At 40.0% G+C, this 144,179-nt stretch overlaps 3 protein-coding genes and 1 long non-coding RNA gene across 12 annotated transcripts; 2 read left to right on the forward strand and 2 right to left on the reverse strand.

The window, feature by feature from the left end:
* The first annotated feature begins 8,601 nt into the window (after nt 1-8,601).
* LOC6603401 (E3 ubiquitin-protein ligase RNF185) lies at nt 8,602-9,819 on the forward strand. The gene is made up of 4 exons (XM_026990080.1): nt 8,602-8,882; nt 8,924-9,198; nt 9,231-9,397; nt 9,478-9,819. Exons 1-4 carry the CDS (start codon nt 8,625-8,627, stop codon nt 9,576-9,578), a joined length of 801 nt encoding a protein of 266 aa, XP_026845881.1. The 5' UTR covers nt 8,602-8,624; the 3' UTR covers nt 9,579-9,819.
* Nucleotides 9,820-30,101: 20,282 nt separating this feature from the next.
* LOC6603405 (protein scalloped) lies at nt 30,102-103,528 on the reverse strand. Of its 8 annotated transcripts, XM_026990029.1 has the most exons (12): nt 69,458-69,600; nt 66,929-67,187; nt 49,725-49,852; nt 48,817-48,955; nt 34,392-34,522; nt 33,266-33,859; nt 32,284-32,324; nt 32,030-32,207; nt 31,904-31,966; nt 31,673-31,845; nt 31,368-31,602; nt 30,102-31,285 (listed from the first exon to the last, which is right to left on the reverse strand). In XM_026990029.1, the coding sequence occupies exons 2-12, from the start codon at nt 67,029-67,031 to the stop codon at nt 31,172-31,174; spliced, it is 1,899 nt and encodes a 632-aa protein (XP_026845830.1). In that variant the 5' UTR covers nt 67,032-67,187; nt 69,458-69,600; the 3' UTR covers nt 30,102-31,171. The 8 variants fall into 8 exon arrangements, with proteins under 8 accessions (XP_026845830.1, XP_026845831.1, XP_026845832.1 ...); XM_026990030.1 differs by lacking the exons at nt 66,929-67,187; nt 69,458-69,600 and adding an exon at nt 102,697-103,528 and having other exon boundaries at nt 31,904-31,978; nt 32,030-32,222; XM_026990031.1 differs by lacking the exon at nt 66,929-67,187 and having other exon boundaries at nt 31,904-31,978; nt 32,030-32,222; nt 69,476-69,599.
* On the reverse strand, nt 67,816-69,236 carry LOC113566083. Of its 2 annotated transcripts, XR_003408932.1 has the most exons (3): nt 69,222-69,236; nt 68,076-68,296; nt 67,816-68,002 (listed from the first exon to the last, which is right to left on the reverse strand). It is a non-coding gene; the product is annotated as an uncharacterized LOC113566083 (long non-coding RNA). The 2 variants fall into 2 exon arrangements; XR_003408931.1 differs by lacking the exon at nt 69,222-69,236 and having other exon boundaries at nt 68,076-68,429.
* Nucleotides 103,529-108,313: 4,785 nt separating the features above from the next.
* LOC113566089 lies at nt 108,314-109,044 on the forward strand. The gene is made up of 2 exons (XM_026990089.1): nt 108,314-108,441; nt 108,508-109,044. The coding sequence occupies exons 1-2, from the start codon at nt 108,408-108,410 to the stop codon at nt 108,936-108,938; spliced, it is 465 nt and encodes a 154-aa protein (XP_026845890.1). The 5' UTR covers nt 108,314-108,407; the 3' UTR covers nt 108,939-109,044.
* Nucleotides 109,045-144,179: the final 35,135 nt, after the last annotated feature.

Below are 144,179 nucleotides of genomic sequence, written 5' to 3' on the forward strand. Positions count from 1 at the left end.
CTTCGTCAAATGTTCCTCAGCGATCCTCATACGTCGGCTGTGTCACATCTCTGCGTTTCTAGTGGAATCGATTGGAAATTCATCCCCCCTCGCTCACCACATTTTGGGGGTTTGTGGGAGGCGGCTGTTAAAGCAGCTAAATATCATTTTCATCGCATCGTCGGGACCTACATTTTTACTCTTGATGAAATTCAGACCTTGGCTTGTGAAATCTCTGCTTTGTTAAATTCCCGTCCGCTTTATGCAATTACAGAAAGTCCCGATGACCTAGATGTGCTCACGCCAAACCACTTTCTCAATGGAGCCCCGAAAGCTGCATTCGACGAGCCAGATGTGACGCATCTCCGGGTCAACCTACTTAGTCGATGGCAGCGGCTGTGTCAAATGAAGCAGGCGCTTTGGAGAAAATGGAGCACGGCGTATCTTTCGATTCTTCAGGAGCGGAGCAAGTGGCGTCATCGCAAGTCATCGTCTCCAAACATCAAGCTAGGAGCGCTAGTCATGATGAAAGAGGAAACGCTGCCACCATTAAGGTGGCCGCTTGGCCGCATTGAAAGCGTCATCCCAGGAAAAGATGGAACCATCAGGGTAGTCGTCATCCGCACTCAAAGAGGCCTTTTCAAGAGGGCCGTTGGAAAAATTGCGGTTCTGCCCCTTCAGGATGGATCTGTTGAAAGTCTTTGCCTTCCAACGGGGGGTGAATGTTCGGAGCAGAACGCAGCCGATTAGCTGCTTACCAAATAGCACCTAATTCTTGGCCCTCAGCCGCTTATTTTGTTTGTTACTTATGTCTATGTCACTCATTTGTTTGTTAAAGCTTTGCGCTTGCTTGCCCTGCTAAACGCTCTCTGCCAGCTCGCTCTTCGCTATCTCCGCTTTGCGTCTGCCTACCGACGTCGGCCGAGCGAAGCTGCGCTTAGCGATCGGAGCGGCAATGTAAAGGGCAGGCAAGCCACACTTGCAATTTGGATGTCACGCATTAAAGAACATATCGCAATTTTATTTCTGCGCCGAGTTTTATTTAATTGAAATAATTAGTCGGCCGATTGGGGATAAAAAACATTATCTCCACATATATATATTCTTGATTAGCATGAATAACCGAGTCAATATAGCGACGTCTGTCTATCCATCTGTTTGACGCCTAGTTCTTAAAGACTATAAGAGCAAGAGCAACCACATTTTTTATCCGGACTCCTGTAATGTCACACTGTCACAAGTGTATTTCAAAATTTCTCTCCGCCTCCACAAAGGACGAAAATCTGTGGCATCCACAATATTGACGATACGAAGATACGCACAATCATACAGAATGACCGTATCTATGAGATTGCTGAATATGGATCAGATCGGATTATTATTATAGCCAAAAGTAACAAATCAATTTTCAGTGGCTACGCAGCGTCCGTCGACACGTTCTGACTGATTTTCTGTCTCTCTCGTTTAATGTAGCCATACTGACTATGTATCGGGTATAAATGTAGTGTTGCGGTCGCAGCTGCAACTCACAGCGTTCCCGCTCATATTTTTCTGTTGTATGGTTTTTTTTAAATTGAAAAAAAAAATGGTATTTTATTAATGTTTTTTTTCGGAGCTAGTGCTTCTTTTTTTCCTCTAACTTTAGCATCTTACATCTGGTTGTGTTAAACTTTACACTGAACTATTGAACTAGCCACTGCAAATTGATTTGTTCATTCTGGCTATAATAACACAAGTTCACAAATTAGGGTCAATTTTTTGACCCGAGCAGATAACGATTTTTACCGTTATTTGGTGCCCTAAACTCAGATCTTCAAACCGTTTGTCAAGAATGGTTTTAGTTATCGAGTTCGCGGATGGTGGCGGTACTGCGCTCTTATAACAGCTGTCAACTGACTACGTTGCATCGAACATCGTTCGGAATTTGTTTTTGTACTGTAATTGTGCTAAACTTGTAAACGTTGTACAGAGGCTGTTATATGCTCCGAAAACGTGGGAAAATCGGTAACTACAAATCACCGGATTACAAACAAGTAATCGACAATTTTTTGAAGAGTTACCACAAGATTGGAGCTCAAATGTCTCTCAAGATACATTTTCTGCATTCACATCTTTCCCACAAAACTTTGGCAGTACGAGCGACGAGTAAGGAGAGCGGCTACATCAAGATATAGCGAAAATCGAAAGGCGATACCAAGGATTTGGGACGAAGGCATGATGAGCGACTACTGTTGGACCCTATTTCGAAAACTAGAACCAATTTAAAAAAACGGGCTGCTGATTTGGATTCAGCCTCCGAATCTACTTCATAGTTTTCTCGTATCTTTAAAGTTTTGGATGCCACACATTTTCGTCCTTTGTGGAGGCGGAGAGAAATTTTGAAATACTCTTGTGACAGTGTGACATTACAGGAGTCCGGATAAAAAATATGGTTGCTCTTGCTCTTATAGTCTTTAAGAACTAGGCGTCAAACAGATGGATAGACAGACGTCGCTATATTGACTCGGTTATTCATGCTAATCAAGAATATATATACTTTATGGGGCCGGAAACGCTTCCTTCTTGTGCTTGTAACAGCACAAATGTGCATGTAACAGCACACACTGCATGTAACATCACAGACTATGCTTGTAACACGAAAGTACCAGAAACCTGGGTAAGCTAAGAGCGGTTTCCCGCCACATTCAATTCAAAATGTAGGTACAACAAATTCATTTTTTGATTTAACTTTCAATATGCATGCTGTTACTTACAGTTTGTAAGACATGCATCTAAGATATCTTGATCTTCTTAACTTGCGCACTTTTTGCCGTCTTTTTACTTCAAAACAAAAAATTGAAAAAATAATTTTTTTCTTACCAATTCCGCTTTGAGCGTTGTCTGGCACATTGGTCTGATACCAATTTGTTTTGGAAATTTTAATTTTTCTTCGTAAATTTTCTTAAGAAAATATTTAAATAATAAAAATGGAATTCGCTGTGGTCTGCGCCAAAAAAACCTGCAAGAAGCAGATCACTCACGATCAGCCGAATGACCCCTGCTGGCTCTGCGACAGCGTAGTCCACGCAAAATGCGCGGGATTTTCTGGCCTCGTGATTGATGCTATAGCCAAACGTAATGGCTTGCATTATAGTTGCGGGGCATGCCGTGCGGTGGAGAAGGAAATGGTATCTTTTATGAGGCAGACGCGGAGTGGCTTTAAGGAGCTGACCGTTGGTTTCAAAAACCAATACGATCGGCTCCTAGCCATGGAGGCTCAGTTTAGCGGTTTAAAACTGCTGAATGAGTCTCCGAGGCGCAAAAAGGTCACTCCGCGGGACCTGCAAGTGCCAACCGTCACTCATCCGTGCGCCGCCGAAAAACTGACTCCGACCACTCCAAGTGTGCAGCAGTTGATCTCGTTTGCCGCTCCAAATGCAACGACAGCTGCTGGCGATGCAGATTCGGTAGCCGAATTCATCGCCTCGGAGAATGTGCAGCCAAGTACGTCTGCAGCGTCCGTGTCCGTGGTGTCCGCAAGTTCACTAGTTGTCCCGTCTATCCCGATCCCACCAGTAAATAGACGTTCCGGACCTCCGGATATTGCCACCACAGGTACTAGACCTGTGGTGACTAAACCACTGGTGGGAGTCCCACCAAAACGACAAGTTTTTGTTTCACGGCTGGCCCCTGACCTCACATCTAATGATGTAACTGCTTTTATTCAAAGCAAAATAAAAGCCGTGGGTTTAAAGGTGGAGAAATTTAACTTCTCTTATGACAGGGAGATAGCGTCGTTTAAGATAAGCATCTCCCCAACTCAATTTGACACCATTTGCTCCACCAAATTTTGGCCGGAGCATTTGGTGGTGAAGGAGTTTAAGGCAAAGAAGAAGAATAGGCCCCCATATCGCTTCCAAATCTTTCCAGCGTGCCACCCTCAACCTCAATTTCCTTTTCCTCAACTTCCCGTCTTGCTCCAACCTTTCCAAAAAACGAACTTCTCTTTTAGTAACCTATCAGAATGTAAGAGGCTTGCGTAGTAAGCTCAGCATTCTTTTCCGGGATAGTGTTGCATTTGCTTCCCACGTTATTGTGTTTACTGAAACCTGGTTAAAGCCGGACATTCTTAGTTCCGAGGTTTTGGCAGGTCGGTACACAACTTTTAGAAAGGACCGTTCGTCTCGACGTGCAGGAGGGGTTCTAATTGCAGTGGACTCTTACTTCACGTCAGAACACTTCACAGTCCAAGTTCAACAGGAACTGGAATTCCTGTGTGTAAAACTGATTCTTCCCGCTTTCGCTATATTCATTACTTGCTCGTATATCCCACCTTCTTCGGATATTTCAATTTATGATCAGCACTTGTCCGCTTTAACCGCTGTTGCTTCCTCGCTATCTGATAAAGATCGTATGATAGTTCTTGGTGACTTCAACCAGGAACTGTTTGGTCTTCGGTAAACGAGTCTAGTATCCTAGTGCCCATGTCACGACATGACTTTGTTGACGGCTTGCTTGACCTGTCCCTGTCTCAAGTCAATCATGTGAAAAATTCCTTGGGTCGATTGCTTGATCTGTGCTTTGTTTCGGATCCGACCATAGTGTTGTTAACCCGAGCCCTTCCGCTCACTATACCTGAAGACGCCTACCACCCTACTTTCGAGGTGTCGCTAGATATAGGACCAACTGTATTGTATCGGTCGAGTAGACTACCTGAACGTGTCCGCTTCTTTCGTAAAGCCGAGTTTGCGAAGCTTAATAACCCAATTAGGGATTTTGATTGGTCCGCTTTGTACTTGTGCACTGATGTGACAAAAGGCACAAACATTTTTTACAATGCTCTTGGCACATTTTTTGATTCTTGTGTCCCGCTTTCTTGTCCGATTAGATCTGGAAAGCCCCCTTGGTTTACCAAAGAGTTATCCAGTCTAAAAAACTTAAAATCAAGACTTTATAAAAAATTTCAAGAAGTGGGCTCTCATACTTCTCACTCTCGTTATGTAATAGCTTGGTCAAACTTTTCAGTTCTTAATGCTCAATGCTATAAGAACTACCTATCTCGTTGCAGGATACGTTTTTCTCAGGACCCTAAACAGTTTTACTGCTTCGTAAACAGTAAGCGTAGAACGTCCGCACACCCATCCTCGCTATCATTTTGTAATACGTCGGCAAATAATGATCAGGCAATTGCCGATCTTTTTGCCCAGTTTTTCCAAACCACCTATTCTGAGGAACGCTACTCTGGTCAACCGTACCCATACGGATTACCGAGGTCGAACGGCATTTTCAGTCCCTTGTTAAATGAATATTCCCTACTTCATGATCTTCGACTAGTTAAGCCGGTGTTTTCACCGGGTCCAGACGGTGTACCAGGTTGTGTACTCAGGTACTGCGCCGAGGCTCTGTGTGGACCATTGCTTAAACTATTCACCCTGTCCATTGATTCCTCTTGCTTCCCCCCAATCTGGAAGGAATCGTTTATAATTCCTCTCCATAAAAAAGGTAGCAAGTCTGATGCAAAAAATTATAGAGGTATAGCAAAGTTATCCGCTATTCCCAAATTGTTTGAGAAGGTTTTAACTCCGCACTTGCAACATCTCTGCAAGTCACTTATATCTCCAACTCAGCATGGATTTATAAGGCGGCGATCAACCACCACGAACTTGTTAGAGTTTACCTCTTTCATTATTAAAGGCTTTCAAGGTAACTTACAGACGGATGTTATTTACACCGACTTTAGTAAAGCATTCGACTCTGTAAACCATTCCCTTTTAGCACATAAACTTGACCTTTTAGGGTTTCCGCCCAACATCCTGAGATGGATTTCTAGCTATCTTTGTTCTTGGTCTCAAAGAGTCCTCTTCAAAAACTCCCTCTCTTTACCAGTAAAGGTTTCTTCGGGAGTACCACAGGGCAGCCATCTAGGCCCCTTACTCTTCACACTCTTTATTAATGACTTGCCTTCAGTATTAACATACTCTCGAGTACTTATGTATGCGGATGATGTTAAACTCTGTGTCCAGTACAAGGACATTTCATTTCATTCTCGCTTGCAATCCGATCTCAATAGCTTTCAGTCATGGTGTTGTGCAAACTTGTTACACCTTAATGCCTCGAAATGCAAAGTTATGACATTTCATCGTTCTAGCCCTTTGTTGGCTCCATACACCCTATTTGGGGGTTCTCTTGAGAGAATTACCCTGGTGGATGATCTGGGTGTTATGTTAGACCCCAAGTTAAAGTTTTCCGAACACATTTCTACCATGGTAAATAAGGCCATGGGCGTGCTTGGGTTTATAAAGAGGTGGTCAAAGGAATTTGACGACCCCTATATAACAAAGACTCTCTATACCTCGCTTGTTCGTCCGCTCTTAGAATACGGCTCCTGTGTATGGTGCCCTCAGTACAAAGTACACCAGTACAGAAAAACTTTTTACTCTTTGCTCTGCGGGGCCTTAACTGGGATGCGGGTGTAAGACTCCCATCTTACTCTAGTAGACTATTATTAGTAAACCTCCCATCCTTAGTTAACCGTAGAATAATGCTTGGTGTGATATTTATGCACAACTTGATCAGGGGTGACATAGACAGCCCTGATCTGTAGAGCCGCATAAACTTCACGATTCCTGTTAGACTGACTAGAAATTTTATACCGTTGTTCCTTCCACTTTGTAGATCGAATTATTCCTTGCATGAACCGTTTAGGGTCTTATGCTCGGATTATAATTCCCTCTACCATATTATATCCAATACTAATTCTCTTCCTCTTATTAAATTATGAATCCTTACACACCTTTCGATTAATTAGTAACTGTAGTGGTATTTGTATTTTGATTGCATGCTTAGTTTCTTAGTGAGTTTAGTGCTAATTTTCCTCGAATGTTAGTCTAATATCTATCTTTCTTGAATGTTCGCGTTTGGTTCGGCTACGCACCGCGCGTCATGCGGCAGCGCCCCTCGGTCGGTTGGGCGGGAGGAGGGCTGCGTTTTGCCTGGGATCCGCGCGTAACAGCCTTCTGCTGGTGTCACACGGGCCACTTGACGGTGCAGTAACTGCATCGCCCCTTGAAAGATGCAGTCATTGCATGTCAACGTCCAAGAAGAAAAGCATTTTTATCACGCTGTATACGTTCAAAGCAACCAGGTCAGCTGTTTTTGTTTGCCAGATCCGATGAGAAATTGAAACATATCGATACCAAAAATTTGTAAAACCGGGAGCCCCTAAACCGAAATCTAAACGTATTGGCTGAAAACATAAAGTACATCTAATTCTATTTTTACACGGTAGATTGGTTCCTGATAAAACCATGTAAAAAAGATATTGATAGTATAAAAAAATTGGTTATTGGTTCCTTATCTCTAAAACCAATTAAAATTAGGAAACATTGGAAAATTAAGTTTGCGTATAAAAAATGTCTTTACCAAACTCGTCTGATTGCATTGATAGTTCACAAACACATTTCAACACATTTCTATTGCAAAAATTGAATCCCCTTAAATTTCCACAAAATAGGAATTCCCCTAAATGTTTGATATCTACAATTGCTCTGACCAGTAAATTTGCTTGCCGATACTAAGTCAGTATGGCTCTCCTCCGGCAGACGCCGCTAATATTAAACGACACGACAAAGAGTGCGTGCGAGAGAGACAGAAAATCAGTCTGAGCGTGACGTCGGGCGCTGCGTAGACACTGCAAATTGATTTGTTCCTTTTGGCTACAAAAATGATCCGATCTGATCCAGATTCAGCAATCGGATAGATATGGTCGTTATCTATGATTCTGCGTTTTCTCGAATCTGCAATATTGTGGGTGCAACAGATTTTCGTCCTTTGTGGAGGCGGATGGGGGTGGGGCGAAATTCTGAGATATACGTTTCATAGTGAGATCTAACAGAAGTGTGGATACCAAATTTGGTTACTCTAGCCTTGATAGTCTCTGAAATTTGTGGATGCCCCAGATTTTCGTCCTTTGCGTGAGCGGAAGGGGGTGTGGCGGAATTTTTAAAACTAGCTCGTCATGGTCCGATATCACAGGAGTGTGGATCAAAAATTTGGTTGCTCTAGCTTTTATAGTCTCTGAGATCGAGGCGCTAATGTTTTACGCTACGCCAAGCCTATGATACGTGTGTGTTAGAGAGAGACAGGGCGAGAAAAAATGAAATTGTTTTCTTCATTCTGGCTATAATAATGATACGATCCAATTCAGGTTCTGCAGTCTAGAAGATATGGTCATTCTGTACGATTGCGTTTTTGGCTTTTTCGTATTTTTAAAATTGTGGATGCCACAGATTTTCGTCGTTTGTGGACAGATAGCCATGGCTCAATCGACTCGGCTATTGATGCTGATCAAGAATATATATACTTTATGGGGTCGGAAACGATTCCTTCTGGACGTTACACACATCCACTTTTACCACAAATCTAATATACCCCAATACTCATTTTGAGTATCGGGTATAAAATGTTAGCGCCAAATCTATCAGAAAACGTTGGTTTGCTTAGAAGTGTAAATAAAATGTTAAATTTTGTTGCCTAGTATAATTTATAAAAATAATGTCACCGAAGAATGTTCTTTAAACTTAATTTACATTTTAATTTTGTGATTTTTTAAATATAATTTATAATGATTATGGTCCCTGCTTATAAAGTGAAAGCCTGGATCAACCATGGAAATGCCGCAACTGGCTGCAATACTGGAGCAGCCCAACTCAACATATAGTGGAAGCAGCAACGTCAACAGTACTGACACAGTCACAGAGCATCTGAACAATGAAAAACATAATGAACATATTACAACTCAATTGCGACAGTTTGGAAGGCCCACGTTGGTAGTTTCGGAGGAAGAAGGGGCTGCTTCCAGTACATCGTACTCATTTTCGGGGAGTTCTCTTGCTGGTGGAAACATTGCTGATTTGAATAAATCTGTCGATTCTGGGACGCACAGTCAGTACCGACTGACTCTGAGCCAGGCTTAAGTGCTGATAAAAAGGACACAACTGGCAACAGTTCTAACGATAAGGAACATAGTGATGAATCACTTTATGAGTGTAACATATGCTTGGACACAGCAAAAGATGCCGTGGTTAGCATGTGCGGACATTTGTTCTGCTGGCCCTGCTTACACCAGTGGCTATTGACGCGTCCCAGTCGTAAACTCTGCCCCGTATGCAAGGCTGCAGTTGACAGAGACAAAGTCATACCACTTTATGGTCGAAATAGCACGCGGCAAGAGGATCCTCGGTGAATAGAATAAAGTTCAATATAAAGTTCAGCAATAAAGTTCCCCCACGACCCGCTGGCCACCGCACCGAGCCAGAACCGGTGCCTGGTTTCCCTGGCTTTGGATTTGGTGATGGGTTTCATATGTCGTTCGGCATTGGCGCTTTTCCTTTTGGTTTTATTACATCTTCACTTAATTTTGGTGAACCGCGTCCGCCTGGTGAGTTCGTTTGCTTTATTGTTCTTTTCCTATGTCGTATGGCCAGTCTCTTTATTTGCCTACTTCTCTCTAACTTTTAGCTGCCAATCGCGGCACCACGCAATACGAAGACGAACAGACACTTTCCAAGCTGTTTCTTTATTTGGCTTTTCTGTGCATCGGATGGTTACTCTTTGCATAAAAATCACACAGCCGTATATGAAAATGACAACAACACCATTGACATTAAACCGTTAAGGAAAATCGCAAAACATCAAAAAGCAGTTCCAGCAGCGGAATTTCAGCAATTACGAAACTATCACACACCAGTGCATTGAAATCCGAGTTTACTGGTTATAATGCGATCAATTCACAAAAAATATTCAGCGTCCTGAATGAAAAAACCACAAAAAGGGTTTAGTTGTGGGTGTGGCCCCACAATATTATTAGTTAGGTTAGGTTCAGGCGGTAGCCTGGGGGAGTGATGAAACCCTCCCAAGCTCACTTGGACCTGTAGAAGGTCCGTTGTGGTGCCGCATGGGCGTGTGCCCCTTCCCAGTGCCTAAAAACCGTGGAGAAACAGGCTGTTGCAAATTAAGGGCAGTCCCATCCGGAGGCTTGGATGAATCTGGACAAGGTCCCCGGTTTGATTTCGGCCAGGTCCGAAATGTCTGTGAGGAAAGCAGCCCCGAGAAAACGAAGACGACGATTTCCAAGGGCCGGGCAGTGGCAGAAGAAGTGGGGGACCGATTCCTCCTCTTCCTCGTCGCGAAAACTCCTGCAGAAGTCGTTATGAGGGATTGACAGTCTAGAGGCATGAGTGCCAATCTGCCAGTGTCCCGTAATGGCTCGGGTAACTGCAGAGCACTGTGCTCTGCTGAGCCTATACAGCTCGGCTGAGCGCTTCTTCGATCGATATGGCCATATCAATCTTGAGATGTTACAGGAACATGTTTGCTGCCATCTCCTATTGGCATTTTGCTCGAACAATTCGTGCGTTAGAAGCCTGCACGTAGCCAGAGGCATCGCTACCTGCTCCCTCTCCATAAGGAGAGGAATTGTAGTACCCTGCCTTGCTAGCTCGTCGGCGGCGTCGTTCCCCTCGATGTCCCTGTGGCCTGGGACCCATATAAGGAAGAGGTCTAACTGATCTTCGATCTCGTGCAGAGACCTGCGGCAGTCATTTACAGTCGCTGAGTTCGACGATATTGAGCCTAGAGCTTTAATAGCTGCTTGGCTGTCCGAGAAAACGCACACTAAGTGCGTGTCTAGAAGTAATTTGGAGACGATGGAAATGGCCTCCTTGATGGCTACAACCTCCGCTTGGAACACACTGCAGTGGTCCGGGAGCCTGAAGCAATGACTGATGTTCAGCTCGCTGCAGTAGACTCCGCCTCCCACGCGGCCGTCTAACTTTGAGCCATCAGTGTAGAAGTGAACCGCATTTGCGGGTCCTGGTTCGCCCATCTCCCAGTCCTCCCTAAGTGGGATTGATACCTGGAAAGGCGTCGAGAGTTGATCACTAGGGACACAATAATCTGTCCTCTCTGGTAATTGCGGGTGTCTCGTCAGGATTCCCGAGTGCCCAACCGCGGACGCTTTCCACTTTCTTTCCCATGAGATCTATGGGGAGGAGGTCCAGCACAGTATCCAGGGCTTCCCCTGGAGTAGTGCGTAGCCCGCCAGTTATGCATAGCTCTGCCATGCGTTGAACTCTGCTGAGTTTATTGAGGCATGTCCTTTTGTCTAAGGCTGGCCACCATACTACCGCTCCATAGAGCATGATCGGTCGTATGATGGTGGTGTACAGCCCCCGAACTATATAGGGGGTCATTCCCCATCTTAGTCCGATGGCTTTCCTGCAAGTATAGAGGGCTACTGTGGCCTTCTTTACTCTATCCTCTATGCTCAATTTCCAATCGAGCTTTCTATCGAGGACTAGACCAAGATACTTGGCGTTGTTGCTGAAGATTAGCGCTTCCCCACATAGTCTTGGGGGAATCAGTGCCGGGACTTTGTACTTCCTAGTGAAGAGCACCAGTTCCGTTTTAGACGGGTTGACGCCTAACCCGCATTTGTCTGCCCATTTTGACATCTTCATGAGAGTGCTTGTCAGGCACTCACACAGCGTCTGCGGGAATTTACCCGAGAATGCTATAGCAACATCTTCCGCATACGCCACCACGCGGCAGCCACCCCCCTCTATCTCCCGCAGCAGTTCGTTCACTGCCACGTTCCATAGGAGGGGCGAGAGGACTCCGCCCTGCGGGGTGCCTCTACTGACAAATCTGGTGGACGTTGACGTCCCCAGTGATGCCTCGGGAGGATGTTATTAAAGGCGCCTTCTATGTCGAGGAAGGCTACCAGGGTGTACTCCTTACAGTTGAGGGACGCTTCTATGATCGATGTGATCGTGTATAGGGCCGTTTCGGTGGATCTTCCTTTCCGATAGGCATGCTGGGAGTCTGAGAATAGACTAGGCGGAATATTTACCGTGAGATGCATCCCCAAAAGCCGTTCCATCGTCTTCAGAAGGAAGGACGATAGACTTATGGGTCTGAAATCTTTGGGGGCAGTGTGCGAGGGGTTTCCTGCCTTGGGGATGAAGACGACTTTGGTATGAAGCCAGGTTTCCGGGATATATCCATGGGAGAAGATTCCCTCGTATATCCTTTTGAGCCAATTAGTGGCTTTTTGTCCAGCGTGAATCAGTTGGGCAGGGATGATGCCATCTGGTCCCGCGGATTTGTATGGTTTGAAGCTTTTTATTGCCCAGGAAATGTTCTCCTGGCTTAGCAGGTTCATGATAACACTTGAGGCAACGGAGGGAGCCGCGATGTAGTGTGGTCTGTTTTCAACGCAGCCGGGAAAGTGGGTGTTAAGGAGAAGATTTAGCGACTCATTGCTGGACGTTGTCCATGATTGGTCGGCGTTCTTCAGGTAGCCCAGAGTGGGTGTAGTCTTGGAGAGAACTTTGCGCAAGCGCGAGGCTTCCGAGTTATTCTCAATGTCGCTACAGAACTTACGCCATGAGGCGCGTTTGGCTTTCCTCAGTTCTTTATTGTAAACTGACAGACTGGCCTTGTAATCGGCCCAGTTCTGCTCAGCGTTTTCAGCCTTAGCTTTATTGAAGAGTCTTCGGGAGGCTTTCCGGAGTTCCCTCAGTTTCGGACTCCACCATTCAGGTTTCTTCCGGCCTCTGCTCTTGCTAGAGGGGCAGGATTTATCGAGCGCCTCATTGCAGGCGTCGGTAAATAGTTTAACAAGATGAGTCGTGGCTTCCCTGGAGATCTCCTCCTCAGGTGGAGTCTCAGGGAGAACACGACAGAGGTGGTCTGAGTACCGAGCCCAGTTTGTCCGCCTAAGGTTCCGAAATTGAGCTGGTCTTGGTAGTGAAAAAGAGAATACGGCTTCCACGTACCTGTGGTCCGAGAAGGAGTGCTCTTCCAGGACCCTCCAGGATACGATGTTCCCGTGTAACTCATGAGAGTCAAGTGTGAGGTCCAGGACCTCCTTGCGGTTTTTAATAATGAAGGTGGGATCACTCCACATATTTAAAAGGACCATCTGAGTGGTCAGTAAATAGTTGAAAAGGTACTCACCCCTTTCGTTGGTGTCAGTGCTTCCCCACTGGCAGTGGTGTGCATTGGCGTCGCCGGTGTCCTTGGCCTCGCAGTCTGTGATTAGCGCCCTGAGCGCCTGTAGAGGGGGGTCTGGTTGGTCGTGACCCATGTACGTGGAGCAGATTCTCAGTGAGCACCCCTGGCCTTCGAGGCTCACTGCTGTTTGGTCTTCATTGCTGAAATTTGGGAGCAAAAATAAGTGCAAATCTCTTTTTGCAAGGATGCAGGTGCGAGTTTTACCTGCGGAGTCAGCTACGTATAGCTTATAGTCAGGAGTCCTCAGACCAGAGACCCTGTTTCCGAGGATCCAGGGCTCCTGAATGAGGACTATGTCGGCTCCACCCTTGGCTAGGTGGAGCAGGAGAGCAGCGCATGCTGCCTTACAATGGTGGAGGTTTATCTGCAGGAGTATCAGTGACATTCCTGAGGTCCACCTCCACCATTGTCCTGTCGTGGTCGCTCTCCGAAGAGTCCAACTCCTCCGCGACCCCGATGTGTTTGAGATCCCTAGTGAGATCGCTCACGTCTGAGACGTAACCATCTAAGATGTCATCCGACACCACTGATGCCACGTCTGACACCGCAGGCTTGATCTCCATACTAGAGATCTCCGGGGGCTCCAGGTCTGGCTCGACCGTCGGCTGCATGCCTTTGGAGTCGGACTTGTACGGTACTACGACTACTTTCTTGTAGCCGTAGTCCACAGCGCCCTCCGTGTCGTGGAGAAGTCTGACTGACTCCTCGTTCAGGACGAGGATAATTTGGCGCCTCTGCCCGTTGCTCTCCTCTACTTTGGCCACCTTCCAATCGGCTGTGGGAAGGTGGGGGTTGCAGACCTGCAGAATCCGGAGAATCTTATCCGGCTCTGCAGGCTTCGCCGAGACCCACGCTCTGGCCCTCGGCTTGCTGGGGATGTCCTCCCACTTCACGACCTCCAGCTGGGCTCCTGGGTAGACCTCCTTGAGCGACGCTACCGCCTTCGCGTAGAGGGCCACCGAGCGAGCATCTTGGTAGGCGATGGCTTTCACCCTGCCTTGGTGCCACCCGGCGTCCTCACACTTGGGCGGTGGTCCTCCATTCTCCTCCAACTCCTGGAGGAAACGGTCTTGGAGCTCGTTTTCCACGAGGTGCCACTTGTCCCTAGGGATCTGCCCGTCTTTAGAGCCCCTGTCTAGGACTCCAATCAGGGTTTTTCCCCTCGCCACCTCGGCAAACGAGCGGTTGCTCAATGTCTTTGTCCTCTTGGCCTGTTGGACTTGTGTGGCGGTGTCCTCCGCCGAGCGTTGCCGCTTGCTTGGGGCCTTGGCTGTGGCCTTGCCAGCTTTGGCTGGCTGGTACTCGGGTAGGACTGTCTTGGCCCATCGCCGCGATTCGATTCCCTGGGCAGACGCCAGGAACACCGGGTCGTCGTTGCCCAGGATGAAGGCCGCACGTCTTTTGTCCTGGAACTTGGGCCTATCTTTCGAGGCAGAGGCGCCGCCTGCCAGGGTTGTCAAGGGGTTCCCGGTCCCAAGGGGTCCGCCAGCCGCGATATCGCTCTGCATGGTCGTCCCCCCGGTAACCGGTAACCCCGGTAACCCCCCGACGTGGATTGGCCCGATTGGCTTTTCGGTCCTCTCCTCACAGCGCCTGCTGCCTCGAGACGGTGGACCGACTTAGTCTCCTTCCCCGTCTTTTTGGGCACTGGTTTCCCAGATGCATTTGTAGAGGGATGGTCTTTTCCCTCCGGCACTTTAGGAGGAGTGCCGTGCTCCTTTGCGGTGTTTTTTGTTGTAATATTTAAATTTGGCATATTTGATCCCACGAGTAGGCGGAAAGGGGTTAGTCGCCCGGGGCATAGGCCGCGTGCTCCGGGAAGCCTTATTAAAACTGGAGGTCGGCAGGTATCCAGAGTCCGCATATAAGCGACCGAGCACCCCCTCGGCCATGCATCCCTCGGCATATGACAGTGTCACCTTGGATTGGGGTTATTTCACTGAGAGTTTTCTTCTCTCCGCCCGACTACAATTAGCCAGCATCCTGGCAGAGACATGACCGTACCAGGACCTGTTTCCAGCCGCCCTCACGGGGAGAGTATAGTCGCACTTCCGCCGGTGTGTACAGTTACGGCGGGTGCCGGTTCGCTCGTGCCCACCTGTATCCTATGACGCGGAGCACAGTCGCCTTGGATCCAGGGCAAGCCATGAACCCGAGGCGCCTGTGCCCCGTTCCGAGTATACAGTTGTGACGAGCCGACCCGACATCCGTTTATCCCCCTGTAGCACCCGACGGCTGACGGCCACAATATTATTAATATAAAAAAAATAAAAAAAAGGAAAAAAAAAATAAAAAAAAACCAATTATTTCTGTATGCTCTGGATCGCCTTTATATATTGATAATTATAAATTAGTTGTAAATTATAAACGGAAATACATACATAACCAAATAACGAAATTTCTCAACTGACGTTAGTTCAATAGTTTCATTTCAATATGTTCTTTTATCTCCAGAACTAAGTAACAAATTATACTTTTGATCATCATTCTTAATTTACAAATAGAATTTTCTTTAATACTACTAACAAGGAAATTGAATTGAAGTTATTCCAATTCCATCACGTGCACTAAGCTCTACCAAGACAAAGTTTGTTACGCTCGGATCCCAGGAAGAACCGACCGCAGGGCTCTGCTGCATAACGAGCGACATTTATACGAGGGCTGCTTTTTATATTTCGGGAATAGCAAATATGAACCAAAGCTTTTAAATGAAAATGATTTTATTTTTATACCCGATACTCAAAATGAGTATTGGGGTATATTAGATTTGTGGTAAAAGTGGATGTGTGTAACGTCCAGAAGGAATCGTTTCCGACCGCATAAAGTATATATATTCTTGATCAGCACCAATAGCCGAGTCGATTGAGCCCTGTCTGTCTGTCCGTCTGTCCGTCCGTCCGTCCGTCTGTCCGTCCCCTTCAGCGCCTAGTGCTCAAAGACTATAAGAGCTAGAGCAACGATGTTTTGGATCCAGACTTCTGTGATATGTCACTGCTACAAAAATATTTCAGAATATACGCAGAATCGTAGAGAATTACCATATCTTTTAAACTGCAGAATCTGAATTGAATCGTATCATTAGTTTAGCCAGAATCAAGAAAACAATTTCATTCTTTCTCGCTCTGTCTCTCTCTAACACACAGGTTTCATGGTATGTTTTGCCAATTGCAAAATATGAGTTCAAGGATCTCAGAACCTGTAACAGCCAGAGTAACCAAATTTGGTATCCACACATCTGTAATATCGGACCTTGACCATATTGTGTCAAAATTTCGCCACACCCCCTTCCGCCCCCGCAAAGGACGAAAATCTGGGACATCCACAAATCTCAGAGACTATTAACGCTAGAGTAACCAAATTTGTTATCCGCACTTCTGTTAGATCTCACTATAAAACGTATATCTCAAAATTTCGCCCCACCCCCTTCCGCCCCCACAAAGGACGAAAATCTGTTGCATCCACAATATTGCAGATTCGAGAAAACTAAAAACGCAGAATCATAGATAACGACCATATCTATCCGATTGCTGAATCTGGATCAGATCGGATCATTTTTGTAGCCAAAAGGAACAAATCAATTTGCACTGGCTACGCAGCGCCTGACGTCACGCTCAGACTGATTTTCTGTCTCTCTCGCACGCACTCTTTGTCGTGTCGCTTAATATTAGCGGCGTCTGCCGGAGGAGAGCCATACTGACTTAGTATCGGCTATAAATGTAGAGTTGCGGTGTCCGCAGCAACTCACAACGTTCCCCCTCGTTTTTTAATACATTCCCTCTCATCAATCCACTCCATCAATACACTTTTGCATTCGTTAGAACCATGCTCATAGCAATTTTTCAATCCCTTTTGAGACACCTCCAAAACTTGGTTTTTGAACTCTAGAACTGCTTCTTCGGCGCTCGTAAATCGTTGACCACGCAGTTTTTGTAAGAAATAAAAAGAAGTCATTGGGTTCCAAGTCAGGACTGAAGGGCGGATGAGTCGTCAATTCGATGTTTTGACTGTAGGAAAATTGATCTGTTTGTCGAGATTTGTCGAGAGATCGCCTTGATATTGATGGAGAACGATTCGTGTTTGGCAGTTGGCTTGGCGAATTTCTCCAAAGACCTCCGGCAAAAAAATGGTTGTTTACCACTCAGAATTGACAGTCCTACGTTGCTCTAGCAGAACAATGGCCACATGACCCATTCTCCCGAAGAAACAGGCAACCATTTGCTTCAAAGTGCTTCGTGCTCAAACAACTTCTGTTGGATTTGGCTCATCTAGAAACACCCACACGGTCGATTGCTGTTTAGTTTCCGGCTCATACGCATATATCCATCATTCATCACCTATCACTCCAATCGACGCGAGCCTTTTTTGATTGATAAGTTATAAGGTATCCAACGAGAACAAAAATTTTTTGCAACTTAGTGTTCATGGAAAATGGAATTTATTGAAGTGGAGTTAGTGTGCAAGGATGCCTCTATCTTACAATATGTCACATGTCGATCTTGCACTATAAGTTCACGCACACCATCGATGTTTTGTGGCACAAAAACTGATTTTGGACGACCTTCACGGGACTCATCATCGACTGAGCTACGACCACGATTAAAATCTGCAAACCAGCGATAACACAGCCCCAAAAAAAATAGTGTCATGCGCGGCTGACCAGAGTATGTATTTTGGGACCCTGAACACAAATCCAAGGTCAGATTTCCTCCATCACGTCTGGTTTTTTTTCTAACCTCAAAAAACCTATATTGTTGAAACATGGTGGAAACTCATTTGAAAATTTGATTGGATTTGCTTGAAACTCGTCACTCCGGCGCTTTCGTGGTCAATAATTACGACTGACAGGTTTGTCTAAAAATTTCGCCACACCCCCTGCCGCTCCCGCAAAGGACTTAAATGTGTGGCATCCACAAATCTCAGAGACTATTAAGGCTAGAGTAAACAAATTTGGTATCCACACTCCTGATGGATCTCACTATAAAACGTATATCTCCAAATTTCGCCCCACCCCCTTCCGCCCCCACAAAAGACGAAAATCTGTTGCATCCACAATATTGCAGATTCGAGAAAACTAGAAACGCACAATCATAGAGAATGACCGTATCTCTCCGGTTGCTGAATCTGGATCAGATCAGATCATTTTTATAGACAAGAGGAACAAATCAATTTGCAGTGGCTACGCAGCGCCCGACGTCACGCTCAGACTGATTTTCTGTCTCTCTCGCACGCACTCTTTGTCGTGTCGTTTAATAATAGCGGCGTCCGCCGGAGGAGAGCCATACTGACTGATTATTGGGTATAAATGTAGAGTTGCGGTCCGGCGAGCAACTCACAACGTTACCACTCGTTTGCTTACTTTTTAGGTTTTTATTTTTCGGTCCTTCTTTTCATCGATATGTTTCATTTTCAAATTTCTGACAAAAAAAAAACAGTCAAAAAAAACAAAATCTTATTTCTTGCTAAGTTATTAAGCTCCGCAAACTCGGCTTTACGAAAGCGTTTAGGTAGCCTCGTCGGCTGATCCAATACAGTTGGTCCTATATCTAGCGGCACTTCGAAAGTATGATGGTGGGCGTCTTCAGTTGTAGTGAGCGGAAAGGCTTGGGCTAACAACACTATGGTCGGATCCGAAACAAAGCACAGATCAAGCAATCGACCCAAGGAATTTTTCACATGATTGACTTGAGACAGGGACAGGTCAAGCAAGCCGTCAACAAAGTCATGTCGTGACATGGGCACTAGGATACTAGACTCGTTTACCGAAGACCAAACAGTTCCTGGTTGAAGTCACCAAGAACTATCATACGATCTTTATCAGATAGCGAGGAAGCAACAGCGGTTAAAGCGGACAAGTGCTGATCATAAATTGAAATATCCGAAGAAGGTGGGATATACGAGCAAGTAATGAATATAGCGAAAGCGGGACGAATCAGTTTTACACACAGGAATTCCAGTTCCTGTTGAACTTGGACTGTGAAGTGTTCTGACGTGACGTAAGAGTCCACTGCAATTAGAACCCCTCCTGCACGTCGAGACGAACGGTCCTTTCTAAAAGTTGTGTACCGACCTGCCAAAACCTCGGAACTAAGAATGTCCGGCTTTAACCAGGTTTCAGTAAACACAATAACGTGGGAAGCAAATGCAACACTATCCCGGAAAAGAATGCTGAGCTTACTACGTAAGCCGCTAACATTCTGATACGTTACTAAAAGAGAAGTTAATTTTTTGGAAGGGTGGAAGCAGGATGGAAGGAGATCCCGCGGAGTGACCCTTTTGCGCCTCGGAGACTTATCAAGCAGTTGCAGACTGATAAACTGCGACTCCATGGCTAGGAGCCGATCGTACTGCTATTTAAAGAAAACGGTCAGCTCCTTAAAGCCCTTCCGCGTCTGCCTCATAAATATTACCATGTCATTCTCAGACGCACGGCATGCCTAACAACTGTAGTGCAAGCCATAACGTTTTGAGATGGCATCTCTCAAGAGAGCCGTAAAACCAGCGCATTTTGTGTGCACTACGAAACAGAAAAAAATTCAAAAATAATAATAAATAATAATAATAAACATTAATAAAATCAAATAAGATTTTAAACCAAATAGGTAACAGACCAGTGTGCCAGACAAACGCTAATAGGAGGAGAGGAGAGCAGTTGCAGTAGCAGCTAATGAGACAGAGGGCTACTGAACAGAAAGTTTCGAGAGCGAGAGAGAAAGAGCAGGTATTTAAGTTTAGGGAGGTTATAGGGAGAGAGTGGTAGCACAACAAAAGCTACAAGAGCAGGCTGTAATGCAATACATTGCATTACAATGCGTACTCACTGCAACAACACAAACACGACTAACCGACGCCGAAAAATAAAAAGTTAAATAATGTTTTAACACAGATGCAGATTTACAGATTGCAGGATGGTTCGGAAGTTAATTAAAGTTTATTCACGAAAACACCGGTTGTTTATGCCAAACAAAAGGAAAAAAACGGAGCGCAAAAAAAAGCGTCTGGTCACTACGAAAGAGAACGACGAAATAAAGCAGCGGACAGCGATACCAAACTACATATAAAATAAATTGTATAAGTTACATAAATCATAATTACATACATAAATGGCGAAAATCCTGTAGCTGAACCCTACACGAGGGTGCCGGCTGGGCAATGGACACTGCATTACCCCGGACAAGGGTAATGCACTGTCGCTTGCTCTGTCCGGGGTAATGCAGTGTCTAGCTAAGGCTATGGTCCGGCGTCTTCCCGATTCAAAGTCGGGGGAACCGAACCAGGGCCATGGCTAGAGGTGCCTGGCGGTCAGGCCCCCCCGAAAAATATTAACCAGTATGGACCCTCGGGCCAAATATGGAGGCGAAGAAGGATAAAGCACGGGTTGGGATGTCAACCCAAACGTCGGTGGGAAGCGTGACTGCTACCACCGGCGGGCACGGGGAGGAGCAATCCTCTCTGCGTGTCGCCAGCGGTCACACCTCAGACTTGGAGGGAGCAGGCCAAGTCAGTTGTAAAGCTACTGCCACAACAACAACAACAAAAACAACTCACTCCGCAGCCTGCAAGTTGAGCGCACAGATGCCGTAGTCGACACAGACACGGATCTGGAGAGCGGGCTCTCTCTGAGCAGGACGGAGGAAGAGAGCCTTCTCCGCTCGCCGGAACCAGGCACCAGCTCCCTGCGTAGGGAAGGGCCGAAGCGTTCCAAGGAGGGGATGAAGGCCAAAGCACAATACAAAGCGGCCCTCAATATCAAAAGCCGGCTGCAAGGTAAAGTAGACATCTCCCAGGAGGAGAAGGTCAAGCTAGCCTGGGCCTAGCAGCGAGTAGAGGAGGGCCGACTATATTACGCCCAGATGCCACAGAGGGTCTTTCGAGGACCCTCCTTCTTAGATCACAAGTACATTCAGTTTAAAAAGTTTAAAAAGACAGTTACTTCGAAGCTCGAGAGTCCGGGCACAGTGAAATCCGCGAAGGACATAGAGAAGTCTCTAGAGACCATATCCAACGCGTTACTGGACGCCTACCACACAACGTGCAAACCCTCGAGGACGAAGAAGAGGTCCAAGCCACTCTGGTGGAGCCGGGATCTCTCTCTTCAAAGGGACAACCTCAAGGAATTCTTTAAGATCGCCAAACAAGCGAACGAAGGGATCGTCTATGAGGAATACAGACTCCTACTCAGGAGCTACAAGAAGGAAATACGTAAAGCACAACGGAACTCGTGGAGGACCTTCTGCTCCAACATCGAGAAAGTACCAGAAACCGCACGACTACGGAAGCTGCTCTCTAAGCAGCCTACCATACAAAGCCAATTAAAGCTAGATGACGGACAGTGGACAGAGGGCAGTGACGAAGCCCTAACAGCACTAATGGAGGAACATTTCCCTGGTTGCACCGAGGTCGCTGATGCCAAAGAGCACCAGGACCTAGCAACCGAGGAACAACGCCCCCAACAGATCTGTTAACCACCAAGTGAATCCACTGGGCAATAGACTCCTTTGCGGGCACAAAAGCACCAGGACTTGACGGGATATTCCCAGCCATGATGCAGGTGACCAAAGAGGCGATTACCCCATGGCTCTCCGCAATATTCACAGCTTGTATAAGTACTGGCTATATCCCTATCCAATGGAGAACCTCGAGAGTTGTCCTCCTCCCAAAGGCAGGAAAGTGCAGCCATGTGAGTCCCAAGGACTATAGACCGATAAGCCTTACCTCCTTTATATTAAAAACACTAGAAAAGCTGCTGGACTTACACATCAGGAATGAGGTAGGGGGACTGATGTCAACCAACCAGCATGCCTATACTAAAGGGAAATCGGTGGAGACCGCACTACACTCGGTAGTAGCTACCATTGAGAAAGCCCTTCACAATAAAAAGTATGCACTGGGAGTATTCGTGGACATCTGCGGAGCATTCAACAACGTGGCTACGGAAGCAATAACAAATTGCCTGGTAGCGACTAATACACACCCAGCAATCAACCTGTGGATAAGGAACCTCCTAGGTTGCAGACGGGTGCAATCAGAGTGGGGCACCGCTTCCATGGTGAAAGAGGCACACAGAGGCACACCCCAGGGTGGAGTCCTGTCGCCCCTCCTGTGGAATCTGGTGGTCGACGACCTCATCAAGAGATACGAAAGGAAGGCCCCAATAATAACAGCTTATGCGGACGACATAAGCATACTTATTACGGGTGTTTGCCCATCGACCCTCAGCTCCATAATGGAACGTACACTCAGGGAGATACGCGAGTGGGCGGAAGAAGTAGGACTCAGTATCAATGCGGACAAGACGGACCTCATCCTCTTTACCAAGAGATACAAGGTACCGATATGGACCCCCCCGAAGATCAATCAAACTAGGCTAACCCCAAAAACACAAGTCAAATACCTGGGCACAGTACTGGATAGTAAACTGGCATGGAAACCCAATGTATTGGAAAGGGTGAAGAAGGCCACCATTGCGCTTTATGCATCCAAGAAGATGCTCAGCAGCACATGGGGCCTGTCTCCGGCTCTGATGCATTGGATTTACATCTCGGTGGTGTTGCCAACTCTGCTGTATGGAGTCTTAGTGTGGTGGCAAGCTACTGGAAAGAAAACGTATCATAAGCTTATGGAAAGGACTCAGCGACAGGCTTTGCTCTATATTACAGGGGCGCTGAGGTCAACCCCCACAAAAGCACTCGAAACCCAACTTGGAATCGAACCCCTAGACATCCACGCCCGTCTGACTGCAGGAAAGGCAGCACAACGCCTCATCGTTTCAGGAAATATGTCGCCACAAGAATACGGGCATAGTTCAATTGCAAGGGAAATGACCAGATCAACTGATTACATGATCCCCCAAACATGCCTCGACGTAAAAACAACTGCATCTTTGGGACCTGAAGACTGGAAAATCGGAAGAGACCAAACGGACACCTCAATATATATACGGACGGCTCCAAGATGGACGGAGGAGTAGGAGCGGGCCTATACTGTACAGACCCTGAGATAAGGCTGTCATATAAGCTACCGGACCATTGTAGCATATTCCAGGCAGAGGTTTTTGCCATCAGGAAAGCAGCAGAGGTCGCTCTTCTCACTGAAAGAGCACACGATGTGGTTAACCTATTCGTCGACAGCCAAGCGGCGATAAGATCCATGCAGTCGTCCGCAGTCAGTTCCAGAAATGTCTTGGCGAGCAGGGAGGCACTAGATACCCTAAGCACGACAAAGTCAGTGCGGATCTACTGGATTCCCAGCCACCAGGGCATCGAAGGAAACGAGACGGCGGACGTACTAGCTAAGGAAGGCGTCGGGCTGGCGAATACGAGAACCGAGAACGTGCCTGTCTCCCTCAGAACGCTGCAAAGCGATCTAGAAAAGCAGGCCGGATCACAAACCGAAAGTAGGTGGAGGAGTACCACCGCCTGCAGAACCTCGAAAATCATGTGCAAGGACCGCAATGACAAACTCAGCCACTACCTGATGCACCTACCACGGAAGGACTGCAGATTATTAGTGGGAATATTAACGGGCCACTGCCTGGCTGCGGCGCATGCAACAAAGCTAGGAATCACAAACAGAGACAGTTGTAGGAAATGTGACGAACCTGGGGCAACCGAAACCCTAGAACATCTCATCTGCAACTGTCCTGCTCTCTTAAGGGCAAGGAGGAAGAACTTGGGTGCGCCAGTGCTGGCATCACTGGAAGATGCCTCCAAGAGGACGCCACAGCAACTACTGGCCTATGCGATCCTCGATCCTCGAGGACTTCAAAACCCCCTAAACACTGCCGCGACGGTTCATACAAATTTAAAATCTTTCATTTGCTTCATTCGGTACATCTTTCTCTCACTCTATCTTCTCACACCAACACTAGCTATGTTGCTATCTTGGTTCCCTCTGCCAGGGGGCGCACAGTGCACAAGAGTGTGTGAGAGAGAGAATGAGTGCGTAGTTGCGTAGTCAGTTTCAGGAGTTTCATTTCTTCCCTCTGGCTATAATAATGATCCGATATCATCCAGATACCGGCAATCGCCAGTTTTTTGTCAGTGTGATATCACAGAAGTATGCACAAATATGGTTGATCTAGTGCTTATAATCTCTGAGCACAAGGCGTCAAACACGACGGATAGGAAAACATTGCTATATCGACTCTTTTATTGTCAAGAAGAATATGAATAAAAGTAGTATCATAAATTCTAAAAAGTAATGTCCTTGTTCCCTTAACCCGCATAAACCGCAACACCCTTTAGTTTGTTCATATTACGTAGGTTGCTATTTATAATTCGGGAATTGTCAATACATATAAACTTTGAAAATTGTTTAGAATACAAACGTTTTTATGTACAATTGTTTTTTGCTTTGTTTACAATCAGTTAAAAAAATTTATTTCTCAAAAAAATAGATATTTTTCAAGATGGTTTTCGTTGGATTATTTCTCACAACAAGAATGTGTTGATGAACTTAGTTCTTTGTATGGCGAGAAAGCACCATCAAAAAAGACAGATTATCGCTGGTTTGCAGAATTGAATCGTGGTCGTAGCTCAGTCGATGACGAGTCCCGTGAAGGTCGTCCAAAATCAGTACTTGTACCACAAAACATCGATGGCGTGCGTGAACTGATAGTGCAAGATCGACATGTGACATATTGTAAGATAGAGGCATCCTTGCACACTAACTCCACTTCAATAAATTCCATTTTCCATGAACACTAAGTTGCAAAAAATTTTTGTTCTCGTTGGATACCTTATAACTTATCAATCAAAAAAGGCTCGCGTCGATTGGAGTGATAGGTGATGAATGATGGATATATGCGTATGAGCCGGAAACTAAACAGCAATCGACCGTGTGGGTGTTTCAAGATGAGCCAAATCCAACAGAAGTTGTTTGAGCACGAAGCACTTTGAAGCAAATGGTTGCCTGTTTCTTCGGGAGAATGGGTCATGTGGCCATTGTTCTGCTAGAGCAACGTAGGACTGTCAATTCTGAGTGGTAAACAACCATTTTTTTGCCGGAGGTCTTTGGAGAAATTCGCCAAGCCAACTGCCAAACACGAATCGTTCTCCATCAATATCAAGGCGAGCTCTCGACAAATCTCGACAAACAGGTCAATTTTCCTACAGTCAAAACATCGAATTGATGAGTCATCCGCCCTTCAGTCCTGACTTGGAACCCAATGACTTCTTTTTATTTCTTAAAAAAACTGCGTGGTCAACGATTTACGAGCGCCGAAGAAGCAATTCTAGAGTTCAAAAACCATGTTTTGGAGGTGTCTCAAAAGGGATTGAAAAATTGATATGAGCATGGTTCTAACGAATGCAAAAGTGTATTGATGGAGTGGATTGATGAGAGGGAATGTATTAAAAAACGAGGGGGAACGTTGTGAGTTGCTGCGGACACCGCAACTCTACATTTATAGCCGATACTAAGTCAGTATGGCTCTCCTCCGGCAGACGCCGCTAATATTAAACGACACGACAAAGAGTGCGTGCGAGAGAGACAGAAAATCAGTCTGAGCGTGACGTCGGGCGCTGCGTAGCCACTGCAAATTGATTTGTTCCTTTTGGCTATAAAAATGATCTGATCTGATCTGATCCAGATTCAGCAACCGGATAGATACGGTCATTCTCTATGATTGTCCGTTTTTAGTTTTCTCGAATCTGCAATATTGTGGATGCAACAGATTTTCGTCCTTTGTGGGGGCGGAAGGGGGTGGGGCGAAATTTTGAGATATACGCTTTATAGTGAGATCTAACAGAAGTGCGGATAACAAATTTGGTTACTCTAGCGTTAATAGTCTCTGAGATTTGTGGATGTCCCAGATTTTCGTCCTTTGCGGGGGCGAAAGGGGGTGTGGCGAAATTTTGACACAAAATGGTCAAGGTCCGATATTACAGAAGTGTGGATACCAAATTTGGTTGCTCTGGCTGTTACAGGTTCTGAGATCCTTGAACTCATATTTTGCAATTGGCAAAACAGACCATGAAACCTGTGTGTTAGAGAGAGACAGAGCGAGAAAGAATGAAATTGTTTTCTTGATTCTGGCTAAACTAATGATACGATTCAATTCAGATTCTGCAGTTTAAAAGATATGGTCATTCTCTACGATTCTGCGTTTTTGGTTATCCCATATCTTTAAAATTGTGGATGCCACAGATTTTCGTCCTTTGTGAGGGCGGAAGTGGGCGGGGCGAAGTTTTGAAATATTTTTGTAGCAGTGACATATCACAGAAGTCTGGATCCAATAAATTCCATTTTCCATGAACACTTAGTTGCAAAAAAGGTTTGTTCTCGTTGGATACCTTATAACTGATCAATCGCTCAAAAAAAGGCTCGCGTCGATTGGAGTGATAGGTGATGAATGATGGATATATGCGTATGAGCCGGAAACTAAACAGCAATCGACCGTGTGGGTGTTTCAAGATGAGCCAAATCCAACAGAAGTTGTTTGAGCACGAAGCACTTTGAAGCAAATGGTTGCTTGTTTTTTCGGGAGAATGGGTCATGTGGCCATTTTTCTGCTAGAGCAACGTAGGACTGTCAATTCTGAGTGGTAAACGACCATTTTTTTTGCCGGAGGTCTTCGGAGAAATTCGCAAAACCAACTGCCGAACACGAATCAATCTCCATCATGGCAAGGCGAGCTCTCACACATCGCGACAAACAGGTCAATTTTCCTACAGTCAAGCCTTTCAGTTCTGACTAGGAACCCAATTTCTTTTTATTTCTCACATCAAAAAAAATGCGTGGTCAACGATTTACGAGCGCCGAAGAAGCAGATGAAGAGTTCAAAAACCATGTTTTGAAGGTGTCTCAAATGGTATTGAAAAATTGCTATGAGCAATGGTTCTAACGAATGCAAAAGTGTATTGATAATGAGGGGGAATATATTGAAAAACAATAAAACCATTTTTATTTAAAAATTGTTCTTATTTCCTATTCCCGAAAAATAAATAGCAATCCTCGTAGTACTCATGAATGGGGTTATACCTAGAATTATTTAAAATGCAGGTTGCTTTCTCGAAAAGGCTTACTATAAATGGGTCACAAAATAATCTGAAAAGATCAGATTCTCATGATATCATGATATTTTAAGATTAAAAGCTTTCTTTCTTTTATTATATTAAAATTTTTATTAATGCATTTCAGTGTAAAAATTAAAATGACACATTTTTCCTTACGTAAATTTCACATGTTCCTTTTTTTATTATATGTTTTTGTTTGCTGCTTGTATTTTCTATAATGAAAAGTAAAAAAAATATACATGTACAATCAATTATTGTAATTTAAAGATGATTGTTAAATTTTTTCACTGTTTATCCTTTGTTTTATTTATCGCTAAATGTATTTATAAACGTACTAATAAATAATTTATGAAACTATTTTTTGTTGTAATTTATAGGATTTAAAATTTTTCCGTTTTCGTACCCAATGTTTCATCTATTCTACACGATACGAAATTTTCAGAAAACTCCCCATTTTTTGCAATCATGCCCGTTTTCTTTTTTCTTTAATTTGTTTGAGCACCAATGAAAGAAACGCAACTGAACCATTAAGGAACATTAAAATTTTCCACATTTACCCTGTGATCCATACGCATATTCAAATGTAAACATTATTCATGTTAGGATTCATACTGCCTTCTAACACGAACTAATCACCGAAAAAGTTTAACTTTCAAATTATTTCGGATTATTTAAATCCACATATTTTTGAATGTACATATGTACTATAAATAGGGTATATCTAAACCAGATTGAGAAAGGATTAGGGTTAGGATCATTACGGTGAACATGGTGTTTGAAAATCTTAAAACATTTTAAGAAATGCATATTTGATAAATTATATAAAACCAATTTATATGAAACCGAAAGAAACCAAAATATTTTTAATTACTTGCAAGGCTGTAAGAATATATATACGTATATATATTTACATCTGTAGTTCTGTACAACTTTCTCAACAGCTTTAGAAAGGAATTGTTTTCCGAAAATTATATAAAACTAAGTACTTAGTAATTGTTATTTATACTGCATGGGTGTTTGTATGTATGCGTATCTTGATATTATCTAAATAACATAATCAGATTCTTAAGAAAAATGAGATTTGTAAGCATACGAATCAAAGCAATCAATTCACAATGTGTGAACTGTTAATAGGTGCATAAATATATATTTACTTCATTTTGAATTGGAAATACATCAATCGATAAAAAAAAATCGGAAAAATGTTGCTTGGTGAGTGCTCATAGAACAAGGCTTTGGCCCTCTGCTGTGCCCATTCAATTACCATTGGCCATTTACCAATGAATTGTATAATACTTTGCTTATGTTAGGCACTATTTTATTAAATTAAAATAAGGTTTTTTTGTCTCTGTTCTTACTCAGTTGTAGTTTGTAGTTGAAATATAATTCCTGTTAGAAAACATATCGACTTTATAGTTTTACAATATATATATTAATCGTGTAAACTTTTATTTTTACTAAAAAGACATTTTTGTAATTATTTAATTTTTTTGCAACAGTGGGTTTTTCATTGAATACTTATTTTATTATAATTATTATTGTTACTGCTTAGCTAAGCTCTCGAATAAATTTACAACCCTCGCCATTGTTACGGGCCTTTGTTTCTTGCTTTCAATTGCATTTGCAATTTACATTACTTACAGACAAACAAAAAAATGCGTTTTTTTTATTCGTACAACAACGAAGTACTTCACATTATTTAATATGGTTTTACATTTACATTTAGAATTTTGTGTTTTATTACATGTTATAGTCATGTCAATTTACGAGTAAACCAGAATTACAGTATTTTACAATTACATTAGGCGTTTTTAATGATTTTTCTTATATTTTGTGAACGAGTGAGAGAACTGGCCAAAACTCCTCCGCACACCTGGTTCCTTATCTAATAAACCAATATGTACATATGTATGTATGCACGTAGGTTCGAGCTTAGCCTTCAGTGGATGCAGAGAGTGCGTAAATACCTATTACGTACTCGATTTTTCTGCTTTTGTTTAGTTTTTCATATAGTCATGAATAATTATCATTATAAATCAATAAATAATCATTTAATTAACGGTGGATCATTCGATTCATGCTTAATAAACTGCATTAGATATACATATGTATGGACTACATGTATGTTGTACGTTGACAATAAGTATGAAAAGAGAAAAACAGTCCCTCATAAAATATTCTCTATTGCAAGTAGCTATTCTTATGCAAAGATTGCTTTCATCGGATTGAGCAGATTTCCTTGTGCAGTGTCGATGTCACACAGCCAACCCAAACTCATGAGTAACCACCTGCGAGTTACAAGTGAGTAACCAATTGGTTCTCAGAATACTTCTGCATAATTCTGACACGTTGCTAATTCAAACTTTGCTTCATACTTTGAATATAATTAAAACGCTTAAGCAATATTGTTATGTGACATACTTTAAAAATATCAACAAAAATTAATTGAAAAAAAAAACCAGAAATATGTATGTAGTACCTAAGGATATATAAAGAAATACGTACATACATACATATTCGTACGCATCCGTATACGCATTAAAGTCGATGTACATATTCTCTCTTTCGTTTTTGCTTCAAAATCAGCGCGCAACAACTGTTAAATGTTTTCTATTGCTTACTTTTTTGTTGGGGTTAAAAAAAAAAAAAAAAAAATTAAACAAAAAATATATTTTAAGTAACTTGAGATCAATTAAATGTATTTTTGATGTAAATGTGTGTTAAAATTGATTTAATTACATCAGACTGTCCACGCAGAACAACACCCGAATTAAGGTGTTAGATATTACCAACTATCCCCAATACAAAAATACGAGACACCTTCGCTTTAATCCAAAAAATTCCGAAATTGTGGTTACTTCAATACTTTTAGAATTCCTCTTTATTGTTATTATAAAAACGTTTTTTATTTTATTTAAATGACAACGTTTTTACTTTACTTTAAGAAGTCGGGAATTTCGAAAGATTCCCAAATTGGTTAGTTTTTACCCTGGTTCTCAGAAGATACTATGTACATCATGAATTGTACTTGTTTTTATACGAGTGGACAAATATGTGTGATTCAAGTTTTTGATCAACAGAGATGACCTGTCTTTCAATTAACTTTATGTCTATTTTTACATGTACAGAAATCGAACGAACATCCAAATAAGGATGACCTTCCAAGGTTACAAAAATGTACTAGAACAATTTGTACAATGATATTATCTTTTTTTCGATTTGGAAAATCAGTTCAGTCATGGTTACCTGCCTAGGAAAAAGGGAGGAAAACGTAAAGATTTGATACAAACGTAGGTATTTCAGATTGCGCAGGTGTTAGGTAAGCCGATCAATAAATTGGAAACTACTAACTGATACAACAAACAAACTCGCCAACACTTAATGGTCTACGGCTCGCGATCATGGTTGCTGACAATTTTGGCACCAGCAGCGACCACCACCTCCATGTCTGCACCTAAATTTACCTGTTGAGCCATGGACAACTCTTGTGATTCTTTAAGATCTAGCTTGGACTCAGATATGGGATCCTTTCCGCAAATACTGCTGAGGTTTAGTGCAGCGGATGGATTTCCAGTAACACCATATTCCATTGCGGACAGCCTTAGAAAGTGCTCTAATGTGCCTAATTGTTTTTGGTCTAGTTTTTCAGCCTCAAACTCCTGATTTTTGCTAGTGATGCATGCGCTATACGGCTGCGCATTTGTGCGATGCTGCTGTTGATGTCGCGCATGCGACTGCTGTTGTGACTGATAGGTGTTTTCTGCTTGCGTATGTGCGTATATAACCTCTTTAACCTGTAGCGCAGCTATCGTATCAAGTTTTTTCTGATGGACCAGTAACTGTGGCTGTTGGTGCTGTAGGCGGGGAGAGGTGGGTGACAATTTAATAGGTTTTTCCAATTCAGATGCGTTTCCGTTTGTAATATCTCTTTTAGCACACTTTTGCGTTTTTTTGCTATGATCGTTGGCATTGGTGTTGGTACTGCTGTTAGGGTGGCTACTAATCGTATTGTTACTTTTATTTGTATTTTTGATTCTGTTGGTGTTGCTGCTGATGTATTCGCTGATTTGTGCATTGGTGGGGTTTGCGGACAAATTAGACGCTGCCTCACGCAGCTCTTGCTATTCCTTTATAAGACGGTAAATGTGGTGCGTGGTGCCGCTATTCTGCGCTGCCACTTCAAAAACATACGCTATGCATAGAAGAGTCTCTTGCGTCTCTCGCGCTCGCATTACCTGGGAAGAAATCAGACGAGATGGAAAGAGAAGATAAAGCATTGACAGATATAGAACGCCCGCCAACATACACTAAACTCACTTGTAATATTGTAAAGTTCTCTAGCACGCTGTTCATCATGTAACGTTCGGGTAAATTTTTAAGTTTCTGTATGAAATTAATCATGTACTCGCACATAGGTGAACGCTGGATGCGGTAGACGTAGCGATTATTTTCCAGTCGTGAGTACTCGCTCTCTACTTTCTCCACCACTTGCTTGCCGAATGAGCACACAATCGTCGAACATACCAGCACGATGTTCTCATTGCTTTCATATCTACGGTAGAGTAAAGTTTTCTCAGTATAGTTAAAAATGAGGTAAGGTAGACTGATGAGTTAGGACTTACTGGCTCGTTACCCCATAAAAATCACCCGATTCGCTGCCTGTCGTAATATCGGTATTTAAGTCAGCCCAGCACTTTACCAGGTAAAATGCATTTTGCGGACCCTTTTCATAGAGATCTTTCAGCCCGCCAGACTTTTCCGGAAATTTGTCAAATATTTGTCGGATATCAACTGTCTGAAATGGTTAACGTTTAGTAGACTTCTTAGATGGTACCGCAAATGATTACTCTCACCTCAAGTAGCGGATCGGAGAATGATGGCTTGCCGCCGAGTTGCACAAAAAGGTGGCGGTTATACTGCAAGGTTAACTGAAGATCACATCAATTCATTGAAGTTGCAAAGACTTTTATTGAACTTACCATGTCATCTCGTTGGATTTCCATGAACGCAGTGAACTCTAGTAAGCGGAATTTGTGCGTAGCAATAGCGCGCCCCTCCCATGGCAATTGTGCGGACGGAATACCAGCTTCGATCTCCCCGGACACGGCCGTTGATGGTTTACCCGCAGGATATGGTGGCTGTGCGAACGGCTTGATGCTGTAATCATAGAAACTATTGGTCAATGCAATTGCGTTGTATTGTCAGCTGCTAAGGGTGGGCGATGGCAACTTACTCTTGCGAGGTGCTGGGCTGCAGTCCAGGCTGCCAAAATTGCTGAGCGTAGAATAGAAAGTGTATAAATTGATTAAAAATCTTAGATAAGTCCATAACTTCGTTAATTTTGCATCGGTCAGTATATGTTATTTTTATTAGAAGTTACACGAGATGATCGAACATAAGAAAGGGTTCATCAATTTCTTACTAATTGATTGACATAAATTAGTGTTAGCTAGCGACCAACGACCCACGATGCAAACGAGCAACTATTATGCATTCTCTTCTGCTAAAAATTGTAGCAACATTATAACAGTTGCATCAAGTGGCGTGTTAAAAAAAGGAAGTCAAATTCAATGAGTTAGCAAGCATTGGCATAGACAGTGGGCGTAGCGCGAGCAACGGTATGAAACATGTTGCTCAACTATGCCATATACGGCTTAGATACATACATAATATATATATTACATACTGTAGACACAAAGATAGTGAAAGAGAGAGCGAGAGGAAGAAGAACAGAGACACATAAAGAGAGATGAGAATACATATCACGAAAAAAATGATTTGAACGATTGTCAGTGTCACTGTTACGCAAAGAAGCAACAGAGCAGCGCTGGATTACCACAAAAATCAGTGATCGGGTCGAAGCACTAAGTAACGGGAGTCATGTCTATAGCTAATCGGAGTAAACGAACGATTATGGGAACACAAAGCTAAGAAGAGTAAGAGCAAGAGGAGAAATGAGTTTCGCAGTTGATACGCAGTGAAGTTGGTGGTGTTATGAGTACGCAAAGTATGTCTGCAGGTCAGTAGCTGTATAGCATCAGTAAGGAATGAATGTAGTCCCAGTAAAGGAAATTGCTTGACTATTTTTATGCGCAATGCCTTTATGTATGCCTTTTGTGGTTGAATTATGTATTGCTTTCAATGTTTTTTTTAAGATGTGAAGGGAACTGCACAATGCGGTATGAATTGATTTGGTATATAAAACATTTGCTTACGCCCGGATACAACGGCGGATGATGTAATGGCTGGGATTGTGTTGGTGTCATGCCCTGACTCGTGATTGAGACATCAAGAATCGGTGATACTGCGGCTACGACAGGCTCGCTTGGCCCACTTTGCTGCTGGTGTTTTTGGTGCTGCTGGAAGTGGTACACTGCTGCAACGGCCGCCGCATTCTGGTGATGATGGGGATGCATATGACTATGCGGGAGGTGTGTCAGATTGTGATGGGAATGGTTTTGGTGAGAGTGGGCACATTGTCGCTGTGAGGACGACGAATTTAGCGGCGGCTTTGAGACTGACGTAGAACAGGGCCCAGCAGCAGCACCTAATGTCGGCTGACACACTACTGCTGCGGCTGCTGCTGCTGCAGCAGCTACTGCTGCTGCGGCAGCTACACCCATCTGGTGTTGGTGAGCAGGATGTGGGTGATGCTTCGCGTGGTGCATACCCACGGACAGCGCTGAAGCAGCCAGTGCCAGATTATTGGCTGCTTGGGCAGATACGATTTGTGAACTAGTCATCGTGCTCATGGCTTGCAGAGTCTGATCTTTGCCATTTAATAAATGCAGGGACACACCATTGGGTTCCTGAAAAAGAGTTTCAGTTGGTCGTGTATTGATAGGCTTTATGGGATGATAGTGGATATATAGTAGTCGGAGGCTTATTGTGGATGTGTATGCGATTATTGATGTTAAGTGTCCATCAATATAAAACTATTAAGGATATCAGAGGCATTATACCTTTGTATAAGTGCAGTCTGATTTGAAAGTCGTAGATTGAGATCGGCATATATATCTTGGCATTCTATTGATGATTCTACCATTTCAATCAGTGGTTGGTAGTGTTGCCCATACGAGTTGGTGGAGTTTGTGCTGATTCGTTGAACAGCCCTAATCTGACACTGAGTCGTACACTATTTCGCATGTGGGAACTGACAATTCTTTCCTGTTCTACATTTTTACATTAAATTCTTCTATGTATATATTGTGTATACAAAAAAAATAGCAGCCTTCAAACCTCAGAGTCGCATGCATATGGCAAATATGTAAATACTTTAATATACATCAGAAGAGGTTAATTTGAGCCCTTCTTCTGAAGAACTATTGGGATGTTACTTACGACTTTGATTTTCGCTTGAATTTCCCGCAGTTTCCGCCTGGCGAGCACTTGGATGTGCGAGCTAACTTGCTTGCGGGTTCTCGTCTTGCCAGTACGCAGTTTAATGTACCTTGCAATAAGCTCGTTGCGACCTAAAAAAAAAAATTTGAATTGATCGAATATTTATTTTAACTAAATTTTTTTATTTTATACCTGGTACTCGAAAAGTTTAAAGATTTGTCGATAATGTTATTTAATAATGCTTATTAATATTAGGTGTTACGAATGCTTATAATGATTTAGGTTGATTGGAAATAAGATAGTTTCATTAAGTACGACTATTACAGCTGACAATTGGTGAGATGACGACTGATAAAAATTAGGTTAAAAACTGAATGGCGAGGGTCCGCTCACCGGCGACAACCGGCTCTCCCTGACGACCGCTCTTTCGCTTTTGAAATCCGCTCTCCTGGTGTCGGGGAAGGGGTCGCGAGCGTACAGTCAGTCCACGTTTCTTACATACGCACAGTGTTCTATAAGTCTTTATTATTTCATCACATGACCACTGTTCAACTTGTGTTGTACTTTACTGTAATATCAAGTAGGTTTAAGTGTCTCCTCTCTAAGAGAGGACTAACTTTGTTAATCCTAACGGTTCTAATTACTTTAGGAATTTTAGCAAAAGCTAAGCGTAATGGAACACCAAAATAAATAGCACTAATAACACTTTTGTATTACAAATTTGATTTTCTGAGCTTTTTTTAGATTTGTGGTGAAAAGTATATATATTCTTGATCATCATCAATAGTCGCGTCGATATAGCCATGTCTATCTGTCCGTCTGGCCGTACTGTTTGACGCCTAGATCTCAGAGACTATAAGAGCTAGAGGAATCTGTGATATCACAATGAATACTTTTTTTTAAATTTTGACATGCCCCCTTCCGCCCCCACAACGAACGAAAATCTGTGGCATGCACAATTTTGAAGAGCCGAGAAAAATAAAAGCGCAGAGTAGCGCAGTCGTAGAGAATGACCATATCTAGCAGATCATCTGGATCAGATCAGATTAATATTATAGCCAAAGGGAACAAATGAAAATTCAGTGGCTACACAACACGCTTACTCATTCACTCACCTCACACTCTTCCTGCTGCAGTGTGGGCCCTCTGGCTTAGTGGAGACATACTGACTTTGTATCGGGTATTTGTAAATGTAGCGTCGAAACCATGCCACTTTGGGCCCCTTGCAGAATGTTCAAACATAAACATATTATTGAACACATTCACTCATGTATCAAAAAACTGATCTCTAAAGAAATCTCATAAAGTAGATAAGTAATGACAGTTCGGGTGTAAACAAAGATCTGTAACCCATTAAAACATACTACAACAAAACACAAGGGGAGAACACACTTAACCAATGCAGTCCTAAAGTAACACTAATGTAAGCATGCACTCAAATAGACACCAGCAGTAAAATGTATCCTTTGCGTAGGTCTAACGATAATTATACAATACAAAATTGTACCTCCTAACCTCATTTTCAAATCACATATAAGGTTCTGATTTTAAGAATAAAATTTAGTTTGAATTATGACTCAACTCGCAAATGTCTAGACTTTTCTTTTAATGTCTTAACATTTTGTTCCTTCTAGACGCTCCGTTGTTTCTCCCCTGTGGTAAGAGCACGGAGTTAAACTAGCTCCTTTGAGACTGAACAAGTTTCTAGTTTACTGACAGCTAAAGGTAGCAAAATAAAACATTCTGAATTCCCTCCAGTAGGACGGAACAGAGTATAAAAAAAAATTATTCATTATTCGAAAAATCGAAAAGAAAAAAAATATAATCCCAATCATCCGAAAGTTCTAAATGGCCAGCAATTGAAAAAAATACAAGTGGCAACATAACTGTGACTGTGGACTGTGCCCACTGTGCCAGCGACAATAACTGCAGCGACCCCAGCAGAATCGACACCAGCTGCATCGATATCAGCAGCAGTGACAATAGCTACAGCTACATCAGCAGCATCGACAATAGCAGCATGGATTTAGGGAGAGGCAATACCAGCAGCATCGACAGCAGCTTCAGCGGCAGCAGTAACAACAACAGCAGAAGCACAAATCATATATCTCAATTTGTTTTTAAGCCTAATTAAAGTAAGATGTTATCGGAACAAACAGGCTCAAGCCGCGATAACAAAAGAAATTAAGAAGATTGAAGCTGGTCATTTGACCAGCATTGTTATCCAAAGATTAGGAGACCTTAAGAACAAAGTTACAGGCCATAATTCTGCACTGTTGGAGTATGGAGTAGTCGATCATGACGACTATAAGAGACAGCAGTACGAAAAAATGCGTTAAATTTATGCATACATAAAAAGCATGTAGAGTCCAAAAATAATGAAACCCCAACGAAAGGGAAGGTAGAAATAGAAAAGGTACAATCAGTGGAGACTGGAACTTTGAAGGAAGACATAGAGCCCAAAATTGACAATACCATAGAAAAAGTTGTTGAAGAAATCGACAGAATAGTGGAAAACCTGAAGAGGTATTTAGAGCAAACAATGCAGAGGTTAGATCAAGCTAAACTGGGAGTGTAGAATGAGAAAGGGAAAAATTTATTTCCTCAGTGATAGACTGAGCTCAAAAATGGAGGAGTTTTTTCTTAGCTATGAAACAAACGACAGCTTCGACGACCAGATTGACGAGTTAAAATTTGATATTCAAAGCATGCTGAGCCATCTAGAAATAAGGAAGCAAACTGTAGCTAAGGAAAACAGTAAGAATGACGTAGAAGATGTTTGCGAGAAGCATTTCTTGAAACAACAAGAAGAGATGAGAATGGTAGGTATGTGGTTAAAATACCATTTAAAAAAGAAAAGGATCTGGGAGATTCAAAACCACAAGCTATGGCGCGATTTTACAGTTTAAAAAGAAAGCTCAGAAATAATAAAAAATTAAAAGAAAATTACATAAAGTGTATGCATGAATATTAAAACTTAGGACATATGGTAGAGTTCAAAGATGATGGGAAGTATTATTTGCCCCATCAAGGAGTCAAGATATTCCAGTTTAACGACAAAGCTGAGGGTGGTTTTCGATGCTTCAGAAAAACCACAAACAATAAAAGTTTAAATGATATCATGTGGGTTGGACCCCAAGAATCCAAAAAGATATTTTCGATATTATGGCGTAAATGGCCATTTGTGATATCTGCGGACATTGAAAAAATGTACGGGCAAAAATATTTGCATATAATTTGGAGAGATAATCCAAATGAAAAGTTAAAAGAGTATAAACTCACAACCGTTACGTACGCTACAGCGTCAGCACCCTACTTATCAACCAAGGTGGTGCTTGTTGCATAGCAAATAATTGCAAAAATCAAGCAACAAATATCCCAGAAATTATAGAAGGCGTTAGAAATAACCATGAAAAATAAAGTATTAACCATTGAGGAGAATGAATCCGTCAAGACATTAGGACTCCAATGGGAGCCGGTTAAAGACGAGTTAAGGTTCCATTATGTACCAATTAAGAAAAATAACAAGAGAATAGTATTATCTACCTTAGCCAGGATGTATGACCCCTTAGGCTGATTGTCTCCAGTGACACTTGTGGCAAAATTGTTTATTTAAAAACTTTGGCTAGCAGACAATAATTGGAATGAAGAATTATCAGAACAGGATACTCGGGTATGGAATTTGTTGAAAGATAATTTAACAGAGTTAGAGAGCATTCGGATACCAATGGCTAAATTCTCAGCACAATAAGTCGATGCAAATTCATGGGTTTGCCGATGCATCCGAAAAGGCTTATGCTGCCGTAGTGTATGCCAAGTTAGATAGTTCTACAATTATAATAGCCAGCAAAAGCAAAGTTAATCCAAAGAAGAATCGGAAAACTATTCCAAAATTAGAACTTTGTGCAGCACATCTGCTGGCAAAATTAATTCAACGGGTGAAAGTAGCGGTTGGAAGTAATGTAGAGTGTTATGCCTGGAGTGATTCTACTATTACTCTAGCCTGGATAAAGAATGGAGACAATAAAGACAAGTTTATCAGGCGTCGAACTGACGAAATAAGAAAGATTAAGGAAATTAAATGGGGACACGTTAGAACTGAAGACAATCCAGCAGATGTAGCATCAAGGGGCATTATTGCAGATAAGCTAAAAGATTTTAAGATTTGGTGGAAAGGGCCTCAATGGTTGGCGAAATATCAGGAACATTGGCCAAAAGAGGAAATTGAAGAAAAATTAGTTGTTGGCACAACAATGGTAATAGCAAAAAATAACATTTTTTGTGAATTATTACAAAAATATTCGTGTATGCATAAACCAGAAAGAGTCATTGCATATGTATTGAGGTTTATTCAAATCAAAACCAAAAAGAAAGAATTTCCTTCAATTTTGACAGTGAAGGAGATTAAGAGCGCCAAAGTATTAATATTAAAACAACAACAAGCTATCCAATTCGGTTCCGAAATAGCTAGCCTAATTAATAAAAAGGAAATAGAAACAAAAAATAAACTATTAAGCTTAAATCCGTTCTTAGATAAAGACGGATTGTTACGAGTTGGAGGTAGATTGCAAAACTCAAACGCGGAATTTGAGGTTAAACATCCCTTGATTTTAGATAAGTGTCACTTGACGTCTTTAATAATCAAGAATGCACATAAAGAAACATTGCACGGTGGAATTAATCTGATGCGAAATTATATCCAGCGAAAGTTTTGGATATTTGGGCTAAGAAATTGCTTAAAGAAAAAACTTAAAGAGTGTGTCACCTGTGCTAGGTATCGACAGAATACTGCAGAAAAAATTATGGGAAATCTGCTGAAACACAGAGCTACAATGTCGCACCCGTTTACAAATACAGGGGTAGACTTCGCCGGGCCTTGCCATATCCGATGCTCTAAGAACCGGGGCAGAAATACTATAAGGGATATATTGCCGTATTCGTCTGCATTGTGACAAAGTCTATTCATTTGGAAGTAGTCAACGATCTTACTTCAGATGCATTTCTAGCTGTACTTAGAAGAAAAGGAAAATGTGCAAAAATCTTTTCCGATAATGGAACCAACTTTGTGGAAGCTTCGCGAAAATTAGACGAGGAATGCCAAAGAGCCCTGAAGGACAACATAGAATTGGTGTCATTATTAGAAAGATAACAGATCGAGTGGCACTTCAACCCCCGGCAGCACCTCACTTCGGTGGTATTTGGGAAGCTGGGGTAAAATGTGAAATATCACTTAAAAAGAGTAATTGGGGACAATAATTTAACCGATGGGGAAATGGCATCGCTATTATATCAAATTGAAGCGGTACTAAATTCACGCCCTTTGATTACAGCTTCAAATGATATTGACGATCTGGATGTATTAACACCAGGTAATTTTATTATTGGAAGGCCAATATTTGGCCCGATTGAGACAATTTCAGAGGAACAAATCGGGAACCTGGTGGAGATGAATTCAGAACATGAAAAGAGAATTTTGGATTAAATGGAAATAAGATTATTTACACACACTACACACAATACACACAAATTTGAACTTTAGAAGTATGAGCGCTAGAGTAGAAAACATAACGGAAGCATTAAAGGAAAGTTTCTATGTGTACAAAGAATCTATAAATTTCTTTATGGTAACAAAGCAGCTTGATTGATCCTTGATTAAAGAGTGCAATAAAATTCAATCAGCAGTTATTAATCTACTGATAGATATTACTCAAGGTAGACTTAATCCAAATATTTTAAAACCTTTACAGCTAACGGGAGAAATAGCTAAAATAAAAGATAACTTATTAGAAACATTGGTGCTTCAAGGAAAAATAACAGAAACAGAATTGATGGAAATTTACAGCCTATTAACAGCGAAAGGAATTTTTGTTGTTTACAAATTAATTCTGAACGTGAAGATTCCCCTGTTTGGTAGACACGTATCCCATTTGTTTAGGATAATTCCAATGCCGGTTGAGCATGAACAAGAATTGTTCAAGGTAGATTTGAGCTCCAGGTATTTAGTATGTATATAACTTCGAAATTGATTCATATCATTCGATGACTGAAGCTATCTTGAACAAATGTCAAAAATGGCAAACGAATAGAAGAGTATGCGAAGGTAATTGGCCTTGGAGCAATGCCAAGGATAAGGTTTGTGAGATAGCTCCTTTCAAACCAAAAGGTAATTCAAATTGCGTTTATAGGAAGATAGCAGAGACAAGATCATTTTGGGTCGAATTAGAAAGGCAGGTAGTTGGCTCTTCAAAGTTCCAGTAAACACTAATGCTAGAATTCAATGTAGTATATTAAGAACTAATTTATCTTCCGCAACAATGAATTTTAACAACAATATATGGATGTACTGTGCGAGCTGATGATAAAATACTAGTACCTACCTAAGCTACGAGCCAAAAATTGTTTGGAATCCATTAACAGTACCATTAATTAACCATACAGAAGAAATGGATAAGTTAAGACACGAACTAAAATTGTTAAAAGAAGTTCATCATGATTTAAAAGGACTTAAGTTCCATCATGTATCTGGACATGCGGACTTGATTATCGGAATCATAATAATAATAATATTAATAATCTATGACATAAAAAGAATTAAAGTAGTACGAAGATTGCAAACGATAGCACTTCCCTACCCACTGTAATTGATTATCTGTACTTCTAATTATAGCTATAAGGAAAATGTACACAAAAAGGTTCACAAGAATCAAAATACAAAACCATGCCATTTTCGGCCGTTTGCAGAATGTTCAAACATGAACATATTATCGTCAAAACCATGCCCAAAAACTGATCTCTAAAGAAATCTCATAAAGTAGATAAGTAATGACAGTTCGGGTGTAAACAAAGATCTGTAACCCATTAAAAGATACTACAACAAAACGCAAGGGGAGAACACACTTAACCAATGCAGTCCTAAAATAACACTAATGTAAGCATGCACTCAAATAGACACCCGCAGTAAAATGTATCCTTTGCGTAGGTCTAACAATAATTATAGAATACAAAATTGTACCTCCTACCTCGTTGTCACTTCACATATAAGGCTCTGACTTTAAGAATAAAATTTAGTTTGAATTTATGACTCAACTCGCAAATTTCTAGACTTCTCTTTTAAGGTCTTAAGAACTGTAGTAAAGAAAGAAGGCAAAAGATCAAAATTTTGATTTCATAAGACAAGACCTATATTGAGGTGGGGCAAATTTTCGATTGTTAAAATAAAACGAGGGGGAACGTTGTGAGCTGCTGCTACGACCGCAATTCTACATTTATATCCAATACATAGTCAGTATGGCTCTCCTTCGGCAGACGGCGCTAGCATGGAGTGACAAAGGGGGCGCGCGAGAGATACAGAAAATCAGTCTGAACGCGTCGTCGGGCGCTGCGCAGCGGCCGAAAATGGATTTGTTACTTTTAACGATAGTTAAATTCAAGATTCGGCAATTAGAAATGGTCATTCGCTATTATTGTGCGTTTCTAATTTTCCCGTATCTTCAAAATTTTAGATTTTCGTACTTTGTGGGGGCGGAAAGGGGTGGAGTGAAATTTCGAAATATACTTGTATTAGTGAGATCTAACAGAAGTGTGGATTCCATATTTGGTTGATTGAAATTGCTTTCTTTTTTCTGGCTATAATTAAAATAAGATCTAGTTCAGACTTTTCAGGATACAAAATATTGTCAGTTTTTGCAATTCTGCGTTTTTGGTTTTCTCGTATCTTTAAAATTGTGGATACCATACATGGAATAAGTCGTTGATGGATCAATATGTCTATGTGAGATAGGAAACAGTTGTACTACCTTATGGGAAATACGAAATGCCGATCTTTTGTGTCTTTCAGCAAGACAATGACGTACCGGAAAGAAAGCTCGAAAGTGCTTCGAGAATAATTCACTTAATGTAATGGATTGGCGTGTTCACCCACCCTCGAACCCCATTGCAAATATTTGGGGTGAAGTTACAAAAAAAATGTTAGTGCGAAACTAAAGAACAATAAAGCTCTGTGGCGTATACTGCATGATTCGTAGATCAATATCGCAAAGGAAAGATGCGAAAATTAGATTAACTTTTCTACTCTTGTTGCTGCAAAAGGCTTACCAACAAAATATGAACCTTTAAATATAACATATTTTTTAATAACAATTTTGGAAAATTTCTTTCTATTTTATAGTTTTGAATACCCGATACTCAAAATGAGTATAGGGGTATATTAGATTTGTGGTGAAAGTGGATGTTTGTAACGTCCAGAAAGAAACGTTTCCGACATATGTATATTCTTGATCTGCATCAATAGCCGAGTCGATTGAGCCATGTCTGTCTGTCCGTCCCTATGAGAGCCCAGTGCTCAAAGACTATAAGAGCTAGCGCAACGACAATTTGTATCCCGTGTATGTCACTGTTACAAGTGTATTTCAAAATTTCACCCCACCCTCTTCCGCCCCAACAAAGGACGAAAATCTGTGGCATCCACAATTTTCAAAATACGAGAAAACAGAAATCGTAGAAGATGACTACATATATGTTCTAGAGTGTAAAATTTGAACCAGATCGTATAATTATTATAGCCAGAATCAAGAAAACAATTTCATTCTTTTTAGCTCTGTCTCTCTCTAACACACAGGTTTCATGGTCGGTTTTGCCAATTGCAAAATATGAGTTCAAGGATCTCAGAACCTATAAGAGCCAGAGCAACCCAATTTGGTATCCACACTCCTGTGATATCGGACCTTGACCATTTTGTGTCAAAATTTCGCCACACCCCCTTCCGCCCCCGCAAAGGACGAAAATCTGAGGCATCCACAAATCTCAGAAACTATTAAGGCTAGAGTAACCAAATTTGGTACACACACTCCTTTAAGATGTCACTATAAAACGTATATCTCAAAATTTCGCCCCACCCCCTTCCGCCCCCACAAAGGACGAAAATCTGTGGCATCCACAATATTGAAGATACGAGAAAATTAAAAACGCACAATCACAGACCATATCTACCATATTGCCGTATCTAGATCAGATTGGATCATTTATATATTTCATATATATTTTATAGCCAAAAGGAACAAATCAATTTTCAGTGGTTACGCAGCGCCCGACGACACGTTCAGACACGTTTTCTGTCTCTCCGGCACGCACTCTTTGTCGCTCAATGTAGCCATACTGACTATGTTCGGGTATAAATGTAGAGTTGCGGTCGCAGCAGCAACTCACAGCGTTCCCCCTCGTTTTGTTTTTAATCAGTGCTATTTTTGTTGGTCACCTAATTTCTGAAGACATTTTTTTTTAATTTTACTTTTTTAAATTTTTAATTCACATCGTTTTTTTTGTAATTGTTTATATTTTCAGCCTTTAATACATACCAATGCTGTAGGATACGTTAAATTATACCTTAACGTTTATATATTACTTTTAAAAAGGTGCATTGGAACCATTATCTTAACAAAAACCTTCAATACAGACACATAAGCCTCATAAGCGTCACTAAAATCACAATACGGTGTATTTTGAAAGATGATTTACATTTGTTTCCGGATAGCACAACAATTTTGGCGACAGACGATCCACGTCGCATGGATTACGGCTAAACATTCCAAACAGGCCAACGAAAATTGCCAGTACGTCTGCTGTCAAAATGAGGCGATATTGATTAGCCACCCGTCTGATTTAAAACCCCCGGACTTCTTTTTGTGGGGCCTTCTAAAAAGTAAGGTTTACGCCAACAAGTCTCAGAGTATAGACCAGCTTAAGGCAAACAATCGTGCCGAAATCAACTCTATAACACCCGAGATGCTCGAAGAAGTAATGGCAAACGCAGAAAAAAGAGCGCAATTTGTAATTTTTAATAGATGCGTCCACCTAATTGATATTGATATATATTTTATTCTGATGTATCAATAAGCAAATCAGCCTGCGACCTCTGTTAAATTGTAACGAATGGAGCCTGACTATGGTTGTCATGCCGGATTAGATTAGAAATATCTAATCTTGGCTGGGAGTTGTTTGGAGCAACACGTTAAATCACCAATTCAATAAAGTTTCTCTGTATGCGGAATCTCGAGCGGAGGCCTCCCAGTAGCAGGAACGTCTCCAGTAAATCTCAGATCAGCTCCAATCCAATCTGCAGGCATAACTATCTTCGTCAAGTAGCCTCCACATCAGCGAAGAAATGGCCAGCAACGAGTAGGAGCTGACCATTAAGACCTATGCCTGCGGCCAGAAGATGCAGCAGAAGGAGCGCGAGATGCTGGATCTCCGGCAATGGCTGCACGCCAGTCAAGAAGCTCTAGCCAAGCTGAAAGGCGAATCGCAGCAGTCCAGCATCTAAAGGAGGATCTGTCCAAGATCCAGTCGGACCAATAGCAATTGAGCAGCGGCACCCAGGAGACCATCAGGGAGCTGAAGGAGCGTCTAGAAATTACCAACACGGACCTCCAGCACAACGAGAAAATGGCCCTTAAAGATGCACAAAAGATCAGCGACCTAAAGACCCAGGTGGAGGCCATTCCGGTGGCCAATGCCAATGCCCATCTTCAAGCGGTTCGAAATGAAGGCGGACACTGAAGGATTTCACAATATTAATTTGGTGCTGTTTTATAATCCACAAAGCAAGAAAGGATTATCCCCGAAGCTATAGAAAAATTGGGAGGGCCCTTATACAATCATAGAACGAATCAATGATGACACAACCGAAGAGCTCTCGAGAGACTGGCACCTTACCATGGAGGAGACTTGGAACTTGTTCGGGACGAAAAAGAACTGAAAAACATTTCAGACTAAAACTAAAAGCATTATGTTACAGCTCATAGTCCAAATCGCGCCGCTAGTTGGCTTTATTAGTTTTAATTTTTCTCGAAAATCGTTTTCTGTATCGGTTATTGGTCTATTCAATCTATTAAACCGATTTCTTTCAAATTGTAAATACTGTTATACACATTAATCGTCCCTAGCAGAATCAATTACTTTTAATAATATTATCTTATTTAAAAAAAAACAATTTCCAAGCAAAAATAATGAGAATGTGGAACAATTTCTTCAAAAGTCCACCATTTTGTTATACCCGGTACTCGAAGAGTATTGGGATACATTAGATTTGTGTAACACCGAGAAGGAAGCGTTTTGGATCCCATAAAGTATATATCTTCTTGATCAGCATCAATAGCCAAATCGATGTAGCCATGTCTGTCTGTCCGTCCCGATGAGCGCCTAGATCTCAGAGACTGTAAGAGATAGAAAAGTACAGTTTTTTTTTTTTCCCGACTCCTATGATATCGCACTGTTAAAAGTGTATTTCTAAATTTTCAACTGCTCCCCCGAAGGACGAAAATCTGTGGCATTTCTTAAGATATGCGAAACCGCAGAATCGTAGAGAATACCCATATTTACTAGAATGCAAAATCTCAATCAAATCGAATCGTTATTACAGCCAGAAGGAACAAATGAAATTGCAGTGACTTCGAGGGCGTAGCCACACGCTTAGAGGCTATTCACACTGACGACCATCCACCATCCAGTTGGGGGATGGTGCGTAATAGGCTAATCACACTGACGGCCATCCACAATCCGTAAGGTTTTTCCATTCCGTAAACTTCCCATTTATTCTACCATCCATCTGGGATGTTCCTAAACCACACGATTCTATGCGATATTCAGCAGTTCGAATTTTAAAGCGTTGAGTCCTAAAAACAGAAAAAAATACAACAGACACAATTCAAAATGGAGATACCCGAAATTGGTGGTAATAAGTAAGCATACATACATATGTATTTGCTTTATTTTTGTATTATTAGTATTTTGCACCCATTAAATAAACAAACAATACACGCAAGTTGAAATGGCCTGCATATATTGAAAATATCTCTATAAAAAGTTGGCATGATTGATTTGCGGAGGTCCCGAAATAATTCCGTTAATGTCGACCGGACAGATCAAACTGCGGCTCTAGTATTATTTCTGCAAACAAGGTGCCACACCAAAGTGGATTAAGCTGTGAAATCTTCTGGAGATTGATTGATGTCCAGCAGGAGCAGCAGAAATTACAGGATGAGCACCAGGAAACAAAGCGGGAGGTACTTTAGAAAACTGCGAGCAGCCAAGGCCAAATCAACGTCCAAACAAAGCTGCTGCAATTTTTAAGGGAGTCCAAAGAGTAACGTTTATTGTACATTTATGGATTGTTTTCTTATAGTCATTAATATATAATTTATATTATATAATTTAAAATGGTGAACTCTTCACAATTCAAACCAAAAATTTATATTTTTATGCTCATCAGCTGCTTTGGCGGATGGTAGATGGTGGATGGTGCGAGTGTAAATCGGGGGTTCACATCCGTCATAAAAAATCCCACCGTTCCCCCGGGATGTGTTTAGTGTGCATAGTCTATAATAGGCTATTTGCACTGACTTGAGTTACCTATCGATAGTTAAGCTAATTCAATAATAGGCTCTGCACACTGAGCCCATCCCGGAGGAACGGTGGGATTTTTTGATGGATGTGAAACTCCGATTCACACGGGCATTATCCACCATCCGTCAAAAATAGCTGATGCCGACAAGTACACAATAGTTTTGCGCGGAAGATTTATAAATTTTTTTTTCTTAAAATGGATAATGAAATCAATTATCTTGGTTGTGGTTCAACAGCAAAATATTTTTTTGCATCAACTAATAATGTTGTTGCAAATGAATGATGATGAAGATGATGAATTTAACTTTGACGAGGATGAGATGATTTACTGGGCATCTGCCCTAAAAAACAGAAGCCAGGAAGGTTGTGGTCGTTTGTGAGTACTTCTTCTACTAACTTCCACCAAAGTTTAAAGTGTAAGGACATATTGTATGTTTTTACAAGCGGTTCGGGACATTTTGGGAGAAAGATGTACCTGAAAACAACGAGGAGTTTGTCAAAGAGAGTTTTCGAATAGAGAGGCCGTGCTTTGAGATTTTAGTTAATCGGCTGCAATTGCTTGGGAAGAAGGATACAAACTGCCGAGCTGCAATCGCAGCACATCGCCATTGCACTACACCCGTTGGGCTCGTCCTTTGAGTACAGAACAGTTGGCAGGCTTTTCGGTGTGGCTCCAAACGGTGAGTGCAATATCCTGAACGAGTTCTGCAGAGCACTTATCGGCGAGTTTTTGGAGGATTACATTTCGCCCAATTACCTAACATCCGAAAAAATTGATGAGTTCGTGAAGGGATTCCAGGCAATTGGGTTTCCTCAGAGCCTAGGTGCAATTGGTAAGAAATCAATAGGAACTTCCGTAATATATTTACATAAAAACTGGTTTTTAAACTTCCTTTTTATTCTAGATGGATGCCACATCGAAATAAAACTACCAGCAGCTGAGGCAGTGGACCACCATAACTATAAGGGCTGCTATTACACAGTCTTGTTTGCCCTTTTTATCAAGTTGGTTGAATGTCAGAAATTATTTAAATTCGATTCTTTTTAGATACAGATTTACATATGTAAATATCGGGTCCGCAGGAAGGTGCAATGACTCGATGATATACCAGAAGACAAGCCTTGCAAAGCGTATCGAAGCATCGGCATTAGTTCCAGAGAAAGCGAAGGAAATATGCGGAGTAAACCTCCCTGTAATGCTTATGCTTACTGCCAGATGTCGATTAGCAGGTTCTCTAGTGCAGCGGTCAATTTCAACCTGCTGCCAGCTGTTCTCGTATATGCTACATTGTGTATTAATGTTACATATTATAATCGAATTAATAAATAACAAATATATATATCAAACGTACCACTGCTGGAGGAATTTTCTGATGATTCTTCGATTTTTTATTTATTTATAAACTTTACGCTATTTTGTTCTGTCTTCTGCTGCTGTTATTGCTGTTGTTTTTTGTTAATTTTGTCACAATCACTGTTTACCTTTACGCAGTGAATACCATTTTTTTCGTTGTGAAGGAAAATTATTCAGAGTTGCATTTGAAAACAATGGACTAACTATCGCGTAGAAACGTGCGGTTTAGGAACATCAAAATTGGATGGGGGAACTAACTGGGACATTTTCGGAACGGCAAAACCTTAATGACCATCCCCGAAATGGATGGTGGATGGTCGTCAGTGTGAATAGCCTATTGGCGCTACATTTTAAAACTATCGGCTAAATGTCGCATAGAAACGTGCGGTTTAGGAACATCCCAGATGGATGGTGGAACAACTGGGACATTGTCGGAACGGTAAAACCGTACGGACCATCCCAGAAATGGATGGTTAATTATTAAAATAGTTGACTTACTGATAAAATTAGTTTAAAGTATTTTTTATAGGATTATATGCCTATTTTCATTTTTTTCTCTCAACCATCATTTTTACGCATTCATAATTTAACTATTAGTTAGAGGTTAGAAGCGGCTTCCCACGTATTTTTATACGTATACAAATTAAAATTTTGAGGAGATGGTGTACTTACCATACATTTTTCCCTCGTCCGACAAAATAATTTTTCTACGTCCACATGGTGGATATATAGATAATGCCTCTTGAAAGCTCTGTTCAATATCTGGACTCCAAACGCCCTCAGCATCGGCAGACGATAAATCCTTTTCATCCTGTCAAACAAACATAATAAGATATGGTTACGAATAAAATGTTGGGACCATCAGATCTCATTAATGATTTCAAGAACGGTCATGTACTGGTTTCCACTTGGTCAATGTACAATTGGTTAATATTCTTTATTTTAGCCATTAATAGAGATGACAAGTAAAGATTTCAGAGGATGAAAAATCGAGAAAATCTGGGGCTTTTTAAACGACTTCTCTCCTTACTCACAATTGCAAAAATTTCCAGACTCAATAAAAATTTCACTTTTTGTTGTCAAAATGACGAGAGTTGAGCACAGCTCTCACATCTGACGAGAGGACACGGAAATAAATGGATTTGAAAATGATGTAGAGTTGAAACAATTACAAAATATCAAACCTGTAACCATCAAATAGCCAAATGGTCGTTTCTTCAAATGGAGCTTTTTAATATATCGTAAGGAAAAATGTCTCCCAACTTTTGGGTTTCTCTCAGAATTTTGTTGACTTAGCTAGTAACTCTTGCCAGCGGGCAGCGAAAATTTTGAAAATTTAAGTTTATTAAGACGTACCTGACGTCTATTATGTCGCAGGACAGATTAAACCCTTTGGCTGTCTTATCTATCTATCTATTGTAATCACAAACTTGATTAAAAATGTATTTTTTAAATCCTACAAATTCTTATCGCCCTCGTCTGTACGCACAGGACGTCAAAACACCTAAAGCCGGCGCTGCTTCAATATCATATTATTTTCTTGTTGTAAATTATGTGAGGGGTTTAATTTGGGTTCTTACATCGCTCATATCACCAACATCCAAGTTTTTACTATCCACCATACTTCCATTTGTGTCTGCCGAACCTAGTGCACCTGGAGGACCGGCATTCACTGGGGTCCACGGAGATGGTATGGTGCCGGGTCCGACTGTAATGGAAAAATAGTTGAAATCAACAATTTATTACTGGAAAAAATAGCTACTAAACAATTTATTGTTTGTATATAATTAAGTTTTTCTTTAACCTGTCGACCAAATAAAATATTTTATGCTCTCTGCTTTAGCCAGTACTCAAGTACTTCAGTACATGTATCACTGAATTTATTTTATTTATTAAGATAAAGATCTGTCATCCGTCCAAGTTAAAGACGGACCCACAATATATGTATATTCAAGCTGATCACGGAAATCAACCTAGTTGGATAAAGTCCCTTAAAAAAAACACAAAAGCAATATACAAATGCCGATAGCACCGAACTCACCAGATAATGCCTTGAATTCCTCAAGGGAATCCAAGTGGTTAGAGAACGGCGCCAACTTAAAGCCGTTTTCTTAATTTAAAAAAAACTTGTAATTAGAAGTTATATATTTCAATTATTTCCAATTCTTATAAATATATGTATAATTCAACTGTGGAGTTTTTTTGGCGGTTATTAAGAGATACCATTTCGCTAAAACGCATGTGACATTATGGGGTTTTTTTTTTTTTTTTGGTCCTGCTTTATTATGGCTATCAGCATTTTTAGGATTGTGCGGATAATCGAGGCAAGAAATTTTGATAAAATTTCTTTTTTCACAGAGATAGAATTTACACACACAGAACAGGGAAACCAGAACGCGTCTGTTTAGGGGAAACTCGTTTCTTAAACTGAATTTCCACTAATTTTTGTTATTTGTTTGGCCCGCTCGTTTGCCTTGGTCTATTCCTGTTCCTGCTCACCCCATATTGCTAAAGAGTACAAGGGATGGTTCTGGTTTTCTGTGAAACACAAAATAGGATGCAGCGCACATTTAAGGGAAGGGAATGCCGTCAAAATGCCGAGTGTGACGGCAACTGCGTGAACACATAGTTGATATTGGGAAGGAAGCAAATGCCAAGCAAAACGGATGGCATGACTTCAAAAAGTTTTCGGTTAGAAGCCACCAACGATCTATCGATCGGGGAATAAGCATACCCGACACGACTCTATTCATATCCCAACTGTACTCCTTTGGCTCTACTATCTACCAAAACACCAAGTTCATAATCTCTTGACGGCAAAGCAAAGGAAACTATTTAAAGCATATTGCACGGCACTACCAGAAGTTAGGGGTTGCTTCCTGTTTCTCACTTTAGGGGTGACTGCCATTTTCCATAATCTTGCAAAGACCTCAATATAATTTCCAATTGGAATTTAAGGCTCGGACTGGACCTCAGACAGCCTATACTGGCAATGCCATTAAACTTGACTGAAAGACATGGGTTTAGAGAGCGACACAACGAAATATGTATTTTCTTCTTGGTGGTTAATTGGTTCACCAACACACACCGCAGTCAATTCCAGTAGATTGAAAGTACAATTCTACTACCAGTTAGACTAACAAAGCAAATGACAGCATATACTCCCCTCGCTCGCACTGCCAACTTTACCCATTACGACTTTATTGCTGCTCACAGCAACCGACCACTTCCAAACGAACCTGCTTGATGGCTCTACTCTGCGAGATTCTGGTGCTCACACAGAATCAGTTAAGAAAACTGCACACCTTAATATAATTAATCAGAACGAAAATAACATACATACATAAATGGGCATTTCCTCAGTCACTCACACGACTGTCGGAAGCAAAAAAAAATTTAAATGTTAAATAAATCAAAGGAATTAAGTTTTTTACACTTTACCACTAATCATTTTTTGCAGTATTTTGAGAGTACTCAACAATGGTAAACAAAATTGAGAGCCTCCGGTTTTTATCTTTTGAGATAAAAGCCACAAAAGAGCGGTCACTCACGTGACTTCAAATAGACATGGATTTGGACATCAATGCTAATATCCGGCAAACTCTTCGAATTGTGTGGCAATTTTGAACATTAAATATTTTTTATAGAAATAAGAAATATGAAGCTACATATATAATAAGACTTATGATTTTTAAAAATTTGGCCTGTCCTTTTTTGCGAAGGATTCTTCTGGGTCACTCAAGCGACATTTTTTCCAATGCAGTTTTGTGTGCAGTTATATATATAATAATAGTCACTACATAAATAAATAAAAATATATATGTATATGTACATAATTAATTAATATAACATATTGGAGAATAAGCGGTGCGCGCTATTTTTATTTATCTATCATATTCTCTCTTTCTTTTTAACTTGCTCTCGACTTCTATTGTATTCTCTCGCAACTTTATTCTGTACTTTGGGGAATTTGTTATACCCGATATTCAAAATGAGTATTGGGGTATATTAGATTTTTGGAGAAAATGGATGTATGTAACGTCCAGAAGGAATCGTTTTCGACCCCATAAAGTATATATATTCTTGATCAGCATCAATAGCCGAGTCGATTGAGCCCTGTCTGTCTGTCCGTCCGTCCGTCCGTCCCATAAGAGCTAGAGAAACGACATTTTATATCTGGACTTCTGTGATACGTCACTATTACAAGTATATTTCAAAACTTTGCCCCACCCCCTTCCGCCCCCATAAAGGACGAAAATCCGTTGCATCCACAATATTGCAGATTCGAGAAAACTAAAAACGCAGAATCATAGATAATGACCACATCTATCAGATTGCTGAATCTGGATCAGATCGGATCATTTTTGTAACCAAAAGGAACCAATCTATTTTCAGTGGCTACGCAGCGCCCGACGACACGTTCAGACTGATTTTCTGTCTCTCTCGCACGCATTCTTTGTCGTGTCGCTTAATATTAGCGGCGTCTGCCGGAGGAGAGCCATACTGACTTAGTATCGGGTATAAATGTAGAGTTGCGGTGTCCGCAGCAACTCACAACGTTCCCCCTGGTTTTTATTAATATTTTGTTGATCCATCTAAATTTTAATTGAAAAAAAGCTAACAATAACTAAGCAACAATACTTTTTTTTTTTAGAAGGATTTGCACTTGCGGTCACTCACACGAAAAACTTTCGCAATGTAAAAAAATTTTATTTTAAATATTTTATACTGATTGTTGAACCAATCTTAAGGAAACTACAAATCTGTCAACTATTATCATTAAATGCCAAAGTTTTGACAACTTATGCTGTTTTTCGGTCACTCACGCGACAAAACAAGATCAGATTAAAGATTAGCCCAAATACGGTTAATTCGTGCTCTGTTGTCTCTCTTTGTAATTTTTACCGTAACTTCACTTATCTAATTACAATTAAAGAAGATAAGCTCTACGGTAAAATAACGCAAAATGTAGTAAATATTTTAACGAAATAAGCCCACAAAACGTGCAAGTATGTACATATATACAGTCTCAACTTTTCCTACAATCATTTTTTACATATGTACATATGAACTTTTATTCACTATTTTAACACAAAACGAGGGGGAACGCTGTGAGTTGCTGCGTACACCGCAACCCTACAGTTATACCCGATACTAAGTCAGTATGGCTCTCCTCCGGCAGACGCCGCTAATATTAAGCGACACGACAAAGAATGCGTGCGAGAGAGACAGAAAATCAGTCTGAACGTGTCGTCGGGCGCTGCGTAGCCACTGAAAATAGATTGGTTCCTTTTGGTTACAAAAATGATCCGATCTGATCCAGATTCAGCAACCTGATAGATATGATCATTATCTATGATTCTGCGTTTTTAGTTTTCTCGTATCTTCAAAATTGTGGATGCCACAGATTTGCGTCCTTTGTGGGGGCGGAAGTGGGCGGGGCAAAGTTTTGAAATATACTTGTAGCAGTGACATATCACAGAAGTCTGGATCCAAAACATCGTTGCTCTAGCTCTTATAGTCTTTGAGCACTAGGCGCTAATAGGGACGGACAGACGGACGGACAGACAGACAGGACTCAATCGACTCGGCTATTGATGCTGATCAAGAATATATATACTTTATGGGGTCGGAAACGATTCCTTCTGGACGTTACACACATCCATTTTCACCACAAATATTGATATACCCCAATACTCATTTTGAGTATCGGGTATAAAAATATAAAATTTCAATACTTATTAATAATGTATAATGGAAAACAGCAAGTTCTGCGGTACTTTTTTTTGCGACTCTTGGTTTTCGCGGAAATGCCCACATACATACATACATACACATGTAACCTTAAATTAGAATAAAAGATTATATAATGACATTAGTTCTTGTTTGAACAAACCCAAACCAATGTGACATCTAGTGACTAGTGGAAAATTATATGCCCCTTGCTAGTACCACTAGGAACGCCAAAATAAATAAATACTTTCTAAAATTAAATAAATAAAATAATATATAATAATAATAATAATAATAATAAATAAACAAATTGTCTTCCGATTTTGATTGTAAATGGCACCAGACAAGTTAAAACAGTGAGACAAGATATAAAAACCTTATGGGAAAAGCAAGCAGTCTGAGCGAGATACCGACAGAATTATAGTTTGAAAGTATAAGTATATTCGGTCGAAAACATCGTTTCGACACAAATAGTGCTACAGTTCTTCGAGTGAGATCTATGGAGACGTCGTCGATCAACACTAATTCATCGTTCTATCTTATGCTCTTTCTGACTAGCTGTCTAGATTGTACTATCTATATCTTCTTCTTGTCCGGGTCGAATTTCATCGTAACGTACTGCGAAAACGACATGCGCCCATCTCTACTCCCAGCTGATTATGCTGAGGTTGGGAATTAATAGGGGAATGTGTGTCCTTGTCGCTAGTATTCTATTTCTACCCTTACCAATCGCATTTTTGTTGTCGTTGTTGTATTTCAATTGGATTGTATGGTATACATTCTACTTTTTATTTTCCTTTTACATATAAACGCTTAGTCACATATGTAAATACATATGCAAGTATGTATGTATGTTTTGTATGAATGTTTGTTTGAAAGTACATACATATGTATATATGTATGCATGTATGCATGATGAAGCCCCTTCATGTGATTTTGCATAGCTGTGTACTGGGTCCAGAAGACTTAGATATAAAATCCGGACGGGAAAGCGATCTCGGTGGAGCAGTGCACATCTCACTGAAGTTTTGCTATAGAAAAATATATATTTTTATATGTATGCATATGTATGCATTTACATACATACATATATACATACATATATACATACATATATACATAGATATGTATGTATATATGTATATGCACAGCTGGATTTTGCACTCGGTGAAATTCATTACTGCTTGCTGGACTTCAACAATAAATACTTACATACATATGTATATATTTATGTACACACGTATTTATTTATATGAATATTTAAAGTATTAGTGTATGTATATACACTCCCCGACACTTGAATACGCCATACTAAAATGTACACTTTAGGCACCAATATTACCGGCACAAGCCAAAGAAAACGGTGAATTTGAATTTTCCTCAGATCTCTATTCAATTTAGCATAAATTAAAAAAAAATAATAGCAATATTCATCAAAGTAGATTGAGGAAAAAAATTTAATTGACATAACTCAAATTTCCGCTCCCAAAAAATGCGACACTTGAATACGACATTCACATTCACCGGACATTGAATAAAATCTCAAAAATCAATTCGGGTGTCCTTATTACGAGAAAAAATTTGGGTTATGGTAAATCCTTTTCAAAGGACGAAAACTCCACAATAAAAGCCTCGAAGGAAGTAGGTCCATCAATAATGAAAATAAGTGATGAAATTGGTAAAACTAGGTGTGTTCTGAGTGATTTCATAAAGAACGGGTCAAATTATGGCAAAAACATAAAAAACCGAACCAAAATTGCTACTTCCGAGACCTCTATGAGATCTCATCTGCGAGCCGCATCTAAAAAGCACGACTAAAACTCGATTTAAAAATCTAAAACTGTACTTTAAGCTAGTGCTAAAATAATAAAACATATTTTTTCGAAGACTCCACACCATAAGGGACTGTAATTAATAAAAAACCTCAGCCAACGGACGAAAATTTTGAATAATTTTCAATGTGAATGTCGTATTCAAGTGTCGCATTTTTTGGGAGCGGAAATTTGAGTTATGTCAATTAAATTTTTTTCCTCAATCTACTTTGATGAATATTGCTATTATTTTTTTTTAATTTATGCTAAATTGAATAGAGATCTGAGGAAAATTCAAATTCACCGTTTTCTTTGGCTTGTGCCGGAAATATTGGTGCCTAAAGTGTACATTTTAGTATGTCGTATTCAAGTGTCGGGGAGTGTATGTGTGTATGTACATATCTATACGAGTCTGTATGTACATGAGTACATATCCGGATATTCATCTGTTTATGTTCATGTTCTGGCTCTAGTTAACCCTAATACATATGTACATAAGTGAAAGTGATCACATCCCTCTAGTACTGGCGGTGGCGATTGACCATGCCCGAACTACTGATTTGGCTGGTTCCTACATGGGTACTTTCCGGACTAACCCTATGGTAAACGAACGCCGAACCACTCAAAGAAGAGACAAAAAATGTTGCTCTGTATACTCTACAACCCACCTCGCACCAGCCACCGAACTAGTTCGGTTGGGATGCAACGTCTCACCAATAGACGAAGAAACGAAAAAGCATGAGAGGAAAATGAAGAGAGCAGGTAGCTAAAAATGATGCTGATCTGCTCTTCTCCATTCCCTTTTCTGTTTTCGGTCGTTGCATTGCTGGAATGTTCTTTGCGTTTGGCGTTTGTGAAAATCATTGCTGTGCTGACCAAGTGATTATAATTATTCAATTTTAAACCGTAAGTCAAAGCAAATGTCAAACGGCATTTGCGTAGGCTCAATAAAGTAATATAAAACAAATATGCAGCCAAACATAATCGTGTTAGCGGAGAAACAGTGTCGTGCAGTGAACTAGAAAAAGTTAAAGGCCGCGAAATAGGAGAGACAATCGACGAAAATGAAAAAATGGAAAGTGACACTGAAAAATTTAAAGAACTTCTTTGGAGTTTTGATTGGTAGGCGTATTTGCTTTTTGGTTTTTTTGTATGCCTATTATATCTGTATTTTATATTTATAGATGCCATAACTGTAGATACGGGGACTGGATCAGCTGAAGTCCAGCTTAGGAAGGCCCTACAGCTGCAAAAAAAAAACGTTTTTTCAAAAACAGTACCACCGCGAACAGCAGACCTTAATTAGTAAATTTAAACTAAAATGAAATATATAAAAAAATAAAAATGTAAATATGAAATGAAATGAAGATTGATAACCTACTTCATGGTTACCCATTTCACTAGCTACTACATGGGTACTCATTTCACTAGCTACTAGACGAGTACCCATATCACTAGTTCGGGGGTAAACGATGTGGTGTCGCTGGTCCCCATGTCGTAGGACATTGCGGGTCAAAATGAAAATGATGAAAAGCATTCTTAAGGGTTAGTAAAGAAAGTACCCTGGTCTTGTAGGGAGTGGTGATATCACCACCTCCGAACTAGTTCCCAGTACTGCTGGGATAGGAATGTTTGTATGTTTTTATTCCCAGTACTCGAAAATATTTTAAGTTTTTGTATATGTGCATGCATAATATGCACATACACACATACATACATATTTAGCATCCAGAAGGAATCGTTTCCACCACCATGAAGTTCCTCTATTTCATAAACAATTTGTGGGTCGTCGTGGTCCCGATATGTTATTCATATCGGCCGGGGCTTGCTTGCCCCAAGTACATACATACATGTATGTATATATTCTTGATCAGTATTATATTGGGCAACGACGCATGTGCATATGTACATACATAAGTAATATGTATTTATCACCGTCGCACAGTGGCTCGGCTTCTCAAAGCACCTTGCAAAAATCATAAGTTTTGAACTAGGCGCTAGTTATCAGACTTCTTAATACTTAAAAGAAATTCTTAAATTTTTGAAATAAATATACAGTCTCCTGCGTTAAAATTTCCGTAGTTAAAGGTCAAACTCAAATTTTATTTACCTTTGCCATAAAAACCATAATAAAAACGAGGGGGAACGTTGTGAGTTGCTGCGGACACCGCAACTCTACAGTTATACCCGATACTAAGTCAGTATGGCTCTCCTCCGGCAGACGCCGCTAATATTAAGCGACACGACAAAGAGTGCGTGCGAGAGAGACAGAAAATCAGTCTGAGCGTGACGTCGGGCGCTGCGAAGCCACTGCAAATTGATTGGTTCCTTTTGGTTACAAAAATGATCCGATCTGATCCAGATTCAGCAATCTGATAGATGTGGTCATTATCTATAATTCTGCGTTTTTAGTTTTCTCGAATCTGCAATATTGTGGATGCAACAGATTTTCGTCCTTTGGGGGCGGAAGGGGGTGGGGCGAAATGAGATTGCGTGCGAGAGAGACAGAAAATCAGTTTGAACGTGTCGTCGTGCGCTGCATAGCCACTGCAAATTGATTTGTTCCTTTTGGCTATAATATGATCTGATCTGATCCAGATTCGACAATCTGATAGATATAGTCATTCTCTATGATTGTGCGTTAACAATTTTCTCGTATCTTCACTATTGTGGATGTCACAGACTTTCGACCTATGTGGTCTCTGAGCACTAGGCGCTCATAGGGACGGACAGACAGGCGGACGACTCAATCGACTCGGCTATTGATGCTGATCAAGAATAAATAAAATTGTAAGCAACACAGTAAGCATCCATATCCGAACCCCAAACTGTATACCACCTGGATCTTGACTCAGGAATAGAAGATAAGAAGCGCTTTGGATAGAGCTTTTAAAAACCAAACTTTCAAAATAATCGGACTTTTTGTTTAGTTGAAATTTTTTTCAGTCCGCAAAATTGTTGTTAACTTTTATTCAAATACTGCATCTTTAAGGAGGAAAATAGAAGTAAACTATGTAACGTATGATGCTGTTTTTTTCATTTCTTATTAGTTGCATTAATACTTGGGAAAACTTTTAAAAAATATGGTCAGTTGCGTAGGCAGTTCTTTAGAAAAACTTGTTGGCTGTTTTTCAACTTTGACTTGACTTTTCAAAAATATGTCCTTAAATTTGTTCGAGATATTTTTTGTATATGTTCCTCGAACTATTTGTTACCTAAGTCAAGAACGGATATCACAGCTCTTAAATCCCATAAAAAATCATGTTTTGACCTTTTTCGTGCGAGGTTGTGGCAGAAACATCGGTATAGAAGCCAAATGGCTCTGAAGTGCAGGATACGCTTTTAGACTTAGGTAATAAACAGTTCAAAGAACATATACAAAACAACATCTCGGGATAATTTAGGGATGCATTTTTGTAAAGTCCAGTCAAAGGTGAAAAACTGCTTAAAAGTTAGGTGGTAATGAATCCATAGGCTCAGGTACACTAGATATTATAATAATTTTCCACTTCGCGCTATCTCAATTATGTTTTGGTTATAAATGAATATGCAGGCTAGTGTTTCTACTTTTACCTGTCTTTTTGCCCATGTTTTGTAACCTGTTTTGTGGTACAAACATATGAGTATATATTGAATTAATTTTTAGCGCAGCTCTATAGTCTTATTTTGAATTTCAAAGGATTCAGTTGCGTATAAGCCAACATCAGTGAATACAATTTGTATATATATGTAATTCAAGAATTTAATTTTCGTTAAAATGCTTAAATTAAATTCAAGCACCTCAATCGAATTTGTGGAAACTGTTTCTAATGAATTAAATTTAGTACCGGATATCCCAGAGTAGCACACAAATTTAGGAAAGAAACTTATTTGTATACATATTAATATTAAAAAGAAATGGGTGATCTCACACCGTAAGGCTCATTCGGTGAATAGCAAATAAGAAAGCTGTCTAATTGGAAAAAGCTTGCTATATGATGGACGTCCACAGGACGAGCAATAGGAAGACCAACAAAAACGATGGATAAGCGTTCAGATTATATTAGAAAGCGAAAACTTGTAGATGCAATATGTTATACGATACGCATCATTTATCGGAGGCACTGTCCATTAAATATACGAACAACAAGGAAAACAAGAGGTCGCACTTAACAAAAGCTGTATCTAAGGCAAGCCCGGCGAGACTTGACAGGATAAAGAATAGCATCCTCACGCCACCAAATTCACAACCGAAGTCGTATACCGCTGACGAGGCTTTGGCGTTATTTTTATACCCGATACTCAAAATGAGTATAGGGATATATTAGATTTGTGGCAAAAATGGATTGTGTGCATCTAGAAGGAAGCGCTTCCGACCCCATAAAGTATATATATTCTTGATCAGCATCAATAGCCGAGTCGATTGAGCCATGTCTGTCTGTCCGGTTGTCCGGGTGTCCGTCCCTATGAGTGCCTAGTGCTCAGAGACTATAAGAGCTAGAGCAACGACATTTTGTATCCAGACTTCTGTGATATGTCACAGATACACTTCCGCCCCCACAACGGTCGAAAATCTGTGGCATCCACAATTTCAAAGATACGAGATAACCAAAAACGCAGAATCGTGGAGATTGACAATATCTTCTAGACTGCATGATCTGAATTATTATGGCATAGCTATTATAGCCAGAATGATGAAAACAATTTCGTTCTTTCTCGCTCTGTCTCTCTCTAACACACACGTTTCATTGTCGCCTACCTGCCGCCCCACAAAGGACGAAAGTCTGTGCCATCAACAATTTAGAAGATACGAGAAAACTAAAAACGCATAATCATAAAGAATGACCATATCTACCGACCATATTGCCGAATCTGATTCAGATCGAATTATTTTATTTTATAGCCAAAAGTAACAATTCATTTTGCAGTGGCTACGCAGCGCCCGACGACACGTTCAGACACGTTCAATGTAACCATACTGACTATGTATGTATCGGATATAAATGTAGAGTTCGGTCGCAGCAGCAACTCACAACGTTCCCCCTCGTTAAACTTGGGAATGTCTAAGGAGAAGTATTCAATACTGATGGCAAGGCCGGAAGAAAACATAGTGACGGATGAATCAGCAGTAGTAAAACTTCAAGACCTGGTGCAACATACTACGAAACGGCTTATTAAAAGCTAACCTCACCATCAAATTGACAGTCTGCCACCAAATTTCACATTGATCAGTAAATTGGGCTGTGATGAAACTTCTGCGCAAACTGAATATAGGCAAGCAATATCCACAGACGATAAAACTATTACAGATTCTACGGCTTGTTTATGGCTTCACTTGTACTCAGCTTACTCAGTACTCGGCTAAAGCCGTAAGTGATGTTAAAGATCAGATTTCAAATATAAGACCGTTTGTACATAAAACCAACAAAAAGTGTCAATTTTGAATTTTTCCCTACTATAATTGATGGAAAACTTCTTAACGAACTTACTAATACTAAATCGACGGACATTCTTTGAGAAAAGTGAAACCACAAAAGATTGGGTGTCATTTTGATGTCCGAGGAAGCCCAAGAAGTTTACAAAAAATACAGTAATATAAGCAAAACCAACACCTTTTCAACATGTTGGCGGCAGCCTTTTCAGATCCATATATTTCATCCATTAGATATGTGAGATCACAAAATAAATCGGCAGCAGTTATTCTTCAGAAATTATAAGTTTATTAGATATTCCTCCCACTAAACAGAAAGTACAGGATTTTTTTACAGCAAAAAAAAAAATTCAACCAACTTTCAGATTTAAAAAAAAATTGATTTTTAATCAACATTTTTTAAATTATGTTAAGTTGAAAATGAAATAAAAAATAATATTTTATGGGAAAAATTAGCATTAAAAGTACTTTATCGATCTAAAAAAAAATAAAAATATAGCATTTTACAAAGGAAAATATGCACCGGCAACAAAGTTAAACTTTAACCCATTATTGTGAAGCTTTTAGACATTGTAGCATAATTTAAGCAGATTCAATTTTGAAAGGTTTTTCTTTCAAATGCAGTTTGTTTCATGAAGTCATCTTTAGAAACTTCATTTGTTCAGAAGTTATTAATTTAGCAAGCTGAAACGGCGGAATAGTCTTTTAGGTTACCGCAATGGCTTTTTTGAACTGCAAACGCTTATTAAAGAACACAACCCACATTTCAACGCTCTACCAATACCTACCAATTTCCAACTATACGAAGACAATAATAGCTATATAATCTCAGCGTATATATCACCCAATAAATTTTTCTCACGAAGTAATCTAGAATATATCCTCAATCCTAAAACCCACACTAAAACTTGGCGGCTTTAACAATTGGCACCCCTACTGGGGATCACCAAAACCAAACTCAAGAGGCAAAATAATGACGAATATGTATCGAGCAGTCAGAAAACATACTCCTGAGCCTACTTCTCAACACACAACTCTTTCACACACATAGACCTCTCTGTTGCCACATCCACAATAGCCCCAGACATCCAATGGAAAGCCATCGATGGCCTCTACAACAATATACCTTCTATAATCATTGTCAAACTCACTTTTAAACTCAAAGTAGCTAACTGGGATCATTATAGCAAGACCATAATGAACACCTCCTTGACCTCTGACCCAGTGCGGCCGATTACGCTTTCGGGATTTCTGGATATTTTATCATTTTTTTATTGTGCGCCAACAGAAATGGAATTAGCACAATTTTGGAGTACTTTAAATTTGAAAATATTCCGAAATGGAATGCAAATATAGCGATATTCATTAAATAAGGAAAGAAAACATCAGCGACAGTACCAGGTTTTGGAGTGAGGCCAACTTCTGTAAAGATTCAGGTAAAAACCGCAAATTTCTTAACCAGCTGTTGCATGATTGGTACCACCATGTCGTGCGAATGCGAATCAGAAGCTAGCCCCACAGAGCTGGATGACTTCTCAAATTCTATAAAATACATATTAAAAATAAAATACATATGACGTCTAACAAAGACGCTTCCAATATTAAAACCGTTGTTATAAAAAGTGAATCTTTCAGCTCCCCAAAGCACCATACAATCGCTACCACGAAAACTACCTTCGTGGAAAACAAATCTTACATCCCTAACAAGAGACAAAAATATGAAATGGTCCCAACTTAAAAAAGAAACATTAAACCATTAAGAAAATCTAAAATATATGCATTACTTGAATTTGCGAAAGATATCCACTCGAACTCTGACCCAAGCAATATGTGGCTAACTAACATATCTACAGTCATTTCATCAGACATAGCTAATATTTTTGGAGCACAACGATCAGTCGAAGTGCAAGATGAAAAATTCTCCCCTACATTCATACATAGCAAAAAAAAATGTATGCAATACTTCGCCAACATACGCCTCCAATAGTACAGCAATTGAAATAAAACAATCCATCCCATATCTAGAATTCCAATCTGCTCTTGGCTCCCAAACGGCACTATTCCGATGCCAAACCGTCTATCATATTCCACGATTAAAAACTCTCCAATCTCTCTTTAACACTCAATTCTTAGACTTTTTAATAACATCCTTAACAATTATCTCACAGGTTATGTGGTGGTTTGCTTCAACAATAAACTCATTCACAGTAAGGATTTTATTTATTTATTATCATTTGGCTTTCCTAGTTCTACAAGCAAGGGGCTTATAATTAGAGCAGTGCTCACTAGAGGTCACATTGGTTTTCTTTGGGTGAAACTAGACTCTTATGATTATATAATCTTTCCTAAGTTAGGGTTACATATGTATGTTACATTCGTTATTATTCATTTTTATACCCGATACTCAAAATGAGTATTGGGGTATATTAGATTTGTGGTGAAAATGGATGTGTGTAACGTCCAGAAGGAATCGTTTCCGACCCCATAAAGTATATATATTCTTGATCAGCATCAATAGCCGAGTCGATTGAGCCATGTCTGTCTGTCCGTCTGTCCGTCCGTCCGTCTGTCCGTCCCCTTCAGCGCGTAATGCTCAAAGACTATAAGAGCTAGAGCAACGATGTTTTGGATCCAGACTTCTGTGATATGTCACTGCTACAAAAATATTTCAAAACTTTGCCCCGCCCACTTCCGCCCCCACAAAGGGCGAAAATCTGTGGCATCCACAATTTTAAAGATACGAGAAAACCAAAAACGCAGAATCGTAGAGAATGACCATATCTTTTAGACTGCAGAATCTGAATCTGAATTGGATCGTATTATTATTATAGCCAGCATCAAGAAAACAATTTCATTTTTTCTCGCCCTGTCTCTCTCTAACACACACGTAGCATAGGCGGCTTTGCTTAGAGTAAAACATTAGCGCCTAGATCTCAGAGACTATAAAAGCTAGAGCAACCAAATTTGGTATCCACACTCCTTATATATCGGACCGAGACGAGTTTGTTTCAAAATTTCGCCACACCCCCTTCCGCCCCCGCAAAGGATGAAAATCTGGGGATATTCATAAATCTCAGAGACTATTAAGCCTAGAGTAACCAAATTTGGTATCCGTACTTCTGTTAGATCTCACTATAAAAGGTATATCTCAAAATTTCGCCTCACCCCCTTCCGCCCACACAAAGGACGAAAATCTGTTGCATCCACAATATTGCAGATTCGAGTAAACTAAAAACGCAGAATCATAGAGAATGATCGTATCTATCAGATTGCTGAATCTGGATCAGATCGGATCATTTTTGTAGCCAAAAGCAAGAAAACAATTTTCAGTGGCTTCGCAGCGCCCGACGTCACGCTCAGACCTATTTTCTGTCTCTCTCGCACGCACTCTTTGTCGTGTCGCTTAATATTAGCGGCGTCTGCCGGAGGAGAGCCATACTGACTTAGTATCGGGTATAACTGTAGAGTTGCGGTGTCCGCAGCAACTCACAACGTTCCCCCTCGTTTTAGGTTATGTTGTCTACTATTTTATTTTATTTGAATTAATCTCTAATTCTCTCTAATTTCTTAATCTACTATAAGGTGGGCTCTTCTTAAATACGTTTAAACGAGGAAAGATAGTCTTCTCTAAGTAGACTCCACTCACTTCTCCAACCACAACAACATGAAAATTATAGTTAAAAATGGAAAAACGATATCAAACATTTTCCCTATCCATAATCGTATACCATATGGATCCCCAATTTCAGTTATCTTTTTCATAATAGCACACAGATCATTTACAGAAAAATAATAAATTTTGCATTTGAAAGCAGCTTAATATTTCCCAGACGGTAAGCTGAAGCTATATTCTAATAATATAATAATATATACATATGTATGTATATATTATAATAATGATCCGAGCTGATCTAGATACGGCAACCTGCTAGACACAGTGCCTTCTTCACAACTCTGCGTTTCATGTCTTATTGTATCTTCAAAATTGTAGAAACCACAGATTTTCGCTTTGTTGGGGCGGAAAGGGGCGGGACGAACTTTAGAAATACACTTGTAACAATGTGGATACAAAATTTGGTGTCTCTAGCTAATATATTGTAGTCTTCGAGATCTAGGCGCTCATCGGAACGGACAGACGGAGATGGGGTCGAAAACTCTTCCTCCTGGTTGTTGCACAGATTTACTTTCACCACAACTTCAATATAAGTACCCTTATACTCTTCGAGTGCAGGGTATAAAGAGTCGGGTTGGTTCGTGGAATATACAAAAATAGTTTTTCTATACAAAGTTTTTTCATACGACAAGCTGTTAAGAACGGTGACAAATCGAATCAACGCAACCTTCGTACTCCACATAAAATACCACTGAAAATACGACTGGATGTGTGGTATATATATCTGGACGATTACTATCCAATAGTGAACGGTCTGCTTGAAATGTTTCGATAGTTTAGTGCAGTGTTCCGCAAACGTTTCTTCGTAAAACGTAATACCGTATGCGGAATGAAATGTATTCCAAGTCTGACCAACTAAACATTAGACTATAAGTTATTTTTAGAAAAGTCATGACCATAGCGATCAGCGTTCCTTATATTTTCGGGAAACTTAAGCAAGCACTCTTTGATTTTTAATATTAAACAGGCGGTGTTTTTTGGCTGGAAGCTAAGTCGCGAACTCAATGCTTAAGTGGCCAAGAGCCTCCAGAGTTATTCTAGCAAAATGAGCAGACGCTATGTCGGGCCAAAACACCGTATTATCATTCGCATGATACTAATCATTATATTTTTTCAGCGCCGGAAGACAATTTGCGTATACAGACAGTATTTGCGCAATATCTACAACGTATGTAATTACTAGAGGTCTGCATTCAAAACAAAAGCCAAATAGAATGCATTCGAATTGAATAGAGCTAAATGAGTGCAACGCACACAACGAATTATAACTCAATAAATGCGAGTGTGTGTTGGCTTTATATTTGTTAGCATTCAGTTAAATGAGTGGGAATAAACCAATGCGCAAAAAGAAATGAATACAACCGAATAGAACCGAACATTCGAATTATCCTACTTTTTGCATGCGTAAAGTGAAGACAAGGGGGAAAGTGATGAATATGTATATACATTCTAGGTTTTACTCACATCCACTTCCACCACAAAACTAATATATCCAAAAACTCTTCGAGTACCCGATAAAAAAATATAGTCTATGGAGCGACCGTATTTGTTGTATTGGAAATTCGTGTTATAATCTTGCAATCGGAAGTAGCTCGGTCAAGCAACTCCTGCTACACTTTCGTGACTTTTCAACTTTATGAATTTACCTGGATGCGACTTCATTTTTTTTTTGGTAATGTGATTGTGAATTGTGAATGTCTTTGTGAAATTTGTAGATTAGAGCACAATACACATTTCGATCAGCGTATATCAGCGCTCTTTGTATATATGCACATATGTATATTTTTACATACATACATACATATGTATGAATATGTCCATGATGCTTCCTTACTCGTAAAGTTAATAGTTCAATATACAATACAATATACAATGTACCAATGAACAAATTTAATAAGATGCCGTATGCCCGTACATTTGAACAATATTAATCAATCACTGCAAAATACTGTACAATAGCCTAAAACATAAAACACAAGTTCCATTTGACTTTGTCCTTCGAGAATCAGCTTACATAAGTACATATTTATGTATGCATCCATATGCATGCATACATATATGTACATATGTGCATACATTATTAGTATAGTTGCATCATGTCCAAAGAGAGAGAGAGAGAGAGAAAGGAGGAGAGAGAGCAAGAGTAATGTTACGCACCTGTTTCTGATTTGCCGAAAATATCCAATTCCCTGTTGTTTAGATTGTTCTGCAATTGCAGCAGCCCCGTGCTGCAGGTGCTCGAGCTGGTTATGTTTTTCATGCAGCCAGCTTATGGGGTTCCCGGTTCGCAAAGAACATGCAGTCGTATGTACGTGTATATATGTAAGTATGTACATAGATAACCGCTATACTGGATTTAGAATCTTATGTCACTGGCATTGACACTTCCACTGGAAACCGCCGGTGCTGATACTTACTGTAACGATTGCTTGTTGTTTTAATGCTAGCTATCGCTATACTTGAATAAGATATTATCTGAACAAAAATAATTTTTCTTTGAATGTCTGGCCTATTCCCAATTTTTATGTTCACTTCACTGGCACTTAATTTTAGTTGAATTGACAAATTTTAACATATCGTATTTGTAGATACAAAACGCATGGCATGCATATACATACATATGTATGTATGTATGTAGGTATGAATAAATTGCTTTAATTCGTGAATCACCGTTTTGTTTAGGAATTGATACTATGATCATTTATACTCAGGGAACTCCTGCAGCATTAGGCGCACTCTCTTGCTCGTTGGCACTCTCTCTCTCTCTCTCTCTCTCTCTCTCTCTCTCTCTCTCTCTCTCTCTCTCTCACTCTCTCACTCTCTCACTCTCTCACTCTCTCACTCTCTCACTCTCTCACTCTCTCTCGCTCTCTCCGTCTCTTTCTTCCTCCCTGTTTTTCTCTCTATGCAACGTTGTATGTGTGATCGAGTGCTTTTGAGAGGAGTTCTCTGTCAACGCCTTTGTGCAAATTTGGTGGGCCTTCCAGTATAAATAATGCGCAGAAGCAGGCCAAAGAACAGGCATAGAAAGAGCGAATGATATGTTCATTTTTAATGTAGATTTCCTTTATTCATTCCTTTGCAAAATAATGAAAATTCAATTGAAGTTTCGGGATTTCAGCTGACCGAGATCCGAGTCGCTGTCCGTATTTTTCCTATCGCTGCTTGCGTCTCTGCTGAACAAGTACCACCGCATGTGTGTTCATTCATGTACCCAGCCAATGATATCGCCTACAAGAAAAACGCGAGACTTAACTCAAAAAATTCTTTGAGTTATCTAATAAGATAGAAACATGATTCATACCTCGTTTACTTTGCGGCAGTGAAAGCGACCGTTTTGCGAGACGATTTTACTCTCGCGAGCTGGTTTGCGACTGTTTTTCGGCACAAAACTGTATCACTCACTTTCGAGCTCGTTGGCCAGTGTTTTGCGATAAACAAATGTATCACTAGTTTTTTTCTTTTCACAAGTGAGCACATTTCCATATTGCGAGAGTCATGCAAAAGCCTCGTTGCGTTGGTGTTCTGGGTAGTTCAAAGTACCAATAGATGTGTGCGTAGTACCCAACAGTACTGCATACTAGCCAATGTAACTATCTAACTAAATATGTATGTCATGTACATAAGTAAAACAGACAACCACATAAAATGTATTTGGACAATACCATTTCCTACGGCAAAGTCATTGGGGCTCACGTGTCGAACTGCTGGTCTGGGCCAAGACTCTACCTTATGATCTCGGCAGCAGACAACCTATTGCGATAGCTGCCTACAAAGGGAGGCAAAGTTTCTAGACACGTTTGGATACCCATTACCCAGGTGTACCTTGGAGGCTAGTTCCAACAGAGTCATTACCAATCCCATATACAAGCTCGTTTAATGACATTCAGAACTACAGGGTATGTCTTGAGAAACACAAGGGAGACATATCTTTACCGTATACATTTATGCCTATCTACACTTCCTTCTGTATTTGTATATCTACACACACGTGCATCTATATGCATGTGTTTGTAGTGTCTGCACATTCATGTTTTACTTTACCCTCTGCGGACACACTAACGCGCACTCAAACACACACACATCCAACAAGCAGTTGAATGAAATCACAACGTTGCGATTCAGGTTTCTCTTTGAGGTGATGTTGCTGGTATTGTTCTGTTCGCGTAGGTGTTTTTGCCTGCTTGGCAATTTTCTGTGACTCGTTCTGTTATTGGCGAGCCAAGAACACATGCATCCATGCACCATATATGAACATACATACATACATATGAACATATGTATATATGTACATTTTCATGTATCGATTTGTTGATTATGTTTAATGTTGTCAATTGCAGGAAATTTTTCTAACGAAGATAATTTTTTAGGTTTATTGTGCTACTCTCCGTCTCGTGACACTCCCACACTTTCCAGTTTCTCACCCACACATACAAACATATGTACGTACATAACTGAAGGAACAAACATCCACAAGAGGGGCGTCAGAGATTAGGAGAACAACGGGAGATTGTGGCGATCATATTTTTGAACTAGTTTTTGTTATGTACATATGTATGTATGTATGTATGTATATACAGATGCAAAAAAAACCATAAGATCCAAAAAAAAAAACAATAGCACCCCAGAAATAAATTGAAATCAAAACAAAAAACTGATAATTATGCAAATTGATAAAAAGCATACACATTGAAAGCACCGTACAAAGTGAACGCCGTATAACAGTTGAAATCGGAGGGGCGCACGAGCGGCGACTGTGGGCAACGATGATGACAAAGAAAAAATCGCGGAAACACTGCGAAACACGCAACGCGCAGAAGCGAGAGAAACTCATCGACTGAATCTGAATCAATACTAAGAACGACGAGACGACGACAGTAGCTATATACATACATATGTATTATATACAATCCATAGCTGGTTGGCCTGGCTCTTTTCTCTGGTGTTGCCGTCTGGCATCGTCTGCCTGCTTGACTGGTTTGCCCAACTTATGTATGTATATATATGTGTGTGTATATTAATTACATATAAAGTAAGGCAGTCCCTTTGTTTGTGTCAGGCGTCTTCGAATGCATAAGCGTCAGCATATGCGTATGCATGTGTACATACATATGTATGTATGTGCGTTTTTGTATAGGTTTGGCTGCCAAATAGAGCCAGATCTTATCTGCTATACCTTTTATTAATGTACCTTGGCTCTGACCGTTTAGTTTGCTAACACACTCTCAACAACACAGCCGCACAGTCCGATCAAGACTCAAATAAAAACCAATACCAATCCAACACACAAGAACCTGGAGAGCGACGAGACCGCGACACGGAATAACTAGACTCCCTCTCCCTTGATTTTTTTCATGCTCATGCTCGAGCGACGTCGACGTAGAAACATTCAGATATACATACATAAATACATACATACATTCATATACAGACTATACAGTGTGTGACTAACACTACGCTCGTCTGTTGTGCGCTTGATTCTTCTCACTTGTTGTACTGTTAGCGCACCAGACATAAAAGAATAGCCTGTATACAATAGCCTACATATGAATGTACATACATACACATAAATTTACACGGGATGATTAAGAAACAGTATATCTGCATACTTTCAGATGTATACACACGTATGTATATGTATGCATACGTATAGTAAATGGACCAGTAAGCATTCACGTACATAGATATTAACCAATCTATGTAAACACATACATACATATATGTATATGTATAATTCACTACAGAGGAGTGTTGTCTGTATAGATACAATCTGCATATGTTGTATACTCCACTGAAACGGTGATTCAAGTTGGATTCGATTTAGATACATACATACATATGTATGTAGGTTGGCCCGGTTCAGCCCGACTCAATTCAGTTGCAATTATTTGAGCAGCTGATTCTCAATGTTATGCAATGATAAAGTGCATATGATGTAAATATGCACATAGGCAAGATTTTGATGATAGCATCGATCGATGGCTCGGTCGACCGGCAGAGAGACAAGGCAGGATCACAAGGCAGTGTGTAGTAGTTAACCGGACGACACTGCGACAAATTTCTTAGATCAGTCCCACTTAGAAAGGTATTTTCATACATACACTACTGGCCAAAATAATAAGTACACGCTTATGAGCTTTCTTTCAGGTCCTATACAACTTTTCTAATAAACATAATTAAAAAATAAAATTTAATTTTAGTTTTCTAACCTACAATAGACTATACAAATATTTATCATAAGCATTTTTCATTTCAAATATATATTTTATGATCGATTAAACCTGGCCAAAATAATAAGTACAGCAATTCTACAAAGCGAAAAACTAAAAGCGTATCAAAATTTGACCACTTTTTTCTTATAATTTAGAATCTTTTAATAGTATTCTATAGAGCCACACTTATTTTGGATGTTTTCGGCCATTCTTTTTGGCATACTAGCAATAAGTTTGCGGCAAGTCTCCACTGGAATCTCACACCACGTTTTTTGCACAAATTCTCCACAATTCTTTTTCCTTTTGAAAATCATTTTTACCAATTCGACCTTTTACGTCACCCCAAAGTTTTTGAAATGGGTTTAAGTCAGGAGACTGACTTAGCCAAGCCATAACGTTTAGATATTTTTTCTGTAAACCAAGCCTTCACCACCTTTGAGGTGTGCTTTGGGTCAGTTTCCGGTAGAAAGTCCCATCCCAAGGGCATGTTTTCCTCAGCATAAGGTTGTATAATATCTGTCAATATGTTTTTTTACCCGAATTAGATCACATGATCAGTTATGCGATGTACCGGCTCAACGCCATGCCATGAAAAATAGCCTCAGATACCTATACATCGGCCTCCGTTCTTAACCATTTCCTTTTTGTACCGGAAGTCGAATTCTTTGCCTTTGGGTCGTTGTATACATCTTCTGGAGTCATTATCAAAAGGATTTAATTTTGTTTCGTCTCTCAATAATATATTATTCCACTTTTAAGACCCATCTGACCCAGACCATGCCAATTGATTTTCAACGAGTTTTTGCCTCATCTTCAAAATTTTTACTCGGAGTAAGGGAACTTTTCGGACTATACGTCCTGTTAGGTCTGTATATTGAAGTCTCCGACGAACCATCAGACCTGATTTTTCTTTGCCAATTTGAGCGGATATGGCCCTGGAAGACATGAACTGATTTTTTTTTGCAAGACTGATGATGCGGATGTCCGTTGTTTGTAAAGATTTCTTCTTCCATCCTCGATTTTCAATTAGCACTTTAGATATTAAAGCATTCTGAACAAATTTACCGAGGGTCCAGGACTTTTCGAAATATTCCGGACAATTTTCCTTTCTTTTTGAAGACTTATGGAAAACTTCTTATCTTCAGAAGTACGGCCTATCTAAAGAATTTTTTTAACTCGCATGTACTTAAATATGAAGGAACTCAATAAAAACCAACAACCCTATCACCAAATCCTTATCTAATTCTTTAAAATTTATAAATAACACCAGTGTACTTATTATTTTGGGCAGACCAAAAATGTCCATTCAGCAAAAATGTATGCATAGAATTTTATTAAGATGGTTCCCCACTTTAATTGTTGATTTAAATATTTGGCAAATATAAATAATTTACATCCATAACAAACTAGCACGACACCGATGTACTTATTATTTTGGCCAGTAGTGTACATGTATGTATGGATATTAGCGAACTCGAATTCGAATTCGAATGTGAGTACATACACACATACATATGTACATATGTGTGCGACGAAATGTTAAAAAAAAGGGGGAACCGTTGTGAGTTGCTGCTGCGACAGCAACTCTACATTTATACCCAAACATAGTCAGTATGGCTACATTGAGTGACAAAGAGTGCGTACAGGAGAGACAGAAAACGTGGTTGAACATGTAATCGGGCGCTGCGTAGCCAGTGCAAATTGATTTGTTACTTTTGGCTATAATAATAATCCGATCTGATCCAGATTTTGCAATCTGGTAGATATGGTCTATGGTTTCTATGATTGTGCGTTTTTAATTTTCTCGTATCTTTAATATTGTGGATGCCACAGATTTTTGTCCTTTCTGGGGGCGGAAGGGGGTGGGGCGAAATTTTGAAATACACATGTAACAGTGCGATCTAACAGGAGTATGGATACAAAATTTGCTAGCCCTAGCTCTAATAGTCTATGCGATTTGTGGATGCCACAGATTTTCGTCATTTGTGGGGCGGAAGTGGGCGGGGCGAAGTTTTGAAATAAACTTGTAACAGTGACATACACTGGATACAAATTGTCGTTGCTCTAGCTCTTATAGGGACAAGTGAGTCTTATAGGGACGGACAGACAGACATGGCTCAATCGACTCGGCTATTGATGCTGATCAAGAATATATGTATATACTTTATGGGGTCGGAAACGCTTCCTTCTGGACGTTTCACACATCCACTTTCTCCACACATTTTGAGTACCGGGTATAAAGATTAACAAGTCAATTTGAAAAATTTAATAATAATTAGGTAAAAACAATTCAACGTACGATTTTAAAGATATAAGCCAAAATATGACCTGACCTAACGTTACGCTACCAAAAACAGAAGTGGATTTCGAGGTTGGGGTACAAAATTGCAAAACTTTGCGAATCGGCTAGGACTATCAGCATTAAAATGTTTATGAGTGTATGTATATGGCATATTCTTAGTTAATTTTCCAAGTTATTAAATACTTAATTAACGAATTAAACTTTTCCTATTTTTTGTGATAAGTCCGCGGAGGCATCTGACGTACGTCGCTGGTGTTACGTTACAAAATTCAGGGGGAATAAAAGTTAAAAATATATCGTGGGCCAAATTTATAGGATTTTTTTTAGATAGTTTAAAATGTTAAAGATAATTTGAAGAAAAACTTTTATCAAGAATCATTTTTCCCATATGGTATATTAGTAAAGGAAAAAATGACTAAAAAAATATAGAAAAAGTTCGTGAAATTATATGTTAATTGGTTAAATTTAAAAAATAATATCGTTAGACAATAATATGGCTTTTAATTTTGTTAGCCTCGTTTGACATTTCCTGGACCTGTTGGCAGAAAGGCCAAGGATATGTATGCAATTGTTTACCTATGTATGTATGTATGTATGTACGTATGTATATATGTATTGTACTGGAGATTTTAAAGCTAACCGAGGACTCATTTGGAATAGGTCTTTGTGGCACCCAACCCTGTATGAATTTATATGTATGTATGCACATACATATATGGATATATGGACATATACACATACACATAAATGTGTACAAATGCATATGTATATGTACGATCTGCAATCGTATATGTATGTATGTACATATGTATATGTATATATGAATGGATGAAACCAGAGAAAGACGAACCGATCTTCAAAGAGGAATAATTAACGTACATATGTACATATTTATATGTATTAATATATGTACATATGTATGTATTTACATGTGTTAATATGTGGGTATATCCAATATCTTCTTGATCTGCGGCGACCATCAATACAAAATATCAGATAAAAAAAAAAATAATTACCGGTTACTGCCGCTATGCATGGGTATATTTAACATATTTTTTTTGTACACCTATTTTGTGTACATATGTACATAGTTCGGTTTTTAAACGGTAGATTGGTTCCTGAAAAAACCGTGTAAACAAACCGTGTAAAAAAGACCGTATCGTATGCAAAAATAGGTGATTGCTTCCTGATTTCTAAAACCTATTAAAATTAGGGAAAAAATGACGAAATGTATTAAAAATTCTTTACCAAACACGTCTGATTGCATTGATAGCTCACAAAATACTAACACAAATTAAATCCCAAATGATCCGATCTGATCCAGATTCAGCAACCGGATAGATATGGTCATTCTCTATGATTCTGCGTTTTTAGTTTTCTCGAATCTGCAATATTGTGGATGCAACAGATTTTCCTCCTTTGTGTGGGCGGAAGGGGTGGGGGCGAAATTTTGAGATATACGTTTTATAGTGAGATCTAACAGAAGTGCGGATACCAAATTTGGTTACTCTAGCCTTAATAGTCTCTGAGATTTATGAATATCCCCAGATTTTCATCCTTTGCGGAGGCGGAAGGGGGTGTGGCGAAATTTTGAAACAAACTCGTCTCGGTCCGATATATTAGGAGTGTGGATACCAAATTTGGTTGCTCTAGCTTTTATAGTCTCTGAGATCTAGGCGCTAATGTTTTACTCTAAGCAAAGCCGCCTATGCTACCTGTGTGTTAGAGAGAGACAGGGCGAGAAAAAATGAAATTGTTTTCTTGATGCTGGCTATAATAATAATACGATCCAATTCAGATTCTGCAGTCTAAAAGATATGGTCGTTATCGATGATTCTGCGTTTTTAGTTTTCTCGAATCTGCAATATTGTGGATGCAACAGATTTTCGACCTTTGTGTGGAGCGGAAGTGGGCGGGGCAAAGTTTTGAAATATTTTTGTAGCAGTGACATATCACAGAAGTCTGGATCCAAAACATCGTTGCTCTAGCTCTTATGGTCTTTGAGCATTACGCGCTGAAGGGGACGGACAAACGGACAGACAGACATGGCTCAACAGACTCGGCTATTGATGCGGCTTAGTCAGTAAGTATCGGGTATAAATGTAGAGTTGCGGTCGCGGCAGCAACTCACAATGTTTCCCCTCGTTATCTATTTGTGTTGTGTTATTTTGAACCTTGTTAAATGGAATAAAATCGTGTAAAAATATTTAAAATTTGGTATTCTCAAATCGTGTTATTTCAAACCCGTGTAAAAACAGAATTAGGTGTATAGTATGTATATTTCCGTATGCATACAACTATATATGCATATGTTCATTTGTATAAGTTAATCCAAAATTGCTTGTTCCCATACCACGCTCAGTAATGACACAGCTGCCGATAAAACTTGTAGCAACCGGCTGCCAGAGACAAAAGCAGTGGCAAAAGAGCTTGGTGCTGAAATAGTCGCCAAGCACACATGCAATCCATGCATAAGCATGTACATATGTACATACACACCTGTATGTTTTTCGTATGAAAGCACCTACTATTACTCGTTTAACTTGATTTCAGTCTTTAAATGTATTAAGGGATGTACACATGTATGTGTTTATTTTACGAAGAAACAAGTGGATGTATGGAAAGTGTCTCAGGTACATACATACGTATGCACATACACATATATATACACATATACACATACACATATATATATATATACATTCATACATATGTATATAAGGTTGAACATATGTATGTATAACGTTCAGAGAAGATTCGACTAAAATACTAGACCATGCTTTTTGCTTGCTGTGTTTCAAAAATACAATACATTTTAATTTAGATTCAGCAGTCAGCATTTTTAAGGTGTTTTATGCATTTAGTGTGCATAGTTTTTTGCGACCATATACAGTAGAATCCGGCTATAACGACACTCAAGGGACCGTCGATTTTACGTCGTTATACCCGGAAGACGCTCTAGCCAAAAGGAGCAAAGACAATTTTTGTTTGTTTATTTTATGGTTGCCATGTTCGTAATAGGTTTTAAAACAAATGAATTATTTATTCAAAACAAAAATTTTACTAAATTTAATTCAATAAAATGGTTTTTTCATAAGAAGTCGTATAAAGTCCTGTCCGTCATCTAATATATTTTTAACAATGTTGTCTTTTGTAGGTTCCTCACAAATCGCCACACCATTATCAATAAGAACGTATTCATCCAGTTCTTCCTTTGAAATCGGGTGCTGATTTTTTTAGAGCTCTTGCCAAACCGATAGAAGAATTTCATCTTCGTTTTCAATATCCTTTGAGAATGAGATGCTGGGACAATTTTTGGTATTATTTCGCAATAGCAAAAATAACAATAGTGAAAAATATCGTCGGTATAAGCGGTTTGTAGCTAAAAGCGGAGGACCTTTCATATATTTAAGTTTGTATGAGGACCAACCAAGTTTTTGCATTTTTGTCGCTATAACCGGACGGACGCTAACAGCAGAGACTTTATAACCGGTTTCTACTGTACTTACAATCGATATTGTTCAAAGCTTAATATCTTTATTTCTCACAAATTTATGGAAATTAAATAAGAATGCGCAGTTTAACCACAATGTGCCCGAACATCAGGAAAAGGACTGTGGGTTATGCAATTTTTCGGACCAGGGGCTTCCATCTTACATAAAATAAAATATTTTTGTTTCTGCGCTCTTGGTACAGTCGTCGGATTTGGACGCTGTCTATCGATGAATAAATCTCGGAGGAGATAGAGGCAAGGGGGTGTCCTATACTATATACGATTAAAGCGTGCTCTGTAGTTATTTTCGAAGATTTCGAATTGATACGTGTACCTATGTATGTACCCTTTGACCCATAACCACACACGAGCTGAAAAGCAGCCAAAGCCAAAAGAAAATCTACAAATAATTACTATTCGATAGTACATACATACCTCAGATCAAATATGTTAACACATTTTTTCTTCAAAAAAATAATTTTCACTTCACAAATTGCGTAGCTGAGCACGTGAAAAATTGCAATAAACCTTACAGCTGCATCTTGCGCCCCATATGTTAGGTGCGATAGCCGATAACTTTGAATTTTTGAACGATATACCCAAAAAAACAAGAACGAGGTATAAAAACCGAAATCTCTTGGAGGTATTTCTTTCGAAATTCTGTCTGTCCGTCCCTATGAAGACTATAAGAGCTAGAGCAAAGACATTTTTTATTCAGACTTCTGTAATATGTCACTGTTACAAGTGTATTTCAAAACATCGCCCAGTCCACTTCCGCCCCCACAAAGGTCGAAAATCTGTGGCGCTGAAAACGCAGAATCGTAGAGGATGACTATCGGCGAAAATCTGTGGCATCCACAATTTTGACGATACGAGAAAACCAAAAGCGTAGAATCGTAGAGGATGATCATATCTTTTAGAGTGTAAAATCTCAACCAGTTCGTATAATTATTATAGTTAGAATCAAGAAAACAATTTCATTCTTTCTAGCTCTGTCTCTCTCTAACACACAGGTTTCATGGTCGGTTTTGCCAATTGCAAAATATGAGTTCAAGGATCTCAGAACCTATAAGAGCCAGAGCAACCCAATTTGGTATCCACACTCCTGTGATATCGGACCTCGACCGTTTTGTGTCAAAATTTCGACACACCCCCTTCCGCCCCCGCAAAGGACGAAAATCTGAGGCATCCACAAATCTCAGAAACTATTAAGGCTAGAGTAACCAAATTTGGTACACACACTCCTTTAAGATGTCACTATAAAACGTATATCTCAAAATTATAACCAAACAAGTCTTACGAAAACGGGTTTTAACGAGATATAACATGTTTTAAGTGTGGTGTGGGTGCCTATTATTTTGCACAGCGTAAAATCTACGAAATATAGACAAAATTTGTTTTTTTTTTCACCGCTACACTTGGTTTGTTACTTTTATTTTAAAGAAAGCAAACAAAAACCAAGTTACAAAATTAAGATAATTTAAAATGAATGAAAATAGTAATTTTACAGAGCTTTTGCTGAAACATAGCCAAGTGCTCTTGTTATTTTTCACATGACTGTAGCTATGTATGTACATATATCGACTAGCTGTTTATGCTGATTCTCTTCCAAATTGGCACTGTTCCAAACAGAATAAATTATTGTATCTTTAAAAAAACAAGGGGAACGTTGTGAGCCGCGGACTTTGGCGCGGTGTACCCGGTACTCAGTTAGTATATACAAATGTCAGCTTATGATTTAAGTAATTTATACAACATATTTTATATGTGGTTTGGTATCGCTGTTTGCAAAAGGTACGAATTGATTTGTATCACTTGAAATACACTTGTAACAGTGAGATATCACAGGAGCCTGGACACCAAATTTGGTTGCTCTATCTCTTATAGTCTCTCAAATCAAGGCAATTGCCGGGACGGAAGGACAGCCAGACAGGGCTCAATCGACTTGGCTATTGGGGTCAGAAATGCTTCCATCTGGGTGTTGCACACATCGATTTTTCTTGAAGAACCGGGTATAAAAAGCGTTTATTAAAAACAAAAATACATACAATATAATGGATTCTGCGTTTATTAATATTGGATCAGGTATTACCGTTATTCTATTATAATTCTCCAAAACGCGGTTTTGGTTATATTGCAAATTCTAAAGTTTGTCATGAGATCTTCCCAAACAGACCTAAACAATCTTTATACTGGACAGAGAGACGGATGGACAGTCAGAATCATCGATATCGACTCGGCCATTGATGCTGATCAAGAATATATGCACATACAATACATATATGTACATACATATATGTACTACTTTATGGGTCCTTCTGAGTGTTACATGCATCTCAGTCTCACTAAATCAGTGATTATTAGCGCTTCATCGCACTTTGCAATTATGTACATACATATGTAGTACTCGTAGAGTACAGTGGTATGTTAATTAAATGTACAAGTTTCCTGGCTGGCACCTTCTCCTAAAAAACCTTTTGGGATCCAAAATTGTGAAGTTACGGTAATACTTCTTACGCAGAATAATTAATACTGATTTTGGCCACTTAAAACAGTTTCAGATTTTCAATTCCAATCGTAAAACAAACGAGGGGGAACGTTGTGAGTTGCTGCGGATACCGCAACTCTACATTTATACCCGATACTAAGTCAGTATGGCTCTCCTCCGGCAGACGCCGCTAATATTAAACTTTGAAATTTTGAGATATACGTTTTATAGTGACATCTTAAAGGAGTGTGTGTACCAAATTTGGTTACTCTAGCCTTAATAGTTTCTGAGATTTGTGGATGCCTCAGATTTTCGTCCTTTGAGGGGGCGGAAGGGGGTGTGGCGAAATTTTGACACAAAATGGTCAAGGTCCGATATCACAGGAGTGTGGATACCAAATTGGTTGCTCTGGCTCTTATAGGTTCTGAGATCCTTGAACTCATATTTTGCAATTGGCAAAACCGACCATGAAACCTGTGTGTTAGAGAGAGACAGAGCGAGAAAGAATGAAATTGTTTTCTTGATTCTGGCTATAATAATTATACGATCTGGTTCAGATCTTGTACTCTAGAAGATATAGTCATCTTTTACGATTCTGCGTTTTTGGTTTTCTCGTATCGTCAAAATTGTGGATGCCACAGATTCTCGCCCTTTGTGGGGGCGGACGTGGGCGGGGCGAAGTTTTGAAATATTCTTGTAGCAGTGACATATCACAGAAGTCTGGATCCAAAACAACGTTGCTCTAGCTCTTATAGTCTTTGAACACTAGGCGCTGAAGGGGACGGACAGACGGACGGACGGACGGACGGACAGGCAGACAGGGCTCAATCGACTCGGCTATTGATGCTGATCAAGAATATATATACTTTATGGGGTCGGAAACAATTCCTTCTGGACGTTACACACATACACTTTTACCACAAATCTAATATACCCCAATACTCATTTTGAGTATCGGGTATAAAAATCGAAAACAGTCCTGTCAGACTGACAGGCAGTGCCATTTGAAATGCACAATTTTAAAGATACGAAAACACGAATAATTCAGAATCATTAATAAACGTTGCCCTCGCCCTCCTGCAAACCTAACTAAGACAGCGCAGTGACGGTTGGGGGGTGTTGAAAAGTAAGCCATCAGTGTCGAGGCATTCGACTGTGTTAATTTTATATCAATTTAATTAATTTAGGTATATAAGACGTGAATTTAAGGCGTGAATTTTTGTGATTTTTTGGCACGTGTGCATACGAAAGTAATAACTTTATCGCCAGCGGCTGGCATTCTTCAAGTTTTAGGGAACTTAATTTGCCAATTAAGAATGAACTAATTACTTTTTAAGCGGGGGAATGAGAGAATTGAGTAATTTGAAGTTTGTCAGATAGTTGGCGTCGGTCGAGAGCGACATGCACGAAAGCGTGCTCGACGTGCCTATTCAACGCCAAGCCATAATACATAAGCTGTACATTGAAATGGATAATGTGCCTGAAACAGCGAATACGTACATACATATGTACACACATACATACATATGTACATACATACAAACGAACTTAGAATAAACAGGAGCAATGCGGAAATAAGTCCAATTGACTGGGAAGAACCGAAAAGCAATATTAACTGCTCCGCGAACGCATGCTGGACGTGGACAAATGTAGCACTGAGTTTATTTTGACTACAACTATTTTAGCTGCAATTTCAAAACATTGAACATTGTTCTAAATAATCTTATGAGAAAGTAATTTTTCTCTTTTCATTTAAAAAAAAAAATCGAAAGGGGTTTTTATAAATTGTATAGCCATGTCCATATGGTTTCGGTTTCTGTAGTCAGTCGCCTGTCCGTCTGTTTTTATGCGAAATTTTGAGGCGTCATATCTCAACGTACATGGGAATTTCCGTGAAAATGTGAACCAAACACTTTTGTCCCGATTTTATGTTCTAAATTGATTGAATTTCAGATAATTTAACCAATTGGCATATCATTTATTAACTTTGATCTCAAAACCTATTAATATAAGCAAAAGAAAACATTTTTGGTATTTTTATAGTAATGTTTTCCCTAACTATTTTTCATCTATAAACGAGGGGGAACTTTGTGAGTTGCTGCGGACACCGCAACTCTACAGTTATACCCGATACTAGGTCAATATGGCTCTCCTACGGCAGACGCCGCTAATATTAAACGTCACGACAAAGAGTGCGTGCGAGAGAGACAGAAAATCAGTCTGAGCGTGACGTCGGGCGCTGCGTAGCCACTGAAAATTGTTATACCCGATACTCAAAATGAGTATTATTTTTTTTCTTTTCGGCTATAAAAATTATCCGATCTGATCCAAATTCAGCAACTGGATAGATATGGTCAATCTCTATGATTCTGCGTTTTTAGTTTTCTCGAATCTGCAATATTGTGGATGCAACAGATTCTCGTTCTTTTTGGGGGCGGAAGGGGGTGGGGCGAAATTCTTAGATATACGTTTTATAGTGAGATCTAACAGAAGTTCGGATACCAAATTTGGTTACTCTAGCCTTAATAGTCTCTGAGATTTGTGGTTGCCCCAGATTTTCGTCCTTTGCGGAGGCGGAAGGGGGTGTGGCGAAATTTTGAAACAAACTCGTCAACGTCCGATATCTCAGGAGTATGGATCAAAAATTTGGTTGCTCTAGCTTTTATAGTCTCTGAGATCTAGGCGCTAATGTTTTGCGCTAAGCAAAGTCGGCTATGCTACGTGTGTGTTAGAAAGAGACAGGGCGAGAAAAAATGAAATTGTTTTCTTAATGCTGGCTATATTATTTATACGATCTGGTTCAGATTTTGCACTCTAGAAGAGAAAGTCATCTTCTACGATTCTGCGTTTTTAGTTTTCTCGTATCTTTGAATTTGTGGATGCCACAGATTTTCGCCCTTTGTGGGGGTGGAAGTGGGCGGGGCAAAGTTTTGAAATATACTTGTAGCAGTGACATATCACAGAAGTCCGGATATAAAACGTCGTTGCTCTAGCTCTTATAGTCTTTGAGCACTAGGCGCTGATAGGGACGGACAGACGGACAGACGGACGGACGGACGGACGGACAGACAGACAGGCAGAGCTCAATCGACTCGGCTATTGATGCTGATCAAGAATATATATACTTTATGGGGTCGGAAACGATTCCTTCTGGACGTTACACACATCCATTTTCACCACAAATCTAATATACCCCAATACTCATTTTGAGTATCGGGTATAAAAAGATGATTTTCGTTAAAAGTTTTTCTTCAAAGTCTCTCTTAAAAGTCAACTGAGTTTTTGTTTAAGGAAATCTGAAGTGATTTATGGGTGATAATGTTAAACAAACATATGGAAAAATCACACGCTTCGATCGGTACTTAGTTCAAGCTAAAAAACACCAATACATATAATTTATTGTGTAAATACTCGATACAAACCTACATTAATCCTCTTATACAACAAAATAATTGTTTTAGACTATTCTGTTTCGTTTCTATATAAGAGCTAGAGCAACGATGTTTTGGATCCAGACTTCTGTGATATGTCACTGCTACAAAAATATTTCAAAACTTCGCCCCGCCCACTTCCGCCCCCACAAAGGACGAAAATCTGTGGCATCCACATTTTTAAAGATACGATAAAACCAAAAACGCAAGCCTGATTTTCTGTCTCTCTCGCACGCACTCTTTGTCGTGTCGTTTAATATTAGCGGCGTCTGCCGGAGGAGAGCCATACTGACTTAGTATCGGGTATAACTGTAGAGTTGCGGTATCCGCAGCAACTCACAACGTTCCCCCTCGTTTATCTTGTGTATAATGTGTATAAAAAAAAGCAGCTACATCCACTATTCTGCCAAAAAGTGTCCTGGAACTGGAGAGACATGTATTACAAATTTAATTTTCTTGAATTAACAACAAAATAATAATAATATCTGTGATCTACACGTCACTATCTTTCCTTTGGTAAAACATATGCACTCTGAGAGCTTAAATTGTTCAATTAGTTCTAACCCATAATTCTTAACCAGTTTTAGCTACAATGCGTTTTGGGATTAAACCAGTAATACCTTCAATTTTTATTTTAATATTTATAGTGCAAATCTTTTTTTGCCAAATGGATCTGAAATCAAACTCGAACAACTGGAAAAAAATGCAATCTTCTTCTAAAAATGGCGCAGCCCAACCGTCTCTACCGATTTGCAAGCTGAAAATTGACAATAGCAAAATATCAAGGGAAAGCTCGGTTAAATACCTGGGTTTCAATCTGGATAAAAAGCTTGTTTTCACCGAACACATAAGTAAAACCGTCGACAACACAAACAAGACCAGCCTGATAATCGTTATTCTAGATTTCTAAAAAATAATTTCCTTATTTATAAGTTAAGTTTCCTACCCGCTATTTTATACGGTTCTTAATGGTTTTCAATCTCCTATTTACTACTATTTTCCGCCCTTACTATTTTTCAACCCGAATGTTGCACGAGAAACCCAATAAAGTTGACATTCTCAATGCACAGTCAAGTGCAGGCGGGAACTTCACTCACTAGTGCTAACTAGTTTTGCTGAAGTTCCAGACCCTTAATTAGTAAGTTAGCAATCATTTTAGGCTTAAGCTTTTTGCAAAGTTTTTCATCTGTTACTTTTGTTCCTTGCTTATTACTTATCCAAACATTTATTTAATATCATTAACCTAACCCTTATATTTTGTTGGCAATATATCAAACACTTTGAATTAAATTAATCAAATTCAGAAAAACTTCAGAAAAACAAATTGAAATTGTACATATTTATTTATGATCTTTATTTTCAGTTTCCATAATCGAAATTCAAAATAAGAGGTTTTTATAATTTATTAATTTTAATTAAAGCATAATAAGAGAATTAATTTGTATTATACAAGTTATAATTCTCTTTGCTCTTTGCTACCTCAGTAGATTTGATGAATATGTCATTAAATACTACATGTATGTACGTATGTATGTGCATTTATCAAAAACGTTCTGCATGCATTTGTACATATGTATGTTCCAAGCACTTATCCATATTTTTCGATTGAAAAATGATTGTAGCGGACTCACAAACAATGGCGGACAGTGCAATGTGGAAGCTTGTGTTATCTAACTTAAAACCGATGGCGCGTATGCCATATTTTAAAAGTCAGTCGGGGAACATTTTTATTGTATGTATATTGTATTGTATTGTATTGTATTACCCTCTGATACACTCTTATACATATGTACATATGCATGTACATATATAATGACTGAGTACTGGGTATGCACATCCGGTATAAGGTTCCAACTCGTTATTTACTATGCCTTTGCATTATTTCAATATAGCTTTTTGATTCTCAAGCCTTTAAGAATGCGATCGTACTTTGATGGTCCTTTGGTCCTTTGGTCCTTTGTATCAAGTCGTTTAAAGAAGACAAGTCTCATGTTTGCGAGCATGTCGCAAACGAACTTTCTGCATACTCTCCCAGGAGTTTGGATATGCTTTAGATTCTAATTTTGTTTAATCTAGAATAAGCTAGTATAATGCGCGGGTGCACATATGTACACATGTATGTAAATATACATAATATATTTCATACATGACTTCACATTAGAATAATAATTGTCCATCTGGGCGTATGTAAGTAGGAATGGTAAGTAAGTATGGTATTCAGACAGGCTCCGGTTTTCGCTTATTTTGTTTACTTTGTCATCGATTCTGACGTACAAAAACAGCTGAACTGGTTGCTTTGTAAATATACAGCATGATAAAAAATTCCTATATTTTTGTAATTTTGTATTTTGAAGCAAAACGGTTGCAGAAACAGCGCGATTAAGAAGATTAAGAAATATGAGATGCAACACCTGTGTATTTAACATGTCCGCCGTACTGTGAGTAACCACATGTACATTGTATATTAAAAATTAAACTGCTATTGGTTAAAAAATTGAATTTGTTGCACTTTCATTTTGAATTAAATGTGGCGGGAAATAGCTTTCTTAACGTAGCTGTTCTGTAACGCGATCTGTGCTGTGAGGCGCGAAAATTTATTTTTTGCCAACGTTACGATAATCGAATCGGACTGCATCGGCTCTTAGCTCGAAAACGAAAACGAAATGTGTTGTTGCCGTGAACTATTAATTCAGAGCCCAATTTGAGGTTGGGCTAAAAATAATTATTTATTAATATATTGCCCGGATTATGGTGTCAAATGTATGTTAATCCATCAATAAGCCATATATGTACATATGTATATATTCTTTTCTTTTGCAATTAAGCCCTTTACTTTTCATTTCGACGGGGAAAATGTTTCGAAATGTTTTGAAAACAGAAAAATCTTACGTTTTGTGAAAACGGGAGCACCAACTTATGTGTTTTCAAAAGTAAATCGGAAAATTGTTTGCGGAAGTGAAAACCAGAGACCGCCTGATTTTATTATTTTGTTACATATGTATATGTACATATGTACATATGTACTACATGTGTACATATACATATGTGTAATAATAAATTTGATCACTTATAACAAAGTAATTTGCACTTTGCAGAAACAGCAAGAAAAACGAAAAAAAAAAAAAATTGAAATACTAGCGGCCAGCAATACTATAACACACGTAAAGTACGTAAGAATGCGTGTGCACCCATACATATGTACATTAAAATACGCTGGGACCACAACAGAAAATAGAAACAGAAAAAAACATTTCACCCTGAAACGAAGAAAGCATTGAATCACATATTTTTTGTGAGAAAATATTGTGTGTGTAACACTAATACATGCAAGTCGTCGTTGAAAGTTTGTTGAAGTTCGTTTGCGAGAAGTCGGTGTATGAAGTGACACATCTGCATACTGTATACATATGTATGTATGTATACTGCATGGCTAGGGGTATTAAAAACAAAGAATACAAACGATTTTCGATCGAATGTAAAAATAAACTTAGCTTTAAGGGGGCCTTTATACTAAATATTGACTTACATACATATGTACATATGTATGTACATACATACATACTGTGCATTATTAGTATTTTTATTTTATTTATATTTTAATATAAATAATGCTAACGTAGCAATAACTTTAGTCGTCAATACTGATCCTTTTTTAATTAAAGGTGGATGTAAGTGCGCAGTTGGTTGACTTGGTTTATTAGTTTTAAACAGTTCATTCATTCATTTATTTATTCATTATTTAACCAACGGAATCAAAATAATCCTTAACTGGCTAAACTGACTTATTTCTATCTTAAGTAATAACAAAAAAAAAAAAAACGAGGGGGGACGTTGTGAGTTGCTGCGGCGACCACAACTCTACATTTATACCCGATACTTAGTCAGTCTGCCGGAGGAGACGCCGCTAATATTAAACGACACGACAGAGTGCAGAGTGCGTGCGAGAGAGACAGAAAATCAGTGGAAGGCGGAAGTGGGTGTGGCGAAATTTTGAAACAAACTCGTCAACGTCCGATATCTCAGGAGTATGGATCAAAAATTTGGTTGCTCTAGCTTTTATAGTCTCTGAGATCTAGGCGCTAATGTTTTGCACTAAGCAAAGTCGGCTATGCTACGTGTGTGTTAGAAAGAGACAGGGCGAGAAAAAATGAAATTGTTTTCTTAATGCTGGCTATATTATTTATACGATCTGGTTCAGATTTTGCACTCTAGAAGAGAAAGTCATCTTCTACGATTCTGCGTTTTTAGTTTTCTCGTATCTTTGAATTTGTGGATGCCACAGATTTTCGCCCTTTGTGGGGGTGGAAGTGGGCGGGGCAAAGTTTTGAAATATACTTGTAGCAGTGACATATCACAGAAGTCCGGATATAAAACGTCGTTGCTCTAGCTCTTATAGTCTTTGAGCACTAGGCGCTGATAGGGACGGACAGACGGACAGACGGACGGACGGACGGACGGACAGACAGACAGGCAGAGCTCAATCGACTCGGCTATTGATGCTGATCAAGAATATATATACTTTATGGGGTCGGAAACGATTCCTTCTGGACGTTACACACATCCACTTTTACCACAAATCTAATATACCCCAATACTCATTTTGAGTATCGGGTATAAATATACACGGAAAAGGAAGAAATCTGTAAGCAACCGCCTAGCTGGCTGCACATTGTGCTGGCAAAGCGACAGAAAATCACAGATATTGCAAAAATATTTAATTGGTATAAGCACTGAATTACTTGTATTAAGTTTAAGTTACGACAATGTCTGCCTTACCATATCATGTTATTATTTTGTTAGGAAAAAATACATATAAAATATAACATATACAAAATATTCATATACATATATGTACATTATATGATCATATGGGTCTTCAAGTTACAAGATAACAAACATTCAAAGCTTTAAATAACAATTGGTTCCTTAAGCATTTCTCCATTACTATTACCCCTATATGCTTCATGTCAAACAGAATAAATAAAAAAGCTGATGTTGATATTATGGACACTGAATTAAAAGGGTTTGGTGGCAAGATCTTTGGCGGCTAAAATATACTGCGTACTGATGGACCCAAAGCTTCTTTGCAGGCAGAAAAATCTCTTTATTGAACCGGTCAGCATTAAGTTCGGACACGAAACCCATTGAGAACCTTTGTGGTATACTCTGCCAAAAATTTAAAGAACGGAAGACAGTGCAACTGAAGCGACTTAAAATGATAATAGAGCGACAATGGGCGGATCTAAATCCATTGGCCCTTAAATTGCTTGGTGATTACCGGCCAATCCGTCTTTACTCCTAGTTACCGTCTTTATGTACAAAACATATGTACGTACATAGTTCTGACTTTGCTCGGAAAAAGGATCGTGACGGAAAAGTCGTTTCTAATGAAATGTATCAAAAGATGTTCGAAGGATATATAGAAACCAAACCCGAAACTTTCGTTAATTTTGATGAGTGGCCACCACCAGTTTTACCCATTGTTTTAAATGAAACTGAATAGCTTATAATAAAAACGAAGAGTAGGTAATCGCCAAGCTGTAGTGCACTCGAAAAGATTGCCATTAGACTTAATTTTTGAATTTCAAGCCTTATATTATATTTCCCCAGCTACACAGTTTTCAAGGCCGATAGAACTTCTTTGCATACTTTTTAAGTTTCAATTTTTAGGAAAATGTACATACGTTTTTACTTTGGTAGCTTACATACATTTGGAACTTGAATAAGATATCTTAAGAAGAGAAACCTATTTAAATATTGTTTTGCCATTGCATTCACATACGATAAGAGCTTCACTCTAGCTCAAGAAATGAACTCTCCACCAGCCAGAGGGAGAAGGGCTTCTGTCCAGTGGACAGTCCGGACAGTCCGGACAGTCCGGACAGTCAGGTCCCATACAATTTTAGGCTTTAGCTGCAATTGTTAGCTACCATGTATGTACACATGTCGCTCATAGCACGAAAACCACATGGAGCTGCAACTGCTGATGCAGTTGCCACCACATTCTACATTCTCTGTACCCGAATTTTCAGTAGCCATTTAAATTCAAATAAAGAACAAAGAAAGGGCCAAAGGTCTCCCATTTCGCTGGTGGGGCGTTGGGTGTTGGGTATGCATAAGCGCAAAAGATTGCGCCAAATGCACTCCACACTTGAATTGTCCCCACTGAAAATCCAACTGAATTCAAATATCAAAGAAGCAACCCCCAAAAGCACGGCACACGCCTGATGGAGTGAGCTGACCATCGGTCGACTCCGTCTTGTACGCGGGGTACTAGATGGAATGGTCATCTCGACGGTCTCTGCTTAAAGGATGATGATCATCGATAAAATAGTGCCCAAGCCATCAATGACATTTGTGATATTCGACCTATGGATTTCAGCCAGAGGACCTGGTTTTATACGTAAATAACAGCTTTTTCAGTTTTTGGTTGATTACACTAGGCATCAAAATCTAATTTTGTTCCGCTGTGAACCAAACTAACTTTATCTGATAGATTTGTGCCTTTAAAGATAGTTAATGATTTTTTTTTCAAAGTTTGGTGTCTTCTTAAAGCAAATTTTCAAAAAGTATCCTCAACAAATTATCAATATTCAATTTGAAAGCTTTATATTTCCCAGACAAGCTTAAGCTACAAAGTGCTTGGGTTGGAGTGCTGTATTTATCAGCTTTTAAGAACTGTAACGTTCAGTACAACCAGATGTAAGATACTTGAGTTATGTGAAAAACAAGCACAACCTCTAAAAAAAATCAGTGCAAAAAATAGCAGGTTTTGAAATTTTTTTTTAAATACACCACACCTTGAATACAAAAATAGGATTAATCATTTTCAAAACATTCAAGAATTCATTCAAAGAATTGGGAATTCTACAAAACAAAAGTAGGTTCGATTCACAGCGCAAATGTGGTGTTGCATAGTGTTATATTTCTCTCTGCTTTTGGGGAAACAATGCGCAAGTATTAAATGGAAATACTGAATGTCAGAAGGATGGGCAGTCCGGGGGTGAACAGGCGCACCCTCGCACTGAGGCGAATATTTGCTCGTCTGCCTGATGAAATGGTTGGCTAAATGACTAGCTGGGTGACTGCCATCCGGCGTCTGTCGGCGTCTGCGAATAAACGGCCAAAGCCATGGAACAGAATGGAATTTTGATTGTGTATATTGCATCTGGAAAGAATGCCTGTATTCACCGTTCCATATCAGCAACCAAAATTCCCCACCCTCTCTAGCCAGAATAATAATCAATCGTCAGACTTTGGTAGAGACCTTCAGGTCACATATGTATGTATGTATATAAATTTGGTTTAGCTATTGGATTTGACGGTTTGAGCTGACTTAGAGAACTACTAGCCCTGTAAATTAGTACATTTTTGTTATATTTATACCAAACCTATACATTGGCTCTCGGCTAAAAAACAGTATAAAACAAACAGTAAACGTTGCAGAACCTATAGAGTCAAAGTATCAGTTAACATAGACGATTCATCGATGTTCGTTTCTTTCCCTGGATGACTCTGATGACTCTTTAGTTTTGTACGATTCAGTCGCAGGCTCTCGAAGCCGTGCTACAATTTTGTGAATAATACGGAACAGTCGGTTTTCTCGTATCTTTGAGGGCGCAAAAGAGGGCGGGGAAATAATTTGAGACGCACTTGCTTTAGGGTGAAGTCCAAGGAGTGCGCATACAAAATTTGCTTTCTCTATCTCCTATAAACTGTAAGATCTAGGCGCTAAAAAAGACGGACAAGGCTATTTCGACTCGACTATTGATGTACTTAATGGAGTCGAAAACGCTTTCTCCTGCCTGTTACATATGTATGTATGTATGTACATACATACATACATACATCTACACGAATTTAATATTAAACTCTCCATATAATCTTTGAGTACCGAGTATAAAAATGGCAAGAAACAAATGGAGCATCCGTCCCAATAAAAGTCTCTGGGCCAAACGCTTTTCGAACGAAGCCCACGCCATATATTCAAATTGTAGTGTAATAATTCAAATCAGGATCAAATATAGGATCGCTATAAGATGTGGCGGTTCATTACAAAGGATTCTGCTCATTTATTCGGCTGCTGATACCCATGGCATGAGTAAATACATATGTAAATACTTTATTGCATCGGAGAAGCTTCGATTTGAGCAACAAGTACATTTCAACAAATTTATACTACATACTACCCTGCAAGTGCATAATAAAAGAAAATTCAGCACATGATTGTGTAAAGTAACAAATGCGCACATGAGCGAGCAAAAACGTATGTTACGGTGGCACGGATTGCACAATTGCCACCGTAAAAGCGCCAGCATGCAGTTGCCGCTACCGTTGATGTTGCAGTTTTTGGCAATCGCCAAAGCTCTTGCCCGGTCGCAGCCGGTAGCTAAGCTGAACTAGTGATCGTACAATAGTTGTATGTACGACGTATGTATGTACATATGTACATATGTATGTATGTAGGTATTCTAGACCACTGTGCCATGGCGACATGGCGACATGGCGACGGTGGCGATTGCGGTCAACGAGTTACAATAAAAAGGTAAAGGTACTAAATAAACAAATAAAGGTATTAACAATATACATACATACATATGTACATATGTAAGCCAGCGTGGGGCGGGTTTTGTTTTTACATAAGTCGGCAGCAGTCCAACACAAACAAAAACAGCCCTTACATGTACATACATATGCGTAACTCGAGTCCAGCATTGATCAGCCTCGCACGCACACGTCATGTACATATGTACATACATGTGTTATTTTTATATTCTCAGGACCAAGACTCGCACAGTGGGTGAAATGACCAATCTAGCCGGAGAAAACCTATAGCTCCCTAAGGTTTCACAGAAAGATTTTCAAAAATATTTAAAATAAAAAATACAAAATTTGTTTGGTACAATTTTAATTGAAGCCAGTCAAGTAAACCAAACAAGATATTAAGATACCCTTTGAAGTTGCAAAAGTAAACTCTATATTTTTCTATTTTTTACCAGCATCAATTCTTTTTTTTTCGAACCTCTTGCTATTTCCTACATTTACTTTAAATAACGACAGTTACCAAAATAGGTTTCTTAAGCGGGAACACATTTGTTTAGTCTATGTTTCCTTTAAGTGCAGGACAAGATATAACTATGTAAGACTATTTCTAAAGCTAAATATAATTGTATTATAAATAAATAATACAAATAATTGTACTATTCGATAGTACATACCTCAGACAATACAGATAGCATTTTTCTTTTCTTCAAAATGCGTTAGAGTTCGAGCTTTGTAACGAAAAGTGAAAAAAAAATCCGTGTTCGAAATGCCGTTTTTCACAAATAAGGTTTTTTCCTGCTAGATTTGTCGTCTCAACCACTGTGCCTCGGTTCGAGTCACGGATTCGGGAGCCCGAAAGCGTTCACCAGCTTCGACCACGGGCATTCTCTTTTCTACTTCTACTTCTTCATTCAGTCTCGAGTCGAGCATCAATTTGCTGTTAGTTGTTGTGACCCCATAAAGTATATATGTATGTATGTATATTCTTCATCAGCATCAATAGCCGAGTTGATTGAGCCCTGTCTGTCTGTCTGTCCGTCCGTCCGTCCGTCTGTCCGCCTGTCCGTCACTTCTGTGATACGTTACTATTACAAGTATTACCCCCACAAAGAGCGTAAATCTGTGGCATCCACAATTTCAAAGATCCGAGAAAACAGAAAACGCAGAATCGTAGAGGATGACAATATCTTCTGGAATGCAAATTCTGAACGAAATCGTATAATTATTATAGCCAGAATCAAGAAAACAATTTTATTGTTTCATGGTCGGCTTTGCCTATTGCAAAATGTGAGTTCAATCGTAGAATCGTAGAAAATGATTATATCTTCTAGACTGCAGAATCTGAAAACAATTTCATTTTTTCTCGCCCTGTCTCTCTATAACATACACGTATCATAACCGGCTTTGCTTAGCACAAAACATTAGCGCCTAGATCTTAGAGACTATAAAAGCTAGAGCAACCAACATTTTGATCTACACTCCAGTGATATCGGACTTTGACGAGTTTGTTTCAAAATTTCGCCACACCCCCTTCCGCCGCCGCAAAGGACGAAAATCTGTGGCATCCACAGATCTCAGAGACTATTAAACCTGAGACTGTAGAGCTCTCACTGTTACAAAACTATTTGTAATTTTTCACTGCAGAGCTCACTGTTTCAAGTGTATTTATTTTTGCTCACTGTAGAGAGCTCACTGCTACAAGAGTGTTTCAAAATATCGCCCCACCCCCTTCCGCTCACACAAAACACGAAAATCTGTGGCAAGCACAATTTTGAAGATATGTAGGAGAAAATTAAAAACGCACAATCAAAGAGAATGGTCATATCTACCAGATTGCCGAATCTTGCCGAATCCGAGTCAGATCGGATTATTATTATAGCCAAACGTAATAAATCAATTTGCAATGGCTACGCAGCGCTCGTCGAAACGTTCTGACTGATTTTTTGTCTCTCTTGCAGAGTTGCGGTCGCAGCAGCAACTCACAAAATCCCCACCACATCGTTTTTGTTTTGTTTTGTTTTCTGCCACGTACGCAAACAAAGATGTATCTAACGGCATGTTGCGGCATTAAAAGATCAAACAGCTGCACTCTAGCCGTTTATCCCACAGATTTGTACAAACGATACCTTATCAAAGAACAAAATAATAGACCAAGAAATAATTTGTTAAAAAATAAAAAAAATTAAATAGTTAAAAAAAAATTTCAAGCCCCAAATCTAGCTGAAAAATTCAGTTTGGCTTGAAGCGTAAATAAAAATTTCAATTTTGTTGCCTAGTGTAATGGACTGCAAATTGGGGGGCTGCAATCAAATTCCAACGAATTCCAACCTTTTGTGAGATGGTAGATAGTAGAGTACCTCATCCTTGTAGTTCTGTCAACCGATTTAAAGAAACTGCACTCTCTCGGAATAAAATTTGGAATAATCGCGCTGAGATCGACTTCTTTGCCGCCATTATTCTTGGAAGTTGACCAGGTATTGGGTGAAAGGTGAGATAACCTTTTATTCCTATAACTAATGGCGGGCCTATAGTGGCATTCCACATTCCCAACTAAACAATTCCGACGATATACTGCAATGTCTTACGAAACAGACAAATCTCAGATTTGTCGATTTACGGCTCCGACCCCGACTCTACGTTTATACCCGATACTCAGTCAGTATGGCTTCTATCCACCAAATTGTTGCTTTTGCAGCTTTTGCTACAGGATTTTTGGTAAATTTATTCTGAACTTGCATGCAGAAATTGTACAGCCCGTAAAAATTTCCATAACTATAAAATAATTAACTTTCAACGATAATGCCCAGTGCAAATTCTAAACCATACATACATCTATATTTATATTTATATTTTATTCGGGCAAAGATTAAACTTCGAAATTCCATTAAAAACAAATAAAACCGAGGGGGAACGTTGTGAGTTGCTGCGGACACCGCAACTCTACAGTTATACCCGATACTAAGTCAGTATGGCTCTCCTCCGGCAGACGGCGCTAATATTAAACGAAACGACAAAGAGTGCGTGCGAGAGAGACAGAAAATCAGTCTGAGCGTGACGTCGGGCGCTGCGTAGCCAGTGCAAATTGATTTCTTGCTTTTGGCTACAAAAATGATCCGATCTTATCCAGATTCAGCAATCTGATAGATATGGTCGTTATCTATGATTCTGTGTTTTTAGTTTTCTCGAATCTACAATATTGTGGATGCAACAGATTTTCGTCCTTTGTGGGGGCGGAAGGGGGTGGGGCGAAATTCGGAGATATACGTTTTATAGTGAGATCTAACAGGAGTGTGTGTACCAAATTTGGTTACTCTAGCCTTAATAGTCTCTGAGAGTTGTTGATGCCTCAGATTTTCGTCTTTTGCGGGGCGGAAGGGGGTGTGTCGAAATTTTGACACAAAACGGTCGAGGTCCGATATCACAGGTGTGTGGATACCAAATTTGGTTGCTCTGGCTCTTATAGGTTCTGACATCCTGGAACTCATATTTTGCAATTGGCAAAAAAGACCATGAAACCTGTGTGTTAAAGAGAGACAGAGCTAAAAAGAATGAAATTGTTTTCTTGATTCTGGCTATAATAATTATATGATCTGGTTCAGATTTTGCACTCTAGAAGATATAGTCATCCTCTACGATTGTGCGTTTTTAGTTTTTTCGTATCTTTGAATTTGTGGATGCCACAGATTTTCGCCCTTTGTGGGGGCGGAAGTGGTGATTATGTTTACATTTCGAATGGGATATTTGGATATTGTTCCTGCAAAAATTTCATAAAAATCAGTGTAGCCGGTGTTCAAGCACAAACACAGTGACATGAGAATTTCATACCATACGAGTATGTGTATTTGTTAAAATAAAAATTTAATTTTAACACTAAGCTTGGAATAGACTATAACCAAATGGACCCCGATTTGACTCCGTAATCATTGGAACTACTATTTTCATCAACCGCACTTCCCCTAAAGAGGACACCGTACGATTACCAACTGACATGATGACTCTCGATGAAGCTCTTAAACTAACGCTGCGCAAAGGAGATCTGTGTATGTGTATGTGTATGTGTATGTGCATTAGTATATTCACGCACGTATGTATGTACATATATGTATGTACGTACAAACATGCTTTCAGTAAGGGCCTTCTTCTCATTTCCGAAATACATACATATGTACATATGTATGTACATACAAATGGACATATGTACATACATAGTACAAATCTCGAGTCGAGCTGTTACCTGTTTCGTATTACTGATTCTTTAGAACTGTTTTAAATACTGTGATGTCAGTTGTTTTACGCTTCACGTATCCATAGCTGTATTTATATCTATGAATTTAGTTGCCCTTATACTGTCCCAAGCGCTCCTTCTTTTTTTGTGTCTTTAGAGTATTTACTCACACTCTGCGTGGGTATTTTTATATACACGAATATGTACATATGCATGTATGTATGTTATGCACGTACATATGTGTGTACTTTGTTTTGTCGTTTTCAACATTTTTCAACGTTTAGGAATTCCAAAAATTCTTTACTTTAAAGTAAAAATAAATTCCATGCAACATCCGCCATGTTGGGTTTGGCTATTTTTGCTCCACAGAGCGTACCCAAAGCGTTGTGCCTCCCTTCTTATCCCGTTGCCGTTTCCACCACCACTACCACTGTCTGGGACTTTTCGTCGGCTCCCCCATGCCCCTTTCCTCCACAGCCTTCTCCGTTTTCATCCGGCTGTTCATCCCCATGGCCATGTCCATGCGACCGCTTAGAGTGTCTTCCCCGACGGAGTCTGTCGGCAACTTATTACTCTCGTTCAGTAACTGTCTTGCCGTTTTTATACCCGCTTCTAAAGAGCACAGTGGTACAAACATATGTATGTTCATACATACATATACATATGTATGTATTAGATTTGTAACAGCCTGATGGAAGCGTTTCCACTCCAAAGAGTGCATAAATACATATGTACATATGTACTTACATATGTATGTATATATGTACGTATCAAAATATATTCTTGATCGGCATCAATAGATATGTACATATGTACATATGTGTGTACAAAATTTGTGTCAATATGAGGAAAACAATTTCCCCTGGCTGACTTCCCTGCCACGATCTCGCTCTCTGTCACACAATCTTCCTCGTCCAGTGACGCCCCTGCCCCTATCGGAGTGAGCAAAATATTGCGCCATTCGGTCATTCGGTGAAATGAGGGTAAGGGCAGTGCAGGAATTACCGTCCTGGGCTCTGCCAAGGCGTTGCCACTGCAAGAAATGATCACTGGAGACCTTGATTTGTCTCTTTATTACAAAAAAAAAATTGTCCAAAAATTAATTAAAGTTGCATATTTTTCCATGCTGTTCTTCTTTTTCCACGAGCTATACACAACAACAAGCGGAATGGAGTATGGGAACAGCAGTGCCACCGGCAGAAACGGCAAAACAACAAAAACTTTTAAAAAGGATTCTTCCCATCCAAAGTTGTTTCTTTCTGCACACGAAACTCGCACAAATATTTTTTAATGTTTTCTTGGGCACAGAAAATAATGTGCGGAATGTCACGTTGTAGTACTCTTTTACTCTCGTGTGCGCTCCTTGTATGCATTGCGCTTTTATTTTGGTTCCCGGTACGCTTCTGCTGTTGCCGCTTCTGCTTTTGCCTTTGCCTTTGCCTTTGCCGTTACCGCTGATTCTCTCAGTCCCATCTCCCAGCTCCTATCTCCTTTGGTATGGGATAAAGAATTTCTTATTTAGCAACAACTGCTGCAAAAAATTCATTCGTCTGTCTGCCTGTCCCCTTCATCCCCATGCATCATCCATTTGCACTCTATGCATATCCATGAGACTGCAGCCGCAAAGTACAAACCAAAGTGGGACGGGGCCCCATCCCCAGGAACGGAAGCTCGCAGGCAAGGGCTGCGATAATTGTGTCTCCTTATACCCTTATAGGGCATTTTAGTTTTGTTCAGACGTTTGTAGCGTAGCTACAAGTTGATATACATAAGCATGTATGTATGTAAGTATGTACATATGTATGTAAATGTACATGTTGTTATAGAAGACCAAAAATTGTTGTCAACGCCATCTACCACTTACTGAATGTATGTGAAAACAAAAACCCTTGTATTCGTATTGTAGTCGTGGTGCTGCAAGGGTATAAAAACGTCGGTGCTCAAAGTGTGCTCTTCTACATTTTTCTTTTGAAAATTTTTGTATTGAACATCTTATCTCTGACCCGACGAAAGAACTAAGAGCTTGAGAAGGTTGCCGTCGTCTTTCCATTTTCTGCACCGCCACCGTAGTCCGTATGGACGGGACCGCGTTTGTGTTAAATTAAAAGCTTTTTGTCTTTGGCAACACCAAATCTGCAACAAACAAAATATATACCATCGTTGCTCACAGAAAAACAAAAAAAAAATATCAACAAGCTCCGACTTGTTTTGGGGGCCGCAGCGTCAGATACCCTCGCATATCCATTGTTCCATATGGCAGCTTAAGAACTTAAGAGTACACTCGCACAGACTAGATTTTGAGACAAATTGTTGGGATGATTAGTTGAGATATCTTCAGAAACTAAAAGGAGCGCAAGGACCTAAACATATCTTTTAGTATAAGTATGGAAGCTTAACGATACCAGCTTTTGGGTCTCTGCTTGGAATCTTGATCAAGTAATCCTGCTTTAATATATTTTACTGAAATACAACTGGTTTTACAGGTTATTTAGTTATATCTGATTTGAAGATGGGACTTTCTTCCAAACATACATTTTGTTATCACCATAGCTTGTTTCCCGACAGATTATTTTGCCAGCTATTGTTCGTATTTAACATCCTTATGAATTTTTCTACATTAACAAGCTCAAGCTATTTGCATACTCGGTACCCAAGCAGCACAGCGCAGGGGTACTTATTAATATTCAATGAGATTTATATGTTACAACACCATGAAGGAAGCACTTCAGACCCCATGAAGACTCCCTATGTATATATTCTTGATCAGCATCACTACGAGTATGAGAGCTAGAGCAACCGGATTTTGTATGAAAATTTCTGTGGCATCACATTGAATCAAGTTTTTTTTCAAAATTTTGAACCACCCTAACCCCTCCTCGAATCCTAACAGATATCTGGCATCCACAGAAGCAAAAATAATAAAAATCATAGTATATACTAGATAAACAAACAAAAAAACAAGTCGAATCGCCAGTGAAACCGAACAGCGGGTATCTAAGAGTCGATGCACGTATGGGTCAAATCAAAGGTTTCGACTGGTTTTGTTTGACGCATTCAAAGCACCTTCTTCTTTGTTCATAAAGTTACTCATTACTCTCTTAAGCGGGAATTTTCTGAATAAATTTACCGAATTCCACTCTTTCTCCAGACATCCGTCGATATTATATATTCGAATTGTGTGGAAAGTGGATGTGTGTAACGCCCAGCATCAATAACCGTCTGTCCGTCCGTCAGTCCGTCCATCCGTCCGTCCGTTCGTCCGTCCGTCTGTCCGTTTGTCCGTCTGTCTTGTTTGACGCCTAGTGCTCAGATTCTAGAAGAGCTAGAAAAACCAGACTCCTGCGTGGAGTTCCAAGTGCCCCCTTCCGCTCCCTCCAAAGGACGAAAATCTGTGATATACACAGTTTTATTATATTATATATTTATATTATTATAGATGGAGTCTCTCACACACACTTTGTCGTGCATTATGCGCGACCTCTGGCGGAGGGGAGCTGTACTGACTGAGTATCGGTTGTAAAAGTAGAGTCGCGGCCGCGGCAGGGACTCACAACGTTTCCACTCTTTTTTTAAATTGGGCTGCGTTTATGTTCAAATTGATTGCTTTAAATTTTAACCATCCAAATTTGGTGATTTTGTATTTTTAGCTTCGTGGGTATAATAGCAGAAAAGAAAGCACTCGTGACGTTGGGAGTCGACACTTCGTTCCTGTCTGTTTATTTACAATCTTCTGATTTATGTAACTTACAAAATATTACCCTGCACTCCGTCCATCCTCTTTCCAACTGACCAATCACCAATAATCCAGTTATTGCCGTACAGTATCATATACATACTGACTTATGAAAGAAGGACCGTTTGCAGCATTTCGAATATGAAATTTTGAAACATTTTGAAGCTCGGACATGGACATGAAATTCAATATTAGCCTTATCAATAATACATACATACATGCACATATGTACGTGTGTGCATATGTATATATTTACTTCGCATACATACATATATATATATATATATATATATATATATATATGTATCTATGTATGTATATATACGCTTCTGTTTTGCCTCCTGTATTTACAAATAAACATAGTCGAAACCAGACTGATAGATTTAATAATAGTATTAGTATTATAATCAAATGTTGTAACGGTAGAATGTGATTTTTGGAGGGTTGGTCAAACGGCTGCATATTAGCCGTTTATCCAAAGATTTAAAAAATGTTTAAACGACGTTGAATAAATGTGCCCTTACGAAGAAAATGTGAAAACCCCAAGAAACTAAGAAAACTTCTGAAAAATACCTGCCAAAAAGATTCATTTTAAACGAGCTTCAAGCAAATGCGTTGCATTTTTAAAATATGTTGCTACCATATTTCGACCATATTGGTTTTTTGAGGTTAAAAAAAAACCTGACGTGAGGGAGCAAATCTGACCTTGGTTTAGTGTTCAGGGCCCCAAAATACATACGGATTTGATACTCTGGTCGGCCGCGCACGAATCTTTTTATTTTGTGGGGCTGTGCTATTTTTAAATGAATATTTCCTTGTTTTGATAGCCGATTTATTTAAAGCTAACCCTGTGAAAAAAAAAACATTTCACACATTTCAACAATTTTAAAAAGATCTTAATCATAAAGAACAATAATTAAATAAAATTTATTGGACCCCCTATAGAAGATGATACTAAAGGAAAATATGACTTTAAAGCTGCCATAAAAGTGAACTTTTCCTAATGTTTATAGGCTTTAAGTTCAAAGTTAATCAAATAATATGTCTATTGGTTAAATTATTTAACTATTTTAAATTTAGATTAATTTAGAAAATATTATCGGGACAAAAGTTTTTTTATGGAAAACGGTTTCTATTGACTGGTACATGCATGGTATGCTGGAAAGTTTAGAGGGAATGGCTAAGTACTATGTACTACTACGTATTTATTTTTTTTTTCAATTTAAATTTTTGTTTTTTTTTATGTATGTATGATCAATAAAATATTTTGAAGCCAACAACCATTTGGACATGGACTAACAACGAAATAAGTTACTTGGACACGTCTAAGTGTCATCTTGTACTTGACTGGATCGGGGTTTTATAAAACAAACCTAACTATCCTGATCCTGATCCGGCACCAGCTGTCCGATTATCAAACTTCTGTAGTAGAACGCGAATAGATTGACAAGACGGAAGTGGTGGGAAGCCACTCATATTCCTAGCCCAAACAGTCAAAAGTGATCCGAACTCCGTGTCATTCAAATCAAAGAAGTTGATGTCACGTTTTGTTCTAGTTTCTAGTGTGTACGTGGATATAGTTTCTGAACATAAACAAACACTGCAACACCAATTTAAGTTAGGGCCAATCTAAGAAAACGATTTAAAAACAATTGTATTTCAAGTAAATTATATCAAACTAAATTTAAAAAAAATTTAAATTTTATAAATTAGGTAACAAAGTGATATGGATTAATCAACCTAGCGCCGTGGTGGGATACTCATACAGATGTACAATATGTACATATGTATTCTTGTGCTTACATGTGAATGTAACTATGCAATTAAAAAGTCGGGCTATATGGTTCGAAGTAGGGTCGTGGAGAATTGTATAGCTAGAGAATATGTTTAGTATTTTTTATATATAGTATATAGTATAGTATGTTTGTACGCGAATGTGTGCATGTAATTCGGTAACTTGTGAGATGCATTCTCATATGAAGTTTGTTTAATGTTTTTTTTTTTCGAATTCCCCTTCTATTCCCAGAGATGAAAAAATATCCAGCTTTACCCAGAATTGTAAAGATTAGGAACTCTGGCTGTTTTAATACATAAATATACTAGAAAGATATATACCTCCCAATTAAAAATGAATAAGCTGAACAGTGGAGGATGGAGAATTTCCAAAACAATTTCAAACTTTACATAGCAAAATAATAAATACATAAAATAAAATAATAGTAAAATAGCCGTAGGTGTTCTATAGTTTTCAGTTTTATCGTATCTTCAAAATTGTGGATGCCACAGATTTTCGTCCATTGTGGGGGCGGAAGGGGCGAGGAGTAATTTTGAAATACACTTGTAACTCCAGACAGGAGTCGGTGTACAAAATTTGGTTGCTCTAGCTCTTATAGTCTTTGAGACCTAGACATCAAACAAGACGGGCGGACGGACGGACGGACGGACGGACGTACGGACGTACGGACGGACGGAGGGACGAACAGACATAGCTATATGGCTCTTGATGCTGATCACTAATATGCATACATATGTATATACTTTATAGGATAAGGTAAGGGTGCGTTACACACATCCAATTTTCCCACAAACCTAATATACCCCAATACTCTTTTGAGTATCGGGTATAAAAATGCGGGGGAACGTTGCGAGTCGCAGCTACGGCCACGACTCTACATTTATACCCGATACTCAGTCAGTATGGCTTCCCTCCGCCAAAAGGCTCACACATTCATGACGAAGAGTGTAACCACTAAAAATTGATTTGTTTCATCTGGCTAATAATAATCCGATCTGACCCAGATTCGGCTAGATATGGGCATTCTCTACGATTTTGCGATTTTGGTTTGTCGTATCTTCAAAATTGTGTATGCCACATATTTTCGTTCGTTGTGGGGGCGATAGTGGGCGTGGCAAAATTTGGAAAAAACTTAATTCAGTGTGATATAGCAAGAGTCTTTGAGAACTTGGCATCAAACTAGACGGACGGACACACGGAGAGACAGACATACAATGTAGCTTTATCGACTCGGCTTTTGATGCTGATCAAGAATATATATACATAGTACATATACAATATACATATGTATGCTATATGGGTCGAAGGGAAGGCCCTGTGTTACACACATTCACTTCCACCATTTATCTAATGTATCTCTATAATCTTTAAGTCTTGGATTTAAAAAATATTTAGGCATAAAAAATAGACAGATTGCAAAACCAGTTTACAAATAAAAAGATATCTGCGGCCAGCCGCTTCGATATGCTATGCTTGTCCGCCCATGACTCATCGGCGTTGCCGTCATGCGGTGTGCTCAGTTCCGAGCAAGCGCAGGTCAAGCTCCATCTTTTGTGAGAGAGGCTGTGCAGTGTATCTCTGGCTCTGCGAGTCCAGATGGAACAGGATAGGACAGGATGACTTTCTCGCAACTTCCTCTGGGCGCGGGAAAGGTATACATATGTATGTACATGTGATATTATATATTATTATTTGAACTTACTTTTGTACAAGAATTTTGAGTAATCACAGTCCATGATGTTGGCGTGGATTCAATTAAGTGGATTCAATTTCTGGATTTTATTGCAATTTTAGTTTTTCCAGCTTATGTTGAGACCCATATGGCTCTTGACGCCGCTTTCATTTAACTGAGTAAGTATTCAGGCGGATTTACTCAATTAATTGATTACACATTACATGAATTTTCACTAAAAACCTTCATTGGCGTCGGCTTTCAATCCAAGGTCGTTGTCGCATCTACCAGTACCTTGATTCTTCTTTGTATTTGTTTTGTATCACTTTACGCTTTCGATGAAGAAACACAAAAGTTACTGCCGTGCACAAAAGTAAAATAGTAGAACAGTCAAAACCGTGGGTTGGCAGCGGCAGACAAAAACCAGCACATAGAATCAAAACTTTGTCGTTTGCTTTGACCATTTGCCGTCGGCGTAGGCACTGCCGTACCGCACTGACTTGGTGAAAATGACTCCGAATCTCATGAACCCTTCTTGAGGGAACTTTTCGAGTTTGGATGGACTCCTTTCAATTAGTTATTTCATTAGTTCCTTGTGTTCTTGTCGCTCCTATACTAACGCTTGTAGCAAGCTGGAGACACAGACTGCGGCTACGATGACGATTACGATTACGATTGCGATTACGATGTCGAGATCACCAGTATACAAAAAGGTTCGACTGTCTGTGAAGCCACTTGTTATGCCTCTTGTTTTTGTTTTGATTTGTTGCTTTTGTAATTTAATACCACTTGGAAATCATGTATAACATTAAGATTTGCAAGTTTTCATGGCTATTTTTCATGCTATTTTTTCACAGTATTATGTGCTACATAAGTACGTATCCGATGTACATATGTATATAAAATAATTAACTGTATGTCAACGAAAAACTTCTCTGGCTGTTACTGTTGTTTCCAGTGCTAAAGCAGCAAAATTCTTGAAAATGTTTCAATGCGTTATATTTGTATGTATGTACATATGTTTGCACATTTTGCGAATACGTATAGGTGCACATGCATTATTTTACATGAATATACAATATAGATATGTATCTTGTGGTGTGGGTGTCATCCTAATAGTCCCACATACATTACAGGTGTCGCTGTCTGTTCCTTTCCCGTTTGAAGCTTGACTACATATCTATAAGTGTATTTACATACATACATACATCTGTATTTAATTATTTCTCCGCGAACGTCGTGTAATGTCTATGCTATTGAATGGAATATAAATCGAAGGGGAAAAGCAGCTACATACAGCTACGTACATATTTGATAAAATGATTATTCAGTAGAAGCATATCGTTAAAAGGAGTACACTATTTTGGGGGAGATTTTGTTTGGTTTAATTTCGGTTTCGTTTGGATTGCAAAAGCGATGAGTGCAACAGTTGGGCAGTAGCCGACCTGCAACCATTTTGCACTTCTTTAAAAACTGTCATATAAGTACACGGAAAAAATAGAAAAAAATGAGTGTGCCAAGAGGCGCGCGGGAACAGTATGCACAATATCAAAAAATACGGCTTAGAACAAATCCACACGAACAAAGACGGACACATCAACATGCACGAGAACATATGCAATACAATTATAGCTTTCCATCTCGCGCCGCCGTCGCAGTCGCCCCGCCACCGTTCTGCCCTATGTGCCCTTGATGTGTTGCGAATTTAACTAAATTTCGTTTGCCTGGCAGGCACCCCGCCGATCGGCAAGGCAGAACACGCTTTGAGTGGTTTGTATGCGATTTATCAGGGAAATATAGGCATGATTTTCTTGAGCTTTTCTTTTCTCGGATCGACTGATGGCTGGAAAGTTGGCTGGTACATGTCCACGCGTCGTTCTATTCCCGACCATTAAGCTGTCCGACCCGAATCAAAAACGACCAGCAATAGACGAACCGTTGAAGTTGGGTAGTAATTAAACTCGTACTTCACGCACTGAAGACATTTTTTTTACTTTGCAATGACATACATACATATCTATTTACATTGGTATTTGTACGTGCGGTAGCGTTCCGCCTGTTCTTTTATATCGCCTACACCAATCAGTTTTTAATTTTAATTCTTTTAAATACGTGCTAAACGAGCTTTCGCTTACGAAATGACACCAACACAAGCGACGGTATAAACAAAACTAAAAATACCAAATTAGCTCAAAATGTATTTCAGGCAAAAATTAAAACAGCAAAAGCGCTCATTGAGCATACGACGTCCCGACCGATTCAGCTCAGCGAGAGTTCGAGCGAACGAAAAAGTGAACGAGCAAGTGAGCAGGCAAAAACTGGTGGCACTTGCGTTGGAGCAGGGAGGAGAGAGACAAAAGCTTCCAGTGGTCCCAAGAGATTGTTGGATACGCGTGGGACACACAATCGCACCACATACACGTTGGCAGAAACAACACGGCAAGTGTCACTCGTATACTGTACGTATGCATACATACATATGTATGTACATATGAGTGCTGTGCTGTGCTGTGAGAGAAATAGCCAGAGAGACAGCGCATGCGAGAGTGAGTTCCAAGAGTCGCATGAATCAGATTCGTTTCCGCTGTTGTGACTTGGCCGCCACCGAGTTCCGCTCAAACACGTGCCATGCCGAACCGAACGATACCGACTAAAATTGAGTTGAGTTGAGTGTGGGAGCACAAGTATAAGAGACAGCAGAACTTTTGATTGTTAATACATACATACATATGTATGTATGTACAAGGGCCATATCTGCAGAATGTTTATGGGGGGCACCTGATTACTTGATTTTCAACTCTCAATTTTATCGCTACTAAAGTTGGTTCTTTCAAATATTAGGTTATCCCTAAATTTCTACTATTTCATTGCTTTTAGGAATTCATTTGACCAATGGAAATTTACGAATCATAGTCATGAGAAAACGAGAAAGGAGCTTCGGGGCTTTGATGCTTTTTCAGATTTTTCTAAAAGCTACTGCTGCTGCACATGTACATATGTACATATGTATGTATGTATGTATGTATGTATGTATGTATATAAGTACACATGTACATATTTGTCGCTGGCCATTAAATCAATGCTTCTTGTCAGTTTGAAAAGTCTGGTCATATATTTACATATCTCTATATATCTATATTTATTGATATTATGAGTAATAAAATAGATATATGTATGTACGTACAGTTTAGTGACTATTTTTTTTGTTACAAAAAATACTTCAAATTTGTATTTTCCAACGTACCGAACGATGTAAGACACTTTGTAACGGTAAAATGCCCATTCGGTAGGGTTTTTCGAACTGCTGCAGCTTTGCTATGTAGCCATATCTTTATATTAATGATACTTTAAACGACGACCAATTTACGTGCCTACACGAATAAAATATACATATAACAACAAGAATTTAATTTTATACGAATAAAATATAAAACAACAAGAATCTAATTTTTCGGACTTTTGCTGAATTTTTAAAAACACAATTTCAATAAAATATACTGAAAATGCTATAATTATGGTATTTGAATGCCTATTATTTTTAAGTTGTTGGGCTTAACATAAAATGTATTTAAAGCCGATTTACAGCTGCATTCATTGGCTTTTTAGAATTAAATCGTTATTCCTTAAATTTAGCATACTCAAGTTAAATACATACATATATACATATAAGTTATCTATATGGAAAAACGCAACGTCAACATTAAAAAAATTGAATTCTTAAAAAAAAACCTTAAAACAGAAATTTTGGAGCCCCAAATCTTTCGAATATAAAAAAATATATACTATATATAATATAACTAGGTGGAAGGGTACATTGCATTGTGGAGAAAACTCATTTTGTATACCGGTACTCGAAGAGTATAGGGGTACATTCGATTTGTGGTGAAAGTGGATGTGTGTAACACCCAGAAGGAAGCGTTTCCGACTCCATAAAGTATGCAATATAGCCAGACTTAAAAATATAAATTGAAAAAATAAGACTATGTTTTCCAACACACACAGTCAGCCAGTTAGCAAATTTGGCTCTGAAAAGTTCAAAAATTGATAATCTCTGCAGCAGCGCTGTTCCCAGCTCAACTGGAAAGACAACTGGATGCAAATCTCTCCTTCTCATTGCATGCTTTTCCCATAAGGCTGTAAGGAAGTAAGTAAAGTCTAATGTCATGCAGCAATAACAGCTGACGTAGCCCGACATTGTTATCGATACTTCACGTTTTGGCAAACGTTGCATTAACCGAACCGAGCTGCGACAGGACGAAAACGCAAAGTGTTTTTACCCTGACCAATTATTTCAGATTTTTTTCCTTTTGCAATTAAGATTCGTTTTGTTGTATAAAATGCGGAGGAGTACTTTTCCGTTTTCAAAAGTAAATCGGAAATCTTTTGTGAAAGTGAAAACCGGAGCATGGCTTTTTCGATTTTTTCCACTTTGAAAAAAGGAAGATCTAGCCCGAAATTGGCTAAACTGTCAGCACTGAACCGAACACGTCAGTTACCACAGCCAAGACCTGGGACGCAACGCAGTGTATTCTGTTGGTACATTTTGGATGGATGAACAGACGCATCTACACAAATACTGTATGGTTAGTAGTACTACTGGGGACCAAAAATAAAATAATACTTCAAAAATATCTTATCTTATCTTTCATTCGAATATCACGAGTATATTTGATCTATCAACGTGAAACTACAGATTTGCTCGAAACTCAGAAAAATAGGTCCGTTGAAAATATATATCATTTCGCAAATATTATTTACAAAATATATATATCGATATATTGATATTGCAATATATAGCATCAGTGTTGCCAGATTTTGATAGTCACCATAAGCTAGATTGAAGAAAAAAATAAGCTAGAATAAGCTAAAAGTTTTAAAGAAAGCTAACCGTAAAAACACACTAAAATAATGGATAATTGAATTTTATTGATATTTATGTTTCAATTTTTAATTAAAGTAATGATATAATTTTATCCACTTCATAATGCTATGGCCGAGTGCTCAGCAATGTAAAAACAAAGTGCAGTCTTCTGCTCCTCTGTTTTTGAAGAATGTCAACCAAACGTAGTCTGTTAGTTTGTGCAATGCTTGCATTAGACGCAATATGTTTTTTAGCGACAGCATGCTGCCGTATTTCGTTCAACTTGGGCCCCAATTGTTGCCTTACAAAAGCAGCAGTACGATTTTGTGGGGTCAATTGGGACATTGAGTAGCCACTCCTTAAATTCATTGAAATTTAACCAGAAATTGTGGAAATTTTGTCTATAAGACACTTTCGGAATTTTGGTGTATGTAATGTGTAAACATGTACATTTATCAACGAAAAATTACCATACATTTATACACAAAATTTGATGATATACAAAAATACGAACAAAAAATATGATTTTTGTCCGATTTCTCGATAAAAATTAACAAAAATAAAAATTGTTTTGTACTAAATTATTTTAAGCCAAAATAAGCTAAATAGTTTAAAATCAGCTATATTGCAAGCTATAAGCATTTTAATTGGTTTTCAAGCTATTTGGTTGTAAAATAAGCCAAATCTAGTTTAAAATAAGCTAAAATGGCAGCAGTGTATAGCATCTCTATTCACCACTACTATATATTTTTGATAATTGATTTCATTAAAAATATAAGGAAGTGTACTGCCCGTGACTGAATATATAACAAAATCGTTGTCTGGTGCTGTCCACAATACAGTTAAAATTGCAACCAAACGATAGCAGCATCCCACGAATATGGCATTAAAAAATGGGAAAGGAAATGAAGAGCGTACGTTTGAAAAAAAAAACAAAAATATACATCGTACTAATGATAATTATTAATGTATTAATAAAGTCAATAATATGTCACATGAGGAGCTGCAAGAATGGACCACAAAAATCATATGCGAAGCTCAGTGCGAAAATTCAATGAACCAAAATCTGGAGTTAACACGCTTGTACTCTACTGATGTGCACTCTATAGTGGCATATTTTGAGCAAAATGCCATCGATGCAGCCATTGCTTGTCACGGACTTTTCATGGATAATGCCCGCCAAGAACCTTCCACAATCAATGATGAAGAGCAACAACCTCCAGTGCGTCGACAGCGCCTGTCGCTACCGCAGCAGCAGTCTACATTTAGCAACGATTTAATAAGACATATAGAGCCAGTGCACAATAAAAACTCATACGCTAAATCGCACAACAGGAGTCAGGATTTACACCTTTTCGAGGCGGTTATATTGGAGACAATTGACAGACTCGGCTTACGCCGCACAACTTAGCCAATGTTTTCGGGATTGTACAAACATATGTATAAACACACAAAAATAATTTTTTGATCTACAATCTTTAATTTGGGCTTAATTACAAGCGAATGTGTAGCTATAATTTTAGATTTAACCTTTTAATTTCTGCTGATTCGGGGTACTGGTACTTCGATTCTCTTTTAGGTTGTCCTTTGACTCTGCGCTCGGCCCGCTGCCTACTGGGCTTCGTATTTTTAGCCCGGTCCCAGAATCCTATATCAAAATACGCTGCCGTTGGCGTTGCATAACATGCAACATCTTGGTATTGTATAGTCTTTGCTTTAACTTAACCAATTAAAAGCAAAAATAAAAACTCAACATCAGACACACTTTTTTGATAAGACTTGAAGCCCCAAAACTTCAATGAATTATGTGTTTTTTTATTACTAGCGATTTTTTAGGTGTACCTCTAAACCTCAGCTTACTTCTAAAAAAACATCTAAAACAACACGATTTTTTCGAAAATCATAAAAAAAACGTAAAAAAGATAAAATAAAACTTAAGTTTCATATCGGTTTGAACGCGTGCGTCACCATTCGATAACAACTTTCAAATCTGCAAAACAAAAATATTTGTATATATTTTATTACTTAAAACCAGCAATTCAAATTAATTTTGAATCCATGAACTAGACATACATACAAATATTTTATTATTCCGTATTAAATCCGGAATAGTGCCCACAGGGTACGAGCTTCGTGGGCCATTGGCATTAAAAAAAATAGATCTCTCCTTATTTCTCCCCACTCCACATTTGGCCAGACGACCGATATTTTGGCATGAATTCAAAAATTACATGGAAACAACATTTTTTTAATGTATAAATAAATATAATGTTCTGCTCAATATTAAATTGATAGCAATAGAAATGCTATCACCGTTTTGAAATTGATATTTAAGCAACTTGAAACTTATATTTAACTCAACGGAGAAAAAAGAAATAAGTAAAAAAAAAATAATGAACAGAAATTTAAATCGAAATAAGCTTCCCAAATAGCGGTAGAAATATAAAAAATTTTAGGAGACGCATTTATTGTTGTTTATTGCCTTAAGTAGGCATAAATAGAAGAAATATACAAATACTTATAAAATATTCGCGTCAAAAAATATGCATAATACAACAAAAAATAAAATACTAAAAGCTACACTATGGGCGGTTGGGATGGATCAGTCTGAAATGTATATAATTTCGTATATATACCATTACAATTATTAATAAAGGCATATCCTTGCGAATTTGGATTAGGAGTCGGCGGCGGTACAGCATATAGCGGAGGAACAAGACGAGGTGGTGCTCCAGAAGGCGGCGGCCAAGGGGCATTAGGAGCTGGGCCTGCTGCCACAGGTGTCGAATTATTTTTCGAATTTATGCTGTAATAGGCTATTCACACTGACGCAATCCACCATCAATTTCGGGGATGGTCCGTAAGGTTTTGCCATTCCGAAACATTCCCAGTTAGTCCACCATCCATTTTGGATGTTTCTAAAATCCCACGTTTCTATGCGATAGTTAGCCGATGGTTTTTTAATTCAAATGGATCTAGCAGAAAACGGTGGCAGTAAGCTCAAAAAATATATGTATGTATGTATTTGTACCCCATAAAGTATATTTATTCTTGATCGGCATCAATAGTCGAGTCAATAGAGTCATGTCTGTCTGTCCGTCTGTAATGAGCAGCGAGTATTTCGGCGGTATGGTGCTACCGGATGACGGCAAGGGGGGTGGAGTTTTTGTTTGCCATAGTCTGAGGCCTTTAATTTTCTGTATTTTTAAATGTAACGTGCAGGACAATCCATACAATTTGCCGGACAGAGATCAGTACCTACGACAACATAACACGGACAATTACCAATTAGACAGACGGAAGATCCTCCAATTTTTCGAGGAACACTTTGCCCACCCTACCATGGTCATGACATCTCATAAACATCTCTGTCAGTCATGACCTCTTGGTACGCCGACGAGAGCTACAGAGGTTTAGAAGGGGAGATCATAAAAAAGGGATTCAGCTGAACATAATAATATAAAAGTATTTATTAAAACTAAATTCTGCATAATAAATTGAAATATAATTTCCCTCCCATAAAGGGCAACTTAGAAACTAAGAAAAGTCAAACTTATAAGTTAGAAATTCATGCAATATTAAGTTTTAAATAATAAGAGGTTGTTACGAAAATTTATAAAAATAAAATATATATATAATATATAATATATAAAATATAAATATAAAAATAAGTTTTGATTAATTGCTATAGGCCACAAACAAATAAAGAGAATTTGGTCGGAACAACCATAGATATATCCTTCCATACCAAAAAACTACTAATGCTGCAAAGCTGTGGTAAATATTATTTTGAGGTTCGGGTGCATTATTATTAAGTTTGGGATAAATTTCTGTTACTTTTTATACCCGATACTCAAAATGAGTATTGGGGTATATTAGATTTGTGGTGAAAATGGATGTGTGTAACGTCCAGAAGGGATCGTTTCTGACCCCATAAAGTATATAAATTATTAAATTACACCAGAACACAACGAGTATGCTGTTATTAGGTATTTTATTGAATATTTTAAGTAAACGATTCCTCAGAAGCGTTAGCTAGCTGAGTGGTATCAAACATTGGAGTTATGATAGTTATTGAATTCGGTAGCGGTAGCTGACCGAATATTATGAATGAGAATTAATTGATCGAGGCGAGCGATACGCTGCGATTAATTTGGATTCAAACTTAAGACTAATTATTAATGAAATTAAAAGCTATGATTGCAGCCGGCTTCTGAAATCAATAAATCGTCGAAAGTAGGGTGCACATGCCAAGCTGCCCCAAAAATTAAGATCAGTGTGCCGAAAAGCCGAAAAATCAGTGATTCTCCAGAGATAAACCCGGTTTCAAGCCCCAAAAGGGGTCTGAGCTTTGCCAGTCGATCTCGGTTTCTCCAGTGTAATTTAATATTGACGAAAGTTATCCAACGGAGGTCAAACTTCTGCCGCACAACGAAAACCTTATTTTTGACCTTGGCAGAGGACATACAGTTGCCTCTGAAATTCTATGTCGTGGCCTGGATAGGCACAGACATATCCATATCGGATGTCTTCAAGGAAAATGATTGACACACACACACACACACACACTGAATTCAACCGTAGCTACTATTGCTATTATTATTATTTTTTTTGCATTTAAATTTTGTACATTATAATCTGATCTAGGACACATCAATGCATGCAGGCCTGTTGCAGCGATGGAAAACCAAACGTAAGCTACCACTAAAAGTAAGAAAAACACCGCTTTGCTAATAATTTGATTTGTTCTTCTAAACTTTTCTCCTCTTTATATATATAAAAAAACCCCTAAAATTAAGTTGATGTAACTGTAGATAAATAAGATGTTATGAAGATTTGAGGTGATGCTGAGGATGGTTGTTAGTTGGAGTGGAGTTAAAATATGAAAATACACTGAAGATTGATCAACATGAAATTGGAGTAGAATAACTATACAGGCGTATTGGGAGGGGGGAACATATAGAGGTTTAAGGGTTAACACAAGAAATAGGTGAGCAGAGTTAACATGGTAGGGTGGGTAAACGCGGAGATTACAAGACCTAACTCCGTGCCGCGATGCATATGGCACTATTGATTTGATTTGTATAACACCTAACGGCCAGGTTAGCACCAGAATCTCTTGTATGTGTTTAGCTGGAACAACTGAAAGATCCCCCCCCCTCCGACGAGCCCTAGCCGAAAGATCCCACACAGTGCTAACCATAACATCTATGCAAGTTGTCTAGTTTGTGGAATGCGTCTCGAAAGCTACCACACCAGAACACCGGGACACATTACACTTCGCGGACAGTGCTGCCGCCGCGCTGCCGTCACTGCAGAGCGGTCGCCGCCGTTCAAAGAACTTCAACGTCGCTGGCAGATGTTCGGCACCCGTGGGAACCGCTGACTTTCGCCTTGTGGGTGGTGTTGAATTACTGCAGCTGCATCCGCCAAACCTGTGACTCTGGTCGTGAACCTCGCTGATATGCTAGGTCAGGACACGCCCAGTGTCGGTGGTTAACTACTCCCCCTCTCAAGATCGACCGCCCTCGGTCGCTTCATAGTTCTGAACTATTTCGGAGACTTGTAGAGCGATGCGACGTCTTCTTGCGAAGTAGTATGTTCCCGAGCTCAAGGCGAATACCACTATCACTAGGCCGAGTGATATCGGTGAGGTGGTATTGATGGCAACGCTGCCCCTGACTTCATTGATAAAGTTCAGATTCTCTGCGCTCAGCCGGTGGATGTAGGGCAGGCTAAGCGTTGTGTCGTGGCCGCTAATGTTTAGGCGAGCGGCCGTCGCTACGGCAGGGGCTCGATTCCGAATGCTGTTTCGGTTTAGGAATCGAGCGTTGTCGACGGTGGCATATGAACGAAACGTGAGGAGGTTTGTTCCATGGACCCTTATTGCAGCGCAGTCGTCGTAGCTGATGGTGGCGCTATGATCGTTTATGATGATGATGCCGTCGTCAACCACAGTGACAGGGTCGAGGTGGCTTGGTTGCGTCTGACAATGAGCGATGTCCCCTGAATGGAGACCTTGCGCACAGGTAACGTTCTCTGACCCCTTGCAGAATGTGGCTGTCGCTGTTTGGGTGCAATTTGTCGCGGCCATGACCTTCCCGTTGCATTCGGCTACCAGGTTGTCTTGTAGCTGGAGTACCAGCCCGTCGTGCGCGACTGGGTAGATGGTGATTTTCCTGCACAGCTTGCTTACAATAGGGAATTGGATTACAAAATTTATGATATTTTCTTTACGATCTATCTTAATATTAGACACTTTCATTAAGTCTGTAATTGAGGTCCCTGTAACTTGATTGGTGAGAATTGATTCGATATCCGAGTGGTCTATAATCTCTGGATTAATTATGTTAACTTTTTCAAGAGTCAAGGTGAGCATGAGAGCCCCCATTTCGGTTATTAGCATTCTATTGCGCGTAGTGAGGGTTTCGAACAGGTGACCCGTGTCCACCTGTTGGTCTTTTGCTGTCTTCACAATTTTTTTGACTGTGTCCGTGAGTTGATTAATTTTTTCTTGCGTCCTGGTGTTAATGTCGATTGTCTATTATTTGCAGTGACTAGCTGCGTCTGTATTTGTTCTATGTTCCTAAGGTCGTGTGAGTCTGGCGTACGCGCTACAGCCTTAAGGGCTGTCCCCAGGAAGTCAAGGCTGTCAAGGCATGTTGAGCAACCTAGAAGTTAGGCTGCAAACCATAGCTGAAGAAAACAGCATGGATACTAAAGGGGCAACGGTAAAAAAAGAAGATTTCGATTTGCCTGATCTCCCGAAAGTGGAAGTACCCACATTATCGGGCGAAGAAAAAGAGTGGGACGGCTTTTCACAAATATTTTGTGAATTAATTCATAACAGAGATAGTCTGAGTACATCTCTATTCAATTCAATTATTTGAAAATCGCGATAAAGATTGAGGCACGGAGTATGGTAGCTCACCTTTTAACTGGGCCGCTGGAGAATTATAATGCCGCTTGGGAATTGCTGACCAAGCGGTATGAAAATAAGCGAAACATTTTTTCGGATCAGCTGAATCGTTTACTAGACTTACCAATGCTAGATCACGATTCAGCGAAACATATTAAATGGTTTTCTGATTCTATAAATGAGTCAATACATTTAATTAAATTAAAGTCACATTTAACAGAAGAAGTTGATGTGATTTTCGCGCACATTGTGTTGAAAAAATTCAACGATTCAACAAGATACCTTACAATTATATGAAAGTCATATAAAAAGGACAAAAGAGATCCAAGCATTGCCAGATGTGATGGAATTTTTAGAACAACGGTACACTTCTCTTTACACGTCGCAGGATAAAGAGTGGAAACCGTGGAAAAAAGTAGTGCAATATGGTAAAATAAAAGAAAATTGTCCGTTATGTAAAATGGCAGGACATACCATAATTCACTGCTATAAGTTTAAGGGAATGAGTCCGATAGATAGAGGCCAGTTTATTAAAAAACAGCGCCTTTGCACAAGATGCTGTAGGCATGATATGAATAAGAAATGTTTTTCTGAAATTTAATGTAAAATTTGTAAAAAACCTCATCATACGATGCTCCATATTCCCTACGAAAAGAGGGAAAATGTTAACACTTGCTTGACAAAAGAACAAACATTCTTAGCCACAGCACTTATAAAAGTAAGGGCAAGGAAGGGTGGCTATCAAAACCTTAGAGCTCTTATTGATTGTGGGTCGCAATGTACCATAATTTCAGAAGAAGCTGCTCAAATATTAAACTTAGTACGAAAAAGAGCTAACGCCGAGGTAAGTGGAGTGTCATCTACAGACTCTTGCACTTCAAAGTACAAAGTTACTTTATCGGTAAAAACTCGTGATTATAATAAAGGTCCTCTTAATATTGAAGCAATTATTCTTCCGAAACTGATGAAAGCTTTACCATTAAAGTCTTTCAAAATTGATAAAACTAAGTGGCAAGATTATGTGTTGGCAGACCCTAACTTTAACAAACCAAGTAGGGTAGATGTAATAATTGGGATAGATTTGTAAACCCATATTTTAAAAGACGGAGTAGTAAAAATAGACGGTCTACTTGGACAAAATACAGAATTCGGATGGATTATATCCGGTTGCACCAAATCAAAAGGTGATAAATTTATTGTGGCGACAACCATTGAAGTTGGGGACTTAGAGCGGTTCTGGGAATTGGAAAGTGAAAAGAATGACGTAGAAGAAGATGTGTGCGAGGAGCATTTCTTGGAAACAACAAGAAGAGATGAGAATGGTAGGTATGTGGTTAAAATACCATTTAAAAAAGAAAAGGATCTAGGAGATTCAAAACACCAAGCTATAGCGCGTTTAGAAAGTTGAATAAAACATTAAATAAAAAAATGATGTAAAGTTCATGCATGAATATAAAAATTTAGGACATATGGTAGAGTCCAAAGAAGATGGGAAATATTATTTACCCCATCAAGGAGTCATAAGATATTCCAGTTTAACGACAAAGCTGAGGGTGGTTTTCGATGCTTCAGAAAAACCACAAACAATAAAAGTTTAAATGATATCATGTGGGTTGGACCCCAAGAATCCAAAAAGATATTTTCGATATTATGGCGTAAATGGCCATTTGTGATATCTGCGGACATTGAAAAAATGTACGGGCAAAAATATTTGCATATAATTTGGAGAGATAATCCAAATGAAAATTTAAAAGATTATAAACTTACAACCGTTACGTACGGTACAGCTTCAGCACCCTACTTAGCAACCAGGGTGCTTGTTGCAATAGCAGATAATTGCAAAAATCAAGCAATTAGGGAAATCATAAAGAATGATTTTTATATGGACGACCTGATGACAGGTGCCGACACGATACTGGATGCTAAAAAGCATGTAAAGGAAGTTACCCGGGAGCTTAATAAGGTTGGCTTTAACTTAAGAAAGTGGATAACAAATATCCCAGAAATTATAGAAGGCATTAGAGATGACCAAGAAAATAAAGTATTAACCATTGAGGAGAATGAATCCGTCAAAACATTACGACTACAATGGGAACCGGTTAAAGACGAGTTTATGTTCAGTTTCCACTATGAACCAATTAAGAAAAATAACAAAAGAATAGTATTATCTACCTTAGCCAAGATATATGACCCCTTAGGCTGGTTGTCTCCAGTGACACTTGTCGGAAAATTGTTTATTCAAAAACTTTGGCTAGCAGACAAAAATTGGGATGAAGAATTATTAGAACAGGATACTCGGGAATGGAATTCGTTTAAAAATAGTTTAACAGAGTTAGAGAGCATTCGGATACCGAGATGGCTAAATTCTCAGCACAATAAGTCGATGCAAATTCATGGGTTTGCCGATGCATCCGAAAAGGCTTATGCTGCCGTAGTGTATGCCAAGTTAGATAGTTCTACAATTATAATAGCCAGCAAAAGCAAAGTTAATCCAAAGAAGAATCGGAAAACTATTCCAAAATTAGAACTTTGTGCAGCACATCTGCTGGCAAAATTAATTCAACGGGTGAAAGTAGCGGTTGGAAGTAATGTAGAGTGTTATGCCTGGAGTGATTCTACTATTACTCTAGCCTGGATAAAGAATGGAGACAATAAAGACAAGTTTATCAGGCGTCGAACTGACGAAATAAGAAAGATTAAGGAAATTAAATGGGGACACGTTAGAACTGAAGACAATCCAGCAGATGTAGCATCAAGGGGCATTATTGCAGATAAGCTAAAAGATTTTAAGATTTGGTGGAAAGGGCCTCAATGGTTGGCGAAATATCAGGAACATTGGCCAAAAGAGGAAATTGAAGAAAAATTAGTTGTTGGCACAACAATGGTAATAGCAAAAAATAACATTTTTTGTGAATTATTACAAAAATATTCGTGTATGCATAAACCAGAAAGAGTCATTGCATATGTATTGAGGTTTATTCAAATCAAAACCAAAAAGAAAGAATTTCCTTCAATTTTGACAGTGAAGGAGATTAAGAGCGCCAAAGTATTAATATTAAAACAACAACAAGCTATCCAATTCGGTTCCGAAATAGCTAGCCTAATTAATAAAAAGGAAATAGAAACAAAAAATAAACTATTAAGCTTAAATCCGTTCTTAGATAAAGACGGATTGTTACGAGTTGGAGGTAGATTGCAAAACTCAAACGCGGAATTTGAGGTTAAACATCCCTTGATTTTAGATAAGTGTCACTTGACGTTTTTAATAATCAAGAATGCACATAAAGAAACATTGCACGGTGGAATTAATCTGATGCGAAACTATATCCAGCGAAAGTTTTGGATATTTGGGCTAAGAAATTGCTTAAAGAAAAAACTTAAAGAGTGTGTCACCTGTGCTAGGTATCGACAGAATACTGCAGAACAAATTATGGGAAATCTGCCGAAACACAGAGCTACAATGTCGCACCCGTTTACAAATACAGGTGTAGACTTCGCCGGGCCTTACCATATCCGATGCTCTAAAAACCGGGGGCAAAAATCCTATAAGGGATACATTGCCGTATTCGTATGCATGGCGACAAAAGCTATTCATTTGGAAGTAGTCAGCGATCTTACTTCAGATGCATTTCTAGCTGCACTTAGAAGATTTTTTTCAAGCAGAGGAAAATGTGCAAACATTTTTTCCGATAATGGAACTAACTTTGTGGGAGCTTCGCGCAAATTAGACGAGGAATACCAAAAAGCCCTCAAAGACAACATAAAAGTGGTTCCAATATTAGAAAGAGAACAGATCGAGTGGCATTTTATTCCCCCGGCAGGACCTCACTTCGGAGGTATTTGGGAAGCTGGGGTAAAATCAGTGAAATATCACTTAAAAAGGGTAATTGGGGACAATAATTTAACCTATGAGGAAATGGCAACTCTATTATGTCAAATTGAAGCGGTACTAAATTCACGCCCTTTGTATACAGCTACAAATGATATTGACGATCTGGATGTATTAACACCAGGTCATTTTATAATTGGAAGGCCAATATTTGGCCCGATGGAGACAATTTCAGAGGAAAAAATCGGGAATCTGGATAGATGGAGATTAATTCAGAAAATGAAAAGAGAATTTCGGATTAAATGGAAAGAAGATTATTTGCACACACTGCAACAAAGAAATAAATGGAAAATAGGAATGCAGAATATTAAAACAGGACAGATTGTATTAATAAAAGATGAAACCTATCACCCAGCTAGATGGCCCTTGGGAAAAATAGAAGAAATACATAAAGGTAGGGACGATAGAGTCAGAGTAGTAACTATAAAACATCAAGACGGGTTGATAGAACGACCTATAACTAAAATTTTTTCAAGACTCAGGAATGACTCCAAAAGAGACCAGAAGTACGCGTAGTAGACCTCGAATGTCCAAGCTAGGACTGATGGCAGCATTGTTAATGCTTGTGTTATGTTGCCAAGTGTCAAATGCAAACATTGCTGCTAGAGGAACGGCGAAGTGGTCAATTGAAAAAATGAACAGTTCCACTTCGATATATTTGGACCCGATGGGGGATGTTGAAATAGTCGCCTCATCCTGGGATTTAATTGTTTATTATAACATGCACCCGTATTTCCAAATGTTAAAAAAGAGGAAAGAATTGATTGGGAAAATGAGAGATCAATGCAATAATGTCTTAGATAATACGGAAAGACAAATTGCAGACCTGGAGGAAAATAATAAACTTTTTATGACTCAGGATAATAAAAGAAAGAAGCGAGCACCATTTGAGTTTATGGGCTCACTTTATCATATATTATTTGGGATAATGGACGCCGAAGATAGGGAAACGTTGGAAGGAAATATGAAAAATTTATTAGAAAACCAAACAAACATCGGTGGTAGAGTCAACGGTAAATATTCTCAAAAGAACTACCGAGGAAATAAATTTGAACTTTAGAAGTATGAGCGCTAGAGTAGAAAACATAACGGAAGCATTAAAGGAAAGTTTCTATGTGTACAAAGAATCTATAAATTTCTTTATGGTAACAAAGCAACTAAGCTCCTTGATTGAAGACTGCGATAAAATTCAATCAGCAGTTATTAATCTACTGATAGATATTAATCATGGTAGACTAAATCCAAATATTTTAAAACCTATACAATTAAAGGGAGAAATAGCAAAAATAAAAGATAACTTATTAGAAACATTGGTGCTTCCAGGAAAAAGAACAGGAACAGAATTGAAGGAAATTTACAGCCTATTAACAGCGAAAGGAATTTTTGTTGATAACAAATTAATTCTGAGCGTGAAGATTCCCCTGTTTGGTAGACACGCATCCCATTTGTTTAGGATAATTCCAATGCCAGTTGAGCATGAACAAGAATTAGTCAAGGTAGATTTGAGCTCCAGGTATTTAGTAAATAATTTCGAAATTGATTCCTATCATTCGATGACTGAAGCTACCTTGAACAAATGCCAAAAATGGCAAACGAATAGAAGAGTATGCGAAGGTATTTGGCCTTGGAGCAATGCCAATGATAATGCTGGTGAGATAGCTCCTTTCAAACCAAAGGGTAATTCAAATTGCGTTTATAGGAAGATAGCAGAGACAAGGTAATTTTGGGTCGAATTACAAAGACAGGGTAGTTGGATCTTCAAAGTTCCAGTAAACACTAATGCTAGAATTCAATGTAGTAACTCAAATCAAGAACTAATAGATCTTCCGCAACAAGGAATTTTAACAATAATACATGGTTGTACTGTGCGAACCGATGATAAAATACTAGTACCTCATCACAGTATTCAAACAGAAAGCTACGAGCCAATTTCATCCTTTTATATAAGTAATATAAGTAAAATACCAAAAATTGTTTGGAATCCATCAACAGTACCATTAATTAACCATACAGAAGAAATGGATAAGTTAAGAAACGAAATAAAATTGTTAAAAGAAGGTCATCATGACTTAAAAGGACTTAATTTCCATCATGTATCTGGACATGCGGCCTTGATTATCGGAATCATAATAATGATAATATTAATAATCTATGCCATAAGAAGAATTAAAGTAGCACGAAGACTGCAAACGATAGCACTTCCCTACCCACTGTAATTGACTGTAAATGATTATCTGTACTTGTAATTATAGCTATAAAGAAAATGTACACAAAAAGGTTCACAAGAATCAAAATCCAAAACAATGCCACTTTCGGCCCTTTGCAGAATATTCAAACATGAACATATTATCGTCAATACAATGCCACTTTCTGCCCCTTGCAGAATGTTTAAACATAAATAGATTATTGTATCCATCCACTCATGTAACAACACCGAACTCTAAAGAAATCACATAAAGTACACAAGTTATGACTGCACTGGTGTAAACAGAGATCTGTAACCCATTAATACGACAACAAAACACAAGTGGAGAAAACACTTAACAAATGCGGTCCTAAAATAAAACTAATGTAAGCATGTACTCAAATAGACACCCTCAGTGAAGTGTATCCTCTGCGTAGGTCTAACGATAATTATAGACTACCAAATTGTACCTCCTACCTCATTGTCAAATCACATATAAGGCTCTGATTTTAAGAATAAAATTTAGTTTTATTTATGAATTTACAACTCAACTCGCAAATGTCTAGACTTTTCTTTTAAGGTCTTAACACGATGTAAACATCGTAATTGTTCAGAAGAAGAGACCTTATGGTCTCGGACTTAAGAGCGGGCTCATTATCGCAATAGACTTGCTTTGCCCTGGGGAAGACGTTCATTAGTATCAGTAGAGGGGGTCGTAAGTCCTCTATTGTCCTGGATGCAATGGGTTGCACCATTGCGAACTTGGACAGTTTGTCTACGCAGGTTAGGAAGAATTTTTTGTCTGTGGAGAAGATGTCAACGTGTAACATCTCTCCAGCCTGTAAGGGAATCGGCGTTTGGCCGAGCTCTTGGTTTTTTGGGTGCCTATCGTACTTTGCCCTTGCGCAAACCTTACAATTTAGGACCACCTCGTTGGCTAGCTTGGACTTTTTAGGGAAATAATACTCTGTCATTATTTGCTTGACATTTTCCTGCGCTGCCCTGTGGGCTCGGTTATGCTCTTTGGTGATTATTTCTCTCCTGTCACTAACGTTGAACACGTCAGCTACGAAATTCTTGTAGTGCCAGAATTTTGTGGCTGGGAAGGCCTTTATCACTTCGTGTTGGATTTTGGCCAGTGTTGGCAGGCTGCAGTGAATCGCGTTCACTACGCCTCGGTTGATGACAGACTTGACTGTCTCCACTAAGGTCTCCCTGTCGGTGAAGTTTATCAAGTGGCGAGTTTTTTCGCCGAATAAGATAAAGTTATTTTTTAGCGGATACCGGGCCTCTTCCAACAGCTTGGCCCCTGTTTCGTCTATAAGCGCTTTCCAGCGCTTTATTTTGGCATTTGGGTTGCTCTCGGATACCGAGAACGTGAGTGGCTGATGGTCGGTAAATATGTTAATATTTTTCGCACCATAGAGGAAGTGCCGCAGTTTGGCTAAGGCCCAGACGATTGCTAGCAGTTCTCGCTCGTTAGTAGCGTAGTTTGCTTCTCTATCCTTCAATGATCGAGATATCATTGTTTTTTGGGCGGCTGTTCTGAGACAGAACGGCTCCGATGCCGTAAGCCGAGGCGTCTGTGGTCAGATCGAATGGCTTTTGGTAGTCAGGGTACATGAGGGTAACGTCCTCCGAGGCTAGAATTTTTCTTAACTTTTCAAACGCGTTGCGTTGGGCCTCATTAAACTGTACCTGGATCTTTTAATCATTCAGAATGTCGGAGATTGGTTTCGCGATTGCTGCGAAATCCTTAATGAAACAACGATAATAGCTGGCTAGACCCATGAATGATCTGACGCTAAATACAGTTTTGGGCTCAACGTAGTGCTGAATGGCTCTCACCTTTTCAGGGTCCGTTTTTGCGCCGTGTTTAATCACGATAAAGCCGAGGTACTCGACGCTCTCTTTAAAAAATTGTGACTTTTCGCGGGCCACCCTCATGTTTGCACTATGAAGGTTCTTTAATACCCAGCCAACGTATTTGACGTGATCCGTCTCGTTTTCAGAGAAGACGATGACATCGTCAACGTACACGTTGCACGACTTACCGATTTGTTCCCGTAGAACATCATCGATCGTGCGCTGAAAAAGGGGGAGTCGACTAAATTCGTACTTCCCCCAGTTAACTGAGAATGCCGTTTTCTCCCGATCAGATTCTGCCAGAGTGATCTGGTGGTATCCTGATTTGAGATCGAAAGTGGTGAAGTACTTAGCTTTACCTAAGTTTGCCAGTATCATGGTGATGCTCGGCATAGGGTATGTGTCGGAGATGGTTTTTAGATTCAGTTTCCTGAAATCGATTACTAGGCGTTTCTTCCTATTGGCCTTCTCGTCCGTCCCATTTTTGTCCACTACCCATACCGGATTGTTGTATGGGGATCTGGACTTCCTGATGATGCCATTTCGTAAGAGATCGTTGACCTCTGAAGTTACGAAATCTTCGACACCTTTGGGGTAATGGGTACAGCTTTGAGTAGACCGCGTTTTCGTCGGTCGTACGGATTGTAGCCACTACGGCTGTGTTATAAGGCAGCGACTCGTTAGAGTCCGCGAAAGCCTTTTGGTAGCGGTCAAGCATTTTTAGGAAATCCGCTTTTACCGCAGGTGGTGCTTGAATATCTTCGTTTTTAGTGTGGTTGACGTTAGTACATTTGAGGTACTGCAGCGCCTCCGAAGTTTCACATTTTTACCCTGGTGGTTCTGGTTGGACTGGTTCGTGCCTTGGGATTGCTGATTCTGACGGCCTTGTTGCCGTTGGTCAGAGCGTCCCTTTTCTTCCACACCCCTAGCATAGCTTGTTGCGAAAGCGTATCTTTCGTGGTTTGCTTCCACCTCCTGTGCCAATGCGAGGGCTGTTGGCAAATCGGGGGGGTGAGCGGAAAACAGTACGTCTGTCAAGCTACGCTTCAGCCCAGAGATGAATACACGGAGTGCGTCGCCTCTGAACTTTTCGCACATGCCCTTTGCCAAGCTAATGTCGTAGGTCATGTGGGCCTTGTTGGTCAACAAGGTAAGTTTCTTTTCTACCTCATCATAGTACTGTAGAATAAACATCCCGCCTTGCCTCAGCGTGCCCATTTCTTGTTCAATGACATGTATGGGTCTCTTATCGCTGTATGTGAAGTCTAGTCTTGCGATGACGGTCTCGAAGTTCAACGGTGTGTTGAATGATGCCAAGACCGCATCTGCTGGGCCCCTAATCTTACTCCGGATTATGAGTATGGCCTGGTAATGACGGATTATGAGTATGGCCTGGTAATGACGGGAGCTTCCGTCATACCTTTTGAAAATTTTGTATGCGGCATGGGCCGACTGTCTCCATGCTACGTATGTTTCCTGAGTTCCGTGGAACTCAGGGACGCACTTCACTGCGTCGAGAGGCTCATCGCAAAGGACCCCGTCGGTTATTTCTACATCCTCATAGACTTTCACCACGGGTACCGCGAGAGGTGAGTTTTGTATTTTAGAGTTTACTAATGCTATCTGTTGCTAAAACTCCTGTTTGAGGGCGTCCTCCCTCCTAGTGTTCTCTCGCGCCTGCACTGTGAGTGCGCTTTGCACGGCCGTGTCAATTATAGCTCTGAGATGTTCAGCGTCCATATCTGTTTTTTCGGTTTGGCTGCACGCAACGGGTTGGTCAACTTGGTCAGGTACTTGTAGGTCAATGAATCCCCCAAGCAAACTTGCTAACGTTCTGGCACCAAGTTCGTGTCGTTTCTGTTTTTTGTTTAGTCTATTTCTGTCCATTCGGTTTTAAACAGAATTATTGTAAGACTACGGCATGAATGGTCACCGAAATGAAAATTCTCTAACTCACTCGTTTTAGTTTTATTTTTACTTTATTTGAAATTTACTTTATTACTGGAATTCTCACTTTTCAAATCACTTACATGTTTTCTAACTTAGATATATCCAGCGCAGCAGTCGTGTTTATATTCGAGCGTGTAGTTATCCCTCGCCGCGGTCGTCGCGTTGGAGGTGCAGGGGACAGTGGAGAGTATATTCGTCTCTCGCCGCAGTCTTTGTGTTGTTGTTTTTTTTTTTTTATGCAAGATTCTCTTTCTCTCTTCTCTTTTTTTATTGTGTTCTTTGTTGTTTTACACACACACACAAAAAGAAAAATTATTATTGTTATTATTATTTTTTTTTCACTTTCTGTTTGAGTTTTCACAAAAAAAAAATTTTACACCTTGTTTGGTTCTTTTTACGTTGGGCGCCAATTATTAAATTACACCAGAACACAACGAGCATGCTGTTATTAGGTATTTTATTGATTATTTTAAGTAAACAATTCCTCAGAAGCGTTAGCTAGCTGAGTGGTATCAAACATTGGAGTTATGATAGTTATTGAATTCGGTAGCGGTAGCTGACCGAATATTATAATTGAGAAATAATTGATCGAGGCGAGCGATACGCTGCGCTTTATTTGGATTCAAACTTAAGACTAATTATTAATGAAATTAAAAGCTATGATTGCAGCCGGCTTCGCGGACAGTGCTGCCGTGGCGCTGCCGTCTCTGCAGAGCGGTCGCCGCCGTTCCAAGAACTTCAACGTCGCGGGCAGATGTTCGGCACCCGTGGGAACCGCTGACTTTCGCCTTGTGGGTGGTGTTGAATTACTCCAGCTGCATCCGCCAAACCTGTGACTCTGGTCGTGGACCTCGCTGATATGCTAGGTCAGCACACGCCCAGTGTCGGTGGTTAACTTATATATTCTTGATCAGCATCAACAGCCGAGTCGATTGAGCCCTGTCTGTCCGTCCGTCCCTATTATCGCCTAGTGCTCAAAGACTATAAGAGCTAGAGCAACGATGTTTTGGATCCAGACTTCTGTTATATATCACTGTTACAAGAATATTTCAAAACTTCGCCCCGCCCACTTCCGCCCCCACAAAAGACGAAAATCTGTGGCATCCACAGTTTTAAGGATACGAGAAAAGGATAGCCAAAAGGAACAAATCAATTTTCACTGACTACGCAGCGCCCGACGTCAGACTGATTTTCTGTCTCTCTCGCACGCACTCTGTGTCGTGTCGTTTAATATTAGCGGCGTCTGCCGGAGGAGAGCCATACTGACTTAGTATCGGGTATAACTGTTGAGTTGCGGTGTCCGCAGCAACTCACAACGTTCCCCTTCGTTTGACCTGTACTTGCTGACGGATCCGTTTTCTCCTTTCAGAATGTCGGAGATTGGTTTCGCGATTGCTGCGAAATCCTTAATGAAACAACGATAATAGCTGGCTAGACCCATGAATGATCTGACGCTAAATACAGTTTTGGGCTCAACGTAGTGCTGAATGGCTCTCAACTTTTCAGGGTCCGTTTTTGCGCCGTGTTTAGTCACGATAAAGCCGAGGTACTCGACACTCTCTTTAAAAAACTGTGACTTTTCGCGGGCCACCCTCATGTTTGCACTATGAAGGTTCTTTAATACCCAGCCAACGTGTTTGACGTGATCCGCCTCGTTTTCAGAGAAGACGATGACATCGTCAACGTACACGTAGCACGACTTACCGATTTGTTTCCGTATAACATCATCGATCGTGCGCTGAAAAATACCTCCGGCATTTTTTAAACCGAAGGGGAGTCGACAAAATTCGTACTTCCCCCCGTTAACTGAGAATGCCGTTTTCTCCCGATCAGATTCGGCCAGAGTGATCTGGTGGTATCCTGATTTGAGATCGAGAGTGGTGAAGTACTTAGCTTTACCTAAGTTTGCCAGTATCATGGTGATGCTCGGCATAGGGTATGTGTCGGAGATGGTTTTTAGATTCAGTTTCCTGAAATCGATTACTAGGCGTTTCTTCCTATTGGCCTTCTCGTCCGTCCCATTTTTGTCCACTACCCATACCGGATTGTTGTATGGGGATCTGGACTTCCTGATGATGCCATTTCGTAAGAGATCGTTGACCTCTGAAGTTACGAAATCTTCGACACCTTTGGGGTAATGGGTACAGCTTTGAGTAGACCGCGTTTTCGTCGGTCGTACGGATTGTAGCCACTACGGCTGTGTTATAAGGCAGCGACTCGTTAGAGTCCGCGAAAGCCTTTTGGTAGCGGTCAAGCATTTTTAGGAAATCCGCTTTTACCGCAGGTGGTGCTTGAATATCTTCGTTTTTAGTGTGGTTGACGTTAGTACATTTGAGGTACTGCAGCGCCTCCGAAGTTTCACATTTTTACCCTGGTGGTTCTGGTTGGACTGGTTCGTGCCTTGGGATTGCTGATTCTGACGGCCTTGTTGCCGTTGGTCAGAGCGTCCCTTTTCTTCCACACCCCTAGCATAGCTTGTTGCGAAAGCGTATCTTTCGTGGTTTGCTTCCACCTCCTGTGCCAATGCGAGGGCTGTTGGCAAATCGGGGGGGTGAGCGGAAAACAGTACGTCTGTCAAGCTACGCTTCAGCCCAGAGATGAATACACGGAGTGCGTCGCCTCTGAACTTTTCGCACATGCCCTTTGCCAAGCTAATGTCGTAGGTCATGTGGGCCTTGTTGGTCAACAAGGTAAGTTTCTTTTCTACCTCATCATAGTACTGTAGAATAAACATCCCGCCTTGCCTCAGCGTGCCCATTTCTTGTTCAATGACATGTATGGGTCTCTTATCGCTGTATGTGAAGTCTAGTCTTGCGATGACGGTCTCGAAGTTCAACGGTGTGTTGAATGATGCCAAGACCGCATCTGCTGGGCCCCTAATCTTACTCCGGATTATGAGTATGGCCTGGTAATGACGGATTATGAGTATGGCCTGGTAATGACGGGAGCTTCCGTCATACCTTTTGAAAATTTTGTATGCGGCATGGACCGACTGTCTCCATGCTACGTATGTTTCCTGAGTTCCGTGGAACTCAGGGACGCACTTCACTGCGTCGAGAGGCTCATCGCAAAGGACCCCGTCGGTTATTTCTACATCCTCATAGACTTTCACCACGGGTACCGCGAGAGGTGAGTTTTGTATTTTAGAGTTTACTAATGCTATCTGTTGCTAAAACTCCTGTTTGAGGGCGTCCTCCCTCCTAGTGTTCTCTCGCGCCTGCACTGTGAGTGCGCTTTGCACGGCCGTGTCAATTATAGCTCTGAGATGTTCAGCGTCCATATCTGTTTTTTCGGTTTGGCTGCACGCAACGGGTTGGTCAACTTGGTCAGGTACTTGTAGGTCAATGAATCCCCCAAGCAAACTTGCTAACGTTCTGGCACCAAGTTCGTGTCGTTTCTGTTTTTTGTTTAGTCTATTTCTGTCCATTCGGTTTTAAACAGAATTATTGTAAGACTACGGCATGAATGGTCACCGAAATGAAAATTCTCTAACTCACTCGTTTTAGTTTTATTTTTACTTTATTTGAAATTTACTTTATTACTGGAATTCTCACTTTTCAAATCACTTACATGTTTTCTAACTTAGATATATCCAGCGCAGCAGTCGTGTTTATATTCGAGCGTGTAGTTATCCCTCGCCGCAGTCGTCGCGTTGGAGGTGCAGGGGACAGTGGAGAGTATATTCGTCTCTCGCCGCAGTCTTTGTGTTGTTGTTTTTTTTTTTTATGCAAGATTCTCTTTCTCTCTTCTCTTTTTTTATTTTGTTCTTTGTTGTTTTACACACACACACAAAAAGAAAAATTATTATTGTTATTATTATTTTTTTTTCACTTTCTGTTTGAGTTTTCACAAAAAAAAAATTTTACACCTTGTTTGGTTCTTTTTACGTTGGGCGCCAATTATTAAATTACACCAGAACACAACGAGCATGCTGTTATTAGGTATTTTATTGATTATTTTAAGTAAACAATTCCTCAGAAGCGTTAGCTAGCTGAGTGGTATCAAACATTGGAGTTATGATAGTTATTGAATTCGGTAGCGGTAGCTGACCGAATATTATAATTGAGAAATAATTGATCGAGGCGAGCGATACGCTGCGCTTTATTTGGATTCAAACTTAAGACTAATTATTAATGAAATTAAAAGCTATGATTGCAGCCGGCTTCGCGGACAGTGCTGCCGTGGCGCTGCCGTCTCTGCAGAGCGGTCGCCGCCGTTCCAAGAACTTCAACGTCGCGGGCAGATGTTCGGCACCCGTGGGAACCGCTGACTTTCGCCTTGTGGGTGGTGTTGAATTACTGCAGCTGCAACCGCCAAACCTGTGACTCTGGTCGTGGACCTCGCTGATATGCTAGGTCAGCACACGCCCAGTGTCGGTGGTTAACTTATATATTCTTGATCAGCATCAATAGCCGAGTCGATTGAGCCCTGTCTGTCCGTCCGTCCCTATTATCGCCTAGTGCTCAAAGACTATAAGAGCTAGAGCAACGATGTTTTGGATCCAGACTTCTGTTATATATCACTGTTACAAGAATATTTCAAAACTTCGCCCCGCCCACTTCCGCCCCCACAAAAGACGAAAATCTGTGGCATCCACAGTTTTAAGGATACGAGAAAAGGATAGCCAAAAGGAACAAATCAATTTTCACTGACTACGCAGCGCCCGACGTCACGGTTAGACTGATTTTCTGTCTCTCTCGCACGCACTCTGTGTCGTGTCGTTTAATATTAGCGGCGTCTGCCGGAGGAGAGCCATACTGACTTAGTATCGCGTATACGCTTCTAGCTCTTGCTTAAGCCGGTTGTGTTTTTTTCTTGCTCCCGCATTCTCCGCCCTTTGCCTAAATATCATAAAACATTGTTGTGACTTTGTTTTGATATATTATCGCATCTCTTTAATTTGATTCTACTTTGTGTTAACCACCAGTGTTTTGTTAGTAAACAAGTGTTTAATATAAATTCAATATTGCAATCGTAACGCATCGGACTCGTGCAGGCAATTTGTTATTGTTTTTTTGCTCAGTCTGCTTTTCGTTATCGCTTCTTCGGTGTGCACTGTTCTCGCGCATCAGCGTTTGCATCGCCCACACTCTCTCGTGAGCATAAGCGGGCTGCTCGCATTGTTGCTCTCACTCTCTCTGGATTGCTTATACTCTCCCTCTCTGTGGACTTTTCTTTTGTGTCTCTGCTTTGGTGAGTTTACTGCTCGTTTTCTGCACTTCGTTGGATCATCTGCTTTGAATTATTGCTGCTGCAGCTGATTGTCTGGCTCGCTCTGCTGTCTGCTCTCCTACTTTACCTGCGATCTAACTCCGCTCTTTTATTATTCGTGCACAGTGATTCTACTGCTGTCAATAATGGCAATCGTTTGTAGTGCAAAGAAATGTGAATTCGGTGGTGTTATCATTGGTGATTCATTTCTTAGCTGCTGGCTGTGCGAAAATTTTGCCCACATAAAATGTGCTGGTGGTGGAAATTTTGGCCGGTTGAATGATCTAATCTCGAAACGCATGGGCCTGTCTTGGTCATGTCTGGCTTGTCGGGAGATTGAGGCCGAAATGCGCACATTTATGAGACAGACTCGTACTGGGTTTCTGGATGTCCGGAAACAATTTGTTGCTCTCAACGAGAATTTTCTTGCCCTTGAATCACAGTTTCTTGGGCTCAAACTCTTGAGCGAATCGCCTAGACGGAAAATTCCGCATAATGATACCAATCTCTTGCAATCTAATCCGATTGGTACGCCTGCCTCCCACCTTAATCCATCGGCAGCATTTCCGTGTAGTCATGCCACGCCGTTGTCTATAAATCCGCCAACGGTGGCTCCGGAGTTCTTTACACCGAGCAATGTGGCCGTCACTTCTGACGCGGTGAGTGCTCCTAGTGCAGGTGTGCTGGTTGCTGACGACGTCTTGCCAACTCCTGCTCCAATTCCTGCTCCAATTCCTGTTCCAATTCCTGCTCCAATTCCTGCTCCAATTTCTGCTCCAATTCCTGCTACAACCATTGCAGCCAATTCCTCTGCCCTTGGACCGAGATCTCTTTTAGGAGTGGCTCCACCATCTCGATCTCGCTCGGGACTTCAACTTAGAGCAGTGGTCCCTCGGAAAGCAATATTTGTTTCTCGTCTTATTCCTGAGGCTGTGTGGTGTCCGCAGCAACTCACAACGTTCCCCTTCGTTTGACCTGTACTTGCTGACGGATCCGTTTTCTCCTTTCAGAATGTCGGAGATTGGTTTCGCGATTGCTGCGAAATCCTTAATGAAACAACGATAATAGCTGGCTAGACCCATGAATGATCTGACGCTAAATACAGTTTTGGGCTAAACGTAGTGCTGAATGGCTCTCACCTTTTCAGGGTCCGTTTTTGCGCCGTGTTTAATCACGATAAAGCCGAGGTACTCGACGCTCTCTTTAAAAAATTGTGACTTTTCGCGGGCCACCCTCATGTTTGCACTATGAAGGTTCTTTAATACCCAGCCAACGTATTTTACGTGATCCGTCTCGTTTTCAGAGAAGACGATGACATCGTCAACGTACACGTTGCACGACTTACCGATTTGTTCCCGTAGAACATCATCGATCGTGCGCTGAAAAATACCTCCGGCATTTTTTAAACCGAAGGGGAGTCGACAAAATTCGTACTTCCCCCCGTTAACTGAGAATGCCGTTTTCTCCCGATCAGATTCGGCCAGAGTGATCTGGTGGTATCCTGATTTGAGATCGAGAGTGGTGAAGTACTTAGCTTTACCTAAGTTTGCCAGTATCATGGTGATGCTCGGCATAGGGTATGTGTCGGAGATGGTTTTTAGATTCAGTTTCCTGAAATCGATTACTAGGCGTTTCTTCCTATTGCCCTTCTCGTCCGTCCCTTTTTTGTCCACTACCCATACCGGATTGTTGTATGGGGATCTGGACTTCCTGATGATGCCATTTCGTAAGAGATCGTTGACCTCTGAAGTTACGAAATCTTCGACACCTTTGGGGTAATGGGTACAGCTTTGAGTAGACCGCGTTTTCGTCGGTCGTACGGATTGTAGCCACTACGGCTGTGTTATAAGGCAGCGACTCGTTAGAGTCCGCGAAAGCCTTTTGGTAGCGGTCAAGCATTTTTAGGAAATCCGCTTTTACCGCAGGTGGTGCTTGAATATCTTCGTTTTTAGTGTGGTTGACGTTAGTACATTTGAGGTACTGCAGCGCCTCCGAAGTTGCACATTTTTACCCTGGTGGTTCTGGTTGGACTGGTTCGTGCCTTGGGATTGCTGATTCTGACGGCCTTGTTGCCGTTGGTCAGAGCGTCCCTTTTCTTCCACACCCCTAGCATAGCTTGTTGCGAAAGCGTATCTTTCGTGGTTTGCTTCCACCTCCTGTGCCAATGCGAGGGCTGTTGGCAAATCGGGGGGGTGAGCGGAAAACAGTACGTCTGTCAAGCTACGCTTCAGCCCAGAGATGAATACACGGAGTGCGTCGCCTCTGAACTTTTCGCACATGCCCTTTGCCAAGCTAATGTCGTAGGTCATGTGGGCCTTGTTGGTCAACAAGGTAAGTTTCTTTTCTACCTCATCATAGTACTGTAGAATAAACATCCCGCCTTGCCTCAGCGTGCCCATTTCTTGTTCAATGACATGTATGGGTCTCTTATCGCTGTATGTGAAGTCTAGTCTTGCGATGACGGTCTCGAAGTTCAACGGTGTGTTGAATGATGCCAAGACCGCATCTGCTGGGCCCCTAATCTTACTCCGGATTATGAGTATGGCCTGGTAATGACGGATTATGAGTATGGCCTGGTAATGACGGGAGCTTCCGTCATACCTTTTGAAAATTTTGTATGCGGCATGGGCCGACTGTCTCCATGCTACGTATGTTTCCTGAGTTCCGTGGAACTCAGGGACGCACTTCACTGCGTCGAGAGGCTCATCGCAAAGGACCCCGTCGGTTATTTCTACATCCTCATAGACTTTCACCACGGGTACCGCGAGAGGTGAGTTTTGTATTTTAGAGTTTACTAATGCTATCTGTTGCTAAAACTCCTGTTTGAGGGCGTCCTCCCTCCTAGTGTTCTCTCGCGCCTGCACTGTGAGTGCGCTTTGCACGGCCGTGTCAATTATAGCTCTGAGATGTTCAGCGTCCATATCTGTTTTTTCGGTTTGGCTGCACGCAACGGGTTGGTCAACTTGGTCAGGTACTTGTAGGTCAATGAATCCCCCAAGCAAACTTGCTAACGTTCTGGCACCAAGTTCGTGTCGTTTCTGTTTTTTGTTTAGTCTATTTCTGTCCATTCGGTTTTAAACAGAATTATTGTAAGACTACGGCATGAATGGTCACCGAAATGAAAATTCTCTAACTCACTCGTTTTAGTTTTATTTTTACTTTATTTGAAATTTACTTTATTACTGGAATTCTCACTTTTCAAATCACTTACATGTTTTCTAACTTAGATATATCCAGCGCAGCAGTCGTGTTTATATTCGAGCGTGTAGTTATCCCTCGCCGCGGTCGTCGCGTTGGAGGTGCAGGGGACAGTGGAGAGTATATTCGTCTCTCGCCGCAGTCTTTGTGTTGTTGTTTTTTTTTTTTATGCAAGATTCTCTTTCTCTCTTCTCTTTTTTTATTGTGTTCTTTGTTGTTTTACACACACACACAAAAAGAAAAATTATTATTGTTATTATTATTTTTTTTTCACTTTCTGTTTGAGTTTTCACAAAAAAAAAATTGTACACCTTGTTTGGTTCTTTTTACGTTGGGCGCCAATTATTAAATTACACCAGAACACAACGAGCATGCTGTTATTAGGTATTTTATTGATTATTTTAAGTAAAAAATTCCTCAGAAGCGTTAGCTAGCTGAGTGGTATCAAACATTGGAGTTATGATAGTTATTGAATTCGGTAGCGGTAGCTGACCGAATATTATAATTGAGAAATAATTGATCGAGGCGAGCGATACGCTGCGCTTTATTTGGATTCAAACTTAAGACTAATTATTAATGAAATTAAAAGCTATGATTGCAGCCGGCTTCGCGGACAGTGCTGCCGTGGCGCTGCCGTCTCTGCAGAGCGGTCGCCGCCGTTCCAAGAACTTCAACGTCGCGGGCAGATGTTCGGCACCCGTGGGAACCGCTGACTTTCGCCTTGTGGGTGGTGTTGAATTACTGCAGCTGCATCCGCCAAACCTGTGACTCTGGTCGTGGACCTCGCTGATATGCTAGGTCAGCACACGCCCAGTGTCGGTGGTTAACTTATATATTCTTGATCAGCATCAATAGCCGAGTCGATTGAGCCCTGTCTGTCCGTCCGTCCCTATTATCGCCTAGTGCTCAAAGACTATAAGAGCTAGAGCAACGATGTTTTGGATCCAGACTTCTGTTATATATCACTGTTACAAGAATATTTCAAAACTTCGCCCCGCCCACTTCCGCCCCCACAAAAGACGAAAATCTGTGGCATCCACAGTTTTAAGGATACGAGAAAAGGATAGCCAAAAGGAACAAATCAATTTGCACTGGCTACGCAGCGCCCGACGTCACGGTCAGACTGATTTTCTGTCTCTCTCGCACGCACTCTGTGTCGTGTCGTTTAATATTCGCGGCGTCTGCCGGAGGAGAGCCACACTGACTAAGTATCGGGTATAAATGTAGAGTTGCGGTCTCCGCAGCAACTCACAACGTTCCCCCTCGTTTTTTCTTGTTCTATTCTGCGCAGAAAATGAAGTCTATTTATTAACTTCTTTTTTATTTTCGTGCAACTCTTTTTCTATGCTATGTTGTTCCCTCACAGCTGTTGATCATTGCTGCATTCTACTTTATATTGTGAAGGCACAAGCTTCACAACAGCGCAGCAACACCATCCCCTGGAGGAACAACTTATGATTTTCCTTATAAATACACATTATAATTTTTGACCCACCAACAGACTATGCCATGAATTTTGATTTACCCTCCCCTCTGTAGATACCTCCCCAATTATAATAAGAAATATAAGGAATAAGAAATAATAATAATAATAAAATAAGAAATAAGAAAACCCAAAACGACGAGGGCTTTTAATTTCTATAGAGTAAAAGAACACGGAACCAGTACCAAGAACCAACCAGAGCATCACCAGCGGTGGACCTACCGCAACACAGCAACAGCGCACCACGGAAACGAAAAGAAAAGCACAAAAGAGAAGGAAACGGAGAGAGAGCCAACGATCGCTCCCACTCTCACACCCACGCATCCAAAGCCAGAGAACCAACGCACAGTGGTTGCGCTTATATGGAGCGCTGAAATTTGTTTCTGGGTATTAGAGATGAAGTTAGATAGCATTCAGTTAATATTTGTGAAAGAGAAACTCCCCTACCCCCTCCGCTCCCGCCATAAATCATTTAAAAAATATCGTGACTCTAGCTTTTCAATCATATATAACAGTAGTGTTGGGTCGTTCATGAACGAACGAACAAAAATGAACTATTCATGGAGGTGAACGAACTGAATAAGTTAATCTTATTCGATCTTTTTTGTTCATCGTTCTTTTCCGTTCGTTCTTTTTTGTTCATCGTTCTTTTTTGTTCATCGTTCTTTTTTCTTCATCTGTCGTTCTTTTTTGTTCATCGTTCGTTTTTGTTCCTCATGTTCACTATGTTTGAGCTGTTATGAAAGCTCTTTTTGTTTTTCTCATTTCGTTTTGTTCGCTATTTTTGAGCTGGTATGGCAACTCTTTTTCACATTTTGTTGTGGCGGACTCTGGCAAGAAAGTTGAAAAAAAAAACTGTTTTGAAATGTCGCTTAAACGTAAATTTAGTGATTTATGGAATCACTTCGACGCTATAGATGACAAAAAGGCAAAGTGCAAGTATGGCCACTAACCATACAGTATACTGTATACTGTATGGTTAGTGGTATGGCCAAAGACTATACAATACCAAGATGCATGAAGAACAAATTCTTTGTCAATTTTCGTTTGACGCTTCATGGTACGGGCGCGCGGGGCTAGTACTTCAATTCTCTTTTACGCTACATTCTCCTCCGAAATGCTACTCGGCTTCGTCAATGCCTCGGTCAGCGTCGAGTCGGTGTGTCTCGAGAGAAAGAATACAAAAACAAAATATGAATCGTTGACGACGGGACGGGTATTGTATAGTCTTTGCTTTTAGCTTCACACACAAGCGCACTGAAAGCTTGTGGTGGTGAAAGCGGTGGTCGCGGATCGCCGATGTCTTTGGCGCGGCACAGTGGGGACTCAGCCGAAATAGTCAAAAAATTGTATGAGTTCTTTAGATAAATTTAATGTACTCATCCAATAGAGAATTTTCCAATCGATAGTTTTAGTTTAGGAGATATAAGCACTCAAAGTTTAACATTTTTTCAGTGTGCAAATATTTATTGAACTCATATTCACTAACTAATTTAGCAAGCTGAGACGGCCAAAGGTCCCACTGTGCCGCTCCAAAGACATCGGCGATCCGCGACCACCGCTTCGACGGTGCTGAGGCTCGAGAGTCCAGAATTATTTCGTTGCTGGTGAAGGCATTGCCGAACAGACGAAACCGATATTTAAACCGAAATTTTGAGATATACGTTTTATAGTGATATCTTAAAGGAGTGTGTGTACCAAATTTGGTTACTCTAGCCTTAATAGTTTCTGAGATTTGTGGATGCCTCAGATTTTCGTCCTTTGAGGGGGCAGAGGAGGGTGTGGCGAAATTTTGACACAAAATGGTCAAGGTCCGATATCACAGGAGTGTGGATACCAAATTGGGTTGCTCTGGCTCTTATAGGTTCTGAGATCCTTGAACTCATATTTTGCAATTGGCAAAACCGACCATGAAACCTGTGTGTTAGAGAGAGATAGAGCGAGAAAGAATGAAATTGTTTTCTTGATTCTGGCTATAATAATTATACGATCTGGTTCAGATTTTGCACTCTAGAAGATATAGTCATCTTCTGCGTTTTTAGTTTTCTTGTATCGTTGAAATTGTGGATGCCACAGATTTTCGCCCTTTGTGGGGGCGGAAGTGTGCGGGGCGAAGTTTTGAAATATTCTTGTAGCAGTGATATATCACAGAAGTCTGGATCCTAAACATCGTTGCTCTAGCTTTTATAGTCTTTGAGCACTGGGCGCTGAGGGAGACGGACAGACGGACAGATAGACATGGCTCAATCGACTCGGCTATTGATGCTGATCAAGAATATATATACTATTATATGGGGTCGGAAACGATTCCTTCTGGACGTTACACACATCCACTTTTACCACAAATCTAATATACCCCAATACTCATTTTGAGTATCGGGTATAAATAGCCTGCGCTCCGAGAAGCTGTATAAAGTTGCGGTGCGCAGGTCGGAGAGTTCTACGCCAGCTACCTTTCAGTAGTCAGAGCGTATCCTCAACCAACTCACTATGCAGTGATCGTTTTCGATAAAGAGTCACTGGCGCCGATAGAGGCAGATAAAAGCATTTCGGCTTTAGCTCAGTCATCATCAAAGTGTTCAAGTCGCAGCAACCGTGGCGCGTCCTATCGGCAACCCAGTCGATCAGGTCATTGCTGCGGTGATCGAAGCGCCCCATGACGAGCTGGAGCCGACCCAAGAAGAATGGATCTTATGCTCAGCTTCGAGTCGACATGCCGAGAGAGTGTCTCAGAAGACTCAAACGCTGATATTACAGTGGTCCTTGAAGATGTTCCTAAAAATACTTCAAATCAATCTTCACCACTGTAAAGCAAAATCTGCTGGACTTATACTCCGCTTGGATGCGAGCGGAGCCAATGTATTCGTAATCCAAAAGCCTTGTGTAGTAGAAAACAAGGTCTGTGGACTAGCGAAGTAGAACTACAAGCTTCTTCTCTTTTGAACAGGTTCACGGAAGCACGCAACAAAGCGGTCAGCATGCCCCATAACAAACAAAGGGGGAAAAAGAAACCCCCCTGGTGGTCAAAACAATAGATATCCTCTGTAAAAGAGAGCCAAAAGAGCTAACGAGGAGACGAGAGATGACAAGAGGAGGAAACAGTCCAGCCCTATATAAAAAAGAAATAAGCTAAGAAAGCAAAAAGTATCCTGGTAAAATGAGGCATACATCATTCCGCTTCTTACAAGATCAAACATTAAAAACTATCGTGGTAACGCATCCATCCCGAAGCTTCTTGAGTTCCTGGACAACAGGGTTTTTTCAAACATCGATTAGCCTTCTTGAGTTCTCTAACTTAATCCACAGCGGCTTACAAAGATGTTTGCAGACGGACGTAGTTTTTACGGCTTTTAGAAAGGCAATTGATTCTATTAATCCTGCTCTCCTAATACACAGCTCCCTTTATGAGGTTTCCCAAAAAATCTTCTAAATTGGATTTTGTCCTATCTCTCTCACCGTACTCAATCGTTAATGTTACATCAGGAGTGCCACAGGGAAGTCATCTGGGTCCGCTTCTGTTCATTCTTTTTGTGAATGACCTTCCTCAAGTTATAACATACTCTACTAAATAAATGTATGGTGATGATGTTAAAATTTGCCTTCCCTACTCTGATTGGAACTTTCACACTTGACAACCCGTACGATACAAAACAACTGTACATATATCTCGTTAGCACGTCCGATATTGGAGTATTATTCTTGTGTGTGGAGCCCGCAGTATAAAGAGCAGCAGATTGTTATTGAATCCGTGCAAAAGCAATTTGTAATATATTAACTTTCCCTTCGTAACTTTAACTGGGACTCGGGTAGAATCTTGCCACCCTACCGGTCTACGCTAAATCTAATGGACTTTCCGTCGTTGCACCATCGCAGAATATGTAATGGGGCAATGTTCGTGCACAAGCTCCTTCTCGGGATTGTTTACTCCCAAACTCTCTTGGGTCAGATTGACTTGGCCGTCCCATCTAGACCTACCCGTACTTTTAGGCCAATCCGGTTGGTGTGTGGGGACAGAAACGTGTCTCCAGTCGGTGCCTGCCGCTGATGTCTTGGTGGGATCGTCGTCTCCACGATCACCAATTTTGTTTCCTTTTTTTCTTTCAGGGCACGTGCGGCCTCCACTATTCTCCACCGGAAAACTCCTTTTTTTTCTTCCTCGTCGCCCCGTTTCCTTTTCTCCCACGCAACTCTGCCACTGCTTCCCAGGAGCCACTATAGATGCCGCTGTCTCTTTCTTCTCCAGCCCTGATACTTATCGGCTCTCTCCAAAACCGCCCATAAGAATATGTTATGATCCGCCTCTTTGCCACCCTGGCCTATCGTTCCCAGCTAGCTCATGGGGAAGTCAGGGGTGTTTCCGACCCGATAAGCCAGGGGACGGATTGAACAAAACAAAAACAAAAAAAACATACAAAAAAACAAATCTAATTTATAGGACAGACTTGTCTTCGTTGGCACTTTCGTCAGCGGGGATAGTTGGTTTCGTTATCCCTAGCAGGGTCCCACCCTTCCATGAGCGCCACCTTCCATGAGCGCTCCCTTTTCATATTCAGGGTCCCACTCTTCTTCTCGCTCTCGTCCCACCCAACTACCGTTCTCTATTCACTCATGACTCTTTTCAAATTTTCATTTTTATATCCATTATATTTTCTTACTTATCTTCTTGAACATTAATTCATAATCTAGGTTTATATAAAGGAAACAAATACTAACACCAAAAAAATACTAACAAAAAAATAAACCCTATTTCGGCCGAATTGGCAGCCCCCTTTGATAGAAGTTGTTGCTTCCTGATGCTTGCTGATGTTTACGTTTAATCGTGGTGTTTTTTTTTTTTTTATATGATCGTGATATCTTGTTTAATTGTGGGTCGGACGGGTGTAGATGTGTGAAATGTGGTGATGTTATGTGATGTGTTATGAATGAGGGTATACATGCGTGGGTTGGGTGTGATGTGGGTGGATGAAGGTGTGTGACATTGATTCGTGTGGGTTTATTTCTGCTTTGACGTCCGGATTCTTTCCCCGGGGGGGTTGGTGTGTGGGGACAGAAACGTGTCTCCAGTCGGGGCTCCGCTGACGGTTCCTTGGTGCCGGTGCTCCGCTGACGGTTCCTTGGTGTCGGTGCTCCGCTGCCGGTTCTCGCACCAGTTTTCCGGCCTGGCCAGTACCGGGCTGCCGCTGTCCGCCGCCTCTGCTGATGTTGATGCCTGCCACTGATGTCTTGGTGGGATCGTCGTCTCCACGATCACCAATTTTGTTTCTTTTTTTTTTCTTTCCGGGCACGTGCGGCCTCCACTATTCTCCACCGGAAACTCTCCCTTTTCTCTTCTTCCTCCTCGACCCGTTTCCTTTTCTCCCACGCAACTCTGCCACTGCTTCCCAGGATCCACTATAGATGCCGCTGTCTCTTTCTTCTCCAGCCCTGATACTTATCGGCTCTCTCCAAAACCGCCCATAACAAAAAAACCTAAATTTAACTAACTTTTAACTTCTCTTCTTTCCTCCTTTTGTAATTAAGTACCATTATAAACAGATAATTGTTAATTAAATAAAAAATACATAAATAATAGGTTATTCACACTGACGACAATCCACCATCAATTTCGGGGATGGTCCGTAAGGTTTTGCCATTCCGAAACATTCCCAGTTAGTCCACCATCCATTTTGAATGTTTCTAAAATCGCACGTTTCTATGCGATAGTTAGCCGATGGTTTTTTAATTCAAATGGATCTAGAAGAAAACGGTGGCAGTAAGCTCAAAAAATATATGTATGTATGTATTTGTACCCCATAAAGTATATTTATTCTTGATCGGCATCAATAGTCGAGTCAATAGAGTCATGTCTGTCTGTCCGTCTGTAATGAGCAGCGAGTATTTCGGCGGTATGGTGCTACCGGATGACGGCAAGGGGGGTGGAGTTTTTGTTTGCCATAGTCTGAGGCCTTTAATTTTCTGTATTTTTAAATGTAACGTGCAGGACAATCCATACAATTTGCCGGACAGAGATCAGTACCTACGACAACATAACACGGACAATTACCAATTAGACAGACGGAAGATCCTCCAATTTTTCGAGGAACACTTTGCCCACCCTACCATGGTCATGACATCCCATAAACATCTCTGTCAGTCATGACCTCTTGGTATGCCGACAAGAGCTACAGAGGTTTAGAAGGGGAGTTCATAAAAAAGAGATTCAGCTGAACATAATAATATAAAAGTATTTATTAAAACTAAATTCTGCAAAATAAATTGAAATATAATTTCCCTCCCATAAGTTACAAGGGCCTGGCCCACTTGAAATAAGAAAAGGAAAACTTATAAGTTAGAAAAACATCCATATTCAATTTTAAATAATGAGAGGCTGTTACGAAGATGTATACAAATAAAATATAAATGTTGATTAGTTGCTATGGGCCACAACAAATAAAGAGAGCTTGGTCGGAACAACCATAGATATATCCTTCCATACCAATAAATTACTAGACACCTAAATAAAACTCACTTTTACTACGATCCACCGTCGAAAGCGCTTTCAGATGGTTGCTGCAAAACTGTGGTAAATATTATTTTGAGGTTCGGGTGCATTATTATTATGTTTGGGATAAATTTATGTTAGTTTTTTTTTCTTGTTCTATTCTGCGCAGGAGAGGAAGCCGGAAGTAGCCAAGAATGGGTCTGAAGGCTCTCCATTTCCATCAATACTCTTGCTTCTCAAGATATGACCTAAACCAACTGATCAGGAAGGAATGAATCCCTAACCGATGCAGCTTGGCTATTAAGGCACAGTGAGAGACTTTGTCAAAGGCCTTAGCGACGTCAGTATACACAAAATCTACTTGAGAGTGCGTTTCAAAGACACGATTGCAGAAATTATTGAAGCGATGAGATTAGTGGTCGTTGATCTACCCGGCATAAAACCATGCTGATTTGGGCTAATGTACAACTTCATGAGGAAAGAGATCTTTCTGGAAATGATTCGTTCTAGAAGTTTTGAAACATGGCTGAGTTTGGCAACTGGTCTATAATTAGTGTTCGTGAATAATATGCTCGAGTGATTTTAGTGAACTTTTGTTCTTGTCCGGTTCGATGTCTAGTTGGTACTGAAAATGCATTCGCAGCGGCGAAAAATAATATGAGTGTATACAGATTTTTCGTCTCTCTTTTTGCTCCCATTCATTCTCTTCTTGCTCCCATTTTCCGATTGCTTCTTCGCTTAGCGATGGACTTATTTCTAATTATAGGAAATCAGGAATATCGTCTGAATTACTCAACATCCCGGCCCGCCCTGAAACACAGTTTCTGAACGGGGCAATACCGCTATTTTAGTAATTGGTCGGGTTAATTCTCCAGATGCGGTCTTGAGCTTGACTGTTCGAACCACTTCGTTCTTTACTGGATAGGTTTCTATAACTCGTGCGATGGGCCATAAAGCTGGTGGGCTGTTGGACTCCTTAACAAGCATAACGTCCCCGATCGAGATGTTCGGCATTGACGTGATCCACTTTGGACGCTGTTGTAGAGTGGTCAGGAACTCCTGATGCCATTGTATTCCGAAACCTTGGTACATGGACTGGATACTTTGCCAGTACCCCAATCGACCCACAGGAATGTGACCCAAGTCAGCCTCCAGTATGGTGGTGAATGGTCGTCCAATTAAGAAGTGAGCCGGCGTTAAATAGTTGACCTCAGTATCCGGTGTGTAGCATAGAGGACTTGAGTTGACCACTGCACTGACTTGCGCAAGTAGGATACGCATCTACCCAAATGTAAGCATTGAGGTTCCGACGACTCGTCGAAGGTGGAGTTTAACCGATCAAACTGCCGATTCCCATTTTCCACCCCAATGAAGCGAACCAGGAGGAATTAATGCACATTGGATGCCTTCATTTGCCAGGGAATGAGTAACCAGGTCGGTGTGTTGCTGTGACTCCAGTAGGGTTTGCATATCATCGAGTGAGCGTTTCGCGCTGATCAAATTTGTGCCGTTGTCACTGTCAACGAATAGGCATATATAGCCCTTGCTTATACTTGGTTTGCGAACCTTGCCATTCTTGAGAAGGATTGGCCCAGCGAAGTCGCAACCGGTGTTGACAAATGGCAGTGCTTGTGTGATACGAATGCTCGGTACATCATTCGTTGCTGTGATGTATGCTGTCTTTGTCGAAAACAAGCCAAACATTCCTGCGTGATTGCTTTGAATGCTGGGACCTGTAAAGAGAGTGTCGTTCAAAGCCTTACCATTGGCGTCGCGGAATGACCCGTCGAAGACTACTCGACAGTCAAATGATCTTCAGAAATCCGGGACTTGATGTGAAGTGTGCTGAGTGCCCTTGTGGTGTCAGTTTTCACTGAAGATATTCCCGAAACCAGGATGCGAGATTGCGAACGATGCAACCCAAGAGCGTTCCGATACATACGAGAGGTCTGAGCCAGTATCCAATAAGAGGCGACATGTTATGTAATCCCCATTTGTATTTTTAACATAAACCATGGCCGTGGGTAATGTGCTTCTGTTCAATCCTTTTTCTTGAGTAGATTTTACAATGCCTTGCGCACATACAATCGATGGTTTGCCCCCTACTTGGGCAATGGGACTTGAAATCACCGCAGTGTTATAATGCGCGTTTGAATTGCTCTGATTCTCCCTTTTTCCGATTATACCCGATGTAGTATTTAGTAAATGGAGTAGTGAGTGGTGGTGACCTTTGCACTGTTTATATGTGTATTTTGATTTACACTTGTTGCTCAAATGACCAGGCTTCAAAAAGTTGTAGCATTTTTATTTATTTATTTTTTTTTCAATTTGCCACCATCGAATGAACCTTTTTGATTTGTCCCCTTGAGTTACTGTATTCCCTGCAGACGCAGGTTCCAATTCCTTGCAACGATCATCCAAGAACTTGAAAAAGTCATCGAGAGTGGGTGAGTCTTTATCCATACAAAGACCATCGGCATGGTTCCACCATGGTTCAATCCACCTGCGTCTCGTGTCGGTATCAAGTTTTTCCAGTGCTAGATACATATATAATCCAACAGTCGCGTCCCGTTTGATTTACAGCATCCAGACCACGTACAATTTCGTTTGCACCGTCAGACACTTTACGCATCAATCGCCGCAGTAACTGTAGTAGTTGTGGGCAATCTCATTTATTTTTCCAAAAACGAATTTATGATATGCCTCGGCCGATTGTACCTTTCCTTGAGACGTTCCCATGCAGTGTTGTAAGCAGTGTCAGTGATCGTCAACTGTCGTACCAAGTTGGCAGCCTCATCGATAAGAAGTGTTTTCAAATGATGAAACTTCTGTGTGTTCGTCAAATGCTGCTTGAATTATACTTTCATAGATATCCTGAAAAGCTGGCCACTCTGTGTAGCTGACAGCGAACCGTATTGGTGTGACCGGTCCAACTGCAGGGTTCGAATTCACTGCGCCTCTAAACTTACCGCTCTCGCTCTCTTCAGCAACATGCATTGACAAATTCGTCGTGTTCTGCTTTGCTGCAGCCAACTGTTCAAATAGATGTTGTTGTTGTTGAAGCAGGCTGAGAACTGCGTCGTTGTGTAGATGAAGCCCTCTGCTGCCATCCCCGTTGATCGTTAAAGTGGTAGTTGGTTGTACCAACCCCTTTTTCTCCAAAATTATTCTATGTGCCAAAAGATACTTTTTTTCGTAGAGTGCATTGCCTTCCTCTCGATTTCCATACCCATCCACGTGTTCGAGAAGGGCTATACAATCTCCAAGTTGTGAGAACTCTTTCTAAGCCGATTGGAGTAGCTCCATCCGTGAGGTGACCTCCGCCGTTGTAGTTGGTTCCTCCCGTTCAGCCCAAGCCAATGCGCGTGTGATAATGGCCTTTAGTCTGCCACGGGCTTTTAACAATGCCTTTAATTGTTCCATTGTAAACTATTTTCAATGAACGCCAAAGCACACAAAACTGTGCAAGA

This window comes from Drosophila persimilis, unplaced genomic scaffold, assembly GCF_003286085.1.
Source record: "Drosophila persimilis strain 14011-0111.01,24,50 unplaced genomic scaffold, DperRS2 tig00000520-arrow-pilon, whole genome shotgun sequence".
NCBI classification, from domain to species: Eukaryota; Metazoa; Arthropoda; class Insecta; order Diptera; family Drosophilidae; genus Drosophila; species Drosophila persimilis.

Excerpts from the sequence above, each read along its gene's own strand:
- LOC6603405 (XM_026990029.1), bottom strand. The coding sequence starts at position 67,031 with ATGAAAAACATAACCAGCTCGAGCACCTGCAGCACGGGGCTGCTGCAA. Across the intron at positions 34,523-48,816 it reads GGACGAGGGAAAAATGTATG|GTCGCAACGAGCTTATTGCA; the intron begins GTAAGTACACCA and ends TTTTTTTTTTAG. Across the intron at positions 31,967-32,029 it reads AAATCCAACGAGATGACATG|TATAACCGCCACCTTTTTGT; the intron begins GTAAGTTCAATA and ends TTAACCTTGCAG.
- LOC6603401 (XM_026990080.1), top strand. The coding sequence starts at position 8,625 with ATGGAAATGCCGCAACTGGCTGCAATACTGGAGCAGCCCAACTCAACA. Across the intron at positions 8,883-8,923 it reads TTGCTGATTTGAATAAATCT|CCAGGCTTAAGTGCTGATAA; the intron begins GTCGATTCTGGG and ends ACTGACTCTGAG. Across the intron at positions 9,199-9,230 it reads ACGCGGCAAGAGGATCCTCG|CAATAAAGTTCCCCCACGAC; the intron begins GTGAATAGAATA and ends TATAAAGTTCAG.
- LOC113566089 (XM_026990089.1), top strand. The coding sequence starts at position 108,408 with ATGGCATTAAAAAATGGGAAAGGAAATGAAGAGC. Across the intron at positions 108,442-108,507 it reads TGGGAAAGGAAATGAAGAGC|TCAATAATATGTCACATGAG; the intron begins GTACGTTTGAAA and ends GTATTAATAAAG.